Source organism: Vanessa cardui, chromosome 15 (assembly GCF_905220365.1).
Source record: "Vanessa cardui chromosome 15, ilVanCard2.1, whole genome shotgun sequence".
Taxonomy (NCBI): domain Eukaryota; kingdom Metazoa; phylum Arthropoda; class Insecta; order Lepidoptera; family Nymphalidae; genus Vanessa; species Vanessa cardui.
The window spans coordinates 4,272,985-4,387,502 of NC_061137.1; the positions used below are offsets into that span (position 1 = coordinate 4,272,985).

Below are 114,518 nucleotides of genomic sequence, written 5' to 3' on the forward strand. Positions count from 1 at the left end.
ATTTATGTATGAAAGCTATAGCAACATGTTTATTATAATTTTTTAAGCATATGGAAAGACCTCACTGTCTGTCTATTGATAAAAATAAAATCAAAATGCACGTAGTTACTCAGATTAGCGCGATATATATTATGTAAGTATATAGTGACGGGGCACTTTATTTTACAATGAAAATTTTGTATTTTTCTATGTGGAGATTAAAACTGATTCGTTATCTTGAGACAATTGATGATTAAAATAGAAAGCGATTTTTCAAAGTCGTAACCCGAAAAACGAGTGTTACACCGTGGTGGTGTGTACACCGGTTTTCATGGGTACGCCACTCTGAGGTCCCGGGTTCAATTCCCGGCCGAGTCAATGTAGATTACCATTAGTTTTCTATGTTGTCTTGGGTCTGGGTGTATGTGGTACCGTCGTTACTTCTGATTTCCATAACACAAGTACTTCAGCTACTTTCATTGGGATCAGAGTAATGTATGTGATGTTGTCTCATATATTTAACTATTAGTTATAAATTAACTTCTTAATTATCTAATTTAAAGCCCAATAAAAGAATTTTAACAAATTCACAATAACATGATATCTTTAAAGAAACGAAACAACAAAAAAATAACCATCACGAGATTATCACACTCAAAAAGTAAACAGTCCATCAGCCAGCCCAAAATGTGACCCAATCATTGGCCCAACTTACTTTACAGCTACGATTCCATGCGAAAGTTCTTGTTTGCAACAAAGTTCCGTCTTATACAAACATATAACAAATATTTCATTATCTATTTTCAAATCGCTGTGAATTGAATGTCTCCCAAACTTTACGTTACGTCAGTCTGACTATATCTAAGCATTTTGAGCTTCCTTATTAAAACTACAATAGTTCATTTATCAATTTATTTTCTCTTTATTTGCGACTGGGTATTTGAACATATCTCACATCTTTATATAACACCATACAAAACGTTTCCCTGGTACACGTAAAATACTTCACGTGCTTAGCTAATACTATTACAAGACAAAATACACATTTCAAGCTACCCTCAATTATCAGCAATGATCGGAACAGATTGCAAGTTCACTTAAAGTTAACGAGATGACATTATACAGCTGTTACAATAACTTAAGTTTTACAAAATTTACCAAATTATTACCATTTTTACTGAAAAAATTTAAGTTGTCCGTTCAGTAATTGAAAAAAAAGAAGAGCGATCTCCAATTTAGACGAGACAAGGTTCATCGCGTTAACCTCAGGACGGCCATAATCGATTATAAAATCCAATAAAATCGATTATAATCGATTATAAAATCCAATAAAAAATACAAGTCAGATGTTAATCCTTTTTTTGTAATAATATAATAGATAGATGTAGTATATAATTTCAAGATACGACCCTAAGGTGTGAACTAAAATCTTTAGATATTGTAACAATACTATCTTATACCTTTCCGAGAACATTCTGTAGACTATCACGAACGATTCCGATAACACATTGCCCGAAACAACACCCAATGACGTAGTATACTTTTTCATTTTTACCTAAGGAATATTTCAGTACTAGTAATTTAAATTCATTTATATAAGCCAATATCAGATAAAACCGAACGATCCACTTCCAAGAGCTTTTTTTATACATATCACATAAAATTTTATATTAATAAAATATTGTAATCTCGTGTTCATTTTGGGGTCAATGCTGAAATTGTTTGAATAAGAATCCGATGCAACAATTCAATTAACAAACTTAGACCATAATAACGTTACAATAAATAATCAAAAACGCGACATGATAACATCAAACTACTTTACACTCTACAAATAATTTGTTTGACTTTTTTTTTAAATCTTTGCAAGTTAGCACCAATCAACAATTTAGGACCAACTAGTGCAACCACGTGGAAAAAAAAACATCTGTAACTCAACGCAACTTTTTAAAAATAGTTTTTTATAAAGCTGCGGTCACAGCTGTGTAATCAAGTGATTGCAAATCTCTGTTGTTATTTCAACTCAATAACACACGTCTAGCCGCAACTTTACAGACGACCCTTAAACCAATCATTCGCGTAAGTATTCTTTAAGACCCTTTTAGATTTAATGACGTTGCCTCTAGACGTTATGTTTTTCATTATTTTTGCAAAGATAATTCCAACAAATAATTTATAGAATGTAAACACATTTTTATTTTCTAATTGTCAATTTACAAGTAGGAAAATCATTTATGGTTATTTCATTTTGAGATTTTATTTAAATGACACGTTCGCTTTTTGCACTAATTTATCACATAAAAATATTAAGTTGTAATAGTAGTGAACTTAATTGATAGCATCTGAAATTCTATATTATTTGAGAGATACTTGTAAATAAAAACTTATACTTATTATGTAATTAGGTTAAGCCACATAGAATAATCAGCTATGTTATAAATTCATTAAGTTGTTGATGAAAAATCATCAGAGTACATGTAAGTTGTGCTTCAGTTAAATTCAGTACAAAAAGGGAACACACCACACCTAAGTTTTGAAGTAAAAAATAAATTAGACTAAATAAATTAACTTATTCCACACATCACTATTATAACTCGGAATGTTCAACATTTTCTTCACCTATTTGCGGTACTTCTGTCTCCTCACCGCCGGAGTCTTCCTCTTGATTTGGTTCTGTCACTGGTTTTTCTTCTTGTTCTACAGTTTTCTCTTCTTTACCGGTTGAACCATTCTCTTCTGGACCTACGACTGTCTCAGTTTTATTTTCAGTCTCTTTCTTAGCTGGCTTCTTCGGCTTCCATATTTTCATCTTATTCAAGAGATACTTAACTTCTCTATCCAAATTAGTTATTTTCTCTCGAATACTATCAACCGTCAATTTTATGTCCTCATTCTTTTTCAACGCATTTTGTTCTTCAATAGACTTCTGGAGCCATGATTCAGTTTCTTCTATTTTCTTTTCAAGAACAGTAATTTCCACATCAGTAAATACGTCCCTTTCTGCGTTTGCTTCTTTAGTATAGTTCTTGGACATTTTAAGGAATTCCTTTGAACTATTAAGGAGATTACGAATAGCAGCCACAGCATCTGGCCTTTCCCTGTGTTCCCAATGTTTGTAGAATACAGGATTAGTCTTTTCTTTCAGCAAAGACAATTTCTCTTCATACATTTCAGTTGGCGCCTCATACCCGTCATCATAGAGCCATTCCGACGTTTCAGTGCATATTTTTCTTATTTCTTCGATCTGCTCCGGTGTTCCACATTCGGAATATTCTTCCGTGTCGATTTTCATTTGTGCGTCAACAACAAATGCTTCCAAATTATTCAAAGCTGTTTCTCTTTCAATTCGTTTTTTATCAATATTATTTAACTCCATTATTTTTGTTTTGGATAACTTGAACTCTTCCGGAGACAGAGGTTCCAAATTTAAAATTTCTTCTTGGGCTTTGATGGGTTCTTTCAAAATTACAATTTTAGGTTTCGGTTTGCTTTCAGTTTCAGTAGTATTCTGTTTTTCTGTTGTTGTTTCATTTACTTTAAGAGTCTCATTCTTTTCAGCTTCTTGTGGTTGCTCATCTGGTTTTTCTTCACTTTTTTCCTCAGCTTTTTCGGGCAATTCAGAATCGGATCCGAACAACTTGCTAATAGTGCTACCAATTTTAGACAAAGTGCTGTCCTTGTCTTCATCCTCATCGGTTACAGTTTTCTCAGCAACAAATTCTACATTAACTAAATTGAGAACTCCAGAATCATCTAAATTAAAATGTGCCTTAATGCCTTTGTGTTCTATATTTTCTCCAGAATTCTTCACGAGTGCGTCACGAACGCCAGTTAGTACAACTTGTGTTAAGTTTAAGGTTCCAATGCTCTTGAGTTCATTAGAAGGAATATGGTCCAACTCTGCGTAGTTCACATTGAAAGAGAAGTCATCCATGTGTTTGTTGAAAGTTATAACCTTCTTCTGGGGGTAGGGATTCATGGGTCCAAAGAGTGTTCTCTTAACCTGTAACAATGACATTTGTTATCACATAATCAACCAAATCAACTCCAACTTGAACAAGTTAGAGTATGAATTATAAATGCAATTAATAACTTATGATTCATTGTATCTATAAAAAAATTAATTATATTTTCAACTTACATATTCCTGTAAAAAATAAAGGAATAATATGAGTAACTTTGAAATACAGATATCTTAATATTTACAAAATTAACATTTTATATTATGTTATAGTACTTACCAATTTGTCATTGCCATCAACGTGTCGAGTAAATACAACTTGAATAGGAAGGATGACAGCATCACGTACGTTCAATGCCGCAACTTTATAACCGGTAGCAAGAGATGCCGCCCTAGAAACATATTTAATTTAAAAATCTTATCAGATTTCAGACTTTCTTTATTTTATAAGAGCATATAAAATGTTGCTGCAATACTTAATTTGATACTTTGAGTGTAGTTTTACAACCAGTTACCACAAAAAAAAACGCTATACAACATTCAATTTGTTTCATTTTGAAATCTCCTAATCCTCAAGAGTTTTTATGCAATTTAGTTAAGATTTTTAAGAGATATTATCTCGTAAATCTGAACATCTCAATATATACACACAGGACACATCAATGTCTTTGATTCCCTGTAAAATTGACTTTGTAGTCCATCAACATCGCTCTCATAACAGACTTTCTTCTGAATACTTTTTGCATTATACCTACTAGCTAACAATGGACATCCTACAGGATAAAATAGAAGGGTCCCAAGAACAAAATCGTATCTGCGAAATTCCTACTTTACAATGTGATGGCTTAAAGTTTTGTAAAACTATGTTTTTCATATATACGGTATTGATCTACTGGTTATCTCAAAAGTTAACACTTAATTTAAAAGAAAAACACACTACCGTGTAGTTAATGTTATACAGGTTAATAATTAACAATAAAGTCGATTTTGTCTTATTTTTCCATAAGATTTTGTTCTTGGGACCCGTCGAAATTATTACCTGTAGACAGCGCCAAGTGTAGCCGCCTCATCAGCGTTGATGGACCGTGAGGGTTCGAGTCCAACTGCCGTCCTCAGCACTTCCTGCACAGCGGGGACGCGGGACGCCCCGCCGGCTACTATGAGACGGGCGCCGCTGCCCGAGCCCGCCGCCGCCGCCACCGCACGCTGTATGACGCCAGACACGCGCGGCCACAGGTCAGAGCACAGAGCCTCGAAATCAGCGCGTGTCACCTGCATAACATTCAGAAATTAAGAAAACATGTCCGCGCCCAAAATGTTTTACATACACAATGATTGAAATATATTATACATTACAAGCAACGATAATGATTATCAAATGATATAAAACCGTGATTTTCTTGTGAAATAATATCACAGTTAGCACATTACTTTATTGAACAAATGTAAACAAACTTCATCTTCTGTAAGACGCTAGTATTATGAATTTAAAAACACAATGCTTGTAAGGTCCACAGGAGTATAGTACTTTCATATATATATTTCGATCTCAACACATTGTCTGTTATCATATTTTACAGTAATTTAAAAAAGTACTCACCAAATGTTTGAAGTCTTTATCATCCAGCAAGCTCTCAATCTGGGCGTAATGTTCAGTGTTAGCAGAGAGCACAATCTTGACCCTCTCGGCCTCTCTGAATAGTTTTTCCATAGAGCGAGGTGAAGCTCTAACATCTCCACCTCCATTTGCCTCCCAGGCTTTGATAAGGTGTTCTCTCAATCGCAATGTCATTTCTAATCCTCCTAGAGTTCTGAATATAAAAATTCATATGAATACAATGTTTTAATTCTAATACACATTTGAATAAAAATCATTAAAATAGTATTACCTGTCATAACCTACACCAATGACCTGCAATTGGGGTACAGTTTCAACGTAGCCCTTCTCTTTAATCTTAACAGTTCTGTACTCAACAAGTGCAGCCTTGGTTGACGCAGCACCCATGTCAAAGAATAGTGCATGCCAAGCTGTTTCATTGATCTCCTATTAAATAAAAAAAACACAAATTTTTTAATAAAATAAATCTACCCAAATTAATTTAACATGATAGATGGCAAGGCAACCTAACCATTAACTTATCTATTCCACCACCGCTGTAGGTAATAAATACACAAATGGCTTAACACCATATAACTTAATTTGCAGCTTTAATTGTTAATATTTACTATCACCACTGATCACACAATCTTTATTTAAAGACATATCATTAAATATTATTTCAAGATTGAAGTGGAAAGAATCAGCTCTCATTTAAAAAAGTATGATACTAATTACAACATACCTTTCGCCTAAATATACCATAATTGATTGCAATAGCTGTATAATCATTGATCAGTTGTAATACATTCAATCCAGCAAGAGATGCAGCTTCCTTCATAGCCCTTCGTTCAACTTGATTGAAATATCCAGGGATTGTGATGACACATTCAGTAATTTGTTGACCTAACAGAAAAATAAGAATGTTTTTTATATTATGTTATATTATAATAAAATAGCTAAGTTAATTATATTTTATTTCAATAAAAAACAAATGTGAAATACCAATCCTGATATAAAATCACATATTAATATACAACAATCTAAAACAAGCTCTTCATTATAACAATAAATAAAAATGCACTATGAGAGTTAAAAATGATTTGAGCACTTATAAATTTTAATAAAAAAAATTTAAATTCCCGTACCGTGACTAATCTCAGCAAAGTCCTTGGCTTTAGCCAGGAGCTGAGCCACAAGCTCTTCTGGTGTATACTTAGTATTATCATCATGAATGAACTCAGGAGTACCTCTGTCTGTAGGTGCTATTTCATAATAGGGAAATCTCTCTCTGAAAATAAAAAGAAATTTTTAATGCTTGATTGACCATACCAACTTTTAGAAAAAAAAAAAAATTATGCTATTTTTGTCGAGAGCATAGTTAGTACCTACCTACTAGTCCACTATTCCCAATTTAATCTCCAAAAGAGTAAAAATAAACTTTAAATGGAATTAACTAATGACTCAGCAAATTTATGCACTAAAGGTTATTGATTACTATATTTTCTTTTAGAGAATAACACAATTCAACTTTTCATATATATTCACTTTAATGTTCAGTTTGGATAACAACTTACTTAAAATTCAAAATGTAAATATTATACTGATACAAAATTAATATGCTTCATTAATATTCAGGATTATTGCTTGAGAGCAATTAGGTAAAATCTATTGAAAGTAGTTTATCTATTTACTACTCCTGCCATTCGAACAGAATATAATTTACATATTGTATACTTCAGTTACAAAATAATCTTTACCTATATTTGATTGTGAAACAAACATTTATTATAGTTATCAACATTTTATTAATTTTACCAAACACACACAGACACACTTTTTATTGAAGTTAGTTCAGTTCTTATTTGAATAAATCAGAATTTAGGTTACAATTGGCAACTAAAGTACAGTTAAACGGCAGATATACAAAATATATAAAAAACCACTAGCTACTCCCCTCTACTACTAATAGAGTTAACATTTTTCCTTAATTCTATTTATTTGCCTTTATGTGTTCATATAAAATAAATATTTCACATTTGTTATTACTACTTATTTTATCCTATTGGTTTCAACATTTCTGGTGCGAAAAACAAACAAAAAAGTAAAAGTGAAAAATGAATTAGAAAGTATGCTAATATTCTAATAGTTTATAAGAAAATAAGACTACTGTAGGAGAAACACTACAGCAGAAAAAACATTATAGCTTTTTTTTTAATAAATAGATTATTCTACATATGTTTAAGAATGTATGTTATCACCACCACCTATCAAATAATTGGCAAATAAATTTTATAAAATTTATTTGCCAATTAAGTTCACTGCTCGTTGTCATGTTATTAAAATTTGAAATAAGGATACAAGCATTCAGGAATTTAAAAACAACTTACTTGTATGCTTGCACTAAAGGATGGTCATATGGTTTTCCAAGTAGGTCCAATAGGTATTTGTAAGAATTTTTGGGAAATCGTACACCAACTGTCACAGCATCTTCCCCGAATGTCCTCACATCATCTCGAAATGCAACCACAGCTGGCGTTTTCCTCTTTGACTCTTTATTGAGTACTATCTCCATCGGCACTCCAGGTGACACGATACCAATTTTCATCCATTCTGATCCGAAATCTATGGATATCACTGCGGCTGCATCCACATTTTGACTGAGAAGTAATGGTAACACAGCCAAACATAATATTCTACACATCTTCTGTGAAAATAAATAAATTCGTCTTAATACATCGAACACCGAAAACGCTGTATTCAGAAAAATTCTAGACTGTCAACGCGGTCTCATGTTTTGTAGAAATATATGTACTTACGATAACTAGGGCCATTTTCTTTTACAAAAGCACATCCAGTTTCTGAAACTTACGTATTTCTTAAGTTTAAATGGTTAAATATTTATAATTTCTAGTACATTATTATTTAGTAAAGTGGGCCAGCTACTTTAGTCCACGTCAAGTTTAACGTGTTTTCTTCTTTTTGGCTAGTGAAGTTGTTGCCATATTTGAAAAAGTTTTTTTATATACGTGTTTGATAAGTTAGTAATAAAAATATTTTTCCATATTATATCCATAGTGCATCTAATATTCTTTTAATATATATGACTACATCTTATAAAAATATTAAACTGGATTTTTTATACAACGGATCTTAAAAATCTCATACTAACATCAACATTTTGGATAACAGTACAACAGTACAGTAACTAATAAGATAACCAATGACTGCTCACATCCAGGTTATTGAGATATATAACTAAATGTTATGAAGAAACAACAGACCAGGAAAAACGAAAATAATCCATATATGATTGGCATACAATGATCGAGATAGGAGTTTATAACTGACTCTACAATTTTATAGAGACATTGCACTTTTAGTTTATACTGTTCATTAATCTAATTTGGTGCTTGCTAGTAATTAAATTGACACGTATAAATTTGTTTTGATTTCGACAACTCAATTTGATCTTATTCCTTATTAAGTAACTTTACGTGTGAATGTGCCTTTAGTGTAAAGCTGAAGCTACACATGAACTGTATTATTATTAAATTTATTAGAAAATCAGCACAAACTCAACAAACAAAAATAATCACTACATGAATAATCATAAATTGGACTTCTGAATAAAAATCTCTGCCACATATCCGACTTCGTTGAATTTTTCAAGTTTCCTTAAAGACATTTGTATGGCGCTCGGTAATATCGAGCTGTCAATAGTCATAGTAAAGACAAGTATAGATCATATGTTTATTTATGTAGGTTACTCTTTAGTTTATGGATAGATTGGGTGTTAAGTGTTTGTTGAGTGTTGATTTCAAGTACGGAGGCCGCGGAATGCTGTTTATTATTAATTTCTAATTTGTGCATACAACAAACAACTCATCAAAAAAGTGAGTATTCTTTATACCATTCCTTTGAGCATAGACTTCATATGAAAAAGATTTTGTAAGATATGAAATTAAATTCATTTATAAAAAGACGACGCACTCATATCTATTTGCGCATTTTGGATTTTGCTCCCTCAATAAGAAATAATTGATATCACGTTGCGTCTGTTTAACAATAAACGAAGCGTTTGGTGTCGTTTACATGCGGTTCTAAAAATGTGACGGGACGCAAGAGGAACGTAGAAAGGTAGTAGAGCTGGCGCTCCATCTAAATATGGAACTAGTGGCATGCGACTCGTATTTGCGATATCCTTGGAGGTGTAGTAGACATTTGTTGTCCCCCTAGTTATGTAATGGCCCTTCGTAATGCGCGTCGGCACGTGCATACGGCGCTGCACGCGGCGGTCCACGTAGAAGGTTCATCGCGCACGCGGTCGCACTCTGAAATCCAGTTTCCTAGCAACACGCTGTTGACGCCACTGCTGACCCAATGAATACAAAAACACATGGTAATCATTGTTACATCACATCGACCACGCGTCAGTATTTTTGCGTGTTACGTACTACTTGGTATTATACTTGGAGATAAAAGACAATACAATTATATTTATAAAATTATTAAACTCTTGAGTGCTTTCTTCGTGATTTTTGTTACCTTACCTTACATGCTGAAATGGTAAGCAAGATTTTTTTTAAAACCCTGACCTTCAATATTAAAGCTAATATTGCACAAGATCAACTGAGATTTTATATATATTTAACTGTTATATAGAATATAATCTATTATTAATACCCACACCTTTGCATGACCTACTTTTTTCTTGCCTCTACTTCCTGAAGTAAATCTAAAAATAATTGTCACCCAGAAAACAATGCTCTACTATCAAATAACACTGTAATGTTATTTATAAGTATACTTTCTGTAATATTTATCATTCTCCGCATATTTGACTTAAACAACTCACTACATTAGGCTATATCAATATCAGTGATACCAAGGCCACATAATCTTACTTTATGATAACTAGGTGCCTAGATACAAATTTAGGATGCCATCGATTAGCAAAATATTATATGAATAAAAAATAATATGATCTACTTTATTTTTATATAATATTTAAAAAAAAATTATACTATGCAATGGAACTGTACTATCATTAAAATAATTATTGTTAGTAAAAGTTTTTATCATTCGTAGTGTCAGAGACTTATGATAATATATGTAGTATATATATTTTAATTTTTGTTATCGGAATGATTGAATTTTGAAGAAAAACTGATTGTCAGTTAGAGTTTTACTAAAAGTTGTGATTGATACTTATTATTTTCCTTACTTATTTTCTCTTCTCCTTCTTGATATTTTTTTGTATTTGAGTGCAATAAAATTTTTATCTACCTATTTGGAGCAACAGATTATATATACTTCTTAGGCTATCATTAAAAGTCACTAATTCATATTCTACTTATTCAAAGAGGAAATATTAATTAAAATGATAATTTTTATTTGTCATGTAAATTACTATTTAATAAATTATTAAAGAGTTCTTATTACTTCCATAAAATAAATCCTATATTTGGCAATATTTTAACAGCATTGGTTATGCATGATGTCTTGTGTGTGCATTGTACATTACAAGCTCAGTGAGTTATTCAAAATAAGGATAATAACAAACAAAATTAGTTATACCGCTTATTTGTTTTTGTACTGCTGTTAATAATTTACATAATGTTTCTGATTTGCAACAATGATATTTTATACAGTTATTTCATTTTTTATCTGTGAACACTTTGATTTATACATAAGTATATTTTTTTATAATAATGCAATTTCTTGCATTATTTGAGAAAGCTGATCATTAATACGAAGACGCAAAAAGGATAATACATGACGCATTGTGTACGTTCGTGTGCGAGATACAGATGTGTGAAATGTTGACTGATTACCTCGTCATTCCGTCGGTGCTTTTGTGTAGCAAACACACGATATAATAGTTTCAATGCCTAAATAATGCGTCTTGATACATTCCAACGTACATACAATTTAGGACAGAAAAGTGATCGATAAAGTCATTAAACGTAGTTTCCAGCTTAGAGAATGTTCTAGGTGCATCGCCATTTTTATGTTTGACTTTTTCCGTGATTGTGGACGAGCTAGTAACCGAATTAAATAAACTTTCTTCGCGTGCATCAACGATAAATACATCGTTATTAACAAAAATGGTTTGCGATCTGTCATAATTCCTCTAAATTATTCTTATCATAAAATATTTCAGATACATACTTTGTGTAGAAATATGATTAAATAATCTTGAAAAAAGTGTTTTTATTTTTTAAAGATAATAAAAATGTATACATCCCCAATTTCAAATAACGAATTCATTCCCAATGTTATTTACAGTTGACGGAAGTACCGATTTTACATAGTCATGTTAGATGCATTCGCTGGTAGTTGGTACAGCGCAGCTCCGCATACCAATTGGACACGTGCCATGTCACTTTCCTAATACTTGCTTCCATCACGTTTCAAGTGCGTTCAAATTTACTTAATTACAAGTCATTTTGAATAGTAAATATTTTTATTTCGTTTAATTCTCGAAAACTTTTTAAGCTTAACTTTTTGGTAATGTAGTCAAGTAAATCTGTCATCGCACTAAAGACTTAATGAAAGTATAAAAAACTTTAGAAAGGTGTAAGGTGAGCTTGTTTATTTTGAACGCATATGATCTCAATAACACAATCAAACGCTACTTAGAACGCTTTAATACAATGTCTGAATGGATATAATCGTTTTAAGACCTTATGTGAATTTTAAAACAGACAATAAATACAACCCGACACTGTAAATACTGGTAGTGTCTTAATGACGTCTTAAATATTTCTTATAAGTCACATTTGTTCGATCTACCGTTTAGTATTAATAATGACGCAATATTTGTACCGTAAGTTTTGTATATCCGCAAGATAAATGACATAATCAATTTAAATAAAGTTGTATTCGCTCGCATCCGTCAGAACCGTCCCACTAGTCGGATGAAATACTGCCACATCACGTATTGGAGCAGCGTGGTGGAATAATCTACTAAAGCTTTAGCTTAACCTTTTATAAGAGAAAGCCTAGCAGTGGGGAATTTGCTTTTATTCATCACTGTTTAGCTTTATACGAATTGTATATTAATTAATGGAACGGGAACTTGATTCAGTTACAAATTATACTTTTTTTTCTGTACTTGCGGATAAAGTTATGCATAATAGAAATCTATAGATAGACAATATAACTAGAGCCATTGTCAGAGCAATGCTTTAGTTAATGAGTAGGAAAATATACTAAAACACCCCTACAAATTTGAAGTAAAAAGAAAATATCGACATGTTTTGCGATCTACTGGCGTACGCGACAGAAGCCCCAACGTTCAGAGTCCTTGGAGTTTAATTCTAGATAAACAAGCATAAAGGCGATAAAGAGGCATGATTTAGATATGCACCATTGCAGGGGTCAAGGCAATAATACTGTCACCATTAAAGCCGCACCAAAAGCCCATCTCTTTCGAATTGAATAAAGGATTAGAAACGGTACCGATTAGAATTATTATAACTTGCCACTATTTCTTAAAGAACCCTAACATAACAATAAGTTTTACACGTGCCTACATAATAACATAAAACAATCATGATTATTGTTTACTTCAAGTATATTGTTGTTTGTTTACGGCGGATTGAAACTAAATGTATATGTACTTCGATATTGACCGGAGTACTCTTAAAAGATTATAGATTTAGTGTCTGCCTCGTACGTAAATCAAAACCGATGACGTTTTACAAGTTACAATCGGTTCGGAATTTAGTTTTTACGGAGAAGAACCGACAAGAAACGCTTAATTAAATGCAATTATATTAAATTTCTATTTTCCCCAGATTTTGTAAAATTAGTTACAATTTCGTAACATAAAGTTCGTAACTGGTACCAAAGAAAATAGATTAAATCATGTTCTACCAATTTAATATTTCGAAACCTTACTGTATATTTATTTCAAAAATGCGTTTAATTATATCAATACCAAAGACGAAACCACAGTTTTTGATAACATACAAGGTTTTATATGGCGCGTTTCGTTTAAAAGCACCTGTATAAAGTTATTAGTTATAGCTTACGCCCGTATTCAGTCAACATTTCAGAACTTTAAGCCCGTACTATTATTCCGAAATCAAATTTTTCCTCTACTTATGCCAACCCGTGCGTATAATTTTACAACACGAACCGTACCGTAGCCCAAAATAATAATGCACTATCCTTGTTTGTGTACAGGAACGGTATTGTAATCAATTTAGATGGAATAGGTATTTCGAATAACGAATAATAATATGCTTGTTTTTTTTATGTGGTATTACAAATATCGGTAAATATCAAGGTCTTCATTCTTTAGAACTAATTCAATACAATATACAAGTAAACATTTAAATCGTCGTCACCACGAAATCCACGAATGTTCTTAATAAATTTCTATATCTAACTTCTATAGTTATTAGGGTTTTTTTGATAATCGAATTTTCTTATAATGGTCTAGCAAATGAGCTATGTACCTATATGTAACAAATATTTATCGCAAAGATAGGTATATTGTCGCACATTATTATCAATTCAATGAACATAGCGGAATGGATGTTTAAAATACTTTAAATTTTCATAAGGTGCTCACAGTATATAAATCCCCTTCATTATGCGCATTAAATTTCTGTAGAAGGGGGCAAACAGGCTCACTGCCTACGCTACATCATAACATTTTCATATTTCATATGAGGACGTCATAAACCGTTCAATTTAACTCGTTAATCGGATTGTAGTGTCACGACTGGTTCTCCTGTTCTATTGTTTATGTAAATATTTATTGTATTAAAATTTATTTCACTGAGCTACGGCGCGATAAGGTGCAATCTCAACCTAACGTTGCGAAATGATAAACACGTTGATCTTTTTTATCGATATATTATTACATAACGACGAAAATATCTAATAGTTCTCGGCATCCGTAAAAATTGTTTTATCAAAACGTTGCTACGTTTTGTGCCAACGTCTTGGAATGTCAGTTAGTCGGTCAGTGTGCCGTAAATATAGACATGTTGGAAAATAAATAGTAATTCGAAATGCTCTATTGAGCCGGGCCTATATTTAGGATTGCATTGATTTATATTGAACCTCCAAGTCAAGGTCGACTAACAGTTCTTTTTTTATGATATTTGCGTGTTTTTTTTTTCTCGTCTTTCCGGCATTATTCGCTGTGCTTTAAATTCTCAGTTATTTTGATATATCGAGTTCTCGATCGTCTAGCAGCAAAATTGCATACGTGATCGTCATTTATAGCTATGATTGATAACATTGAAATAAGAATTGATCGATCTGATTATTTGATCTGACTATAACTGTATTAATATTTCGATTAAAAAATATGCACAGTCGAGGTACCGGTAGAGTTAGAATTAGCGTGTTACGATTGTATTTATATCGTTCGACATTTATTTTTAACTAGTACCTAATTATCGCATGTGTCCGGATTTACGATGACGAGAAATCGGATTCGATACATTAAATTAATATGTTTTAATGTATAGTATATTATCATTTAAGTAGCAAATTAGTTAATTGAGGATATTCTGCGGTCATTTACATTCAATAGTTTAAAATTTAATTGTTATGATTGTTTTAATTAACTTGTATAACGGTGTATATACACATGTAAAGGAAAATGTAGGAGCAATATAATATAATGCAATATAGGGAGGGATTTGATTGTATTTTAACATTGAAAGCGATAAAAAGTACGCACAGTGAATAGTATAAAAAAATCCAAGCTTTAGATAAAATTGGTGTATTCAAATTTCAATCCGTTTGTTCCTAGATGGCGCCCATGCGTGGCGAACGTGGAGGCTCCCCGGCTCGAGGGGCCCGAGCGTCACTACCGCTCCCGCGTCGGCTCATCCGCCAGATCGCGAGGCATGTGGCCTCCAGTGGTCGGTCACTACGCCGGCTTGAGGTCTCCGGCCGTGTCATTGACAACTTCGACGACATTGACGATGCCTCAGACGAGTCCGATATGGATACGTCGCAGCCTGCGTGAGTAATATTTTGATACCTTTCCCTAACTGCTTGTTTATGAAGTCAATTGACCGGTCATGTCTACTACTTTCTTATTCACAACCGGCTCTTACGAAACATTGCCTTTTCATTTCCTATATGACTTAAATGTCATACAGGAAATATAATTATGCATTAATGCAACGCTTCGCTGTCTGTTAACTAATATAGCTGTATCTTTATAGTAATAGACCATACTCTCAAGTACTGTAATTATATTAATCAATCGACATGCTTTTTAAGAACTATAATATTCGTAAATTAAATTATATGTATATGTCTTGCTTTTTGGATGACTCTTGACGTTGAAAAGCAATTTTAATATGTTTTAAAAGGTTCCTAGAAAACCAGTCTAGATAAATATTTGATAAGTTGTATACCTAACAAGTTCTCAAGCAAATTTAAATAAGATAAAATGCTCGCTGATACTACTGCAGTCGTTTTAGTAAAATGTTAAATCTTCGACGTCACTAAATAAAATATACAAGCAAATCAACTAATTCCCTAATTTACGTTAAACAACGCGTCTATTGTTACGTGATGACGAGTTTTTTTATTATTAATACGATGATATGTAAAATGCAATTGAGAATAAATAATCAGCTAATTACTTATGTACTATTGGTTGAATGCTATCATATCTTCGTGTGTTCAGGTAATGGTTTTAAGCCATTTTATCTAATGTAACGCGATTTCGTCTGCTCTATATCATCAATCAATGACAAGTGACCGAACGTTTTTAATGATAATACGTTCTTATCATATTTTAGGTTACCGGGTAACGCGGGACCTTGAGAAGAAAAAATCGCGTGATTAATATATCTCATACGAGATGTCTTTTTAAGTTTTAAATATAATATGACCTACATATGCACACTATCAAATCTATTCGATGTTTCGAATCGACAAGGATATTTGAGATGTTATTAATTAACCGCGTTTATGCATCTAGTATTAAAATGTCTGAAAATTACGCGTCTCGAGCGATTTCAATAAAGAAGGCCTACTCTAGGGCGTTTAGAGATATACAGTAGCAGAAATATTGAAATGTCATAAGTTAACTGACGTCATAAAGAATGTACCTTTGATTATGTCGAGCAGTTGTCTACGTCACTGAAAAGTTTAGTACAATATTTATAGTTTATGGTTTTTGAAAATCGAATCATCTTTTCGAAAAAACAGCTGTCACATCCAATTATTTCAAATAACAATTAATATGTACACATATAAATAAATAGTACTCAGATATTAACCGCGATGAGCGATCATACTTGTTTATTTTGCCTACCGTTTCGACAGTTGCATATCCTATGATAACGAGTAAGGAATGACGATTTTGTTTGTAGAAAGACCAAATTGTATGGAAATGACATACGTATTCGATGACGTGATCAACACTTGCCTTATTGTGTTGAATAATTTAGACGAAAGCGAAGTTTGAAATCGCTTCGACATTTCTAGACTGCACTTTGTCTAGCCTCGCGGGTCAGGAATAGATTAATGTGTAATAACTATACGTTAGGTATATTTCATAGTGCAAGAGCATTTTTTAATATTAATTTGTAGTCAATGATTTCTTATTATTAAAAGTGTTTGTAAAATATTAATGTTTGACGCAATATTAAAGTAGGTACCTGTTGTGTAGTGCTCCCATCTTATAAAAAAACATTGTAGATACTTATATGCTTATTTCATTAATCATAATTATAAAATATAGAAATATGACTTTTTGATGAACAGAAAATAAATAGCAAAGCATTTTTTGTGTTAAACCATATAATAATATCAAATCAAAACGTACTTTATTCAAGTAGGCTTTTACGAGCCCTTTTGAATCGTCATTAAACAAACTGTATTAGGCCGGGCTACCACGTATTCAAGTTCAATTTAAGCCCATCAGATTGATAGGTAGCAAATAGCTAGTTACTTCATAAGTATTCGTCGCAATGCCGATCGAATGCCGGCAGTCTAGTGACCTTATAGGGCTCCGAGCTATGAATTTAAAACCGGAGTCGTTTTCTTTCGAGATATTCTCAGTAGCAGCCCGGAATCTAGAATTTGGCATACGCTTCCGTTCCTTGGAAGCCACGCCAAGCAATAGGACCAAGGCCCGTTCCGGCTGTGTCGAATTTCCCGTCCCGTGGAGAGATGAGAGGTCATGAACGTGACTAATTAAAACGTGATTTTTGCCTGTATCGCATTACATTTCGAGCAATAGCTTGTCGAACTTGGTCCTCCTCGTCACATAATCGGTTAGGAAAACATTCCCACAAATATTTATATATTTTGTAATGATCTTTTAAATGAATGTTATGTATATGGGTATATCTAAAAGTAAAAAGTCTTAATGTGTGGCCACATCACTGTTCCAAGTATTCTCCCGATGGTAATAAAATACCGCTTCAGCGATGCATTTGTGTATGTATTTGACGCTCTGGGTATTTCCCTAACCATTGTTACCTTCTGATTAAAGTTGTAGGTACAAGTGGTATCTTTGTACTTTTTGCTGATTTAAAAAGTGATCTTAAAATTTAAATGTATTGTAATTTTGTTGCGTTTGCATTCTAAATTCAAATTAAATATACTTAATGCTTTTAAATTTTAATTGGTAATTACGTTTGTAAATATTAAGTAAATTTCGAACTTCGACACAGATAATATATTAAAAAAAAACCCTTAATTTGAATACAAAATTGTAAAGGAATGCATTTTAATTCACAACATAAGAATCTTTACATTTCGCTAATACGAGACTCTGTTGCCTAACGGTTCTAAATTTAATTTTAGATTTTTTAGCCTTGCAATACTTTATTTCATTATTTTACTTGCAGTACTACTTTTCTTCATAACACTACTACCTAGTTGTTTGGTATATTGCATGAAATATATATTGCAAGTTATAAAACGTAAAACGATTCCGCTCACAGGGAAGACGTTTCCTTATCACTGAATTACATAAACATATGAGATGAGTTATTGGACTGTTATTGAAAAGCGTTGATTGATATCCCAGTGTTGCGCTCCTTAAAATTCTATGGTTTAAATAGTTTCTGTATAATCCGACTAAATTAAAAAGTATGAATGGGGTATAGTATTTGATTATAATATCTTTATCCATATTATAGTATGTATGTATAATATAATATATCTATTTAAAATGTATATTTTCTAAAAAAGGGTGGCATGTGGCGGCAATGCGGGTAACTTACCACCGGCCGACCACGACGACGACTTGACGAGTTTAAGTTGGTTACAAGACAGAAATTTACTAAGAGGTACGTGAAATACATTATACGTAAGTATAGGGAAAAAGGAGCTCAAATAATAGAATTTGTGAAAGTAAACCAAAGATAATAAGCACCACTGACTTAAGACTAAGCGCATGATTTGTTTATAGTTCATCTTTAAAGTAAAGAAACATTAAAGATAGTGTTTAAGAAATGTATGTTGCCAGCTTTGTGGGCCTTGTCATTAAAGAAGAGGCTAGGTCTTGGCTAAGGAGGGGGAAAATGATGGATTGTTACCTTGCTTAAAATCCACACTCTTATGTAGTTAACTTTAAATTACTCACATAATTCTCTCAATGTAATCAGTATCCAAATGTGATATCGTTTTATTCAAACGCTCAAAGTTGAAAGATTACATTTAGTTTCCCTTGTTAATAAAAGGAGCTTAAGCTCTTTGCAACAGCGCGCAAGTCGCCGGCAGTTTGCTGTGACGTAATTTAACTTTTATAGAATCGATTTAATAACTCGTACGACGTTTTTAGTTTTATGTATACAATATTTTTATTGAATTACTTTATCAAGATATAACATAGAACGAGATAAGAATCAATATTCCCCTTCCATGAGACTTGATTGTGCAATAAAGTTTCAGTTTTTTATTACAGGTATAAATCTGACAAAGGGCGACATGGAAGATAGCAAAATGATTAGTAGTCATGTAATTGTGAAGGTAAGTTACACAGTAGTGTAATAACAGACATTTACCTTTATGCTACTTAATGAACGTATATATTTTGTACATAACGATTATATTAATATTTAATACTTATAATAATTTGATTCGTCTTTCTTATATTTACACGTTTCATCAAAGTTCTCTCTTATATTATTTGTCGTGGAATTATATGCCTGCATGTGCAGACGTCGATCCCTCATTAGAATAGAGCAGACGCTACGAATTTTAATTATCAGTTTCGACACTTATATCATAGAAATTGTCGTTTAAATTTTACTATTCTTATAAATACGATGTGATGTGTGATTTATTTAAGCTGCAATTATGTTTTATTTGACTCGATTTGAAAATTCGAATTTTAAAATTTTGGAATTCAATAAGTTGGAGGAAGTACAATTCTAAAATAACATAATAAGACAGAGTAGCGTTAATCTACAGCCAATTACGATGGAATTAGGAATAAAGATAATCAAATCTTAGATTCTGTTTTTCATGAGATTTGCTAATAACTCAGCTATATTTTGCAAAACTATGAGTTTATGTTTATTAACAATACAACACTATATTACTTATTTGCATTTTAATTTTACTTACAAAATTTCGATAACAGTTTCGGCACTACTCAAAACGCCATTTTTCGCAAATCCATAGTGAGTATCATAGATAAAATCAAGCCCAGCCAATGATATTGCGTCAATTTGCTGTCAAAAGTCGTTTATTTAGCTTTTTTCCTCTTAGTGTGGGAATAAAGTACCTAATAATATGAAATAATATTGACAGATCGTGTCTCAGTTCAAGACAGTTTTTCAAGGAAAATAAATAAAACTGAACCCAACAACAATAAATAAACTTAATAACAATTTCGTTACTTGGCTGTATTTTCATTGATTATATCAAATCGAAAACCTTGGTAGCTTATTTTGATATATCTTTTTTTTGTATGGAATATATTTAAATGAACTGTATAAATACATCTGAATATATGGTAATATCTACCTAAATGGTTATACTGGTCTTTGGAATAATTCCGAAATCTTCAACAAACTTCGAATGTGTTATGCGACAGTCGTCATCAACTTCAATTGGTAAACAATCGATGGAATAATTTATGATAATACGTCTTTTCTTACATTTTCTGTTTGATTTGAACTTCCAGTTTTGAGTTTGTTTGTTTTTTATCTATACTTTTATAAATGATGACAATTTTTGTAATGCCTAAACGAAAAATCTACTAAAAAACACATACAAATTATAGCAGAAGTGAGAAAGAAGGTTCAATATAATAAGGTTTTATTTACATTTAGAATTGACGTGACAAACGTGAATTCATTTTCTGGTAATACGGAACTGAAATCCGAGTAATATAATGCGAACGTAATATCTTATGATGAGCTGTTGTAATTGGCCTCTGGGGGCACAAAGGCCAACTAACATAATAAAACAGTTTTAGTTTATATCGAATATCTATTGTTTAAACAGCTTTATTAAGTGAAGCCGTTTTTTCACGAGAATACAGTATGATCTCTGGGTTTTTATCATAGAGAATTTGTAGAACAATTTTCAGGAACGATACATGTATAAGCTAAAATGCATTAATAAAAAATATATGAGAACAGTTATGTTTATCTCGAAACGAGAACTGAAATATTTGAATTTTTTTTTTAATAACCTTTTTTTGTTTTTAGCCAGAGATATAATTGAAAAAAAAAAGTAAAAGTTTCATTAACAATAATGAATGTAGATTTATTTTCAAAAGCATCTATTGTATTAAGACGTGACGAAATTATTTCTAAATTATACGCCTACTTGTTATCAATCGTCTTATTTTTTAGTGGGTAAGCTGTGTTATCTTCACATGTTTTTACGTAAGAAAAAGAGTACTCTCTTCCTGAATGATAAAACTAGTTTATTTGATTTAGATTTTGTAAAACGATAACGTCTGCGAAGGTTTTAAGCAGCATAATCTTAATTATATACTTTCATTGAGTTCAGTGCAGCTGAGGGAGATATAGTGCATTCGACAATTATTTTTAAAGCGATTTTGGAATTTGCTTTCGTCTTAAATTTTCAAGGAAAACGTTAATTGTTTTATCATGTGATAGAGAATACGTTTGTTCATTTCCATATATTTTCTGACTTCTCTATTTATTTAAAGGTCTATGACATGATTAATTTGTCATGTTTATCTTGATATTTGATTTGTTTAGGGGAGATGCGGGTCGTAGATTGAAGATTGTTGTTGTATACGCTTCGAAGATCTTATAGTACCAAATGCCATCAGAAGACATTCAATAACAAATATGTTTTTTATATTTAATCTTTAAAATGTATAGACCCGCCACTGAGAAAATAGGTCAAAGTTTCTCTATAATTTACATAAATTGTGAATTTATGTCATACAGAATATATAGTTGCGATATATATTTGATCATGAAGCAATTGAAACTACTAGCGAGACAGTAACGATTTCTAGAAGCGAACTAAACAACCTGGACAGCCTTAAAGGTTTGTTAAATCAATATCACACATTGCGAGGTAGTTACATAAAAAACGTGTGACATCGTAAGGAGGCGCGTTAAGCCGATTGAAGGTTTCATTAAATTAACAAAAAATACGAAAGATCTTTTTGTTTCTATGCGTTATAACGTATTATTGTTTTTAATGAGTTTTCTTTACATACATAATCTATTGACAGATATTTTTCCTTGTCTTGCACTTTGGATTAAGACAGATCTACGTATATGTAGATTTTATACGATTTTAAAACAAAGATTAATATTAGTAATACAAGTAAAGACCGTTCATGGTATCGCCTACTCGTAAAGGCTGGAGAGGTTACAAGTCAAGTAACCTATATTACTGTAGTCTTTAAAATGTGTGTGCAAATTTTCATAATAATCGGTTTATAACGTACAAGCTTAATAAAAAAAATCTTATTTTCCCATTTACAATATTAGTTAAATAGTTTATTTTTTTGCATGTAGGATTAATTCCAATAATAATTTCAAAAGCAGCTATAACCTTCGCTAAACATGACGTTAAAATATTTTGTATATTTGTTCTATATTCGACTAGGCTTTAACCAGCTCTTATGTAATATAACAATTGTTTTCTTAACTCAATATTAAATAAAAACTTTTGTATAATATATTATAGATATTCGGTTATTTGTACAAGTGAAACTCTTTGCCATATTTAATTTTGTTATATAATGTGAATACTGTTTTTGTTCCACTTACCTGGATAATGGACAATCGCACTATCAAGTTGTTAAAAACCTTCACTTACTGTTTTCCTCGTTTCTAATTTATCATATATTAGTTGTCGCACGCGGCTTCGCTGGCGGTGTAAATGTTGATCAGAAACTAATTTTAGTTATAAAAAAGTTGTTCGTGGGGGGAACCTTAGGAAGTTACCCCAGGAACCCCAAGTTGGAAAACTTGCTTAATACAAAATTTTATCAAATATGGTTCAGCTGTTTGGCCTCTAAAGAGCACCAAACAGACAGACAGTTTTACATTACCTGCACATACAAATGTACATCAAATGTACGTCTCTGTTTTCAACGAAGAGTTATTTTTATTATTATTTAACTATTAAATTTTATCTGATAGTTTCACTTACAATTCATTTTAAATGAATACGATATTAACTCTAGATATACATATAAATATATAATACTAAATTATTCAATGCTTTGTTAACAGACAGAGTCTAAGACGCCACCGCCGACGTCCCGTATCCCATCCCCACCTCGAACCCCGTGCAAGGCTCCGCCCTCCCCACCGGCTGTAAACACACACACAAAGCCCCCCTACTCCTTCTCTTGCCTCATATTCATGGCCATAGAAGCGGCGCCAGCGCGGGCGTTACCGGTAAAGGAGATCTACGCCTGGATTATACGACACTTTCCATACTTCAAGCACGCGCCTCAGGGTTGGAAGAACAGCGTACGGCATAATTTATCATTAAATAAATGCTTTCATAAGGTAATATACTGTCATATCGACCAACAATTTATACTACGCTGACTCGAATTTTAGTGAAAATCGTTTTTTTATGATATAATATTGGAAATCAATCGATTTAAATTACGCTAAATGGAGTGTGCACACTTTCGAGTTAGTGTAGTCTATATATTATTTGTGTATTATGTTTAATAGTTGTAGTATGATCTTGATTTTAATGCTTTATTGCTCTTATTACAGGTCGCTGCCGCTCCCGGTCTGGGTAAAGGATCTCTATGGACGGTCGATCCACAGCACCGTTCAACATTATTACAGGTTGGTGATATTACTCTTTTTATTTGTATACCCTACTTATATCGATGGAAATTATCAAAGGAGATTAGCAGGGGCTTATTATACTGTATTTGAAAAAGTATTTGCGGGAAGACACGTATCTCTCTATAACTTCTCTCTAATTTGACGACCTCCATGGACGAGTGGTGTGTACACCGGTTTTTATGGGTACGCCACTCTGAGGTCCCGGGTTCGATTCCTGGCCGAGTCGATGTAGATTACCATTAGTTTTCTATGTTGTCTTGGGTCTGGGTGTTTGTGGTACCGTCGTTACTTCTGATTTCTAAGTGCTTCGGCTACTTACATTGAGATCAGAGTAATGTGATGTTGCCTCATATTTAAAAAATATCCGATGCAACCTCATATTATTATTGGCTGACCTTAGAAATTATGATTTTATTATATCGAATATTTACTCAATTGTTCCGTCAATTATGAACAGATTTTCATATATTTTTGGTTAGTCCCATTTTATAGTACCTAAGTGTTAAACATAATGATATAATGAATCTAATTCTATGTATGTCGTAGAGTACAGCTCGTCCCAATGTTAGGCATTAATAATTTTATGATAGAGATTGTTCTATCTAAAGTTAAATAAAACACCATCAATAAAAATGGTAAACTCTGAATGACGTATTTAATATGAAAATTATAACACTTATTTACTATCTACATATATTTATCCAATTGTTACTTAAACTATAGTACGACACAACTTAGATGTCGCATCGGCAAAATTCGTAAAACCGATCACATCCGAATTGAGTACGCTATCCCAAATATCAATATTTATTTCTCATGCGAATATGGTCTTTACACAAATGTAATAACTTGGTATATCATATGACCTAATATATTCGTCAATTTGACGTGTCGATTTACATGCACTTGCTTTCTTTGACGCGTGAATCTATAGCGACGAATAGCGTCGAATGGCGCGATAGGGAGCTATTTCTATTGGTTGTGTAAATTGGCAGTAATCGGTTTTATTTTCATTCCATTGCATTTTCCGATGCTACATCTAATTTGTGTCATACTATACCTATCTCTCTATTAATTATCTCTAATAATCCGATGCAATCTCATATTGATTATTATTGGCTGACCTTAGAAATTATGATTTTATTATTTCGAATATTTTCTCAATTGTTTCGTCAATTATGAACCGATTTTCATATATTTTTGGTTGGTCCCATTTTATAGTAAGTGTTAAACATAATTATATAATGTATCTTATTCTATGTATGTAGTAGAGTACAGCTCGTCCCTAAAATAAAATAAAATAAAACACCACAGTTAAAATGGTAAATTCTGAATGACGTATTTAAAATGAAAATTATAACACTTATTTACTATCTACATATATTGACGACCTCCATGGTCGAGTGGTGTGTACACCGGTTTTCATGGGTACGCCACTCTGAGGTCCCGGGTTCGATTCCCGGCCGAGTCGATGTAGATTACCATTAGTTTTCTATGTTGTCTTGGGTCTGGGTGTTTGTGGTACCGTCGTTACTTCTGATTTCCATAACACAAGTGCTTCAGCTACTTACATTGGGATCAGAGTAATGTATGTGATGTTGTCTCATATTTATTTATTTATTTATATTTATCCAATTGTTACTTAAACTATTTATGTATAAGGTAATGAAGTACGATACGATTGTTAATCAAACATAATAAATAATAAGCGTTGTCCGCAGGCGTTCGGTCGGCAGCCGGTTCCGCCCGTGGAGTCGGATGCGGATGCGGAGAGCGCGGAGGGCAAGAACGCGCCCGACCCGCAGCTGTTCCCGTACCTGGCGCGCCGGCTCGCCGACACGCGCACGCCGCCCGGCGCCGACGAGTACCTCGCCGCGGCCACCGTGCTCGCCATGAAGTACGGGCCCGCCGTGCTCGACCAGGTGCGTGCGGACACACCACTCTCGGTTTCCATGTGCTTTGTGTTTGTCAGCAGCGTGATGGAATAAACTCCAAAATAATGACAGCAATGTGATGGAATAAACAAAAAATGCCCATGCTGCTATGGTTACAGTTAACTTGATCAATGAATTACAGCTAGACATGTGTCCGATATATCGAAACTAATCTGAAATCGGGTGTCGTCGGAAAACACTTGTCATCGATTGGATGATGAGGAGTAATCGTTTTCACCGATCCTAAGCAATTATGAATATTGTTATAGTACGTCAAAACATTGAAAGTACGATAACATTAAATTCATCAAGTATTCGCCCTATCTGTCTTTAATTTTACAGTAACTAGATGGGTTACTCAGAAAAAGAATCCGTTTCATCTCTTTCTCACATATATAATAATATTAAGTTAAACAAAGACGGCGATATCTGAAATCGGATGTCAACACCGATAATTTAATCATCATATCGGTTAAACAACCGATGTCACAAAGTTACGGATATCGTCCGGCATGAGCGATATTACCTATTTCGTCACAGCACCTATTTGACAATGACACAGTAATTGTTAAAAATATAATATGTATGGAGAGTCGAGACGGCCCAGTGGTTAGAACGCGTGCATCTAAACTCGATGGTTGCGGCTTCAAACCCAGGCAAGCACCGCTGATTCATGTGCTTAATTTGTCTTTATAATTCATCTCGTGCTCAGCGATGAAGGAAAACATCGTGAGGAAACCTGCATGTGAAAAATTTCACCTAAATGAAATAAAATGTGTATTTCACCAACCCGCATTGGAACAGCGTGGTGGAATATGTTACAAACCTTCTCCTCAAAGGGAGAGGAGGCCTTTAGCCCAGCAGTGGGAATTTATAATCTGTTGTTGTAATATGTATAGTGCGTTAAATTAATAAAGCGTTCCTCGGTCCGCAGCTGCCGCCCGAAGCGCACCTCGTGATCTCCCGCTGCGCGCGCGACGAGCACTCGTACAGCGGCGGCGAGGAGCGGCGCACGGCCGAGGCGCTGCTCAACCTGGCCGGCGTGTCCGCGCACGCGCCCAGCTAGCGCGCCCGGTCAGTACGCGGCCACGCCCACCCGACCGTAGACCGAGATGTACAGTCACTAACAAAACCACCGGACCCGAGATGTACAGTCACACTAACAAAACCACCGGACCCGAGATGTACAGTCACACTAACAAAACCACCGGACCCGAGATGTACAGTCACACTAACAAAACCACCGTCACTTTTCAAATGCATTCCTTTATCGACTTTGAAACTCTTAGTTCAAATCTCGCAAAAATGTTGTCCAAATTAAGTATTAGATCTGTGATTAATTAAAGTAGTTTTAAGTTTAATATATTCTATTTTGTAACCTCCTAAGAATTCTCAACCAGGGCGGCATGTTCGCTTATGCGAAAAAGCCCAAAAAAAAAAAAAACTAGTATCTTTTGAAACTAAACATCAAATCAATGCGACGCAATATGTCACTCTCGATCGGTTTCGGGAAAACAGATTATCACTCATACTGAGCACACGAAAATAGATCTTAAGGTGACGGACCTTTTCTTACCCCGACTGTACTTTATCAAAGAAATACATATAATGCCATGGTTTTATTATTAGAGAAAGATCTTATAGCAACAATGTAACCACTCGAATGCGTATTAAACCGCGGATGGACTACTATTAAAAGCATCCACTGGTATATTATTATAGAAAGGTCCTTTACTACATAAAAATTAACATATTTAAGGATAGAAACTAATACTAATATATTGTCCATCCACAATATTCCGGATTGTTGTGTTTAGCAAAATTGGAACAATTTAATTTGATTTTAATATAATGTTACAGGTAAGCAAGGGTCGTTGGTGATATCTCAGGTGACATTGAGTGTTAGCACTCGGGCGAGCGGTTGCGGGGACGGTAACATCAAATGTAAGTCTTCCTAAGAAAAGTAATGCTTCTTAATCAAACACTTCAGTCTGCCTATGAAATATTTATTTTGTCATGCGATACCATCTCGGTACTATATTGTATTTTATGATTTGTTTGTAACATTGGAAATATTATAATATAAAATATTGTTTTAACTACCCTCAAAAACGAATAATTCTTGTTATGTTATTGTATATGCTAATTTAGTCCCTAATTTGAAACGTAAAAGGTTTTATATTATTTGTTCTGTGTGTACTGCTCAAATGTTTTATTTGTAAAGCGATAATTCTAAGTTATGTACATATGATATCTCATAGTGAATTCTGTTTACCGCCGGGGCAAAGCCTCGGGAAGTGATCGTTGACATATACGTTCAAAGAACAAAAAAAAAGGTTTGATATCTAAAGTTGCTTGACAAATTCTATAAGGTTTGTCTATGATCACTAAGAATAGACAATGGTTTACCACTCTCTAGTCCAATTAAGACAATTCATTAAAAAAAAAAACTTTCAGTGATGTATACACAGATGTCTACTGTTATTTTTAAATTATATAAATTATTCAATTAATAAAGATATATCACGCTATATAGAATAAGGCTCACTTGTTAGATAAGACCTGACTATTTCCATTCTATTTTTATACTTTAATCTGAATACATCACATGTAGAAATACTTACTTTCGTAATACAGTTCTTACTAAAAATAACTTGTTGAATGTTCCACCGCGTATTAACTAAATCTTCTACAATGAAGAACGTTTATAAGTAAATAAATATCTCGATTTAAAACTACGTAGAGCATTAATAATAGATGTGATAATAATTAATCAAGTTCGTTATTAAAAGAATGGAAAATAGTTCAATAGATTTCCTGCATTTAGGTTCCCCCTTCTAACTATAGTCGAACATTTATAATATTAATATGAACACAATTATTAATATAATAAGGGAAAGTGTTATACTATTTCCGTGTATTTTAAAATGAATATTATGCCGAGTATTGCCAGTATAAATGAGAAATGTTCAAGGAGATGACGGAATACAACGGAAATATTAAACACGGTAGTATTAAGTTTAAAATAATTTATTTCGCTTAGCTGTGTCGAATTATTAAAAGAAATTATGAAAATTATATTCTAAACTGAGCAATTTAGGTAATGTTGTGTGTGTACACACACAGGTGATCTGAATGCAATCATAACTATACAAATATGTATACAGGGCTAAATAAAATATATTTTATATAATTATTTTAGAAACAAAAGGTCTTAAGCGACTTTTTGTATCAATACTATTTTAATGAATCATCCTAAAACTTGTTTGTGGGCTAAACCGAATAGACTAAGGTCTTGCTATTTCTATTAAAATCAAAAATTAAATTAAAAAAAGAACTTAATAACTCAGACATGTTAATAATAGAACAATAATAATTCGTATTTGTTTAATAAAACAGTGCTATATGGACTCCTTTGACATAAAAATATTTATTAAACAGAGCATTTAGAAGCACGTTTCAGCACACCATTAGACAATTTTTTTAATTTTGTAAGACATCAAAAGTATGTAATATGTACCACTTATTTAAAAAGTAATTACAAAATACTTTCGACTTTACCTATAAATATTATTAAGTTAAACTAACGCTTGTTACTTCTTTTTTCCGAATGTCAAATCAATAATGACAGAATGAAATCAATCTGTGAAATTGAACACCAATTAAAAAATGTTTAATTAAATTAAATAATTAATTAAAAAAAGTTTAATGTTTATAAGTAAGGCCGATTGATTTTAACTTCACATTGAATTATGTAAAGATGTCAGTTAACAAATTGTGTTATCATAGTAGGAACCAATCTTTATTTGTCTTATTTAAAAGTGATACAGTGTTTAGTAATAACAATAATATTATATACAAGTATAAGATACATAGATATAGCTATAATCGAGCTGTTTTTTGTGTTCATAAGCATGTGATCTATTGACTATCGCTTAAAACATTATGATGTTTCCATAATGTCTTGCATACACGTGTATGTATTTATATCAGATTATTTATTATAAAAATGGATTTTAATAACTAAATTAATTGATGAAAACTGTATTTTAAATATTGCAACACTTGAATGATTTTTTAATAATTGAATTGTATAATATCGTTTTAATTCGGTCCAATAATCTTAAACACGAAAAATAAATAATAATAATAATAATTTATTACCATTTACATTCTAAATTATTGGAATGTTAATAAAGTGCCTACTATATGTGTTGCCATTTATGTAACTCTTTTTATCTATATTTGTAAAGTATAACAAGTTACTGTTTTGAACTTGAATGCTTATATCCAAAGATTCAATGTACCCACATCTTTTTGGAAATATTTGTTGCTTCTTTTCAATGTGGAGTTTAGTGTAATTACGTATGTAGAACCATTCTCTAGGCTGAGCCATGACTGATTTGTAAAGCAATATTATTTATTAGTAAATTAAATTTTGCGTTTAATTAAAAATGCGATGTAGAAAATTTTTATTGTTCTATAAATTGTTTCATTATCTTTATTCATTGCAAGGCATTATTTCAACATAATCACAAATAAAGAAATATTATATTGTTGTAACACTATAATGAATAATTCGCTGTGTGCCAAATTATAAATTAAAAAAAAAAAACATTATTATACCATAAACAAGCAAATCCAAATAAATAGGTACCAGAAATATGAGTGTATTTATATATTAATTAAAGGAAATATATAACGCATACTTAGATTAGGTGATAAGTGATATTATAGTAACATAATTTATGCTAAATTAAATACATACATTTTTGCTGTATTTAGAAGCGTCTTCCATCTTACTCATTGATTCTATTAGATTACGTACAGTCGCAGATAAATGTCCATGATAATAAAATATGGATTAGATGTAAGAAAAGGATAAAAATTATATCTTAAAAATGATCATCAGATCTTTCTGCTGTGTTTTGTTACGGGTTTTTTTCCATGGACTTTTCTCCGCGACTGTCCACTCACTAGCCTTTCTTTTGGTGGTATAAATGTGTAGATGAAATTTTACAGCAATAATTAGTACCTAATGTAGGACTTCGCTGGTAGATGCTACATGTATAATTGTGTGATACATTACGATTTATTTAATAAGTGCTAATTTAAATACAATTTTAAATACATAACTGTGACACCTTGTTTATTTAATAAATCAAGAACGTATCAGTTGTGGGTTGCTTTGAAAGTTTGCGTTTTATCGAAACCAAGATGACATCACCCACAATCGAACTCATTGGTGTATTACGTATGTAATCAAAATTACTGAAAAAGTTATATCACTAATATGATATTAAAATTGTTGCGGCTCATACTTTATCAGAAATAATTTATCGATTAATTTATTTTAATTAGTTTGTAAGTTGTTATTGATTTTTGTAACGATTGGATTGTAAAACGATTCCTTGGAACCAGTAGTTTGGGGTTTGCTTCGTATTGTTTGAAATAATCGTTTTATATAATTTTATGGCGTTGCCCTTGTTAAAAAAACAAAAAGAAAATTTTTATTAAAAAAAAAGTGGTCCTAAAAATTACCTTCTTGTATCAACTTACCATATTTAAAAAAATAACAGGCTACACTGGCAACGTCAATTTTTGCTAGAAATTAGATATATGTTATGTCCGAACTATAGTTAAGTCCAAAATCATTGTTGTTGTTGATAATTTATCCGGCTTGCTAACGACAAAATAAATTAGCTATTGTTAAAAGTTATTGCCAAATTTTTATTTGTCCTAATTTTTTTTGTCTGTACATATCCAATAAATAAATTATGTACTGAAGATCATACAGAGTTTTATTTTAAACCGTAATAAAATTCAACCGTAGTAACATTCTGCAATAGACTTACAAAAATGATGTCTTTAAATATCTAAAAATAAATTAGCTACAGATGCGACAGATGACACTAGGTCTATAGTCTGTTCGCGTTAAGAATGCAGTGAGTTGTCATTCTTTACCGGCCTGACTCCGCCCCCTTTGACCAATCAAATCTTTTCAAATTACAAAGTCAAGTTCACATTTAATTAATTATTAACTGATATTTTTATTTTTATAATTTAGATTTTGTTTATTTATATATTTATATTTAATTTATTCAAGCTGTACACGTAATCATTAATGTAACCTATAGCTACAAGATGACGTTATGTCAAAATATGTAAATTTCTACATCGCGATGGCAAGATTCGCAAACGATTGTATATAGTGTTAAGAATTTTGTTGAATAATACCACGATTCGATTTTTTATTTTAATGTGTATTCTTTAAATTCATTATACTTAGTCTTTAAAACAAATATAATTTGTTGGAATTTTAACACAAATATGCATACACCTTCACCCTGCTGTTAAAAAAGATTTGATTGGTCAGGGGGCGGAGTAAGGCCGGTAAACAATGACAACTCACTGCATTCTTAACGCGAACAAACTATAGTTATTACTATAGACTGTCAAGTATAAGTTGGCGTTCCTGTGGCAGCACCTGCTAGTCCTAATACACCTTTGTTTTGCCACTTTTTTGTTTATTTTACCAATATCTCCCTAGAAAATAATTCTCTACGTCTCATTTTTAATAGATTTTGGGTAAGTTTTCTTAATAAGGGTAAATAAAACAAATAAGATATTAAATGAACATAAAAAATTAGTACATGTTTTTTCCATACGCCAACTTACTCTTGACGCGCTATATTAAGGAAAACAATATTGTTTTCACGCTTTGCGCTGGTTTAGTATCAACTGTCCGATGTCGATTGGCTGGACTTTCATCTTCTATATGAAATAAAATACCCTTCTAAAATTTAAAATCTTGACTATTTCCATCTCATTCGATCGATTCAATACACTTATTAAAATACTAAACCTTAACCAACAAACGTAGTGGACCTTTGTTAGTAAAATGTAACAATCATTCGAATATATCTCACAGGAATCTTCCATCAGGTGTTTTTCTCATAAAAGCTTGAAATGCAATATTAAATATATATTTTTTATAATACATTATATGAAGACAGACTACATTTTGGATGTACTTTTAAGTTTTGAGTGAGGATGTACTTGGTGGTAGGGCTTTGTGCAAGTCCGTCTGAGTAGGTACCACCCACTCATCAGTTATTCTACCGCCAAATAATAGTACTCAGTATTGTTGTGTTCCGGTTTGAAGGGTGAGTGAGCCAGTGTAACTACAGGCACAAGGGACATAACATCTTACTTCCCAAGGTTGGTGGCACATTGACGATGTAAGGAATAATTAATATTTCTTACAGCGCCATTGTCTATGGGTGATGGTGACCACTTACCATCAGGTGGCCCATATGCTCGTCCGCCAACCTAAACCATAAAAAAAACCTGCATGTGTCTAATTTCATAAAAGTTCTGCCACATGTGTATTCCAGCAACCCGCAATGGAACAGCGTGATGGAATATGTTCCAAACCCTCTCCTTAATGGAAGAGGAGGCCTTAGCCCAGCAGGACATTTACAGGCTATTATCGTTTGTTTTTTTTTGTGTGGGGTTTGTCGGTTCTTTCATATTGACAGAAAACTAGTTATCATTTTTCAATACTCCTTAAGATAAAATTGAATTGGTATTTTTTTTAACTGAAATAAATAAATATTTTGGATAAAACCGCTAGGGGGAGAGATACATATTAATGTATACTAAATTCAATTTATTAAAAAAATTATACAAATAAACAGAAACTTGCCAGACATATTTACACAATGATAACGCTTCTACTTTTATATTATTAAGTCTAAATATTTTTAAATACGTACGTAAAATTTTTAATCATCAGTTATTTAATGTATACTGGTAATCATAACATTAAAAGTGGTATAATTAGTAAAGGCGCTATGTTTTGACTACAGTATATGACATTTACTTCTCATTGTTAAATTCTTCATACTGTAAGAATAATTATTGCTTTCGATATATTTTTATATTTTCTAAGCAATTTTGAATAATAAATGGCATTTTAAGATATCAGTTGTTACTTGTCAAATTATTTTATAAACCTACGTTGTTTACTTTATAAATTAAATATATTCTATAATACATAATTTTATCTTACATATTTTTTTATTCTTTTTTTATTTCACAAAGTGTTTTTTATTTACAGTACTACCATAATATATAATAATTGTATAGACATTTTATAAATTTCGTCTTGACCTACACTAAATATTTAACAGTGCAATCATATTTAATACTAGATATCTACAAAAAAATAAACCATTATTAACTAATGAATTCTGCTAAATTATTTAGAAACACAAAAATTTATCAATCATAAGATATGAAAAAAATATTATCAACTTAATATATTCTAGACACTCCATAGTAAAGTTCATTTTATGAAACATTACCGTTTCATAACTGAGTTTAATTGCTGAAAATTAATTTCAGATGACGAAGACGCGTCATGTCCGTATTAAATTTGAAATATTAATATATAAAATAATTGAAATAAATTAAAACCAATTACGTCCAAAATTATATAATTGGTTTTATCGCGTTTAGAGATATTTAACGGTGCATATTATTAACGAATTAGACAGGACTCAAAATATTGCTTTCTCTTTCTCCCGCGAGTTATAAATAGGGATACCAAGCATTCTTAAACAGTTATTCATGAACAACTTATTACCTTATAAAAAATTATATGAATTATTACTAGATAAGTTCATTTTGTACGAAAACTACTAGTATAGAGATACAATTTTTGATTTTAGAATCAATTGCCATAAAAAAAAAGTATATAAAATTTGTCAATTGTTTAATAAAAATAGTTACACTTTTTGGCCGCTGTTGTGAAGAATATTAATGAAAAAAACTAAAGCTAGTCATGCTTGGAAGTGTAACTTCTGTTACCACTTCTTTGTCTTAAAGTTTAAATTAATTAAATATAAAATATATATTCATAAACAAACAACGCCCCTGTATATAACAACTAAGTTAGCATTTATTCCGGCTTTTATTACAAGATCTTTTGATACAATTTGCCACTTGTGTAATATTTAATGAAAATAAAACTTAATATAATCGGTACTTTTAAAATTATGTTCTTTGCAAGATTATGAAAAATATATTTGACGAGCTTCAGACGGAGACTGTTCCATGGGGCAGTAGGGACACTTCAATCTGTAACCAGTCAACGATTATTGATTTTCTTAATACTAACAAATATAGATAACAAAATTTCTTATAATCTTATAAATCGGTATACGTATTGAGAGTCAATTTGTATTTCACTCAAAATCAAAATCAAAATAAACTTTATTCAAGTAGGCTTTCATAAGCACTTTTGAATCATTTTACAATTAAGTGAAGCTACCACCGGTTCGGAAAGTAGATTCTACCGAGAAGAACCGGCAAGTAACTCAGTAGTTACTCTTTTTTAACATTTAAAAAATACAACGTCATGTTAATAAAATACAATTATCTCAATTAATGTATCCTGCTTGGAAGTCAACAGGTATTAACTCCATGCTTTTTTATCATCTATAATCACTATTAAAGTCATCGACGTAAATCGTTGTAAAGATTTAATACGCAGACTGAGTAAGGCGGTTGTATATGAGTGCGACTCCCACTTGACTCACTTGACTCCCATGGCGAGCTTGTTGAGCGCGTCCCGCGAAATGACGTGTCCGCACAGCAGCCGCATGGGCGGGTTGTGGTCGGACGCCTGCTGGCGCAGGATGGGGCACGCGAACACCGAGTGGTAACCACCACCTTCCTCGCCCAGCTCCACCTGGACAAATTCGAGTACATGTTCACGAGGTTTTATGTTGCAAAGAGAACAAGATAATCTCGTCAAGTTATTAGGAGCTGAGATGGCCCAGTGGTTAGAACGCGTGCATCTTAACCGATGATTGCGGGTTCAAGCCCAGGCAAGCACCGCTGATTCATGTGCTTAATTTGTCTTTATAATTCATCTCGTGCTCAGCGGTGAAGGAAAACATCGTGAGGAAACCTGCATGTGACAAATTTCATAGAAATTCTGCCACATGTGTATTCCAACAACCCGCATTGGAAAAGCGTGGTGGAATATGTTCCAAACCTTCTCCTCAAAGGGAGAGGAGGCCTTTAGCCCAGCAGTGGGAATTTACAGGCTGTTGTTGTTGTTGTTGTTGTTGTTGTATTAGGAGCTACAATGTTACGAGGAATATTAATTAATTAAGAGTGTCACCTCGAGCGGCAACTCGTCGTCGGCCCAGGCGGCCAGCACGTGCGGGTGCGACATCTTGGCGCGGATGTCGTGCAGGGCGGGCAGCACGCGCGCGCCCGCCAGCACGGCGCCCGCCAGCGGCGAGTGCGGCGCCAGGCGCAGCAGCGCGCACGCCTCGCGCACGAACAGCTCGGCCGCCTCCGCGCCCAGCGCCTTCGGGTCGAGCAGGTGCGCGTACTGCGGCGGCGGCGGCGGCGCGCCGGGCGTGCACCACGCCAGCGCGCACACGGCCGCCTGCAGCTGCCGCTCGTGACGCGCCGCGTGCGCCGGGAACTGCGCGCGCGCGTACGCGATCGCCGCGCACACGCCCTGCTCGCGCGCCAGCTGCCCACCGACACACCGACCGACAAATATAAATAAGTAAAAGCCTCAGTAGATTGCATGTTAATTTGTATAGTACGACACAACTTAGATGTCGCATCGGCAAAATTCGTAAAACCGATCACATCCGAATTGAGTACGCCACCCCAAATTATCAAAATTTTCTTTCTCATGTGAATATGATCTTTACAAAAACGTAATAACTTGTAATATCGTATGACCTAATATATTCGTCAATTTGACGCGTCGATTTACATGATTTGCTTTCTCTGACGCGTGAATCTATAGCGACGAATAGCGTCGAATGGCGCGATAGGGAGCTATTTCTATTGGTTGTGTAAATCGGCAGTAATCGGTTTTATTTTCATTCCATTGCATTTTCCGATGCTACATCTAATTTGTGTCGAACTATACCTAATTACAACTAAATTAATCATGGATCTGTCGAATGTGCATAATTATGTAGAGACACGTCAGTACTTCACACCTTGAGCGCCTGCATCCGGTGTAGCGTGAAAGGCAGCGGCGAGTGCGCGAGGTCGTGCTCGCGCGCGGCGGCCCACGCCAGCGCCGGAGCGGGGTCGGCGGCCGCCAGCGCGCCCGCGCAGCGCTGCAGCTGGGCGAACGTGCTGCCGCGCTCCGCTGAGACGCCCGCTTCGCTCACCAACGAGTCGCCTACCTCCTCTAAGCCCTACCGAGAGATCACCACACATTACCCTCTATATCTGTATGATGTAAAGAATACGAGTTTGAGTTGTGGCTGAGTATTTATAAAATTTAAAGCACCTTAATTCTATTTTATTATTAAATATACTCACTTGTCTGTACAAATGTTGAGCTATGGCCTGTTCCATAATCGGTCTATTAGTGTCAGAACAAAAAGACTCCGCTTTTGGTGCCACAGCAGCATAGTCAGCTATAAAGTGTCTGTCAATAGATTTACCAACTCTAGATACAGTTGCATGTAACTCACGGTGATCTAAAACCAAATTGTATTATTATTTTCTTTGCAGCATATGTTAATGGTAAGGACACAATTCCTTATATTGATCCAATTCAACATTCACTTAGCAAATTTTTACTATTTACAGAATTAATTTTAGAGAGTGGAAAAACGTTACTGCTACTTGTCTGTATATAAAAAAAAAAAATGCAAACAGACATCATCAGTTTGTGTAAATGTGTAAAAATCTATTAGATGAATGTGATGGATAAATCTGGTGTTTGTCATGTGACCCATATGAATTAACTCATATACATATTAAATAATATAAGAATTGATATTTGATATAACAAAGTAAGAATTTTTTTATACCTGTGGACAGCTGGAAAACACTCTGTTTAACTGTGGCTGTTAAATCACTCACGGCCTTAGCTTGACTTTGTGATAGCGGTGTGTTTAGAGCTTCTGAAATGAAACATGAATATGCTTAAAACAAAAATAATATCATCCACAAAATCAAATCTAAGAATTTATGTAGAAATAGACACAGGATGTTTAATCAAAATATAGGTATAATTTAATATTGCAGTCTTATTACTTAGAGGCTATTCATTAATATTTTGTTTTGGTTATTATTGTATGCAATGATCAGTTTTGTTTACATAACATAATGTTAAAATACAAGAGGTAATGTTATATTTATAATAAATAATACTTCAATATTAATACATTTTATTTGTGATTTTTATATTATATGCAGGGGAAAGTATCATAAGCGTTCTTTAAGAAATGCCAAATCATTACGATACACAAAGAAAGTTAGAGAAAAATATTTCTACTTACGCTTTGAAATTTCTTTTCTCAATTCTTCTACTTGGTTTATAACATCTTCTAAGACCTTGCTGGCGTGATCATTCAATGCAGTGAATTTAGTCGTAGCTTTGTCTAAATCTTGTTCAACTCCTAGACACGAATCCATTGCTTTTAAATAAGAACACCAAATCACCAAAGTTAGAGTGACAAATTTTCGTAGTTCTTTCACATATATAGATAATTCTTTATAAAGTAAATGTTTTTACAATTTCTAGGTATTGTTATAGCTCTATTAGGCTCAAAATATTTAACTCAAAACAAAGATTTTCCCTTCGTTTTTCTTTGATTTGATGTACTACTTTTTATTTTTAGTCTGTTGTTTAAATTTTGACTTTACACTCTTTTATTTAAGTATTGCCATTCAAATGAAATAGTTGAACAGGATGTTTTTATTTTTCGTATAATGCATAATTTAAAAAACTCTTTTATAAAAAAAAGCAATTCTTTTTTTCGTTATGAAAAAAATATACATAGTAGTTGAAATTATAGTCGAAGATACATAATGGTATTTATTATAGAAGAGCCGTGGTGTCGAAATAAAAGTAAAGTAATTTTCAATGTATTTTCCATTAAGTGTGGGCCTAAATATGTTTCCGTATTAAATTCTATAGGCGTAATTAATTAAACAACTTCCCATCCCAGCTTCGTACGGATAAAGTATGAAAAAGGTTAAACAATGAACGAGGACTCCATTTAGAAAACAATTTGATCTTTCATATTTATTTTGTATTTATTATTATACTATTTATAATTTTACTTAAGAAATTAAATATATTATGCAAAAAACAAGAAATATCACAAACGATTTAATATTTTACCCAAAATATTTTACTATACTTTATACTTTTTTTGTTAAACTATATATTATCTAATATCTGTACTTATACGAAGCTTCTCAAATCTCGAGAATATAGATTGTAATTTTTAATCTGTTCGTGCTCGTTCCTTGAGTATTGCACAATTTATGCGGTTGGTTAGGTTATAAATTTTTAATTTAGTCATTGAAAGTTAAAAAAGGTTCGATTAACGATGGCGCAGAGTAAGTTTAATGATATGGCAGGAAAGTTTGCAAAAGGTGGACCCCCTGGTCTTGGCATCGGCTTAAAAGTAGCAGCTGTAGTTGGAGCAGCGGCCTATGGTGTTTCACAGTCCTTATTCACTATTGAAGCTGGTCATCGTGCAATTATGTTCAACAGAATAGGAGGAGTACAACAGCATGTTATGACTGAGGGCTTACATTTCCGAATCCCATGGTTTCAATATCCCATTATATATGATATTAGATCACGACCCCGAAAAATTTCATCACCGACTGGATCGAAAGATTTACAAATGGTAAACATCTCTTTGAGAGTGCTTTCACGTCCTGATGCTAACAACCTATCTATTATGTACAGACAACTCGGTACCGACTATGATGAAAAAGTATTGCCCTCAATCTGCAATGAAGTTTTAAAATCGGTCGTAGCCAAATTCAACGCGTCACAACTTATCACTCAGCGACAGCAAGTGTCATTATTAATAAGAAGAGAGTTGGTAGAAAGAGCAGCTGACTTTAATATAATTTTGGATGATGTCTCACTCACTGAGTTGAGTTTCGGAAAAGAATATACAGCTGCTGTAGAAGCCAAACAAGTGGCTCAACAAGAAGCTCAGCGTGCTGCTTTCGTTGTTGAAAGGGCAAAGCAGGAGCGTCAACAGAAAATTGTACAGGCTGAGGGAGAGGCTGAAGCTGCCGAGATGTTGGGTAAAGCTATGGGTATGAGCCCGGGATACCTGAAACTACGAAAAATCCGTGCTGCTCAAAGTATTTCAAGAATGCTTGCTCAGTCTCAAAATAGAGTATTCCTTCCTGGTAACAGTTTGATGATCAACCTTCAAGATCCCGCCTTTGATGATTTGTCAGAAAAGCTTACAAAAAAGAAGTAACATGAGGCTGAGAAAGAGTATGCCATAAGCCCAGAGCCTGCAACTACTCTTTCTGATGATGAAACTGCACTAATAATAAGTGGTGTTGCTTCAGCAGTTAATTAGCATTTGTTTACCATTTATGCATTTTCTGATGTGTATAAACCTACATGTTTAAAAATTCTGTATGATGCATTTTATGTTACTTAGTTTGTAGGGGTTAGAATGTATGAAAATCAGTTGCAATAAAAGTAAAAAAAAATTGTTGTTTTTTTTTTAAATACATACACTTTAAAATGTGAAAGGTGTATTATCTTACATTACTTTTTGGATTTTTTTTTATCTTTGTTTGGATTGACATTAATCAATCATAAATAGAATGATGACAACTTACAGCCAGTAAATAAACCAAGGTTGAGACCTCATCTCTTGTGTAAAAATAATTAGGAATATATAGAAGATGTTGTAGAATACAATTATTTTTATTTGAAGTAGATGTGTTCTGTAGCTTTAATCATATTAAATTTGTATTATACATTAAAAAAATATGAAAATTGGAGTTATAACTTTTAATTTACCTATACCAGTTTTGGTGGAATAAATGGTTGCTTGTCTTGAAAATTAACCCAAACAAAACAAGTGGTTTTGATTTAAGAAGACAGTTACTTAAGTATGGTTACATACTACCATTACTACCTTAAAGAGGCAATTATGTCTGTTACTAATATAAAGTAAATATTTATTAAACAACACAAACAAATAAAGTTAAGGTAATTTTTGAATATAGATAGATCTCATAAAGAATATTACATAGATCTCATTATCAAGCTAATAATACCTCTATATCAATCTCTAGATATCTCAACTCATTCTTAGATCTTTATTTCTTACAAAGTATATTAGTTATTTAGGTATGTGATTTAAAAAAAACTGGTTAACATATCAAAGTGAAATAGGCACTTCCATTTAGGAATTGTATATTATTGTTGTTGAATATTATGTTTATAGAACTGAGTATGCTTTATTTATCATGTCATTAATGCTATTATATTAAAATCTTGCATATCTATTTCATTGAAAAACATTAAATATATATACATAACATTAAAATTTTAAAAGTAATATTTTGTGTATTGGCATTGGTCAAAAAAAATCCAATGAAACATTTTTAAATTAATTTAATTATACATAATTACTAATCAACATTATTTTGAACTAAATAGTCACATTGGTTATAATTATATTACTTTTTGACTACTTTTTAATGGCCGAAGGTTGTGGCAATCTGAATTTTGACATCTCGATCTCAGCCTCAAAAAAACTCATATTGTCGTAGCAGAAATATTCAGGCACTTTGTAAGGGCCGCTCTTGTTAGGGTCGACACCGGGTCCCAAAGGCTCCGTTGCTTGGTGAATGACAGCACTACTAAGTCCAGGAACATCGGTATTTACTTTAGGGGCTTGTGATGGAGGAACAGATGAAGTGCCTGTACCATGACTTTGAGTTGTTCCTTCGCTATAAAATCTAATGAATTTATTTGCAATTATTCGCGTTCTCGGTAACATTCTTGAAACTATTATTACACAATCAAAGATTCTAATTCAAGGGTTCAAATGTAGCCTAGCAATAAAAAATTATGTCAAAGTCAAATATTTTGATTTTTAATATTTTAAATTATAGATTCAAAATAATGTTATAAAACTTTGGATTAGACAGTTAATAGGTAAACAATATAGTAAACAATTGCACAACCTATTTATTTAGAATTTAATGCATCTTTGTATTAAATTCGTCTGGAAGTTAGATAAGTACAATTGATAAACATATTGAACAATTTATTAAGCTATAAATAATGATTGGCTGATCTAATCTATTAATATTTTGTGTGCATATTTAAAGAAATTTAATTAAAATTGGTTTATACAGAAGAAATCAAAGCATCGTTTTCTTTTCTTTTTATTCTATATCTACAATCTCGCATTCGCAGTGTTTCTATATTGTCTATGGTTCTTTTTCACGACTGTTTTGGATAGTTTACCTACCTTGCATATTTCGCCGATTTTTCAGAATAGGAGTGAAAAATGTGTATGATTTGAAGATTATTGTGTACTTTTAAGTACAATGATGTGTCCTGAATATAGTTAAGTTTAGTGTTTTGAGTATATCAACGTAAAACGCTAGATCAGCCATTTACATGAAAGGTAAGTACAAAAAATTGGTACTTCGATATTTTTTGTTTTGGTGTAAGGCTATAGTCAAAGCCTAACATCAAAGATAACAGAGTTGGTAAACTTTAATACAGGCATTATAATTGCTACTGTTTATGTTACAAGAAAATTGTGAGAAATTATGCACGTATTGTAGTATATAATATTATTCTTATGTATAACATTGCCGCTATTTTGTGGTATATTTGTATATAGTTAGTGGTACAACCCGACCAAGTGCAAGAGGGTTTGAGCGACTTACGTTCCAATCTATGCAACATACATCTCCAATGCTAAATTATCTGCGAGATTTTGTGCTAGCAAGGCTGTTTCACCACGTTTTAGATGCTTCTAAAATGAATTGTGGGTTAAAATCAATAGGCTTGGGTAGTATCATATGCAGATTGAGCTTATAAGGAATATCTTGAAGATAAGTTTTAAAGTGTTAACAGTGATATCGGCTGAAAGAAAGGTTGTCAATGCGTTTTAAAATCCAATTTTTTAGTCTGTGGTTTTATTTCTATTTTTAAGAATATCGATAGCGCGAATACTTTCTACAAAAAAATATTTATGTTACTATTGGGTACATCAATAATTCATTTTTATCTCTCATTACTCCTTTTTCAATGTCCAATTGAGTTATATGTGGTGAATTAATTACAAACAAAGTTATTGTGAAATGGCGGATGCTGTTCCCGTTCGCGATGTCTTGTGCGAAGCAATGGAATATTTGTCGAAACTTGGATCCAATTTAAGAGTCCGTTCTGAAAATTTAAAGGAGAAAAGATTAAGGAAAGAAAAGCTGAAGAATGTACATGCAGTGCAAAAAGCCGCGAGTAAAGTTTTATTGATTTGTGAATTGTCAAAAAAGTCTATTGAAAATGTCGAGACCGGTGTCAAAAAAATATTGACTCAAATTGATGCCTCGCAAGCTCAAATAGATTGTGGCGGGAAAAATGATGAAAAATCAATTACTTCAAAAAGTTGCGTTACTTATGAACACTTTGAATATGAATCTCATAAATTAAAAATACGCGATAAAGTTAATGTTAAACATTTCACATCAGTTACAGTACTGGCTAAACCTTTGCCCAAATTATTACAAGATAAGTATCCAGTATTTCATGACTGTAAGTTATATCGCATAAGAAGAAAAACACAAAACAACAGTAAAGAACTGGACTTAAATGATGCAAATAATATTAATCTTACTGAAAAATGTAAAGAAATAGAAAATGGCTCAAGTCAACAGGATTTAGTTAGGCTAAGTTCACCAGAGGAAAATGAGTCTTTAGATAGGAATATTAAATCAAAAAATAATGAAATGAAAGAAGGTTCTGAAATAAATATGGAAACAATTTCTAATAACATAAATGTAGAAGGTTCAAGTAAATCTAGAAACTCTAATAAAAGTTGCTATGATGATGAAATAAAAAATAAAAAAGATAGACGAAAAAAATACAAAAATATTAAAATTATAGACAGCTCTGACAGTGATAAAGATTCAAAGAAGGAACAAAATAATACTTCAGGTACTGACTTAAGTAAGACTGATGTTTCTAATGAAAGTAATAACGTAGAATCTGAAAAGAATATGAAAGCAAAAGCGGGCTTAATTTCTAGTCTCAATGACAAGGAGAATGATAAAGGGAATGTTCCGGTGGATACTGAAGATTCCGCAAAGGGATCAGATTTAGGCAAAAATAAATTAAACGATGGTTTAACAGATAAAGCTACGGAGCAAGATAAATCAATTCAAAGCACAGAATTGAGTGGTCCTGACATGATAATGCAGGATATCATTGAATCCTCAATTATGCAACATTATGCCGATGATTCAGAGAAAGAATGCAATAAGACGAACCAATCAATAAGTGCAGAAAAAACAAAAAATATTTCTGATGATAACATCCGTGTTTCTACTCCTGTGGAGACAGCTAATACTGATGAACATTCCAATCAAAGTAATGAAGAAGGTAACAGTAGAACATCTTTTACTGTTACCAAACCTACTCTAGAGAGTGAAAATAGTCAGGGCTCACTTTCGGATTCGAAACCTTTCATAAAATGTGTTAATATAAATAAATTATTAAGAGAAGATAAAATACCAAAGACAAATGAATCACTAATTGAAATAATAGATAGTGATAGTGATAAAGAGAAAAAATCAGACAACAAGAAGAATAGACACAGTGAAAAAGATAAATTTGACAAAAATAAGCCGAGATCTATGAAAAAAATCAACAAAGAATCTCTTGGTTCCAATAAAAAAAAAGATGATGAGGAATACTGGAAACAAAAAAGGAAAGAAGTTAAAGCTTTTAAACCTAAAAACTTTGTTGTTAATGTTACAAAGTTACCCAAGCTAACATCTGATTATTTAATTTCTAATCAGTTAAAAAGAATAACCCATAATGGATCTGTTGTGTGTGAAATACCAATGGAAGGAGAAAATGATAAACAATCTAGCGTTAATTTAAATGAAGCAACTAATCTTAGAGCTTCAACTGATATAAATGTAATAAAAAATACCCTATTGCATGAATCTGATTCTGATCATGATAAAAGATTAAAGAATGCCCTTCTTAATGATTCAGACTCAGACAAGAGTAACAAAGATGATAAACAGCCTGCCAGTAATACAGACTCCCAAAAAGCAAAAACAGCAACAAGGAAACATAAAAGTAAAACATTGCATTCAACAAGTGATTTAAGCGACAAGAAGGAGGACAGCAATGATATCAAATCTTCACTGCTTCATGATTCAACAGATGATTCAACACCAACCAAGAAAAGAAAAAGACAAAGCACTGACGCATCTTCACCACCGTCTAAAAGAAAACATATTATGGAAAGTATGTATGCAAAAAAAATGTTACTAACATATTCATCAAGTTCCGATACTGAAGATGAGAATTTACGTAATGCATTAAAGGAGATAAGAAATACCTTGCTCAAAGGAAACTCTAGTGATGAAGAGAATGCCAATGAAAAGAATACACCATCGAAGAATTCTTCACAGCGTATGCAGTGTGCCCTCGAGCAGGAGAAATCACAAGATACTTCAGAGGTTGATTCCTCTGCGAAAGATACAAATAGCCAAATCGATGAATATTCTGAAGAAAAGTCCAATACATGTTCTGAAAAGGTTAGGAGTGAGTGAAATTATTATACTAGCTTCATTTAAATATGTATTCCAAAGTACATTATTTGTACTGAATTAGCTTATGCTATAATAAGTTTTCTTTAAAGCATATTTTGCAATAGAAAAGTGGAAATGTAATAATTATTAATTATGGCAATGTATTCCTAACATTGTGCTTTAATTTGTTTGTATTTAAGGCTTATTTCTAATAGTCATATAATTTTGTAAATAGATGTCTCGTGCGATTATTCTGACATTAAATGTGTATTCCAAAGTTTGGTCTTTCATTTTATATTGGCAAATTTAACAGATTAAAATAGGGTCATATCGCTTAGGTTATTAGTTTTTGCTCAGACTCAAAAAGACGTTACAATTATTACAGATGGGCCGCTCTAAAGGTAATTCGAGTGATAGCAGCAGCCAAAATTCAGATACTCAAGAATCAATTGAAAAAGACATTGATGGGTAAATATTTTGTAATTGGGAAATGGGAATAAATGGAATTGTGTGTGTATAAAATTTAATGCATTGCATTGCATGTCAAAAGGAAGGTCATGTGAAGGGACAAACAGCTATAATATATTCCTGCATTGATTTTCACAATCCCATACTTTGTGACCCCGTTTTTGCATGATGTGCTGGTTATATTGGGATTCAGTGTTTTTTCATTGTAACCAAATTGATAAAACAAAAAATATCTCCATATTTATGACATTATATACAATTACCAAAAGTTATAATATATTGTCATTTACACACATTATCTAAAATATTCGAACCTATTTGTTCTTTTCTATTTAACGATTGGTTTTAGTAAATAAAAAAAGACATCCATTTTGGTTATGTTGCTTAACTAAAAACATTAATATTTAAAATAATCTATTTAGTTCTGAAACCAAAATCGGAACTACTCGTCATTCCTATTTTATTAAAATTAGAAGTTCAGTGATAGATTTTAAGTAATCCTATAAAGATCTTTACAATCTAAGAAAGTCAGGGTATAATAATTAGGGGAAAAAAAAATAAAGATTTTATTTCTCAATCGTCAGTCGACAAACAACAGTAATTATATCCTCAAAGTACATTTTATGTTAGCTCATGTTCTAAGTGGCACGTTTTCTGGCGTTTATGGGTGATGATGGACAAGTTTGTATGTGTTTGTTTATATAGATAATAATGCAGAGTGGATTTCATATGTTTTTGTTTCCCCGCCATTTTAGCTTAACGTGCTCATGAGAGACTAGTTCCATAAACTCTATTGCATTACTGTAATAGATAAAGAAGAATTGTAATGAGAAAAGTCAGACACATTTTTCACTCGATGTTATCTGTTTCATAGTATAAACTGTAACCCCATTACTCGAGATTATTCAATAAGCTTTGCAGAATGAACTAAATTGTAATTTACTGAAATTGTTTGAAAATAAAAATTATATTTAATTTAATTAATAACAATTATTAATAAATCCATTATAAATAATTGTATTACTAAGCGATTATGTTCAAGAGGTATATAAGTAACTTTCTTAGAATAGAATAGAATTTGTCGAGTGCTTTATCTTCTAATCATTCTTTGGATTCGCCACAGCATGGCACCACAGTATATAATTTATTACTACAGTAAGCGAAACTAGCAAAATTAATTTAATTCAAAATTAATTGCAAGTTTACCTTTTCCATTTAATATATAGCTCTAAATATTTTCAGAAATAAAATATATACTTAAATATACTGATTACTTAAAAGTGTTATATTAGTGATAGCGCATTGTGCAAGTTAATCTGGGTAGGTACCGCCACAATTAATCGTTTTCTTTACCAAACTTAAATTATTGGTCTAAAGCGTTACCGAGCTACTGTGTTTACATTCATAGCTCATATGGGATTGATATTTTGATTCCATGGCACATTCATACTTCCACTACCCTTTATATAGATCCGCCCTATCATTGTTGATTTAAAAAATTAATTAAATAAAAATGATTACTAAGATATATTGAAAATATTGTAATGTATAAAGCACACTATGTGATTATGATGGTATGGTATATGTATGTGACTTTAAGCAGTATGTTGAATGTTTTCGTAAAAAAAGATCTCCCTATTTCCTATATTTTTAATATTTTTTCTTTCCAGGTAGGTCATACATGCTGGTGTTTTAATATAATATATAATATGATATAGATAATATTATTATTTAATGAGATTCTATAATAAATACAGTTATAATGAAATTAATGATATGTATTTGTGCTTATGAATCTCTAACTTTGTCATATTTTCGTGGAGAAAACCGGCGGATAGCACGTATCGGATGATGTTCTGTTTGTGTATAACCATAAATTCGTATTGGTTGTGGTATAAATTCCTAATCATTCCCAAGAGAAGAGGCAAAGTGTTCCACTGCTGGGTAGCTGTGTAACATACACTGACCTTTCATCTATTGGAGTATTACGTTCGGAAATCGTGTAGATATAGAGAAACATACTGTTTATTATTAATATAATACTTTTTTTTCTAGACTTACAAATTTAAAATCGTTAAACAAGAAGCACCGGCGGCGGCGCTCACCCTCTACCGACCGCACAGAGAGTTCAAACTCGAAGACGAAGAAAAAAATGCCTAAAGTACCGCGTTTTAGCGAAGAGGGTTTCCTTAAAGCAGAGACTAGTTCGGACGCAGCTTCTTTGGCGGATAGCGATGTTGGCGAAGGTACATCATCCTATGTTACCTCCATTAATACTATATTTTTTATTGATGGACATGAATTCAAAAATGGAATGCTTATGTTGTCCCTATAATGTTTGTACCTGTATTTTTAAAAATAAACGATATATACGTGTCTGTTCTGTGTGTCCATTAAAGGTTAAAAAACTTATAGGCCATAACACATGTCGAACTCATAGGGTGGTATAGTACGACACAACTTAGATGTTGCATCGGCAAAATTCGTAAAACCGATCATATCCGAATTGACTACGCTATCCCAAATTATCAATATTTATTTCTCATGCGAATATGATCTTTGCACAAACGTAATAACTTGTAATATCATATGACCTAATATAATCGTCAATTTGACACGTCGATTAACATGCACTTGCTTTCTCTGACGCGAGAATCTATAGCGACGAATAGCGTCGAATGGCGCGATAGGGAGCTATTTCTATTGGTTGTGTAAGTCGGCAGTAATCGGTTTTATTTTCATTCCATTGCTTTTTCCGATGCTACATCTAATTTGTGTCGTACTATACAAGTCTCGTCAAAAACGATTCAGCCGTTCCAGAGATTAACTACAACAAATAAACAGACAGACAAACAAAAATTGTAAATGTTATTTTGGTTTTTGTACCGCGTACACATACATATTAAAATAATCGCTTTTTGTCAAATTAAAAAGTGTTTATTTTAATATTACAAACAGACACTTCAGTTTTGTCAAGTGTACATATGGATAATTTAATTTGATACTATTAAAATAATTGAATTCTTTTTCTTATAGAGGTTGAAATAGCAGCAGTACCGCTCTCTAGTCTGAACGGCGACGGCCTCGAACACCTCGCCAAAGATGACCTATTAGACGAGAGCGACTCTTCCAGCTCACACCAAAAGAGCTCCCAGGTAACTTATTTAATGCTGGAATATATTTCAATGAAAAAATAAAGCAATTTATTTACTAAGTAAAACTGTGTAGCTTGAAATAGTATATAATGAAAATATTTTTTGCTTCAGGATAATAAAAAAGAAATTGAATCGGAGGATGAAGAGTAAGTTATGTTTTATTATATTCGTTAAGTATATTTATGTTAAACTTTTGCCTTATCGTGCCTTTGTACATTGGGCAATTGAACCACCAACTGGAAGAAGGGAATAAATCCAAAAAATAGGAACGGAGATAGTAAAAAAAGCTTCATAACTTTTTGCTTTCAACTTATAAACTTATAGGACATCAATGATTATTAACAAAATATCAATCCTGATTTATTCACCGACAGACCTGCCTTAAATGTATAAATATTTATCCTACGTCTAAAGAATGTAAAAGTATATATGTCGAAAAATGGCGTTTATTCCCTTCTTCCAATTGGTGGTTCAATTATAAAGAAAATCTTTTAGACCCAAAATTCCTTAAATGTGATGATTTCATTGAAAGGTATTATCATAGATGTTGTATCATGGATTTATTTTAAGCATTGCCAACTTTTAATCACCAAAGACCAAAGATTTAATCGATTATCGACCAGCTTCTCTGTTTACTATCTCTCCAAAACAATGTGTTGTTCTTTCTGGTGATATATTAAATAATAAATATAAATATGAGACAACATCACATACATTACTCTGATCCCAATGTAAGTAGCTGAAGCACTTGTGTTATGGAAATCAGAAGTAACGCAGTACCACAAACACCCAGACCCTACATCGACTCGGCCGGGAATCGAACCCGGGACATCAGAGTGGCGTACCCATGAAAACCGGTGTACACACCACTCGACCACGGAGGTCGTCAAATAATATGTGTGTGTGCAGTGTGAAGTTGAAGCGTCGCAAAGCGAACGCGATATCGTCGGACTCGGAGGCGGGCGGGTCGCGCAAGAAGGACCGTGACGCGCGTCTCAGCGACTTCGAGGACTCGGACGACGACGCCTCCGACCTCACGAAGAAGGCCAAGCGGAAGAAGAAAGGCTCCGACAGTGACGCTTCGGCCAATTCCTCCGTCGACGGCAGGTGAGTTCCATCTGGCACTGGTGGCTTCGGTTCAAACTTGTAGAGCTCAGCGAGGTCGTTTTCCGCGTAATGCCTGTCTATTTGTTGTTCGTCTATCACACGTTTGGATATTGCTTGCTTTGTGACTTGCCGTTCATATATTTTTTCTTCCATTGTACCCTGATGAATATCAAAAATATTTAGTGTTACAACAACAACAGCCTGTAAATTCCCACTGCTGGGCTAAAGGCCTCCTCTCCCTTTGAAAAGGTTTGGAACATATTCCAATGCGGTTTGGTGGAATACAAATGTGGCAGAATTTCTATGAAATTTGTGACATGCAGGTTTCCTCATAATGTTTTCCTTCACCGCTGAGCACGAGATGAATTATAATGACAAATTAAGCACTGAATCAGCGGTGCTTGAATGGGTTTGAACCCGCAATCATCGGTTAAGATGCAGGCGTTCTAACCACTGGGCCATCTCGACTCTTCTAATCACTGCGCCATCTCGACCATCTATTTGTATACAACTCATGTTCTAAAGTCAAATTGTTCACCTATATTTCGAGATAGAAAATCGACGGTAAGATGGGATAAAAAGTTTGTATAGGCATATAGATTAGTGAAGATCTCGATTACAAAATATAGAAAATATTAAGGTTGGATGATTAATTTTTTTTTTCAATTAATCAAATAAAATAATGATGGTTTCAAGTTAGGTTTAGAATATGTGTTAAGTATACTAAAATGTATGGTTTTTAAACAGTAAAAAGAAGCGTCGACGGATAAAAAATATAGATGACAGCGAAGGCTCGGGTTCGGAAAGTGAAACTGAAGGCAGAAATAAGCATGGCAGGAAGAACATCAGAAAGGTTCTTTAAATTTATTATATTTAATAAAAATATTCCAGTGAAAGTAATGATAACATTAAATTTATTCCTTATTTTATTACTTTTACAAAATATTAAAAAAGTGTTTTGTATTATATTTGAGTACACAAATTATTTCACTGGTTATATTTTTTTTTTTTATACATATCTTAATATTTACCTAGTGATTGTGTTTACCATATTTAATAATATATTTCAGAGCAAGTATTTACAACCATTTTTGTAATATTGCTTTTTTATGATTATAGGTTATGAGTAAAAATCAATTGGAAGAGGCAACTAAAAAAGCGGCTCGCGAAGAAAAAGAAAGGATTGCTCGAATAGCTGAAAGACAAAAACTGGTAAATGTTACTTTTTATATTTTTTTAAAAAACTATTTAATTTGAAAAAAGTTCGATAAGGTTATTGTTGTAGCATTATTGTTGTAGCTTCTTAAAATTATATTACAATAGTTAATTAATAATGAATAAACATTGAAACTTGTTTAAAAATTCTTGATATTTATTATAAAAAGAGGGGAATAACTCACAAAATTTGAAAGTTCACTGAACTGTACCAAGGATGTGCAAAAACTTTTTAATTCGATAAAAAACGTGACGAATCCTGACCTCAGATGATACAAGTGCGCATTATATCAGCTATGTACTAAGTGACAATAATGCACAGATATTTATATGTGAAAATAACATTATGCCTCATTAAACTTAGTCACATATTTGTAAAATATAAATACATAGAGTAAACATGAATCTGTCAAATTAAAAGACAAATCTACTTAAATTAATATTTGAATAATAGATAGAATACAATCAAAATAAACACAAATATGTTTTTTTATATTATTTTTATTCAATAATTAATAGTAATAGCAAAACTCTGCAGATATTGTGCCTGAGTAAATATATGAGAAGTTAGTATCATGCCAGCAAGGGTGATTTATTTATAAAGTTTAAAACAATATTGAATTTTACACTGAATATTAATTTTATTATATGTCTATAATTTCAGTACAATAACTTGGAATTCGACGAATCTGGCAAACCGGATGAAGTGGTACTCGATAAAGTAGTCCTCGATTTTGATCCAGAGACCAAGGAGCCTTTGATAGAGGTTGACAAAGGGCTGGTTAAGAAATTAAAACCACATCAGGTAAGTTTTGCTGATTATCTGAATTGATTACTACTGGATTATTTAAAAAAAAAACCTGTGATGTATAATTAATAAATTAAAGTACCATTTATGTCTAATTTCATTAAAGCTTATGTCAAAGAATAATAATTGTTTTACAAGGCATATTATTTGATAGAAAATATAAACATTTGTAGATGATATTAGTTGATACAGACTATAGTCTGTATACTAATATGAATTTAACTTACTACATCATTTTATACATAATGTGTTTAAAAAAGTACAATAAGTAATTACTGTTAATAGGCTATTTGATAATGCGAAAAATAAATTGTGAATTATTGTAATCAGTGTATATTATGAGTTTAAAAATGGTTATTTAGTAACGAAAGTTAAAAATAATACTTAATTTATTCAAAAATCCATAGATATATCCATAAAAATGAATTATTTGAAACGTTTGTCATGTGATACAAAACGCTCCTGATTGGTCGGGCTTATGATGATGTCACTTTCTTGTTAACCTTGCTTTTCTACTATGTGTACCATGGATTAAAATACAAGAAAGTGAAATCACAGACCCCATTGCAGCGCCATATTGTCCAAGTAGCGTTTTTGCGCGCTATTTAAATATGGAATTTTTAACATGATATTTTTCGGTAAAAATGTACTAGAAATAAAAAAATCAACTTTTACTGGTTTCCTTAACTTCTACTAAATAATATAAAATGAATTTTAAAAACCAGTCAAATAGCCTATTGTTGTGTTGCTGGTTCTTATTGGTAGAATATTTACTCCACACAGGTTGTATGTCCCTATTAAAATGTAAATAAAATAGCTTTTGATTGCATTTGAAACAATGTAAGTAAAGTCAATTGAAATCACAGGTACTCTAAAAAAACCTTGTAAGGATGTTAACTGACATTGCTAATGTTATTTCCAGGCGAATGGCATAAAATTCATGTGGAATGCGTGTTTCGAGAGCGTGAAGCGAATCAAGAAAGATAAGGGATCTGGCTGCATATTGGCGCATTGCATGGGTCTCGGGAAAACGCTACAGGTAAGTGACTATTTATATTTTAAGAAAAACTGAATTTATTTGATTCGAATTCAATTCAAGTCAGCTATAGTATAATATATAACAGCTATAGTACGACACAACTTAGATGTAGCATCGGAAAATGCAATGGAATGAAAATAAAACCAATTACTGCCGATTTACACAACCACTAAAAATAGCTCCCTATCGCGCCATTCGACGCTATTCGTCGCTATAGATTCTCGCGTCAGAGAATGCAAATGCATGTAAATCGACGTGTCAAATTGACGAATATATTAGGTCATATGATATTACAAGTTATTACGTTTCTGCAAAGATCATATTCGCGTGAGATATAAATATTGATAATTTGGGATAGCGTACTTAATTCGAATGTGATCGGTTTTACGAATTTTGCCGATGCGACATCTAAGTTGTGTCGTACTATAGCTGTTCAGTATTCTTATTACCCCTCCAATTAAACATAAGGAGTGAGGACGACGATTGAACGAATAACATATACAAATCGAGTATTCGATTTTTAAGTCTCATAGCTATACTGTTAAGCCATTACGGTTAATATAATAGTGAAATTTTAGTTTTTAAATAAATATATTTTGTACAGGTGGTGTCGCTAACACACACGCTGCTGACTCACAGCGCGCTGACGGGCGTCAACCGCGTGTTGGTTGTGTGTCCGCTGTCCACTGTACTTAATTGGGTTAACGAATTCCGCATCTGGCTCAAGCATGCCGTGACAGACTATGAAGTGGATGTATATGAGCTCTCTAGGTAAGAAACAAATGTCATGACTGGAGAAGGAAGTCAGACAAATACATACTCAACAGATACAGACATCGACATGCGCTTGCTAGTGTTGGTTAGTCCCTCTTAAGAACTCCTGTTGTGGCTTAAATACACCATATAAGACTCGAAAGTTATGTACATAATGTGTACTAAGCGTGGATAATAAATGTCAAGATAAAAGTTATCTAATTATTTGATTTAATTAATTGGTTGGGCAAATAAGCCAACTGAAGATAATGATGCTATAAAAAATATTAAAGTAAAGTAATGTACATTTCCCACTGCTGAGATAAGGCCTCCTCTTCCATTAAGGAGAGGGTTTGGAACATATTCCATCACGCTGTTACAAATGCGGGTTTGTGGAATGCACATGTGGCAGAATTTCAATGAAATTATACACATGCAGATTTCCTCACGATGTTTTCCTTCACCGCCGAGCCCGAGATGAATTATAAACACAAATTATAGTGTATAATACACAATTATACACATATATATATAGTGGTGCTTGCCTGGGCTTGAACCTGTAATCATCGGTTAAAATACACGCGTTCTAACCACTGGGCCATCTCGGTTCTTAAAAATATTAACCATTCATCAAACAAAAACAAAAGAGTTAATGTATAAATAAATGCACAGAAGCAGTTTAGAAACGGAATGAGACGACTTATATATTATATATTTAATATATTCATTTATATTTATATGTGTAATTGTTCATTTATTTTATTGTTATATATATTTATGTATATATGTATGTATGTTTATTTATATATGTATTATTGTATATATTAGGCACCACCTACCTTTTCGCTGCACAATTTCTCTAAATCAAAGGTTGTCTGGCAGAAATCGCTACTTAGCGATAAGACCGCCTTTTTTGTACATTTTAATTTATTATTTTTGTTACATGTAAAGTTTATTGTTTGTGGTGTACAATAAAGTATATTCTATCTATCTATCTATCTAATGTGTGTCGAAGAGGTATCCAAATTCGTGCTAAGGGCTGACGCACATGACAGATCGCTTCGCTCCACGGAAAACCTGTTGTTGTCATTTCCACCGCACCATTCAGGCTTTATGTCGAAGTCGTTTACTGTGACTGCTATTCGTTTATGGAACAGCTTACCAGAAAATATTAGGAAATCTACTTCGCGAATCACTTTTAAAATTGCTCTGAAAAAAATACTACCTAAATCAAAGCAATAATGGTTGATTTTTGGAATCTTCATTATATGTATGTACTCATATTATATTATATTATATTATATTATATTATATTATATTATATTATATTATATTATATTATATTATATTATATTATATTATATTATATTATATTATATTATATTATATTATATTATATTATATTATATTATATTATTTAGTACATCACGTCTGTACATTCTCGACGTTTGAGTCGGTTTTAATAAATACTCCGTCCCGATCTTCAAGAAAAAGAGTATTTATGTCCCTTCCTATTTTATTTATATTTAAAACCTAATACATAGTTATAATTTTTTTTATTATTTTTTTAATATTTTTATTCATTTTTTTTTTTTATTAATGTTTTTATTTTAATTTTTTTTTGTTTCTAAGTATATTTTTCTTAATATTAAATAACAATTAACATCTAAGCGTACTTCAAAATTAAAAATAAATTATTACAGACTACTTTTCAATTTTGGGTTCACAGCATATTCAGTTCAATAAAGTAAAAGGATTGATTGTTGTGAGTAGATAATATAAGTGTACCAAACTGTTAATATGTGTGTGTCTATGTGTTGTTTGCGTGTTGTGAATGAGTGACAAATACTGTGTCTCCGAGAACTTTGCTGATTATTGTGGATGAGTGAAGTGAGTTGACGTGTGTTTCTAGCTTCTCGCAGTACCGCTTCAAGTTCTTTGTCACGGCGCCCGTAGCTCCCACTACAATTGGGATCATCATGACTGTGGTTTTCCATAATCTTGAGAGTTCTACTTTCAGCGGATGATATTTGCTCATTTTTTCTATTTCCTTTGCTCCAATGTTATAGTCGGATGGTACCGCAACATCAATTAGGTAAGTTTTATTGTTGGTTTTATCTATGTATATAAGGTCCGGTCTATTGTGAGTGATTGTGACGTCTGTTTGTATTGGGATTTCCCACATTAATTTGGCTGTACTATTTTCCTTTACAAAGGGCTGCTTGAGTTCTTCTTTCCACCATAACTTATTAACTTCTATTTTATATTTTCTTGCCAAGCACCAATATATATACTGAACCAAGTTGTTATGTCTTCGAACATAATATGTTCCAGCTAGTTTTTCACATCCTGCGAGAAGGTGTTGAACTGTTTCGTCTTTAGTTGCACACAAACGGCATTTACCATCTACGCTTCGTTTCAGTATATCGCGTTCGTGCTGACGAGTTAATACCGCTTGATCTTGTATCGCAAATAAAGATGATTCCAGTGAAGCTGAAATAGGTCGTTTCTTCAGCCACCTGAATGTCTGTTCAGTGTCCACATTAGCCAAGTCAAGGACTTTTTTTTTATTATATTATATTATATTATATTATATTATATTATATTATATTATATTATATTATATTATATTATATTATATTATATTATATTATATTATATTATATTATATTATATTATATTATATTATATTATATTATATTATATTATATTATATTATATTATATTATACTGTATTATATTATCGTTTAATTTTTTAAGACTTTCTTATGGTTTTTGTACACCTATATCATTCTTTCTTGTACATCCTAAGGTTGGCTGGTAGAGAATGCAGTAGCATTAAGCTAGCCTTTTGTTAATACTTTTGTATTGTACAATAAAGCATTAAAATAAATAAATAAATAAAAGAGGCTTACAAAGTCGTCGTCCCGCAGGTACAAGCAGAACTCGGAGCGTGCGTGGCAGCTTCAGCAGTGGGTGGGCGGCGGCGGCGTCTGCGTGCTCGGCTACGAGATGTTCCGCAACCTGTCCGCCGACAACGTCAAGAAGTTCAAGAAGAAGATGCTTCGCAGCTTCCAGGAGGCCCTCGTCGACCCCGGTCAGAACCGTTTCCATCTTTTTATATATTTTTTTTATTTTTATGGTATAGGTTGGCGGACGAGCATATGGGGCATATAATGGAAAGTGGTCACCATTACACCATAGACAATGACGCTATAAGAAATATTACCTTTCATGGTTGATGTGCCACCAACCTTCGGAACTAAGATGTTATGTCCCTTGTGCCTGTAGTTACACTGGCTCACTAACCCTTCAAACTGGAACACAACAATACTGGGTACTGTTATATGGCGGTAGAATAACTGATGAGCGGGTGGTACCTACTCAGACGGGCTTGCACAAAGCCCTACCACAAAGTAATGACGAAGTTAACTTCAACCTACTACTATGTATATTATTTAGATTACGTTTTTTATTTGGAACACGTATTAATTGTACTAATGTATAATTTTCAGTGAACTTTGAAATCCAACATATATGTATTCTATAATGCATTAGCGAACTTTTTTTTTATAACATAATGCCTAATTCACGATTAGCAATGCTGTACATAGAAAGATACATAGACTCATCCAAGATAGGTCCATCTATGGTGATAATGGTAATAATGAGAGATGTGTGCAGGTCCGGACCTGGTAGTGTGCGACGAGGGCCACTTGTTGAAGAACGAGAAGACGAGCCTCTCACAGGCCATGAACCGCGTGAAGACGTTGCGACGCATCGTGCTCACGGGGACGCCGCTGCAGAACAACCTCAAAGAGTGTGAGTACTATACCATCTTCTTGCTTCAACAACAACGACAGCCTGTAAATTCCCACTGCTGGGCTAAAGGCCTCCTCTCCCTTGGAGAAGGTTTGGAACATATTCCACCACGCTGTTCCAATGCGGGTTGGTGGAATACACATGTGGCAGAATTTCTATGAAACTTCTTGCTTCTTTAGTCTTTGTTTCTTTTAATTAAAAAAAATTAATTAAAAGAAACAAAGACTAAAGACACTATTATTAATAAGTAAAGTAACAGCCTGTAAATTTTCCACTGCTGGGCTAATGGCCTCCACTCCCATTAAGGAGAGGGCTTGGAACATATTCCACCACACTGTTCCAATGCAGGTTGGTGGAATGCACATGTGGCAGAATTTCAATGAAATTAGACACATGCAGGTTTCCTCACGACGCCGAGCACGAGATGAATTATGAACACAAATTAAGCACATGAATATAGTGTTGCTTGCCTGGGTTTGAACCCGAAATCATCGGTTAAGATGCACGTTTTCTAACCACTGGGCCAATCGCCATAAGTACATATAAAAAATATCTTTATTATTTTCTACACTTAAATCTGATAAGTAAAAAGTAACCTAAACCTCTGATAAGTTAAAAACTATGCAATATTTTACTTCTGGCCAATTAATTTGAGCAAGTATGTGTTATTATTAATTTACTTTTAGATTACTGCATGGTGCAGTTTGTTAAGCCGAACCTACTAGGAAAGTACAATGAGTACTTGAATCGATTTGTAAACCCCATCACCAACGGCCAATATACTGACTCCACGGAGCATGATATCAGGATTATGAAGAGACGGTCCCATGTGTTGCATAAAATGCTCGATGGTGCTGTGCAGGTAAAAATTTTCATATGATTTGTACTAAACATATATTATAAAATACTGTTGTTTATTTTTTTTTTCATACAGCTATTCCAATCGAAGTAGGTGTCAAGATAAACAAACCTTTGCTTATAGCTTTGCCATGTTGTCTTGGATTAATATATTTTTACATATAATAACAACACTTCACTACCCATAACTACTTTAGTTTACCCCCAACTTCCTCTACATTTAAATTGTAATATTTTCTCTAATCCATTATGAATGTCATGGATTATTCAAACTCTTATTCAAATCATTTGCATCAATTCAACATCAAATGATGTTTATTTTGCTTTACTCATCTTGTAGTTTGAATCGACTTTTCTATTAGTTTTTTTAATAACTATTTTAATGTATACAACATTTATATGTAAAAGAAACCTATCAATCCACTATTATTCCTTTAATAATTGTATAAAATTGTCAGAGGAGAGACTACGGGGTGCTGGCGCCCTTTTTGCCTCCGAAGCACGAGTATGTTCTCTTCATCACCCTTACTGAAGTGCAAATTAAATTATATCAACACTATTTGGATAACTATTCAAGAAGGTTTGTACACTTTATAATATAATCATAACTTTAATACAGAAAAGAAAGAAAGTAAATAAAAACTACAAAAAGAAAAACAGAATTATTAACTAGAGTTAATGTAATGAAAATTTATTAAAAAGTTTTTGTTCATAATTGAGGTCAATAATATAAAAATGACTAATCTAAAAATCACTAATGTTATTGCTAATGGAGAATTTAAAAATATTTATCATTATACTCAATGGAGTATTATGCTAGTTTAGCTATAATTATTATTCAAATTTTACAGACCATTACCAGGAAAATCATCAGGATTCCTGTTTCCAGACTTTCAGTCCCTACAGAGGATATGGACACATCCGCTCGTGCTTAAATATAATTCAGAGAGATATGAAATTATGCAGCAAAAGAAGGTAATATAAAATACATTATGTATAATGATTTGTTATTGCGTCAATAAAGTTTTTTTTTATCAACAATTAATAACTTTTTTATTAATTTCAGAGAGAAAGAGAAGAAGAAGACTCTGAGGGATCTTTGGCAGATTTTATAGATGATGACTCAACACCTGATGTTAGTGTTGTCTTTTTTATTACTGCATAAAACATATTTTATCATCAATCACTTTGTCTATGTGGCAGTTTTATATATATATGAATTTATGGGTTTGATTACCCGATATCGACCCGATACCATATTGCTTACTAAACATCCGACTTAACTTCGTAAAGCTATATGATGCTCTGAAGAATCCATATTTTTTCAATTTATTATTATCATTTTAATGACTAGGTTTAATCATCATCTTTAATTTTCAGGAATCCTCCTCAGAAGAATCTTCAGATAGTTTATCGGATATGAGCGATGACAGTAGAAAAAAGAATAAAAAGAAGAAATCTGCCAAAAAGAGTAAAGGAAAGGACAGCAAAATAACAACGCGGCGAGGGACAAGAGCAAATCCAAGTACTGGCATTATATAATAATTGCAAATAAACCAAATATAGTATATAATATGTAAACATATTCTTTTGTTAACAAAAATATGTTTATAGAGATCACCAAAATAACCATGTCTGTGATCCATTTTTGTATACCCTCCAAAAAAAAGTAAGGAGCATATTAATATTATTCCTCGAAAATTAAGCAGAGTATATAACGGATCCAAAAATTCATCTTTAATTATTTTTTTACATTCCTTATTTATCCTTGCTACGGCTAAATGAGCAACTACGGAAAGAGTTACCTACCTACTTTATTTTTCTACAACAACAACAGCCTGTAAATTCCCACTGCTGGGCTAAAGGCCTCCTCTCCCTTTAAGGAGAAGGTTTGTAACATATTCCACCACGCTGTTCCAATGCGGGTTGATGGTTTTCTAAACAGACCAATATTTTGCTAAGAGTCCTTAATGTTTATTTTTACAAACTATAATAAGATTTAGTAACGTAATTCGCATGCTAATTACAAATGGCGTTCAATCGTTCGTTGACACATGTGCTTTGGCCGCTTTGCAGTAGAGCTGGACGACGAGGAAGGCGCGGAGGAGGAACCGCAGGCGCGCGCTGAGAACCCGACCGAGTGGTGGATGGCGCTCGTCAGCGACGACGAGCTCGACGACTTGCGCCACTCGCACAAGCTCGTACTGCTATTCGACATCCTGCGCCAGTGCGAGGCCATCGGCGACAAGCTGTTAGTTGACCACTCTAACCACCATACGGTCCATACGTTACACTAACGATGAACTTCAATAATAGGCTATTTGACTGGTTTTTAAAATTCATTTTTATATTATTTAGTAATAGTTAAGGAACCCAGTAAAAGTTTTGTTTTATATTTGCTGAAAAATATCATATTAAAAATTCGATATTTAAATAGCGCGCGAAAACGCTACTTGAACAATATTGCGCTGAAATGGGGTCGGTGACGTCACTTTCCTGTATTTTAATCTGTGGTCCATATAGTAGAAAAGCAACGTTTACAAGAAATAGACATCATCATAAGCCCGGCCAATCAAGATCGTTTTGTGTCACGTGACAAACGTTTGTAAAAATGCATTTTTATTTATGGATTTTTGAATAAATTAAGTATTACTTTCAACTTTCGTTAGTAAATAACCATTTCTAAACTCATAATACGCACTGATTACAATAATTCACAATTTATTTTTTGCATTAATAAATAATAATAATAAATTTGAGACAACATCACATACATTACTCTGATCCCAATGTAAGTAGCTAAAGCACTTGTGTTATGGAAAATCAGAAGTAACGACGGTACCACAAACACCCAGACCCAAGACAACATAGAAAACTAATGATAATCTATATCGACTCGGCCGGGAATCGAACCCGGGACCTCGGAGTGGCGTACCCTTGAAAACCGGTGTACACACCACTCGACCACGGAGGTCGTCGAAATTTGCATTGTCAAATAGCCTATTTAATTTGCATGTTGCATCGAACCTTCCCATCGAAAACAAATTGATTCGGAAACAGCTACTATAATAGTGTCTGTGATATTTATTTGGCTGCTTCTTTCGTATTTTTTCACCAATCAACCACAGCTCTATAGATATAGTGACTATATTTGAAGTATGGTTTAGTAATAGTAATTCCCTTCTTTTTGAGACAACGGTAATGTTTAGACTAACGTGTCTAAAAAGCACCTGAATTTGTCTCTGTACGACTTATTTCATTCTGATTTCGATCACGCATTTCGAATCCAACAGACTATCTCATAGTCTGGGCTAATCGAGGGTATTAATCATACAAATCTACTTTATATATCTCACGCACCCTTATTAGTTGTCAATAAGCGGTTGGTGTGACTAAAACCAATAGCCTGTTTGACAATGCGAAAAATAAATTGTGAATTATTGTAATCAGTGTATATTATGAGTTTAAAAATGGTTATTTACTAACGAAACTTGAAAATAATACTGAATTTATTCAAAAATCAATAAATAAAAATGCATTTTTTCAAACGTTTGTCACGTGACACAAAACGCTCCTGATTGGCCGGGCTTATGATGAAGTCACTTTGTTGTAAACCTTGCTTTTCTACTATATGTACTACAGATTAAAATACAGCAAAGTGACGTCACCGACCCCATTGCAGCGCCATATTGTCCAAGTAGCGTTTTCGCGCGTTATTTAGATATGGAATTTTTAATATGATGTTTTTCGGCAAATGTGTACTAGAAAATGGATTTTAAAAACCAGTCAAATAGCCTATTCTCATTAATATTCGTTAAATCATGTTTTTCTTTAATTGTTTCAGATTGGTGTTCTCACAATCACTGTATTCATTAGACCTTATAGAACATTTCTTGGGTAAAGTAGACGAAGCTACACAAGAAGCACGAGTTGATGAGAAATTAAATGGACATGTCGGTGAGTTGCCATAATATAAAAATGTGTCATTTTCGTACTTTGCCTGTAAATGTTAGCTTTTATTTTATTTTCTTATTTATAAATGGTATTACTGCTACCACGTTTAATAAATGTTTATTATTTTTTAAAGGATCATGGTCACCTGGTGTAGATTACTTCAGATTGGATGGTTCCACGTCTTGTGAAAATCGATCGATTTGGTGTAAAAATTTCAACAGGGAAGATAATCCTAGAGCCAGGTAATCAATCGATAAGTTACTTTTAATTTAATTTTTAATTAATACATTTATTTATTACTATATTGTCCATGTATTATATGCAAAAACCTTCCTCTCGAATCAATCTATGTATTAAAAAAAACCGCATCAAAATCAGTTGCGTAGTTTTAAAGATTTTTTATTTATTTATTTATTCGGGTTTAACAAACAGCGTCACAATAGGTCTAAATACTAAGCTTAGATTTAAAAATACATAATTGTGAAACCAACACCGTTAACCACAGATTACTACTAAAGTTATTGAGAGATAGAGATATTTAAGCATATATAGGGGTATAGGGACGGAGAAAGTGACTTGGTTTTATACAATTTAGTGGTTATGCCCAATTTAATTAAATTTGAATGGTAAAATTTGTTTTATTTCAGACTGTTCCTAATATCGACTCGAGCGGGAGGCCTCGGCATCAATCTCGTGGCGGCGAATCGTGTCGTGATATTCGACGTGTCGTGGAACCCTTCACATGACGTGCAGAGTATATTCAGAGTGTATCGTTTCGGACAGAAGAAACCCTGTTATATTTATCGATTTTTGGCAATGGTGAGTGTTTTGATCTTGAATGATTTTGTAACATGAATATTTATTTTATAATACTTTACTATATAAGTAAAGATGTTTTTAATAAGATATGTAACGAAAATAATACAGATTAGATATTTATAAAGTTATAAAAGTAAATCATAGGATGAAAGCAAGGCCTACTTGATACTTACATTACCAAATGACCCAACATTGATTTAAACATGACTAACACTAAATAGAGTCGAGATGACCCAGTGGTTAGAACGCGTGCATCTTAACCGATGATTGCGGGTTCAAACCCAGGCAAGCACCGCTGATTCATGTGCTTAATTTGACTTTATAATTCATCTCGTACTCAGTGGTGAAGGAAAACATCGTGAGGAAACCTGCATGTGACAAATTTCAAAAGAAATTCTGCCACATGTGTATTCCACCAACCCGCATTGAAACAGCGTGATGAAATATGTTTCAAACCTTCTCCTCAAAGGTAGAGGAGGCCTTTAGCCCAGTAGTGGGAATTTACAGGCTGTTGTTGTTGTTGTAACACTAAATATTTTTTATATTCATCAGGGTACAATGGAAGAAAAAATATATGAACGGCAAGTGACAAAGCAAGCAATATCCAAACGTGTGATAGACGAGCAACAAATAGACAGGCATTACGCGGAAAACGACCTCGCTGAGCTCTACAAGTTTGAACCGAAGCCACCAGTGCCGCGTGAGCTCCCTCCACTCCCTAAGGATAGATTGTTCGCAGAGATGTTGAAAGAACACGAGGCTCAGGTACGTACGATATTTAATTTGTCAATAACCAAGTTTTGAATTAAAATTTTATTTATAAGTTCATTTACGATTTCAAATATAGATATTATCAGGAATTATGAGAAGTGCTATATGGATATAGTGGAAAAAGCAACAATAATAACAGTAATATTAGGGAATTTTTAACGTAATAATAAAAATCAATAAAAAGCTGTTATCATTAAAGTATATTAAATTATTGATTGATTAACTTCCGTTAGAGAAGTTTGAAAATAATATTTAAAGATATGGTCTTTTTTTTATATAGGTTGGCGGACGAGCATATAAGCTACCTGATGGTAAGTGGTCACCATCACCCATAGACAATGACGCTGTAAGAAATATTAACTATTCCCTATATCGTCAATGTGCCACCAACCTTGGGAACTAAGATGGCATGTCCCTTGTGCCTGTAGTTACACTGGTTCACTCACCCTTCAAACCGGAACACAACAATACTGAGTACTGTTATGTGGCGGCAGAATAACTGATGAGTGGGTGGTACCTACCCAGACAGGATAGCACAACCTACCACCAAGTAAATACCAGCAAGCAAATTATAAATTTAAATAAAAATTTATCCTCTTGTTTGTTGAAACACCGGCTCCCGGTATAAACACATTTTGGCCGCAACTGTTGACATACCGGGAGCCGGTATGGCTAAGTGTGTTCTGTTATTCGCTCTGAAGTACCCTTTGTTGAAAGTTTATATATTAGCTATGATTGAATATTTATATAGAAATGGTTGAAAGTGAATAAAGATTATTCAATTTACAATAAGATTCATAACTTGAATTGACTTGATTCGTACTAAATACGGAGAAAATCTAGTTACAATAAAAGTCTGTCTCAAAATTGGGCTGTCTGTTGACCATACCGGCTCCCGGTATAACAGGTAACACAAGGTGGGCTAATGTCATTTAACATACGAAAGGATAATAATGTTGTTGTGTAGATATACAAGTATCACGAGCACGATTCGTTACTGGAGAACAAAGAGGAGGAAACCCTGACGGAGGAAGAGCGTAAAGCGGCGTGGGAGGACTTCGAAAACGAGAAGACACGCCCGCCGCCCACGCCCTTCTCTGCGTACGCCATGCACAACGGCATGGGTATGTTATTCAAACCATTACGACTTCTAAATAAAACTATTTATAACGGATGAATCGCGTATATTAATTATTTTTAAACATCCCGACGTTTCGAGCACTTTGCAGTCTGCCCGTGACCACGAACACTGCAAAGTGCTCGAAACGTCGGGATGTTTAAAAATAATTAATATACGCGATTCATCCGTTATAAATAGTTTTATTTAAATGTGTAATCATCGCGAAAATTTAAGACAACATTACGACTTCGCCAACGCCATTTCGGAACAATATTATTATTAATAATAATAATAATAATTTTTTAATTATGAGACTTATAGTATTCTTTATGGACATAAGAATTAACAAAATTAAATGCTTAAATATATATATACAAATATGAACTAAAACTAGTTACTGTATAAATCTTGACCGCGTGGAATGGTGGCAAGAATGCTAGCAGCATTTCCCCGTTGAATCGCAATTCCGATCCTCTGGGCAAAAAACGAACCAGCCCTCCTGTCACCAGTGGATAATAATATAATAATAATAATAATATAATGACTTTTTCACTCCCCAGATACACTTGGTCATTGACCCGTGTGACTGGAATATTTGCCCCATTGTTTGGGAGATAAATAGTCCAAAAAAAAAAGAAATAATAATAATAGTTTATTCAATAAAAATAGTTGACACAATATCGATGATCCATTACAGTAAAGATACATTGCTTAGTGCTACTTTATAAAGTAAAATGTTTGGATCAAACTGTTCATCCTAGCTAGATTAAATGAGAATTTAGGAGTTATAATTTTACACACTCTGTTTAGTCGTCGGTTTTCCTGTTCAACGTAGCCATATTGCCAAACAGATACACTTTGTATTTTTGTGATTGCTGACATTACAAAATAATTATTATTTTGCCTTGAACTCAGTAATTATACTCATATATTCTCTTTACAGTACCCGGTCTGCTTGCTCAACAACAACAGCAGTTGGCATACGCAGCCCTGGCGGCCATGCTGCGTAAGGACATGCCTAACATAAACGACAACCAGATCCGAGACATGCTGCCGCTGATATACAACGCCAACCCTGGGGTTAGTGTAACAAATACTATACTATCTTAAAATTATGTTCATTTGTCATAATTTATATTATAGACTGTCTTTATCACTGGATCTCCTCGTTGTGAGAATAATGTCGATATGAAATATTCATTAATTCTGGTTTGTTTTTTACATTCTTTGTTAACATTTAAAAATGAAATTATTGAATATAATATTAAAAAATTTATATATGCCACTAAAAGATTTAAAAATGAATGCAACTAACAAGTGGCAACAATGATAAAAATTAGTTTCACTACATAATTTTTATATATTATGTTATTTATTTTTTTCACAATTATTTAATTAAACACTTAAATAAAAACGTTAATATGGGCATACTAATATACATAAGAACATTTATAAGTCTTTTTTTACTGGCATGCATTATACTATATAGTAATCCACTGTTCCTTTATAACTTATCTTTACCTTTTAATAAATTTAGATATACATAATTATATATAAAATGTTTACTTTAAACTGCCATACTGACGAGAATGTATGTTATAAATACATAACATTTAGTCAATTGATACAAAACTAAATTTGAACGATTTACGTTAATCAAACCTTTTCAATGTTTAACATTTATCTGTTTAGATGTTCGGTGGATATGACTATGGCGTAAGTTGCTGACGATATTTGTTTAGATATTTTATGTTTTACGTTTTATGTACGCCACGTCCGTATATTCCTTAGAGCATGTAATTTTTTTGTATCGTATTATACATTATTTCGCATTGAAGAATCTGTACAATTTTGTTAATCTGATATTTTTTATACATACAGTTGATGCAGAAAATGAGTGAAATATACAAGTACACCCAACCTGGGATGATGAATCCTGGAATGATGAACGCGGTTATGAATCCAGGTAATAAAAAAAAGATTATATACAAAAATACTGAGGAAAACTAAAATAGTATTATTAATAATTATAACTAAGTCAAGTCTTACACAATTACTAAAATAAATTCTTAATAATTGTATATAAAAAAAATACATTAGATCTTAATAATTATATATTCTATTGTTTTTTTTTTATAAATCAGCCGGTGGTGTAAGCGGAGGCATGTCGCTGGGCGGCAGCAGCGGGCTGCAGTACGAGCCGCCGTGGCAGCGTCAGCAGCAGCAACTCCGAATGCAGCAGATGTTACAACATCAGAATGTGTGTGAATTTTTATGTAGCCAAAATTCCTTTTACATATCAAGTCCACGCCTCTATTTGCAACGTCGCGTCGCTTAGCTAACAACACCGCCTAATCAATATTTGCTGAATGAATATTTCTCGAAAACTTGTCAATGGACATACGCGTAGAAAAATTAAGTTTACGATAACATTTAAAATTAATAAAATATTTAAGTATATCAGGCCCGCGTGATGTCGTTAGCTAAGCGACGATGTCAAAAATTGAAACTAATTGCTTATCGTTATAGATGGGTGCGAAGTACTACGCCGGCGGGCTCGGTAGCCGCGACCCCGTGGCGATGGCCCTGCAGCAGCAGCGCGCTCGGGAGATGATGCTCGGCGAGAGGTCGCGCCCGCGCGGCCGCCCGCCCGGCAGCGCGCGCGTCGAGCCCCCCGCCGCGCTCGCCGCGCCCGCTGACGTCGTCAACCTTGACTCGGACTAGACTAGGTAAGTGTTGCCAGAAAATACTTCAAGGTATCTTAAATTGGAGCTGAGATGGCCCCGTGGTTAGAACGCGTGCATCTTAACCGATGATTGCGCGTTCAAACCCAGGCAAGCACCACTATATATGTGCTTAATTGTGTTTATAATTCATCTCGTGCTCGGCGGTGAAGTAAAACATCGTGAGGAAACCTGCATGTGTCTAATTTCATCGAAATTCTGCCACATGTGCATTCCACCAACCCCGCATTGGAACAGCGTGGTGGAATATGTTCCAAACCCTCTCCTTAATGGAAGAGGAGGCCATATCTCAACAGTGGGAAATTTACAGGCTGTTACTTTACTTTTTTTTACTTTACTTTATATCTTAAATTATATAACAAATCAAAATACTCTTTATTTCTTTAGACTCATTCAAAGCACTTTTAAATCGTCATGTTACACTGTTAAATTAAATTGTTACCGCCGGTTCGAACACTCGAGTTAACCGAAAAGAACGGACAAGAAACTTAGTAGTTACTCTTACATCATGTATAATGAGTAATAATATAATATGGCTTGTATCAATGTTTTTTTGATGTGAGCTCAAAAATTTTTATTAGGCTGGTTAAAAATAGTTGTGGAATTAAGCCTTAGATTTACATATTACATATCATTTGTAAATACATCTGCTAAAATAACTACAGACATTCTTTATTTAAAATACAATACTATTTTACTTAGCTATTTATATCCTCTTTATTTTATTTCCAAATTTCCTATAACAAACTTGCCGACATTCAAAAACCCAATTCTTCACAAATCCATAAAAAATATCAGACTATTCAAAATTTTCACCAATCATATCATATTAATTCTATACTTATGTTAAATAAAACTTCTGTTCTTTACTCCTTTTGTTGTAATGGACTAGGTGCACATTAGTGTCAGTACTGATTTTATGTGTAATTAATTGTTTCAGATTCCTGGTGTATAATTAAACAAGTGTGTACAGTGAATGTTAAGGTGCTATGTTTTTGAGCGAGGTAAGCTGAACATAAATGTGGTGTAAAATGGCTGGACCAGCTCTAATCATCGGCACACGGGAAATATTTAATCATTTTAAGAGTGATCTAAACTCCATATATTTATACCTTCAGGCTTACGTTTCATCGCCACATATCATGAATCATGAATCTCATAGTTAATTTTACATTTATAACATTACCAGGATACTAAAATGCGTACAAATAGTTTCTTTCGTGAGGTGATTGCATTTACATATCAAAAGAATCTCCTAAACAGTACAGCCTAAGGTGAGACCTAGTTTTATCGCACAAGGGTCAAATTTTAATGTTAGTATGAGTATTGTATTATGCAAGTGCTCAGTGACATTTTATGAGTATATTCAGTGCTAATAGATAGACCTGCATAAATAATGAGAGTAATTAATAAAATCTACTATAGACAGATCTTGATGTAAACAACATTGTATTTCATATAAAACTATTTTCAAATAATAGATGTAAATATTGTATAAGATATATTCATACACTTGATTTTTACTCGAAAATGGTTTATGTAAAGCAAAAATTATAGCTCATGATTTATGTGTGCGTTATTAACATAAATATGGAAATGTTAAGCATTATCTCATTGGTGATTTGATGGAATGTTTTCATCAAAGATTCGTGGGAAGCTTTAGTATGTCGGCTTGACAATTTTAACTATATCTCTCAGTACAGGAAATTAGAGGTAAGTTATGATATGTCAGTAATTAGTTACTTCTGTGTGTTTACCATCTTAATGTTGCAGAGATACTATCGTATAAATATAATGTGTATGAACATAGTAGAACACTCTAGAACTGAGTCTCTGAAGACATGTAGTTATAATAATAAAATCCTGTCCGTTCACACTTAAAATGTATCTATTTACCATTTTCAGGATTAACAAATAATGTTTATTTTGCTCTCTCTATATATATATTATACCTGAACATTTCTGTATATTTGATTACATGTTTGTATTTTTTTATAACAAAATTCGATCATATTGTAATTTTTATAAACTTAATCAAAGTTATAATAATATATCATTCCAAAATTATATGTTTAGTACATTGATGTTATTACCTATTTTTTTTAATTGTCCTTTCCCAATTTGTAATGGTTGTTGTACTTTACCATGAATTAGTTTTCTGATATCCTAAGCAAGTACTTTATTTATTAGCCTGACTAACAGGTGTTTTAGTTGTGATATTGCCTAATCTTAAATTTTTGTATACGTTTATTTTAATGCGTCACCATTGTGACTTTAATATTAGAATCAGCAATTATTATAGTTATATATTTTAGATTAATAATATACCAGTGTAATGGATAAAAACTGTAATGTTTCTTTTTTTATTAATATTATTTTATAAACAAGACATTTTGAATGTTGATTTTTTTACAAATTTCTTAGATTTTATGCTTACTATATGTTATTTATAGTTTAACAAAAAGTATAATAAATGAACAGTATTTCAATAGAATATAAGATAATTTTCTATCCGATGTATTTAACTATTTGAATAATTTTTGTTTATTTTAATAGAAAGTGTTACTACATGGACACTGAGATTTGAACATATATGTGAGGACTGCTATACGAGCATGTAACAGTTTTCTTATTTATGTAATATATAATTGTAACTGTAGAAAACTTCCTATTATTTTGTAGTACAATTGAAGTATAAATAAATAATTTGAAAATGTGTAATTATAATTATTTATTTTCTTTACATATTAAATTAAATAATTCAAGTCCTTTCCATGCTTATATCAAATGTTTAAATTCGGAATACCAGTCTTAACACCTACACTCACTTCAACATACTTTAAAATTCTACGAGCTAGAAATTGTGCATCTTCAGATTTAGAAACATTTCCGTTCAACATTTCGAGTCTGTTTTCTGTGCAGAATGTTATTATTTCACTTGCATTAACAGCCATAGCATTAACGGGAAGTCCACTAGCATTTACGAGCACAACACGACGAATCCTAAGATCTGGATGAACTTGTTCAAGAACCTTTTTGGCCCATTCTATGCAAAATATTCTACTGGTATCAATTGCAATAACAACAAAATCTATGGCTAATTTTCCAGTCAAATCTGACTGTCTCACAATATCCTCTAAATTAAACGAACGTAGCACCACCAATTTCCATCTAAAATCACCCTTAGTGTGAACGTCGATGATTGCTTCCGATAAATGTTCAATAATGTCACCGTTTGAAGAAAGTACTACTATTGTGAAACTTTTTTTATAGCAAGTGGGTCCCACCCATGGCGCTATAATGCAGTCTTCTTCGATAGCGGACATAATATTCGAGGACTGATGATGTTTTAATGTTATTATGTTTGACGATTCACAACGGTTAAGCTATGTTTTTAAATTTATATTGACGTGAAATGTCATTTAGAAAAATAAAAAATCCACAGAATAAACATGTAGCGGATATTCATTTTTTTTTATCTTAAAATTAGCGGAAATGATTTAATGTATAATAAAGGTTGTCGGAAATGGTGGAATGAAAAATTCACTAAGTATTTTAATTTTTCCTTGAAACCGTAATTGCCTTCCTGTAATCGCTCATTTCTCTCAGTTGACTTATAAATATCCATTTTATTTCGGTTAGGTTAAAAAGTTTCTTTTTTTAAAATCAATAAAGATACTACTAAAATCCACTAGAAATCTAATAGGTTTTATTTATTTTCTCGAATATTAGATCATATATTAATCTAATATTCGAGAAAAAAAATAAATGTTATTAAAATAAATTTATAATTTCTACATGTTATTATTAAATGTCAAAAATATGTCGTCATTACATAAACGTCAAGTAAAAACAAATATTTTTGGCGGGAGCTAGGAATTCGTACAGTTAGTATCTAAAGATTAATATATTTATTAAAAACATGAATGTGAGACTTAAATTTATATAATTCAAATACAATATGCGACGTAGAGATGATAAGTTTCCAGATAATGGCTTCGAAGCTTGGGGTGGGTATATGCAAGCAAAGGTTGCTAAGTTGGAAGAGCAATTTGCTTCTGGTATCGGCAAAGAATGTAAACAGACTGACTTATTTAAAGGGATAAGTATATTTGTTAATGGATTCACCACGCCATCGGCAGATGAATTAAAAGAACTAATGGCTAAACACGGTGGAGTATATCATATTTATCAACGAAGTGAAGATTTTATTATAGCTTCCAATTTACCAGATACAAAAGTGAAAAAAATGCCTTTGGCAAAAGTTGTTAAACCTCAGTGGATAACAGATAGTATTGCTGCCCAGCGTGTTTTGGATTACAAAGAGTATTTACTGTATCGGAATTCAAAGTCTCAAGCTAGACTTCATTTTAACCAAATAAGTAAGGTAGAAGATCAAGCACAATTAGTCAAATGTGAAAAGGTAAATGATACATATCCATATACTACAATTTCAGATCAGAGTAATGATAAAGTACATGACAATGAAAACAGTATTTCATCAGAGAAACCTGATAAATGTTTGCCCTTAAATACAACATCAAAGAAAAGTGAAGTGGTCACAAAAACAGCGGCCGATCCAAACTTTATAGCTGAATTTTATAACAACTCTAGATTGCACCATATTTCACAACTCGGTGCATGTTTCAAACAACATGTCAATGATCTGAGAGAAAACAGTAATTTCAAATTTCTTGCTCGTGATGACTTAAGGAACAGAATATCAGTATTAAACAATTCACAAAATAAATTAACCAAGTCAGATTTTCAAAATGAAAAGACAATTATGCATATTGATATGGATTGTTTTTTTGTGTCTGTGGGTTTATGTAAAAGACCCGAACTAAGAGGCAAACCTATCGCTGTTACACATTCCAAAGGTGGACAAAGTCGTCCAAAGAGATCAGGTGTTGATAGAGTGACTGAATTTAACTTGTATAAACAGAAACAGGTCAAGAAGATTAGTAAGGTATCTGGTGTTCCTGAAGAAGACATTGATATTGAGACGAGGATTGATAATGTTAGTGAAGACAGTGATCAATTTGGGTCTATGAGCGAAATAGCATCCTGTTCATATGAGGCTAGAGCTAAAGGCATCACTAATGGTATGTTTATGGGGGCTGCATTAAGACTATGTCCTGATTTGCAAACAATACCATATGATTTTGAGGAATATAAAGATGTAGCATACACTTTGTACAATACAATAGCACAATACACTTTAGATATAGAAGCTGTGTCTTGTGATGAAATGTATGTTGATTGTACTGAATTATTAGATCACCTGAAAGTAAGTGTTGATGATTTTGCAACTGCTCTGAGAGATGAAATAAAAAGTAAAACAGGTTGTCCATGTTCTACTGGTTTTGGTGGTAACCGTTTGCAAGCCAGGCTTGCCACTAAGCAAGCCAAGCCAGATGGCCAATTTTTTCTAACATCAGACATTGTTGATAGCTTTATGTACTGTATTAATCTTAAAGACTTACCAGGTGTTGGTAGACAAACTTCGCACAAATTAGAATCACTGGGACACCTGACTTGTGGTTCCCTTCAAAGTTTATCTTTAACATGCCTTCAAAAGCATTTGGGTAATAAAACTGGACTACAATTGTATGATCAATGTCGAGGGCATGATCCGAATCCATTAGTTTATTACACTGTTAGAAAATCAGTGTCAGCGGAGGTTAATTATGGTATTCGTTTTGAAAATAATGAACAATGTGAAGAATTTTTGAAACAACTTTCAATAGAGGTTCAGTCTAGAATGCAGCAGTTCAAAGTTTTAGGTAAATGTATAACACTTAAACTCATGGTAAGAGCTGAAAATGCCCCTGTAGAAACTGCTAAATTTATGGGACATGGCTTTTGTGATGTTATCAATAAGTCTACTACATTGCTGACTGCTACTAATGATGTTCATCTCATTACCAAGGAGGTGATATCTATATGCAGAAAACAAAACATTGATCCAAAAGAGATGAGAGGAATTGGAATTCAGGTGACAAAATTAGAATCTACTAATAAACAGGGTAAAGGATCTATTAATAAGTTTTTCACAAATAAAACTTTAGTAAAATCTGTTAAAAATAAATTAGAAATTATTAAACCAAAAGCTGAAGATGAAAAAAGAGATCCAATCACACCAAAGAAACCAAATATACATTTATCACCAGTAAAGAAATCACCTAAAGTTGAAAATATTAAATCTCCCATTTTAAAGAGAAGAGGTAGACCCCCAAAAAATGGAAAAGCCCAGATTATTACTTCTCATAAACCAATTAGTAGATTTCTTCAATTTCCACAAACTATATCAGATGAAGTTCATACTAAAAAAGAAATGAATAGAGAAGAAAATAAACTGGTGGAAATACCTAAACAAATTAAAGAAAAACAAGAAGGTTTACTTGGCTTACCTTGGGATAAAGTAAGAGATTTGCTTGGAGCATGGTTTGACAGTGGACAAACACCTAAATTGTGCGATGTTAATTTAATATCTTCTTATATGCGAGAAATGGTTATTAATAAAAAAATAGACAAGCTGTATGTTTTAGTAAATTTTTTCAGGCGAAGGATAAGGGAATTGAATGTTGACATCTGGTATGAAGTACAGGAGTCTGTTATTGATGAAGTACAAAACGCAATGGTAGCTGTATATGGAAAAAAATTGTGGATAAATGAGAATTAACTATTTGTTTAAAGTTTGTCGGATAATTAGTACAACAAAAGAAAAAAGTTATTTATGATAAAATTTTATGTTAGTAATGTTAACAAAGTTAAAGAAAAGAACATTAAAGTACATTATTATTGCATTGAAAATCTTTTAATTTTCCACCAGTTTCTCATAATATCCAAGAAAATTTCGAACTTGAACCCATGAGATATGTTTGTTAAAAAAAATTTTTTTACAGCAACCAACATAACAAAGTGACCAAATTTTATACATAAAAAAAAGAGAAAAATAAAGGCAAATTATATGTAATTTCGTTTATTTCATATTTGCTATTAATACTAAACATTTGGGTCAAGTGAATATTGACATTTGAACATTATACATACTGCCCATTTGCTATTTGTCAACTATCCTAAAACACAAAACACATTTGGCAGATGATTTATTAATCCAGCAAATGAAATAAAATTAAAAAAAAAAACCACAAAACTTACGGAATTAAAAAATCTTTTACATGAAAAACAATTTTATCAACTTTGTGATATTTCTTATTGTATTTTTTTACAACTATGTTTGCAAAATGGCAGTTAGTATCACTTCGTGTTATTAATAAGCATTAATGTATTCGATGGCCAGTGATTTGATCGCAATAAATTACACGCATAATCAGATACATTTTTAAATACATTGAATTGTTACATACAATTGATAATTCAACGTTGAATCTTGTAATTCATTTATTTATAATTTATTATCACAGATGCTTATTGCAAAATAAAAAAATAACAATTTCAAATTAAGTAGAAAAAAAAAGAAAAAATAATCCGTGCAAAAATATTCTTAGAAAGCTTTCAGCTTCGACATTTACTTAAAATCTAATTGTTTTGTGACAACAACTAATTGAATTTTTTTAATACACGTTGACAATTAATGATTTAAAAAGTCTTCTATTTTACAAATAAAACGTATTAGATTAGTAGGTACAATGTTTCATTACGTAATACAGTTTTATGTCGGGAATCTATTAAATATACATTAAAAACTTATTCAAACCACCGTCATTATCTCTCAGTAATTTAATGTACTTACGGACGAATGATACAAAAAAAGACAACATAGTTAGGTTAATTATTTTGTTAAAAAAAAAAAAACACAATTTTGTAAGAAAACTTTACAAACATATTTTACTGTGCATTTCTAGTTCGAACCTCGAAAATTTTGGCACAGTACGAAAAATCGAAAGCAACTTTAATAAAGTCCACTAGTGTTTTTATTTTCGAAACAAATGACGGTAGTCTTAACGTCTGTAGGCATTATGCGGTCGAATTGACTGAAATCGAGTGTTTGAGTGTTAGTTTAGAGACGATGATGATTTCGTCGCCCGACCTGATGTTGTAAGAATATAGCTGTTTCGTCGGGAACCTCATCTCCTCAGGACCCTGAATAGATAAATTATATTTAGTATAATTTTGTTGGAAAAAAACTCTCCAAACATTATTATTGTCTTAATAAACGCATTTATCTATTAGTTATCCTTTGTTCTTGATATAAGTATCAATTATTCGCACATACAATAGTATCTTTACTGCGAATGGTACGTACTGGCAAGTTATTGTTTATTATAAATAACGATATAAATTACTCAATAATATATTCTCGTATGATTATGGGCTATGAATTGGTTTGAGATAGGTTAGTGTTGACTAAATCACTTAACGAAATGTTGATTTGTAAAAACCATAACAGTAAACACATAGTTCAAATAATCACTAGCTCTACCCACAATGTCTTTACAAAATAGTTCTAGCCAGTTACAGAGATTAGCCGAAACAAACAAACAAAAATTGTAAAAAAACTTTTTTTTTTTCGGTATATGTACCGTTGATTTTACCGGTATGGTTTCTTAAATATTACAAAGAGAAAATCAAATTTTATTCTATGTATAGATTAAGGGTCATTTATATTTATTTTCAATCTTAAAAAGTAAAATCAACATCATACCAGTAATTATTAAAGGATACTTACTATTTGCATATCTCTTAAATCTTGATCGACGTAAAAGAGTCGCATTTTTGAAGCAGGAAATCCCGCAAGTCGTTCTAGTTTCGTCTTCAGATCGGACACGGTTCTGTAACAATATTACACGTCAGTATAAAAGCTGCTCGTCTACGCGCGTCTGTTAGAACATATCCAGTACACACTCACAAGGATGTGGATAGGATAAAATAGGATGTACTTTACAGAGGAGTATGATTTAACAGGCTTATTATCAGTTTAATATCATCTCTGATTATAAAACAAAAGACGGACGTATCGAGTAGAACATTAAAGTAAAGCATCAATAGAGAATGCATAATCTTGGTAGTAAGTAACGACGTATCTTTTATTAACATATACAGAATATTGTCACCCGAATTGATAAATTTGTATTTTGTTACTACACTTACGGTCTGAGCTTTCCATACATAGACATTTTTGTTTTACAATCAAAGCTTGTCGTTCTCACATTTATAACAAACTGTACAACACTTTTGTATTGAGAAACTCAGTACTAATTTAATAAAGTAATGGTGTCATATCTTATATGGTGTCATATCTTATAATCAAATATAGACTACTTGGTTAGGGGAAAATTACGATTACATCCTCACAAGAATGATGGTCTACCAAGTGGTGTGGTATGGTTATGGCTGTGGTAAAGTATCATTGCGTTACCTGTAGACGTCGACGGTGCGAACTTCGCTGGTGTCCCCGCAGGTGAAGGTGATCTGCACGCGCTTCTCGGGCCGCAGGTCCACTGACACCAGCGGGTCCAGCTTACCGTGGACTCCGACCAGCTCCCAGTACCTGAAACGAGACATTACATTATGTAACTAATCCAAATAATATTATTCAGACGACAAAAGTTTTTGAAACAAGAGTTAATAAGGATCTTTTGAGAGAGGTTTGTTCGGGAGAATTTCTGCCGCATTTATTATGTATGTATGACGACCTCCCTGGTCGAGTGGTGTGTATATCGGTTTTCATGGGTACGCCACTCCGAGGTCCCGGGTTCGATTCACGGCCGAGTCGATGTAGATTACCATAAGTTTTCTATGTTGTCTTGGGTCTGGGTGTTTGTGGTACCTTCGTTACTTCTGATTTTCCATAACACAACTGCTTCAGCTACTTACATTGGGATCAGAGTAATGTATGTGATGTTGTCTCATATTTATTTATATATTAATTTATATTATGTACGTAGTCACTAACGCCAAATCGAACGTGGTTGAATGAGACTCACACAACCAAACATTCTTAAAAAAGAGGTGCGTCCTTTGGTCAGTTGTTGTGAAACCTGTACGAGATGTTACTCTAACAGAAAAAATTGGTAAAATTTCTGCTGTAGTGTTTGAATGGAAGAGGTTATAAATTCCAGGAACAGTCGTTCTGAGTATAAGTTATGAAAGCAATAAAACCAATAATAAAAAAGTAAATCTCAGTAAGTTTGGTTCGTTTTGAAATTAAGGCTAATTCAATTTCACAACATCTCACCACCCACGATACTTCCTTATAAATCAGATATTCGTATGCCTTTCCTAAACAAGACTTATCCTATCTCATTTTGTCGGACGATGTGTTGCTTGCAACATAGAATATAATGAATACTATCAAATTTGGGTTTATACACTGATGTATCGATGCGTGACCAACAAATTGAGTAGGCTAAATTTATTCGCATAACGAAAGGTATCTTAAAGTTGCTTGCGACCAGTCACTTAGCCTAGGAGGCTTAAGATATGCAGTTTTTCGAAAAATGTTTGTAACTCGTGTCTCCAACAACAGATACATACTAAATACTCTTAATAGTAATCAATAAAGGGGTACAATTTGTGTGCTCCTTCAATTATTGGAGAAAGCGTTCAGTATCAAGGAAATAATATTTAAATACAAATACGTATAAAAGATATTAAGACATGAAAATGAAAAGTACAGAAGTTTTGAGTTCGCTACAGATTCTTTATACCATAACATATTAGTTTTGTTTTTTATTACTTGTCAGGCCTATCCGATTCCGGTTTCTCCATGTAGTATCTGATGAATGCGCGCTCAGCTGCGTCTCGTTCTTCAGGAGGCACCGTGCCTCCTCCGTTTAGTGTTCTGACGTGTGGTAGCCGAGCTACTAGCAGTAACCGCCGCTCGTGTTCCGTAGACTCGAAGCGCTCCCATAACGGCCAACCCTGGAAATAAATTTATTCACAATCAGTTGCTTGAATATACTTAGAGGCTGTAAAAAGATTATTCTTCAAACGCCAGTGTCTATAGACTAAGATGAGTTTAAGCCATCAGATTCTCTATTCTTCCTTAAACCAAATATTTTGAAAATAAAATCATTATATTTCAACAAGGTGGGAACTACAATATCCAATTCCTTTTTAAAGTTAATAATAAAATATATAATCTTTATTGAGCAATGTTTGCCATGACTTGGAAAGAGTACGGCTCCCCTCATGATAGAACGGACGCGTCTAAATCACGTCGCCGACGCGCACGTACATAACAGCCTATTATATAAATATAATGAAATTTGTTTTATTTTGCAATATTATTTTATATCCTTTATACTTTTAATGATTTGAGATATGAGAATAGTCGACAACAACCAACAATTTTGACCTAACATCTTCAATATTTTGTTATAATAAACAGAACAGAATGTCTGGCACTCCTTCCCACTGTTACAACAACAACAACAGCCTGTAAATTCCCACTGCTGGGCTAAAGGCCTGCACTCCTTTTGAGGAGAAGGTTTGGAACATATTCCACCACGCTGTTCCAATGCGGATTGGTGGAATACACATGTGGCAGAATTTCTATGAAATTTGTCACATGCAGGTTTCCTCACGATATTTTCCTTCACCGCTGGGCACGAGATGAATTATAAAGACAAATTAAGCACATGAATCAGCGGTGCTTGCCTGGGTTTGAACCCGCAATCATCGGTTAAGATGCACGCGTTCTAACCACTGGGCCATCTCGACTTCCCACTGTTATTTAAGCTTATTATATTTGACTGCTATTGAAAAAAAGTAAGGTTTAGTTCGTTGAGTGATTCATGAATCATAATTAGTTATACAAAGTGCTCAATGGACAACTTGTTGATACTTAATATTACAATATAAACAAAAAGTTTTTACACAATAGTTTTTTTAGGTTGAAAAGTCACGACTTCTTTGAGCCGTTTGATGCGACGGCATCAAAACAAATTAAAAATAAGACTCGTATTATTGTAAAGGTTTTTGCTCATCACAAGTATTTAATCTCATGATACTAGTTTCCATTAAGAGACAGCGTTTAAAAAAGTGCCCGCCATTATTGACCTTCGATCAGACAGTACTTGATCATGTATATACTTCTGGTTTATGTAAATATAAATGTTTAATGTAGATCCTAGGTACATGTCGTTGCTAATGTTTATAATATATACACATTATAATAGTAATACTTTAATTTTATAAGAGACTAGCCGTCTTTCCGGATTTTTGGGTAAAATGAGCATTTTAGTTCGAGATATTTTATGATCATATATAAAATAATATGTGCAGTGAAAAGAAAAAAATTTGCAAAATTATATTCTGTATAATTCATGCGCAACCTGAGGGTATAAAATAAAATAAATATTCCTTATCAATCGAGTTGTGGGCTTTTTTGCGAAAAAATGGAAAATCAAACAAATGTTATGATATTGGCATTATTTGTCTGCGGTAGTCGGTATACTGTTATTGAAAGCCGAGATGACCATTATTGGCAATCGCATAAACCTACAATTTACATTAAGATTAATGTCAGTCTGTTCTCTGTTGAGATCATTGTCCAAAATTAGCAACAACCACTTACAACTTTATGAGCCACATATATTTCCATTTATATCAGTTCAATGGATAAGGCGCAGTATTGTTATAACTCTATATAAATAAAAATGAAAGTTTGTCCTTCAACATAATTATTTTGTAGACACTTTAAGTGCGAAAACTCATATGAAACTAAAATATATATTCGGGACATTCATATCACAATACTGCAGGGAATGAGGAAATAGACAACCTCCGTGGTCGAAAGTGTGTGCACCGGTTTTCATGGGTACGCCACGCCGAGGTCCCAGGTTCCGGCCAAATCGATATCAAAAAAGTTCATTAGTTTTCTACGTTGTCTTGGGTCTGGGCGTTTGTGATACCTTCGTTACTTCTGATTTTCCATAATACAAGTGCTTTAGCTGCTAACATTGAGATCAGAGTAATATATGTGATGTTGTCTAATATTTATTTACTTATGTATTATTATTAATAAGGCTTCACTCCTATAAAGGAGAAGATTTGTATTCCACAGGGTTATTTCTCTACGGATTGTTTATGTATGCAGATTTACAAGACGATAAAAAATACACAAATGAATCACGTGACAATCTAGCGGTGCATGCCCGAACCTTGACCCGCTATCTTCTGTCAAGATACATGTGTTCTATATATTTCGACATCACGACACTTTTTGACACAGTAATTTTTTTAATATAACATATTCAACTAAAAAAACTTCCAATCAATTGAACGTTTTGGACACATTTAAATACAATACACGGAGTATTGTACTCCTGTAAAATGATTAAAATGTCTGCTGACTAATTATAAAGTCTTTTAATTCCTCATAACCGAATGGATTATTAATCATAGACAAACGTAGAGTGCAGAATTAATTTAAAGAGCATAGACGTCATCAAACGGAGAGAAGTAATAATATCCCTTTGTTTGGTTGCATACGCGTGCGTTCAACCTTGCCACCTTGTTTTGACCGAAAATGGAACGCGGAAAATACGAAACGACTTATGCATGCATTAGATCCAACGGAATTTAAGAATACCGCATTTTAAATCTATTAACGCGCTTCATATATATAAAATTATTAATTAAAGATTCGACCTTAAATTTTAACCGGTAGTCATTAAAATGAGACAAAAGACGCTTATATTTATAATGGATAGGATTCGGCGTTTATTTCGAAAATATTTAATGTCCAAGCCTGAACAGATTGCGTACCGATTGCTACATCAAGTCTTATAACATTTTACCCACTGATGTTACATAATTAAAAGTTAAAACCTACCATTATCTTGCACAAACGCCATGATTTATATGAAAGTTAGGTAAAACAACAATGGAAATGAGAGAATAAATGTCCCGAGTAGGTACCTAGTATTTTTGTAAAGCAATTTAAAATGCAGTACTGTTTGCCGAGCTCGTAAATCGCTAGCTGTTTTGTGGAATGTTATTTTAGGGATTGTAAAAGTGTTCTTTATATCTTAATGAAAATAAATAAATGCAAGCAAAATTAACATTTCTTTTATTTAAATAATTTCATTGTTAAATTCTATAAAATATATAAAAGTTGAACAAATATCAATTACAGATATAGAAATGCCAAATTGCCAATAGTTAATGTTGTCTTAAATTTTCGCGATTATTACACATTTAAATAAAACTAATTATAACGGATGAATCGCGTATATTAATTATTATTATTATGTAGACAGACGGGTAGACAGTCTACCCGTGACCACGAACACTGCAAAGTGCTCGAAACGTCGGGATGTTTAAAAAAAAAAAAAAAATAATAATTAATATACGCGATTCATCCGTTATAATTAGTTTTATTTAAATGCCAATAGTTAACCCTAAAACGGGCATAGGGCTAAAAATGGCTATCTTGACTATCTATAAAAATGGCTACCTATCCTAGATAAATACAGAATTATTTTATTTATTTTACCTTTCGAATTTCAACGTCAGAATCATGTTTCAAGAACATTTATTTAAACCAGGAAAATCAGCTTTTTTTGGTTCTGCCCGATTAAGGGTCAATTACAAAACTTTAGAATTCGATCGGAACAAAATTGATCATTTTATATAAATCAGCCGGAAACATCTGCAGCGAACACGTCCCGTGCATTTATTAACCCGCGAACAGGATATATAGCGCGCACGCATGGCAACCCCAATTTATTAGTATTGCGTGAAATCGCGGGAAGTGCATTTGAGTAAATACGAATATTCACACATCACACCCGCGCTCCGTACCACCTCGTGATGGAACCGTTCTATGCCATTAATTTTAAATAAAATGCGTAAATACGTTAAACTAAATTTTTTTTTTAATTAATAATAAATCACAACCTAAGCGTAAAACAGGCGCTTACGTAAAACATATCTGTAATAATTGAATAACCGATTCAATAAAATTAATTATTATATTTTTATTAAAACGAATTGGTTTATGTCACGAAATGATATATATGTGATTCATCATAGTTTATTTACACTAAGGATTTAAAACGTAATATGCGATAAGAAATGTAATACGCAATTCAGTTGCGTATAATCTTACACAAAGAAAAAGTATTCTTAAAACATTTGTTTATATTCTCGACTGAGAATTGGTGACAATTGCTTCTGTGCAAGGCAAACAAAATAGATATGTCTAAGAAAGTACGGTTGACCTAGCTATTAAGGTAATGCATGCATAGGTCAACGCTGTATGCCAGTAGAGGGATTATTACGTTGCGTTCTAGAAAACCAGTATTTTAGAACCAATTATTCTAGCATAACCTTTGTATAAATATCAAGTCATTTTAATTTGATTCACATAAGCATATCACAGTGAAGGCAACGCTATTAATTTTCGTTGAAATTTTCATCACTAAATGTAAGCACGCCGGTTACATATCCACTGTTTAGATATGAAAACGAGTCAGCTATGCAACGAGAGACAAAAGACATCGTATGTTACTTCGACTCTCGTAGGTATTTATATATATTTATATTTATTTATATTTCCTTGCCTTTCAACTCCAAGTCAGGGATTTAATATGAGGGGAGTTTTTAGGTCAAGCCACTCGTCTAACTATCAATAACGATTTGTCACAGATAAAATAAACATACCATTTGATTTTTAAATTGGAATATATAGATAACATTGTAAAATTGGGTTTTGCTTATTTCCAGCACTATTGTAAGGTATTATTGATAGTTTTAGACGAGTAAAGATTAGTTTTCGGCTTCTACATAATAGAATCAAATATTTCATACTTTTACTTTGCATACTTTGATGGAGATTTACTGGCTATTAGTGTACTGTAACACGGAATAATTATTTAATCTTTACGAGAAAATCTGCAAAGCATACCAATAATGTAAGCGAATTAGAATGACCTGATTTTTCTTATCGATTCTCTCACAATTAAAATTGCGACTTCGTAAATCTAAATGGCTTATAATTAAAATAGGATTGCATTATATATATAAGAAACCAAAATATAATTATAATAGATTTTTAAGAGTCTGTCTTAAGAAAATGACCTTCATTAAAATAAATTAATATTATTACGAATAAAGTAATAAAAAACGTAATAAGAGAAACAATTGAGACATTATTACGGGATCTATTCAAAAAAGGACAATAACTTTATATTGCGTTGGATTATAAGAAAAATTCTGAATCAATTCAAAAACTCTGGTAAAGTTTTACATTTAGACTAGCGGCCCGTCTTTGCACGGGTGCAATGCTGATACTTAATACACTACAGATTTTTTTCTTTTTTCTTTACTATATTCCCCTTGTATTATTATACGAAAACCTTCCTTTCGAATCACCAACTATTAAAATAAGCCGCGTCAAAATCCGTTGCTTAATTTTAAAGATCTAAGCATACATAGGGACAGATAGCGGTAAGCGACTTTGTTTCATACTATATACATATATGTATTGAAGATACAAGACGACGACATAGGGTCTAAGCGTTTTAAAATGTTTGTTTGTAAAATGATCACGAGTATATCAGTGTAGAGCGTGGGTTGGGGGACAGGCACGACCGTTGATCGGTCAATGTGATTCACGTGCATCTCATAAACTGGTTTCTTTGAACTCAGGTAATCTTTCAATTTGCTAAAACACAAGTCACACTTTATATTATTTATGGCCTTCCTGTATTTGGATATTGCGTTTTAGGAAATCGTTGATATCATTATTTTTATTGAGATATACATACTTCCAAATTGATATAAGAAATTACGGCGTAATGTTTTGATATACGACATTTACAATTTTAATATTAGTAAATATTCTCACGCATCAAAAACCTGTTCATGACAACTTGTGTGAAAAAATGATTAAGCCACTTTAATTATTACAGTTTACATCAAAACTGGCCGAATAATTTTTTTTTTTTTTTAGAGCTTAAGAACTGTTATTTAGGAAAGTATGAAATTGATTTTTCGAAATCAAAGTCACTCAACTTTATTTTTCCATGAATCCATTATTTTAATATAAAAAAAGGATAATTAAAACGATATGATATGTTTTTCACGGTAATAGCAGTTTCTATAGCTGTTCCTATTTTATAAGCCATAACTAATTTTATTCCTTTAGCCATAAAGTATAAATTTACTTCAAATTTATATTCATGTTCTACTCAAGGACAAAGCGACGCTCGTATAAAGCGCGTTCCCCATATCATATAATTTTAAATTTCTAAACATTGGTTACAAAACAAATTGCTGCCATCAAACACTATCGACCCGTTAAACAAATCTGTTGTCTATACATATAACAAAATTGGAGTGTCTGTTTGTAATATTAAAATAACCGGTAATATAAAAAAAAAACATTTTATACTATTTTTATTTGTCTATTTGTTCCGGCTAATCTCTGGATCGGCTGGACCGATTTTGACGGGACTTTCATTTTTATGTAAATAGTATCTAAGGCTGTTACAATAAGTTTTTCGCAAATTCAAACGCACAGGACGTTGCAGGAATAGCTCGTTTAACATAAAGAACCATTGGAGGAATTAATTTAGTTTTATAAAATATTTTACTTATTATAAAACGTTAGATATATGGCCTTACTGACTGAAACGAGAGAACAGTAGTGATTTTTATTATATATCATAGGTAGGCGAACGGGCAAATGTACCACCTAATGGTAAGTGGTCACCGTCACGCGTAGACATCGCGCCAATGCGCCACTAACCTTAGTGGCTAAGATTTTATGCCCCTTATGTTATACTGGCTCATTCGGAACATAACAATATTTAGTATTGCTGTTTGGCGTAAGTATAACTGAGTGGGTGGTGACGATCCAGACTGCACAAAGGACTAACACCAGCAAACTTCCTTATATGTACTAACAGACCTAAGCAAATATTGTCACGCTATTCTACTGCGGAATATATGTACATCGAGAATGTATTAGTAAAACGAAAACTCTTTAAGCGTATAAAAAAATACTTGGAATAGTGTATTGAATCCGTATATTAAATAGCCTACTAATATTGATTATGAAATTGGATAATTGGTCACTCGATAAGAGCTTCATTTGTTATTTAGCCAATTGGCATTTGAAACATTGTCGTGAATTACAGAAGGTCATATCAGTAATTTACACTCAGCTACAGCACTTGCTTCTATTATTCACTGCTAGATACATGAATCCAATTTCAAAAGGATAAGAATTATAGTTGCACAATTGGTGGTTTATTTATTAATTCAGAACGCGTGGCAGAAATATCAATAGTTATATCACATAAAACAAATGAAAAATTAAAATGTAATAATACTTGCACTTCTGATTTTTATAGCTACGGGTGTACCCAAAGGAATTTACCAAGTTAAGGTTCGAATAAAAAAAATCTATTTATGAATTTAAATTAAGAACAATGTTTACAACAGATGGTAATATGGATAATCTTCTATATATATAAAAGAAAGTCGTGTTAGTTACACCACTTATAACTCAAGAACGGCAGAACAGATTTGGCTGAAAATTGGTAGGGAGGTAGCTTAGAGCCAGGAGACGGACATAGGATACTTTTTATCCCGTTCGACAGCGTTCCTGTGTGACTTGACATGAAACGTCAGTCACTATAAAACGTGGATAACAAAAAAGAATCAGACTTGGAATAACAAAACGCAAATGACAGCTATGTAATTGACGTAAAATGACAGCTATGTAATGACGTATGGATGACAATTTGATATTTGTAAGAAATCAATATTAAAACTATTTCTATTAAATAAATAATTAACAAGTGGATTGAAGTGAAGTGAAGTTTAATTAATAATGCCGCGACCAAGACGATCGAATCTTTCCCGACAAAGCCGTAATGCAAGAAGAATACAAAATACTGCAAATGAAAGGACTGAAGAAGAACAAGAAATTGCACGTGAACAGCGCCGCAATAGTATGGCTCGACTTCGTGCTTCTCAATCACGAGAGCAAAGTGAAGCAGCCCGTGAAACAGCTCGGTTGGCAATGCAGAATCGTCGAGCGAACAACAGAAGTCAACAAATAGATAATTTGCGACGCAGAACAAGATATTTAGCTGATTTGAATCGAGCTGCGTTTCGATACGATTGCAGCAATGATTACAGCTTGCATCCTAGCGTTTGCATTGGGCAAATGGACGTTGTTTGCGAGTATTGTGGTGCATTAAAGTTTTCCGGAGAAACGCCTGGATTATGCTGCGTTAATGGTAAAGTGAAATTGCCAGTGTTGACTCCGCCACATGAGCCATTGTATTCATTGCTTTGCGGCGAAACACAAGAATCACGCCACTTTCTTGCAAATACTCGAAAATACAATAGTTGTTTCCAAATGACGTCATTTGGGGCAGACATTATCGAAGAAGGAGGTTTTAATCCGACATTTAAGGTATTTATTTTTGTACTTACATAGAATGTAGTTAAAGAATAACTTACTTTATCTATTGGTATGTATTATACTACTCTCCCACAGAAAAAGTGTTTATAACCCAGTTAATACAGTCTGGTTTTTATTTTGTAGATACAAGGACAGATTCACCATCGAATTGGATCATTACTACCTTTCGAAGATACACAGAATAAATTTTTACAAATATATTTCATGGGCAACATGGAAGAACAACTTGATCGACGCCTAGGGATCAATGCAGGAATGAAGCGAGCAATTCTTCAAGACTTGCAGTGTCTGCTTCATGAACATCATGCGTTGGTCAGGTTGTTTAAGAGTGCTTTAGAGCGCATGCCAAATGATGACTATAAAGTTGTCATCAAAGCAGATAAACGACCATCTGGAACACACGAACGCACATTTAATGCTCCAACAGTAGACGAAGTTGCCATCCTGATTATTGGTGAACAATTGGAAAAACGCGATATTGTGCTTACACGTCGCGATACTGGGCAACTGCAACAAATATCGGAAACTCATCGATCATATGACGCATTGCAATAACCACTGATGTTTTGGCAAGGCGAAGATGGATATTATTTTAATATTAAAATGATAAATCCATTGAATGTATAATGTATATAATGTATGTAATGTGAGTATCAGTATCTTAATAATGGTTAATGTCTGTATTATTTGCCTTTGAAATGGTTAATTATCAAATTTTTAATTTCAGGTGAAGAAACTACAAAGAAAGTTAGCTCAATGAATTATTATGCATATCGTTTGATGATTCGTCAAAATGCTGACAACTATTTGCTGCGGTTTCGTCGATTGTTTCAGCAGTATTGCGTTGACATGTATGTAAAAATAGAAACAGAACGTTTAACATTTATTAGGTTGAACCAAGCCAAACTGCGTTCTGAGGAGTACATCCATTTACGTGATGCAGTTAGTACTGAAGGAAATGCAGCTAATATTGGTCGATTAACTATTCTGCCGGCGACGTACATTGGTAGCCCACGTCATATGCATGAATATGCACAAGATGCAATGACATATGTTCGTCATTACGGCCGGCCAGATCTCTTTATTACTTTTACCTGTAATCCAAAATGGATAGAAATTACTCAATTGCTGCTTCCCGGACAAACATCAAATGATAGACACGACATCACAGCACGTATATTCAGGCAAAAAATTCGGTCCCTGATGAACTTTATTGTTAAACAACGCGTCTTTGGAGATACTCGATGCTGGATGTATTCAATCGAATGGCAAAAGCGAGGCCTGCCGCACGCACACATTCTTATTTGGTTAGTGGAAAGAATTCAGCCTGACCAAATAGATGATATCATATGTGCCGAGATTCCTGATCATGAAGTCGATCCAGACCTACATGATGTTGTTACTACTAATATGATTCATGGACCGTGTGGTTCCATTAACCCCCAATCACCTTGCATGGTCGATGGAAAGTGCTCTAAACGATATCCACGGAAATTAACGGGGGAGACTGTCACTGGCAACGATGGGTATCCGCTGTATCGGCGTCGATCACCAGATGACAACGGTCGAACTGTCACAACGAAAGTGAAAAGAATGGATTTCGTTGTCGACAACAGTTGGATTGTTCCATATTCGCCACTTATTTCTAAAACATTCAAGACACATTGCAACGTTGAATACTGCAATTCAGTTAAGTTCATAAAATATATTTGCAAATATGTCACGAAAGGCAGTGATATGGCGGTTTTTGGATTGTAATCCTCGAATACCAACGATGAAATTTCACGCTATCAAGTTGTTCGTTATGTGAACTGTAATGAAGCGATTTGGCGTATATTCGCATTTCCCATTCACGAACGTCATCCTACTGTTACACATTTGGCGGTGCATCTGGAGAATGGTCAACGAGTATATTTCACGGCTTCGAATGCTACGCAACGTGCTGAAACACCTCCAGCAACTAATGTAGTTTTTTTGCAATCTGCCAAAGCGATCAGTTTGCACGAACTTTGCTTTACTCGGAGATGCCACGTTATTATACTTGGAATGCTTCATCCAAGAATTTTCAAAGACGGAAGCAAGGTGATGCGGTTCCTGGGTATCCAGATGTGCGTTCTACTGATGCTCTTGGTCGTATGTATACAGTTCATCCAAAGAATGATGAATGTTTCTATTTGCGGTTGTTGCTGGTGAATGTGCGTGGGCCAACTTCATTTGAGACACTACGAACTGTTAATGGTGTAATATTCCCAACATATCGTGCTGCATGTGAAGAATTGAAATTATTAGAAAACGATACCCATTGGGATACGACAATCGCTGAAGCCATTATCTCTGCATCTCCAAGTCAGATACGCACATTATTCGCTATCATAATTTCGACATGTTTTCCATCAAACCCATGTAACCTGTGGCACAAATACAAGGATAGTATGTCAGAAGATATTTTACATCAAAGTCGTGTCAGTTCCAGAAATCACGATATTGAGATGAATGAGGAGATACATAATCGTGCTTTACTCTTGATCGAAGATATGTGTTACCTCATGTGCGGTAATTTATTAATCAGGTTAGGAATGCCAGCGCCAAATCGTGAAATGAATGACGCATTTAATCGAGAATTGGAACGGGAACGTGAATATGATCACCAGGAATTAGATTTAGTAGTTCAAAGGAATGTACCCCTGTTGAATTACCAACAAAAGGAAGTTTATGATACTTTAATGAAGGCAATCGCTGATGAAAATGGTGGTTTATATTTCCTAGATGCCCCTGGTGGAACTGGCAAGACATTTCTTATGTCATTAGTTTTAGCAACTGTTCGGGCGAGATCCAACATAGCGGTTGCAGTTGCTTCTTCTGGAATAGCAGCTACATTGTTAGAAGGATGCCGTACGGCTCATTCAGCATTCAAATTACCGTTAAATCTTCAAACTATTGAAGAACCAACGTGTAATATTGCAAAACACTCAGCAATGGCCAAAGTTTTAGCGACATCGAAAATCATCATCTGGGACGAATGCACAATGGCGCATAAACGTGCATTAGAAGCACTTAACCGAACATTAAAAGATTTACGCAATGACTCGAGATGTTTTGGAGGAGCAATGATTTTACTGTCTGGCGATTTCCGCCAAATACTGCCAGTAATTCCAAGATCTACGGCTGCCGACGAAATAAACGCTTGCCTCAAATCGTCAAATCTATGGCGCTATGTGAAGAAACTGCAGCTGACAACAAACATGAGAGTTACATTGCTTAATGATACATCTGCTGAAGATTTCTCGGAGCAATTGCTGACTATCGGTAATGGTCAAGTACCTGTCGATGAATCGAGCGGATTAATATCATTTCCAAATAATTTCTGTAATTTTGTCTCATCAAAAGACGAACTTATCAACAATGTATTTCCAAATATTAATTCTAACTACAAAAATAATGAATGGTTGAGTTAGCGAGCAATTTAAGCGGCTAAGAATAAAGATGTAGATGACCTGAACTACATAATTCAAAATAAGATCATTGGAACAATACATTCATTCAAATCTATTGACTGCGTCACAAATGAAGATGAAGCCACCAACTATCCAACTGAATTTTTAAACTCTTTGGACGTGCCTGGCTTACCACCGCACAATTTACGCCTAAAGGTTGGCTCCGTAGTAATCATGCTTCGAAACATAAACCAACCAAAACTGTGCAACGGTACGCGTTTGGTGGTTAGTAAATTGATGAACAATGTAATTAACGCTACGATAATGATAGGAAAATTCAAAGGTGAGGAAGTTCTCATTCCGAGGATCCCGATGATCCCAACCGATATGCCGTTTGAATTTAAAAGACTTCAATTTCCGATACGTCTTGCATTTGCCATGACAATCAACAAATCACAAGGCCAATCCTTAAAAGTTTGTGGTTTAAATCTAGAACATTCATGTTTTTCCCATGGTCAATTATACGTGGCATGTTCACGGGTCGGAAGACCATCTGCGTTGTTTGTTTTTGCGCCTGATAATAAAACAAAAAATGTCGTGTATCACAAGGTGCTTAAGTGAAGAGCAACCTATGTACTAAAATACAGAAATAATAATGAATGATTAATGTAGTTATTTAATTTTTTTTTTGTATTTTTTCGAATAAAATAAAAATAAAAACTGCTTATTTATTGCCATTAAGGCGGAACAAAGTTCGCCGGGTCAGCTAGTTAATAATATTAATAGGCAGTGATTACTCAAGAAAGCTGTGATATGCAAACGATTCTGGTGCTGAAAAAAACAGTCAAAACCGATGAAAGATAACATTGTAACATCGTTAAACGCGGAAATAAATAGAGATAAAATGTAAACATTTTTGACCTTAGGTGATTATTGGTTCAAGGACTATAGTTAATTTTATAGCGCGCTTCAAATGTCTGCAGCAGACGCAAATAGGTCAAGTTCACTTTGATTCCTGGCTGAATTTTACATACGATGTAAAAAAAACAAATATCTGAATATTTCTGAGCTTGAGCAAAGATTAAAAAAAATGTCACCATTATTGACCGACTTAATAAAAAAGTAAATTTTCCCCCTTCCATTTTCATTACAAATCCTGAAAAATTTCACGATCGATTTAATGATTACCCCTTTGTAGGTATGTATCGTATGTTATATCGAAGAACCATTCCTTTGATTTAAAGGTGCAGAAATTGATCTTTAAGTTTCGATTAAGTTGGTTATTACTGAATGAAAAATGAATTTTGAACATTGTTTAATCAATTATCGTCCGTGTTTTTTGCCAAACAAATTGATGTATCCATAATGAGTTCATAAGAATATTTAAACTGAAGGTCAAATTTGAGCCATCGAACTGAGATTTCGAAGTGGAAGTGTGTTTACAATTGATTTAGGTGCGTTTAATACGGATAAATCACAATTAAAGGACTGCAATACTTTACTTGTCTTAATTACACTAATGTACTTTAATCGGACGTAATGCTTATTGCATCTAATGTCTGTAAAGCTAATTGCAATATCTCATTGCTGCTTCCTCATCGAGATGAGCGTGAAAGGTATGGCGAGAAGGTCGACCAGTAGTTTACTCTGTAAGTACGACTTGTAACTCAACAATAAATTCACTAAATGAAATTACCCAGCAAGCTATTTTGAATAAAACGATTATAGCAAATTAAGGGCGTAAGGATCAAAATACCGTATAAGTACAGGAGATAAGTCAGTATCGTGTTCGCTCCAGTATAACTGACTTAATACGCAAATGTGAACGAACTTAGTGACGCATTAAGTATTTCATTTTCAACATGAATCATCGGTCGAACCCTTTTTCAATTCTTTTATTTTATTTCCCATTCATTGAAACAATGCACAGCATTCCCACCACGTGCATTTATGGCATAAGTTAAAATACTTTGAGCATTTTTTGATCGCAGCCGAGTTAAAAAGTTTCAGTCGGTATTTTATAGCTAGCTGCCAAGTTCGTACTTTTTATTCCTGCAACAACAAACTGTAACTCACTAGGTAAATTTTTTTTTCGCTTTGTTTCAACTTTACCGCCAACTACCATCACCACTTCTACGTATACGATGAGAATCCACCAGCTGCAATTTTATATATTCTTAACAATTCATTTAATTAATATTAAAATATAATTTTGCATTCATGCATTAAATTTGAATATTCAACTGTTCTTCTAGCTTAATATTAGTGTTTAAAAGCAATACCGAGAAACCTGATTCTAATTCACGAGACGGGCAAATAAATTTATTGGATTTTTTTATCAAGACATTCTCAGGAGCATCCCGCAATAATGGAGCATTCTACTGCCATAAATCTTAATAGCATTCCATTAGACTGTGAAAAAGAGAATAAAGAATGCATCTAAAATTACTGACAATACTTATGGATTATACATAACATCTATACATTTGCCAAAATTCCGCCGAAAATGGTCAAATTTGGAAGTTGATGTTCCAAATCGATGAAAATTTTGGCCATGCTTTCCAATAATAAACCAATTATGGATTACAAATAGTCCGATCAAGTGAATTAGCTACCTTTACAAAGCACTTATGAGGAAGGTATTTGAGGTATTGTTTTAACGGGGATTCCCCAGTAGTCTTCTTCCATGGTTTACTTTACTTCAATGTTTTGACTGAATTTGAGGTTTTCCCTTTTAATTTTCTCTGTCTTAACTTTCTTATGTCTGATTTTCATATAATTATTAGGTTATTATGAATTTTTTTCAGGATTAACTATTTTCTTAGGTCGAAGTGCTGCTCAGTGAAAATAAATGTTCAAGAAAAACTGAAGAAACAATGTGAAAGTTTGTTAACTTAATTATGGTTTAAAGTCCATAACATTTATATTTAAAAATATATTTTACAAAAGTGTACATTTTCGTTAAGTATAATTGTCTCTTTATTTCGTTAATAAATTTTGGAATCCACTATGGTTTAGGTCCCAAAACCAATATTATCTAATACGATAAACAATAATTTCGTAAACGAAGCTCCTATACAGGTACAGATGTACAAATTCAGAGAAGGCATCTGAATATTAATGATACGGTGTATATGAACAAATCTTACAACATTACGTAAAATCATTGGCGTTATAACGTCGGTAGGTTGTTTAATACGTGTCATTCAGAGCGAGTATGATAAACGAACAACACACGAACAGTAACACTTTCACGACACGCATAGCGTGACGGTCGTGTCGAAATCATTCAAATCTAACATAATATTCCATTTTTAAAAATTAAAATATATTAAAGATAACGAATATGTAAATTATATAAACTAAGTTATAGTGTAATAAGATCAAGGTCATATCTGATGACATGAAAGAAATAAAGCAACAGCCATCACAAACAACCCAGTCGAAATTATACAATTGGTAACGGTTTCATACATCAGAAGATTTTATTAAAACAATGTTTGTAATAGTCTTAAAAACGCTATCGGTTGTAATGTACGTAATAATAATAATTTCGCACACAGGCAAATAACACATACTATTCCGAGCGATTTACACAATGTTGAAATAATGCGAAAGGGAGTTACATTCGGCTAGGTTGCGCAAGCGCAGCGGCCGGCGCTAAGTAGAACGGTACTAAATCCGGAAGACCTTCACCCATATGATCTCGTGTTCCCGAGGGACGATACTCGCATTACATACAATGTTTTAATTGCTCGTACGGTCGGGAACAAACGATAAATCACAGAAAGTTTAACTAATTTTGACACGTTCTTTAATAGTACACCATTTAATATAATTATACACAATTTCATCAAGATTTCTATGCAATTTTATAACGAAAATAAAAGTTTTCAAGATGTAAAAATAGAAGTACAGTATGAAGGCAATAAACGAAATGCCAATAATTTGACTAATCAATCAAAAATCCCTCTGCATTGAGGAAGAGAGAAGGAAGATTCCTCGATAGCCTATCATCACAAGCAGCTAATCATCTTGGAAACGTTTTATTTTATTTACCAGACAACCTTGAACTAGTTATCTAACATTATATTTAATTCTATATCAAAATAAAAAAAGTTCACGAATAACCTTTTAAAACAATAAGTCATGTACAGTGACGATCAATTTTTTATTCATTATTATCTTATAGATAATATAATATTGCATCAATGTAGTAGATGTAATAAAATGATAAATTAAATTAAACGTCATTACCTCGACTGTACACGAGATCCAAACTCAAGCAATGATGATGTAACGATTGGCGCGAGTAATTGAGTATGCAGTTGCAATAATAGATACGTACCTGGTCTATCACTAAGAGAAGTGATTAGCAAAAGTGCAACGTGAACGATAATAACAACACTAGATTTTTTTAGCAATAATACATATAAAAAAAACTAATAACATTGAAACATCTCAAATAATAAACCAAAATATCGTTATTTTTTTTTTATTACACATATAAAATCTCTATGATGCTGGTTCGGAATAAAACTTTCGGCCTTCGCCTAATTATATATAAAATTGTTCTATCAACTATGCCATGTCGAATCATTGAACACAACGACAACAACATGACAAAAATAATCATTCATTTCGTTACTTATTTTTTTTAAGTCATCGATCTTGAATAAAACAAACAAATTAATAACGGACTTGGAAATAGCGAAAAGTACTAATAAAAGTTTCAACTCAAAAGTTAATAGGGATGGCCTCGAATAGGTTGTCTAATAATGTAGAAATATTTCAAATATCACGTATTTTTACCATAGATTAAACATATTAATGTAAACTGTAGACGTGGATCAAATATCCACCCTTTGATAATATTTCGTAAGTGCAAGATGCGTTCAGTAAACAACTGAACGAATTTATGTAGTACGCATGTGTATCGTTTTTATCAACACATGTGATATTTAGATACTAAACGAACCATAAGTATTAAAAACAATATTGTTCAACTAATTTGGGTAATATACCTTTTATCTTAATGGTATGACGCAAAAAAAAAACAAAAATATTGCAAAATATTTCTTATACCTATTATAATTGGGTACTTTTTCCTTTCAGTAATATAACATTTACCTTAAATTCCATTTTAATTTTTAATTTGTCAGTTGCACGTTACGTAATGTAACGTTACGTAAATAATATCGTTTTATGGTCGCTAATGAACTATTTCCAAAGCCTAATTACACCTCGACCATATCGTACTAATTTAACCACGAAAGTACTTCTTGTATTATAATTTCACAATTTTCAATTTCAACAATTGGACTTTTGTTTCATTCATCATTAATTTATAAATCAACGTATTTCATAAAATAAATAAATATAATTTTAAACCTACATAATATATATGTATGATTTATTTGTTGTATATTAAATTCGTCTTTGGTCAGTCTGCGATCATAACTTTTTATTTTGGCTCGACGTTTTGACAGAGTTGCACCTGCCGTAGTCACGAGCAACGCAACTCGTATATAAAATATATAAAATGTCGTAAGTAACTACTATGTTATATATTATATGTTAACCGGTCAATGAGTTTAATTACAGTTGTTAATGTACACGGAAATCTCGAACAAAAACCAGAAATATATTAAAACAAAAATACTATACCATAAAAATTTGTTAGCTAATGTTATTTCAGAATGTTTACAAGATCTAAAGAAACCACAAGGTTCTTTTAGTGAACGTCCGGGAGTGGCTGAAAATGTTCAGATAAAACCAGTATGTGGTCAGATAAAACACAAATAATCACTCACTTGAACTCTCAGACTCTTCAGTGCAGGGAATTTGGCAATCCTATCCACTTCGTCCCAGGTCGCCAAGCCCGTGTTGTTTAGATTCAGAAACCGGAGGTGCCTGATGGTGAGATAGAATGCATGAATGTCATAAAACGAGGAATCACTATCGATTGACCATACAGGTCAAGTACGTCAATGATAGTAATTATGAAACAGATTTATCACGCGCTGATAAATATAACATTGAAATTTGACTTCATAACCCATACGTAATTATAATTGGTCTGGATAGACGTAACGTCCATTGGTGACGTATGCTCTGTTAATCTTTGAAATATTTTCGAAATGATGTGAAGTACTTTTTCAACCAGTTCTTCGTCTATGTGTGAGGCCGATTGCTTACTTACGATGTGAAAGCGTAACAAACAAAAGTAAAAACTCACTTTGCATTAATAATATTCCAAAAGACAGCAAATTTTATTTATACTTACTGGAAGGCATCGTGACACTTTTTGTTTCCATTATTATCTTCGCACTTGTCACACGGATCTGGCTCCAACGTTGTTATAGGACACTCGTTCACTAAAAGGGATTCCAAATTTGGAAAGGCGTAGCCGAGCTTTGAAACTTCTCGCCAGCTATGGATAGGGTTCCCAGAGAAGTGAAGTTGCTTTAGTCTATCGTGTATTGGTTCCGTAACATCTATGTTAAGCCGAGTGCACCCTTCACAAAAATCGTTCTCCTCAACCTCTTTTCCACTCAAATTTACATAAGAATACTCATTAAGGCTCAAGTGCAACTCTTCAAGAGCTGGTAGAGCCTTGAGTAAGCCAAAAACACTCGGCCAACGTACGTAAGTAGAGTTCAAAACGAGATTGCTGAGGCTATCCCAGCGCGGTTGAAGTGCCTGTGCAGCTTGGAGTTGTGCGGAAAGACGGTTGAAACTTAAATTCAGAAATCTGACACGCGGAGTCTGTTCCAGTACCGCAAATACCTACAAATAAATGGTGTTCGGTTATCTTAAAATTCATGTGTAATATGATTGCAACTATTATAAAGGCGGATGTTTAAAGTAGACAATAAAATTGCCTCATTACATCATAACAACAAAAAATGCACTTGGCATGACAATCCTCTTCAGTGAGACATCACTTTTGCAAGTTGCTCAAGAGCAAATACATTCATTAAAAAGAAAAAAAAGTTTCTTACCTCTTTCCAATCTGTTAGTTTATTATGGGCAAGATCTAGTTCGACCACGTCAGCACATTTGTCAGCTAAGGCACTAGAGTCTCCAGCGCAATCTATGTCGCAGTCATTCAGCACCAGGAGAGTTGGTACGCTGAGCCGTGGCGATCGTTTTGGTACGAAGATGGCCACTGGCATATCATCGATAGGCGGGTTGACTTCACCTTTTGCACCATACTTCCGCTCCAATGCTTCTAGAAGCGAAGGCATATTGACCTGTGAATGGGAAATACAAATTGTTAGTATAATTTAATATAAAAGGGTCATAAAATCACAAATACAATTTATGAATGGGTCGATATTGTTGTTTAAGTTTGATGGCATATTGGCATGGATTGGTAAATAAGGTGGAAACTTTTCTTATGGTACAATTCAATCGTTTCATGGGCCAAGGTTAGAACTAACCATCAAGTTGTCTATATGCCCATGGACAGGTTTCATATAAAAGATAAGAAGTCAGAAATAATCGGATACTAAAATTATCATTGAAAGTTACGATGTAAACGTACTCGATTATTTATTTAGTAATAATTTCGCCGTAACTAAAAATATTTCAACGTTTTAATCAATCGCATAAAAAAAACTTTCAACGCCAAATTGCTGGGTTAAAGTACAAGGTTAATTGAACAACGTCGGTCACGTCAATGGTAAACTAATAAAGTGTATGAAATTATTAAAAACATAAATTAGAATCGGCCATATCGCCTTTTTACAACACAATACTGTTGGAATCTAATTAACCACGTATTGTTGGTCAATTATCTACTTAGATTACCATTTGCGGTGGTTTTCTGTTTATAGATAATAGACTTCTCAATGACCAATATACTTGAAGATGCCTTTGTTTCCTTATTTATCTTGCGTGTAAGTTTAATTATGTATATTTTATAAGAAGGTCTCGATCACCTTGTCGATTGCTTATAAGGCTGCAGTTCCTGAAGTCCTGGACTCGAACCAGGAACGGGTTAATAAAATTAAGTGATTAGGTTTTTATGCAAATAGGCGATAGAAGTTTGGAAAATTGTAGAACTTAAGGTATTTTGCCTAGAAACATGTTCATCTTCAAGTCCTTATACAACCTAACAGAAAATCCACTTGTATATACGCATAAACTTCATGGTAACATTCATGGCATGTTGACTAATCTCCGTTGAGAAGGACCGCTTCAGCCAAAAGTAGCCCAAAGAATATTATCATCATTACATATTATGCTGTTTATGAAATAGATAATTCAAGCCCAAAACAATTATCACAGCACTCGTTACAATACCAACTTTTTAATTTCAGTAATAGCAGGAATTTTATAATAGATCATTGTCTGTCTTTTATTACTTTTTGATGACTTGCTTAATTAGATTTAGCAACTGCCATTAAGACAATCTTAACTAGTACTGGTTATATTTGTCAATCACATCATTACGGTTTTACCTTCGTATTATTCATAGAAGTATCTTTTTTATCTTCATTGAATTTGCTCGTTTGCGGAACGATCATTAAATTAAATAGAAAAAACCTTGCTCACTAATATGAACTACATTTTAATTCATTATGTCCATTGTTAATGATTTCATTTATTACGTAATCTACAGTTTAATAAAAATAATTAAAAGTACAATTTGTTTTTATATCACTTAGGAATTCAATATTAATATATTGAATTCGTAAGTGATTAATTGTTATTAACGCACTACTAACTACAAAAGTACAAATAAATTGTATATTTGACGGTCACTGACATTTCATCATAAAGAAGCAGAATGAGTAATTACAAATCTTCGTTATTAATGGGGCACAGCAACCACTGAACATTTAACTCAACTTTATACAAACGTTCCACCAAATATGCCATGATATTGTTGGTTGCTATATTGAGTAAAATATGGTGAGTAAGGTGGAAAATCCATGTGTTTAGTGAAAGCACATGCCCACAAAATACTCAACACCTATAAGCCTATTTCGACGAAAGCAGAAGTAACAACTTTGACATAGGATTAACGGTATATCATTGGTACGATTCAATAAAATCTATCGAAGATTATAGATTCTCGAAAGATATATATAGTGAATATGAATACGAAAATGGACATAACTAGTTAGAGGAATATTGTCATAAAGATGATTTGTTATTAAACATATGTATATTAATCATGAACTGTTGCCGTGCATACTATTGACATTACAAGATGCTAGCTGAACCTGTGGATTTACCCGCAATTTATAAAACACAAACTGCAAATCCCCGTTTTATCTTCTTAGGTGGAGTTTCTTTAAATCTTAGCGGATGCCTAGAAGAATGACATATGAAGAAACTACCTGCTAAATTTCTAGTTTGAAAGTGTTAGTGTGCATTGATTTCGTGATTAATCAGTGAGCTGTATTACATTGATTGTGTTGGCTATCGTTCTTTTAACCATTTTAGAAGGGTTGGTACTTTAGTAAGCTGTGTTCATAGGAGGCTAAATCGTGACCTTATCCAAGGTTACGACTTGTTTCGATCGTGAATTTTGTAAGTTCAATTGTGTTTTTGTTTTATTTATGACCTGCTTTTTAATCAAAATTGCGACCTTACTGTTGCTTGGAGATTGCAATCAATAAATGAAATCAATGCTGACTATATATTTAATAATCTGAAATATCGCCTTACAAAACTCAATTCTCTTCTAACATATATAGGAAATGTTTATCTAAAGCGAAATCTGAAATTCTATAAGGAAATTTCAGTCCAGAATTTAACCAGCCTGTTTTTATTTGTGACCCTATGTGTTCCTCAAACGGTACATCTCGCTGAGGTTAACTTTCAGACCGTACCTCAAATAGTGCTATTAATACGTCTCTTTTCTTACTATCTAGGTTTATATATTATACATCAGTTTTCGTACAATTGCAGTTTTAATAGTGTGAATTTGTTTCTTTTATATAAATAATAACTTCATTTGCCTGTATTAGCTGCAGACGACGCCTAAGAATTCAATTAGTGGGTCGACGCGAGCTAAACAATGAACTAGGTTGATAGATGATTGTAATCTTACTAAAGAACCAGCTGCATAAACCTTGATATTTTAGCTTTGTGTGATAAATTTTTTCGGCAATTAAAGCCAAACCTTTAATTGTATTTATTGTTAAATAGATCGGTGGGTACGTTGTAATTAAGAACGTGCGCAATGTTAAACGTATAAAAAATATTATTATTCTTTTCATAGAACGTCATTCTAATTATCGAATTTAACTACAGATAAAATGCATCGTATCTATTGTTTCCCTGATATCTATTTTATAAATGATAGCAATTGTAACAACAAAGATTATGCGATTGTCAAGTTTATTTTCATATGATAATATATATATGTTTATTTATAGAATGATTTTTAGTATTTCCGAGTACATTTGATTTTTCAAGTAATTTGTGTGCTGGATGGTAAAGAAAACTATCAACCTTAATTAGCATGGTGTAATGAGCTCAAAACTCAATTCGAGAGGAACGGCAGGCGACTGCCCAACAGACATTTACAGACTTACTTGGTATTTATAAATAATAATTTTAGTCCCGTTAATTTTCATCTCATTCATATCCAGACAATAACAAAAATATGTATTGAAAAGTAGAGTGATTCCGCAATTCATAGGGTCTAGTATAAAAGGTCATAAACGCAAAGCTAAGTTTTATTCTTTCCACCCCGTAGAAATGCAGTGCATCATATTGTAAAACGGAAATAGCACCTTTTTGAGACACAAAGCAAAAGTCACAGAGACTACTGAATGGTACTTTCAGCGAGATGTACCTACTCGTAGCGTCGACGAGAACAAAACACGAATAAATGTTTGTTTTTCCCCGCGTGACGGAACAGACATATGGTGTCGTTGTAAAAAAGGTGATAAGTTTGTACATGTAAAGTTTATATTCGAAGCGTTTATAAAATTATTTTGGTTTATTGGCTTATTTATGGCCAAAGATCACGAGTTCCTGGGTTAAATCCTGAGGTTGGGCCAGTAAAAAGGTGTTGGGTTTTCCGTTGAAAAATTCTCATTGTACCAATTCTTCAATTCTGCGACCCAGAGTTTGAAAGACTCTCGTGTCGTGATAAGGAAGTAAACCCATCCGTGGCCCAGCGCGTAACCTCTTTCGGATCAAGTCGGATTTGAAGAGTGCAACTGTGTTAGCTTATTATGGGTCACTATAAAATGGCTTTGTATTATAACTAGGCTATTATTTCCGTTCCTTCAGGTCAGCCAAAATTAGTCAGGAGGATATGAACATTTTTATGTTTCCGAAAGATTAAGATGCAAATCTTGAGCGATAATAATTCGTCAGAAAAGTTACTCCTGAATGCTACATGTAGAAAAGTTTTAAAAATGTATGCCTCTCTCAACCATCTAATTTACATAGTTGTGATATGAAATAATTATAAATATGCTTGTAGAGAGATTATAAGTCGAAGAGAAAATTGGTAGTCAAGCCGCTTTCGAGGCAAACGTTGACAGAACTATTAGGTACCGATACATTTTCGAAGGATATTCAAAAACCGGTAATTAAGATCATATGTACGAGTATTGCATACTAGTTTAAAAGATAAAAATTAAAGACCTTTTAGGGTTCCGATAATATGTTTTACTTTATTTGCCATAGAAATAATGGCAACCTCAAGCAATAGTTTTTGAAACATTATAAACCCAAATTAAAGAATTTGTTTTACTGTGTAAGTTGGTAACAGCCAATGATTTTTCTTTTAAATTATGGCTTGATTTGTGCCAAGAAGGCACAGATTATTTTACCAATGTCATGTGCAATGTAGAAGACAATATGGAGATTGAATATAACGATCGACGTTATAGGCTCTATTTCTATAATTTCAAGGCTTTAGGAGGGAGAACGTCGTTTTTGGAATGGAGGATATTGAGACAAGAGAACAGTAAATGAGATAGGATAGAAACTGTACTAGTCGGTGAACTATCGCTAAGAATGCAAAAATGCACATCATCATCGATGTCCACCAACAAGGCAGCAAATCGTTACGGAGATAGACAAGTGTAGGGACCCCATAATGTGTAATGGGTATAAAAATCCTTCATAACAAGAACAGGGTTTGGAAGATAAGAGTATCGAGAGTGTAACTCAGGTGCAAGCGAAGGGCTATGATGGGTAAAATAAATAGATAAAAAGTAAATATTGAAGTTTTTATCTACCTAAAAAGACGCAAGAGAATTTGGAAGAAGGAAAAGGCGTGCCTAATCTAGATGGCACTACCTGCATATCCATAATTCCTGTCACCTGTCAAACAGAACAAATTCGAATCGTTTGCAAAAGGAAGAGTTTGAAGGATCAATGGGCTTCTGGGCCCTTGGGATAAGAAGGTTCAGGATATCGATTTTTAATACTGTAAAATATCAACTGATATAACTATAATAGTAAATTAACATTTACCGTAGTCGAATAATGTTAGTAAGCCCCAGAAATCATATAAATTAACAATTATTCGCACTAAAAATGACAATGACTATATAGACACGGATATCATACTAATATGTCTCTCAACTAAAGCAATCAAAAGCAAAATAAAAACATGCAATGAATTTTAAGATTCACAGTGATAGCAGATAACTCAGGATGACATTCTTGTGTACCATAAATAAAATTATACGTTCTTTAAGTAACATTTTAATAAATATATGTATTTTTAATAATTACAATGTGCTATCTGTTAATAGACGATATGATACGAGATAAAGTTCGACGGAAACTTGGCTCGTAGGCCATGTACTCTAACTAATTTTGAAGATACCAATCAGTTACCAAAAATAATAAATAAATAAATATATTTATATCTAAGTGCTAAATTTTGTTTTAATTTGATCTGAAAGGTTTACGTTTAAAAGCTCTGACCTTAATTATACAGCTTATCCAAGGTCCTATTATTTTTTAATTATATACTTTACGATAGGAAACGTGTCATAAACAATGACTTCATATACTTTATTATATAATTTTATGAGCTGACGTTAAAATTAATTAAATATATACGATTTTTTTTCTTCAGATGGAAAATTTTTAGAAAGTTTCTTTCCGAATGCCATGCTGTTCGTACATACAAAGCCTTCAACCGGGGTGCTAATTTGCCGATAATGGTCGCACTAAGAAGACAATGCGTTTTGTAAGTTCGTATGCGTTTTATATTACCACTAATATAAAACCAAAAATAAGTTCATTGATCATTAAAACTCTACTCGAAATGTGACTACCTAGGATAATAAGCGTTCTGTCTCACAGAAAGTAATCAAATAAACGTAGTAATGATGATGACAGTACCCTTCTGACCGATTACAACCTCGGCCTTCTTTTCCCACGGATGCATCTCGACAGCGCAGGAGATACTTTTGAGTACAGTCTAAGCAGGCACACTTGCACTATCTATAGCTTAGCTCTTATAAAATATGTTAGGGCCAAACTAATTTTTGACTAGTGTGACTGAACGATGGTGAGTAATCAGTCTAAAACGACTTTACCTAACTACCTTTACAGTTCACTAGCTAACTAACCATTGGAATACATGGATGTTGATTCGTAGATATAACTTCCCACATAAAATTTGCTAATCTACATACGTAGATACGTACGATACGTTATTATAATAAAAAAAGAGAGTCATCAACAATTGAACAGTCAAAGTCACACTTTCTATTAAAACTAGGCTACTGGTTAAAGGAAAAGCACATTAATGTCCCTGCATATTGGTGTGTTGCCAAGATCAGTTGACCTTAATATATTACTTACACAATAAAAACAATTCCATAACAAAGACATAATTGTATGATTAGTTTAAAATCATATAATAATATGTAAAGTTGAGTTGTAAAGTACATATATATCTTGTATACCACTTAGGGCACACCCCGCCGCGACGGCGGAGGGCGCCGAACCTTACCGTCTAGTCTGGAGTCTGCTTAGACCTTTGTTCTTTAAACCGCCTTTAACTATAACTTAACGATATTGAGATCATTATAAGATAAATTTATTCGAATACATTACTGGGTTCATAATTTTTTTTATCGTTATAACAACACTTAATATGACTTTAACCCTTCTATATATGTATATTCAAATTACTTTTTAAAAAAAACTTAATTACAACAGTGTGTTCTATTATTTATTACTCAATATTCTATCTGTTTAGAAATACGTTCTAAATACAATATTATACGTTCTGAAAAGGTTAAGTACATACGTTATTGTTATTGAAGAAACAAAATAAAAAAAAACATGTTTCATTTCTAAACGCAAACAATCACTAATCGCACGTACCATACCTACTAAACTCAGGGCGTGACAAAATCGTCCTCGCGTCCTTCACCGGCGCTATTAAAAAACTGTTTGCAAACACCATTGCGATAAAACCAATGTAAATATTGCGCAGTAGGTAATAAGTAAATCATTATTGTTTCCGCGTCTTAAGAATATTGCTACGACGTTAGCTAATAAAACTTTAACCGATATAAGTTATTAAATTAACTTACTTATATCTTAATTACCAGTTTTAGTAGTAGAGGGATTCAGCGCATTTTTGTAGGATAAATGAAAATCCACATTCTATTATACTATTATTACAAAGCGTCGTATATAAATATTGAGTTAAATTAAAAATAAAAAACGTCCATACGATACTACGTAATACAGATACTTAAATCACTATGGAAACAGAATCAGTTGAGAGTATACATAATATATTGTATTTATCTTCACATAGTGTGAAACAAAGTCGCTTTCCGTTGTCTTGACGCTTAGATCTTTTAAAATACACAACGGATTTAAATGCAGTTTTCATTAATACAGAGTGATTAAAGGAAGTTTTCTATGCATGTTATAGTACTAAAAAGTTCTCAAAACTTAGAACTTACATAGCCGAAAATACTCATTTCTATTTTATATTTGTTCTTCAAACTAAAAGTTGTATATTTACTTGACTATTGTGAAGCCGGAACGGGTTGCTAATTTAATTAAATAATATATAAGAAAATAATCGGTTTTTATATTTTACTGTGAATTTGACATGAAATCAAATTACTTTAAAATTTTGCGATTTGTTTCTGTGTGGAATAGGAACATAAATACCAGATCACTTTCGCATTCATTTTATGAACAGGAAACTCCTTGCTATTGCAATGTTTCAATTAAGTAGGTTAATTATGAGTTACGCGAAAAATTTCTAATTATTTTTACTTCTAACTATTACGTCCATCCCACTCTACTTGTAATTTCTAAACACTTAAAACATGCTTTTAATCATCACAGATACAAATTCGGGTAAATTCAAATCGTGAGAAAAAGTATATAATTAATGATAAAATAAACTTCAAATGATTATGCTAGTGATTTTTTAACACTTTATAAAAAAACTATAACCAGAGACACTATGGTTTACATATGTTATAATACTAGTAAGTTGATATTATTCTATGTCATGAAAGGTTATTTGTAAAGCTAATATTACCTATAGGTGTGTTTGCATGCACAAGATAAATTATGACTCGGCAATATCCTTGAAATCACAATGATAGGTATATTTTGAGCAAAACTATCCATGTAGTTTCGGTGACTTTAGTTTATCTGACTATTTATTGGGGAATTAGGATGTTTAAAAAATATGATATATTTATAAGTTTACTTAATGAGGTTGTTGTCGTTATGTTACGCGTATATTGAGTCATATTAAACTTCACAACTAAAACGCAATTTACAAAAACAATAAAAAAAATTGCGCCGAAAAATTACAACACTTCGTTGAAAATTCCAACGGTAGTATATATTGTGTTCGTGATTTCTATTAAAATATAATAAATATTAATAAATCACAGTCGCAGTTTAAAATTAAAACTCATTGGTTAAAACAGTGAGATCACAACGATTAACTCTATCGAACATCTTGCGGTAGACCAAGTTGATTTCGCTCGGAACGTTAGCAAGGACGGCTCTCTATTTCTGAACGAGAATTATGAAATGCGCGGGAATTTTACGCTTTGTGATTTTAAAAATGGAAGCGTTAAATTTGATTATAGTTGTACTGTTGGTTTAGTAGGTTTTTTCAAGCATATTTATGCCTATATAGTAAAGTAGTAGTAGTAAAGGATTATTTTTTTAATTTATGTAAGGAAGTCGTTAACTAGGTCACTACCGAAATCGATATCATAGAGTAACTTTTTCAGACTTTGTTTTAACAAACTTTATATTCGATTATGTACTCATAAAATCGAAGCTGCCTAGTGTATTTTAAACATATAGCATAGATTAAAGTATTTTTTTAAATATATCAATAAAAACTGAAAATTTTATTAGTGTTGTTATTTTTACTTTAACAAAAGATATAAAATTATATTCGACTATGTAATAAAAAAATCGAAGCTGACTAGTGTTTTTTAAACATATAGCATGGAATACAGTAATTTTTAAAAAAGATGTCAATACAAACTGAATATTTTAATGTTGTTATTTTTACATCAACAAAAGATATAAAGTATTTTTAAATTTTTCGTCTTATTAATTTTGATATTAAATCGATATTAGTAAACAAATAAATAAAATACTTTTATAAACATTACGATTATATATTACTAAAGGTACTTAGCAGTATATTTATCTGGAATAAATAGTTGTTTTGCTAGATCTTTAATATATCATACGCTAGAATAGAATCAAAATAAAATATTATACAATAAAGTACTTACGGATATAAAACTTTAGCGTAGCAGTTTACTCATTTATATGTTGAATTTCCAAAGGCTTACAAAATAATTTCTTGTTCGCACTTCTCATAACAATGGAATTATCTTTGTAAAACACTTATAAGTAAATAGAAGAACAAAATCAGAACACACAGTAACAAAGAGCACTATGGCACTTTGATGGATACTATTAGAAATCGTAAACACTGTCACAAAAAAATCTTGTTGTTTTCGTCTGTATCAGAGGTATACACTACATGTTTTTCAGATGCTTCTCAAAAGATTTCCATACGCTCATACACGCTCTGAAATAAAATGACAAGTGAATGTTTACATCAATACATTGCACAGACGCAATACCAGTTTTCACGCACACATTAGCTTTGTTTGTGTGTAATAGTAAACTATTGACTAGTTTTGTAGGGGGGATGGAAAAGGTCAATGACGTTACCAGATAAGAAATGTAGGATTCGGCATAGACAAACAAATAAAAAATTCTATTTATTACAAAAAATCCATTATACAGGTTTAAAAAAAATAATATATTTAATAACCCCGATTTTTTTTATTTCAAATACATACATAAGTTTTATAAAAAAGCAATACACTAACCACATTGAATGGAATCCAAGATCTATTTATTTACTGTATCACTTAAAATTTTAATATTTCAAAGCTCTTACAAAGAATTTAATGCATTTTTATGTTTTACTTATTTGCTATTTCTGAGAAAGTCAGGCTCTTAATATATTACAATGATGTTTGTCAACATATTAAAAAAAATTATGATATATCAGTGTATGGCCAGTTATTTTATGTTTAATTGAAATTTTGTTTACTAAAACTATGATATTAAATAGATATTAATTTATATACATAGAGAAAATAATGTTTTGTTCCTATTTTTTATAAGAAAGTTTGTAGTAATATTAGGAGTTTCCATAATGTTATTACTAATTGTTCTAGAAGCTTTTATTAAAAAGCTTAGATATATTAAATAAATTTATCAAATGGAAAAGTATTTTTCGGACTGTTTTTTTTTTAATTATATTTCTCGATATATTTTTAAGAATCGATTATGATTATTTTTGTCAATTTTGACAATGACACTATATTGATAGTAGTGTTGTACTTGTTATTAAAAAATAAAAATTGTAATACCTACGAAATCCAGAAAAATGTATATATTACGAAGAAAACTAAAGAAATAATGTTATTAACATAGTATTTAGATGAATTTGTTTTTTATAATGTTGCACGTGAAATGTTACTATTAATTCATGAATATTTATTATGATTTGTTTAATTTTTTTTTATCACCTGATAAAGACTTATCGCTATTGAGGCTATTGATGTATTAAGAACCAAACTGAAGTCAACAATTAATGAAGATGTACCGAATCAGGTGAATATATATATTTTTTTTTCATATTTCTATTATCTTAATAACGTTGTGGCGTTATTGGTAAAGAGTATGTATGTCATATTTTTCTTTTGGCTCGGTAACAGTAGATAAGAAATAAAACAATTATTTTTTTTTAGTAATTATATTTCATACGGCGAATATGTAAGACTCGAAAACATTATATTTGTGTGACATCAGACCCTTTTTAAATATGGGGCTTCCCCGGTAATAGTCAAGTCTGAGACCTACGATTAGGCAAAAAACTCTTATGAAATTGCCTTTTCACAGTTTCATCTGTACAAACCTGCTAAAAAATAAACAATAACTGACATTCATTGAACCTGCAAATGATTAAAGATTAATTATTATGCGAAGAAAAACTTGTAGTGTATCTAGTTTATGTTCAAAGTATTTTTTGCATATAAGCAGTTTAAGTTTTAATTCAACCCATTATGGCCTGATTTGAAGGTAGTTTGTTGACCCTCAATATCAAAAAACAAAGTATTTATGCTTCAGCACGACCAACATTGTCCAGCATTGGAAAGAGTAACACACATAAAATATTTAGGTGTAATTATTGATGATTATCTTAATTAGAAAAAAACATGTAACAGCAATAAGTTATTTAAAGAAAACTTATTTTTTTTAGAGACCTAAAAATTATAGACTAAAGTTCTTAACTTTCAAAACACACCAGGCTGAATGTATTTTTAATTATTGTAACTCTTCAAAGAGATCTGTTACTAAGACAGATTATAGAATTAGAGCATGTCAAGCTGTATTAAAGATTTTATAAAATGTTATGAAAAGTCATGTGTTATATATACACAAACTGTTTATATATCAATCTCTTCTTAAGTATCATGCAGTACTAATGTACCACTAACTGTTGTACAACTAATAAAAGAAGAGGTACTGATATATTTTATATTTTTTAACATATATATATATATATAACAATAAAAATATAATTCAACACTTCTCATATTTTTAATGCCATTCATCAGGGCCGGATTTAGGGAAGGGCAACCGGGGCAACTGCCCTGGGGCCTCCACATAAGTGGGGGCCACAAAAGTTTTCAGTGAGTTAACAAATACCAAGATATAGTCAAATTATAATAATCTTACTACTTAATATTTTAAAAGTTACCTATACCAATCAAGAAATACTTACTGATTCAAATTAATAAAAGCTTAAGTTAATCCATTAATCCATTATATAATTATTAGGATCTCCACGCTCCTGTTGGTCTAGGGCCTCCACTGCTTTGTGGCCCCAGGGCCTCCAGACCTTTAAATCCGACTCAGCTATTTATACAAAAATAGTAAAATAAAATTTATACTGAAAATATTTTATCATCAAGTCGGTTACCAATCTATCAATGTTGATATTAAACAATGAATAGTATAGAAAATATTTAATCTTGTACAGAAAACAATACTAAGCACACAATGCAAGGCAATTAATACAAGTTATGACTGCATTGTCATGTTAGTAAATAACTGACGATAATTAACTATAGTTGCAGATCTAGTGTAATGCTACATTCAGTTGTGAAATAATCTTTGTTATCTTAAACAGTATGATACCGAAAATATCATTAAATACCCTGAAGATTGTGGAGACACTACTAGTGTCGAACACTGGGAAAGCGAGGTGTATGTCTACAGGGATGCAGAAGGGATCAGATTTCTTTTTCAGGCAGGTAAGGTTTTACATAATTAATATTTCAAGTTATATTTGTATTTTAATACACTTTTGCTATTTTAAATTTATGTTATTACCCTTGTATACTTTTTTTAATGTAGGTTACTAATAATTATGTAAAGAATTATCCTTTAGAGATTTTAAGCCCTCTGGATAAAAATGGGTTGTATTATTTAATTAATTTTTTTTTGTTAATTAATAATAGGTGTTCTTAAAATTTTACCTTTTTGTTATTATGTGTGTTTTAGTAGTAAATAACCTTTCATGAAAGGCATATTTTATTTTAAATTGTAATTTTTTTTTATACAATTTAAATTTAGGTACAGGTTAATCAGTACGAAAAATTTACAATGATTTGTATTTTGCAGACCCTAATCTATCATTATTATCTATCATCTTATATTGATGTGTTTCATGTGTTATCCTTATAGTCTATAAATATTATTTAAGTAATAGTGCAATGATTGCCTAATATTTATAAATATTTCTGTAGGTGGTGGTGACACCCTACTATATACTATACAAAGTTTTCCTCTTTATAATATTAGTGTAGATAAACCTGCTATAAGGTGGCATAAATAGCTTAGATTTATAAATGCAATTAAAATATTCGTGTTATTATCTTTTACAGTTATTCGACACAGTGAGTAGCACATACACATATTTACTGGGTGACATGAAGACACGAGAAGCTGTTTTGATTGATCCTGTTCTGGAACATGCAGAGAGAGATGCCGCATTGATAAAGGAATTGGGTTTCAAGTTGTTGTATGCAAGTAAGTTCCTTATATTATTTTTAAGTTACATACATACAAATTGTTCTCTTTTGTTTTTTTTTACGATATGAAATTTGATAAGAGTTTTATACTGAATACCTACTATTTTGGGAATCTAAAACTCATGCATGTATCATGTAGACTATGGTGGATTTTGTCTGTTAAATATGTGCCTTATCGCTATCTCATTTTTATTTTGATATCTTGGATGTTCCTGCTATCTCTATTGCTACAAAAGTAATTAAAAAAAAATGTGATAGAAGTTAAATTTCTTAAATATTCTCTCTTATTCTTTCTGTCTTATCTTATCTTATTATATATCTTCTCTTTCATGTAACTAAATGTGCCTAAACATGACCATCCCTAAAATTTTGCTGTTAAGTCTCGTTGACCTATAGATTATCTAATCGTCAATCTACCGCCCAAGGCTTAAGCAAACACAGCCATCTGGGAAGTTCTCCACTACATTTGTATATAATAATCTAAAGACTGAATGCATGGATTTTTTGTATTATATTCTTGTATAGTGACTTATTTCACCAAACTTCAACTATGGCGATGTCTAGATTGATTATTATATAGTACTAAAATACAGTTGAGCTGAGATGGCCCAGTGGTTAGAACGCGAGCATCTTAACCGATGATTGCGGGTTCAAACCCAGGCAAGCACCACTATAGATATATACATGTGCTTAATTTGTCTTTATAATTCGTTTCGTGCTCGACGGTGAAGGAAAACATCGTGAGGAAATCTGCATGTGTCTAATTTCATCGAAATTCTGCCACATATGCATTCCACCAACTTGCATTGGAACAGCGTGCTGGAATATGTGCCAAGCCCTCTCCTTAATGGAAGAGGAGGCCTTATCCCAGCAGTGGGGAATTTACAGCCAGCTACTTTACTTTAAAATTCAGTAGTAGTTCTATAGAGGTTATATTATAAACTAGAACTAATATATCTCTTTCGGACATCATTGAGTTGATATGTGAAAGGCGAAGAAAGCATGGTGGAACCAATTCATGTTTTAACTAATGTGTAAAATCTTCAGTATTTCAACAATTAATTTTTTACTACATAGTAAGTTATAGAATTATTTTTATCTTTGGTTTTGTTATTTGCAGTGAACACTCATATGCATGCTGACCACATAACTGGTACTGGGAAGCTGAAATCTCTTATCCCGGGCTCTAAGAGTGTGATAGGGAAGTCATCTGGTGCTAAAGCTGATTTGCACATTGTGGACGGAGATTTGGTCTGCTTTGGATCTTACCAGCTATTGGCCACTGCAACACCTGGACATACAAACGGATGTTTAACATATATTTGTCATGATCAGGTAATTGTTTATGATTTGTTTAATATCACACCTTTAAAAATAGAAAGTTATATTGTTAATAAATATTGCATAATTTATATTATCATCCCGGTGCTAAAAAGGCCTAAGTACATTTTTAAATAAAACATTAGTTCTATTTAGCCATTTTTCAAATCTTTTTTTAAGTAGGTATATTGAATTGAATCCTATTCTATGATTGGACTACAAAACTTCAAAACTAGAGTAGGTAGAAAGCTAAGGACGAACCAATAGTATTCACAGTTCTTAAATTAAAAGAGTTTGCTTCATTTAAAATAGATTTATTTCTATGTACCCGAACCCGACTCTGATTCGTACTGAACGTACTTATTATTAGTTTTTCATAATTCCTTCCTATTGTTATAAAATATATTATCCCATATCGATCGAAATCGAAATCCAATGTGCAATGGTACTGTTGAGATGGATTTGGTTCACATGCCTAATCCATTAAATGAAATGTTGAAATATTTAACAATTGCTTTCAATTAATTATAATTCATGTTTCAGAGTATAGCCTTTACAGGTGACACGCTGTTGATTAGAGGTTGTGGACGCACAGATTTCCAAGAAGGGTCACCGGAGTCTCTTTACAAATCAGTGCACACCAAAATATTCACTTTGCCCGATCATTACACGCTTTACCCGGCCCATGACTATAAAGGACAGACGGCCACGACGGTTGGAGAGGAGAAGAAATATAACCCAAGATTGACAAAGCCACTGAAAGAGTTTGTTCACATCATGGAGACTTTGAACTTGCCTTATCCTAAAATGATTGGTTAGTGTTTTTTTGTCTTTATATGTATTGTTCTGGATTGTGGATATGTTGTTTATGAATAAACGAAATGTCGAGTGGTGATATCAAGTCGTGCTTGAATATTGGTACCAGTTACTTGGTAGTACGCACAACCAGTGTCATTGATAATATCTAAATTCATTTGGTTCATGATTCGTAGTACATTAATAGAATTTTTGTAAAGTAGGATGTTATTTTGGATTCCACATTCATGCCATATACATTGCCTTGATTGTCATATTATTTTTATTGTATATCAAAAATCTGATCAAAAAAATACCTCGGTCATAGAAGTTATAAAATATTATTAACCGAGCTTTTACTTATAGTGATAATGTTTGTTGAAATGTATGTGTTTTTTTAATAGTAATAAAATATATTTTTTTGTTTACAGATAAAGCTGTGCCTGCGAACCGAGTATGTGGAATATATTGATCTTATAATTCTGTGGTCATAACATCGTTTTTGTATAGAATGTAATCAGAATTATACATATTTACAAAATGTTACTTTATAACATATTGTTTTATACACAAAGAGACACATAATGTTAAGCTTGTAGAAAAAAGTAGTTTGTAATTTTTGTATATAACAAATAAGTATATTAAAATTTATATTTATTGAATGTTCGGTAATATATAAAAGATTAACACATAATGTTTTTTTTATAAAACATATCTTTGTTAATGAAATGATAGAGTAGTTAAGAGTATAAATGGCACAACCTGGTTTTAGTGATTTTTTGGCTCAAACAACCAAGAATCCAACCCATACAATACATCCAAGAATCAAAACCATAACTTTATGATATTTATAAATCGATTATAAAAACTACCCTTTGTTAAAGAAACTCGGCGGTTTTTTTTGTATATAT

General features: G+C 32.7%; 9 protein-coding genes across 19 annotated transcripts; 5 read left to right on the forward strand and 4 right to left on the reverse strand.

Moving 5' to 3' along the window:
• Positions 1-876: 876 nt before the first annotated feature.
• On the reverse strand, positions 877-8,528 carry LOC124535545 (hypoxia up-regulated protein 1). Of its 2 annotated transcripts, none has more exons than XM_047111770.1 (9): positions 8,357-8,528; positions 7,928-8,241; positions 6,686-6,828; positions 6,283-6,443; positions 5,830-5,984; positions 5,541-5,751; positions 4,980-5,212; positions 4,221-4,332; positions 877-3,982 (listed from the first exon to the last, which is right to left on the reverse strand). In XM_047111770.1, exons 1-9 carry the CDS (start codon positions 8,369-8,371, stop codon positions 2,567-2,569), a joined length of 2,760 nt encoding a protein of 919 aa, XP_046967726.1. In that variant the 5' UTR covers positions 8,372-8,528; the 3' UTR covers positions 877-2,566. The 2 variants fall into 2 exon arrangements, with proteins under 2 accessions (XP_046967726.1, XP_046967725.1); XM_047111769.1 differs by having other exon boundaries at positions 7,928-8,244; positions 8,357-8,527.
• Positions 8,529-9,289: 761 nt separating this feature from the next.
• Positions 9,290-29,074, forward strand: LOC124535546 (forkhead box protein N3-like). 3 transcript variants are annotated; one of them, XM_047111773.1, is made up of 9 exons: positions 9,290-9,433; positions 15,322-15,536; positions 18,735-18,832; positions 19,450-19,514; positions 23,228-23,509; positions 23,729-23,803; positions 25,528-25,728; positions 26,675-26,814; positions 27,601-29,074. In XM_047111773.1, exons 2-8 carry the CDS (start codon positions 15,322-15,324, stop codon positions 26,804-26,806), a joined length of 1,068 nt encoding a protein of 355 aa, XP_046967729.1. In that variant the 5' UTR covers positions 9,290-9,433; the 3' UTR covers positions 26,807-26,814; positions 27,601-29,074. The 3 variants fall into 3 exon arrangements, with proteins under 3 accessions (XP_046967729.1, XP_046967728.1, XP_046967727.1); XM_047111772.1 differs by lacking the exon at positions 9,290-9,433 and adding an exon at positions 9,916-10,106; XM_047111771.1 differs by lacking the exon at positions 9,290-9,433 and adding an exon at positions 9,921-9,939.
• Positions 29,075-33,397: 4,323 nt separating this feature from the next.
• Positions 33,398-38,457, reverse strand: LOC124535740 (E3 ubiquitin-protein transferase RMND5B). The gene is made up of 7 exons (XM_047112052.1): positions 38,082-38,457; positions 37,611-37,703; positions 37,114-37,274; positions 36,783-36,986; positions 35,936-36,298; positions 35,346-35,497; positions 33,398-34,884 (listed from the first exon to the last, which is right to left on the reverse strand). Exons 1-7 carry the CDS (start codon positions 38,215-38,217, stop codon positions 34,818-34,820), a joined length of 1,176 nt encoding a protein of 391 aa, XP_046968008.1. The 5' UTR covers positions 38,218-38,457; the 3' UTR covers positions 33,398-34,817.
• Positions 38,458-39,023: 566 nt separating this feature from the next.
• On the forward strand, positions 39,024-40,283 carry LOC124535730 (prohibitin-2). Its single transcript, XM_047112043.1, has one exon. It carries the CDS (start codon positions 39,141-39,143, stop codon positions 40,038-40,040), a length of 900 nt encoding a protein of 299 aa, XP_046967999.1. The 5' UTR covers positions 39,024-39,140; the 3' UTR covers positions 40,041-40,283.
• Positions 40,284-42,027: 1,744 nt separating this feature from the next.
• On the forward strand, positions 42,028-70,729 carry LOC124535934 (transcriptional regulator ATRX homolog). Of its 6 annotated transcripts, none has more exons than XM_047112346.1 (30): positions 42,028-42,221; positions 45,755-45,837; positions 47,893-48,083; positions 48,874-48,992; positions 49,104-49,138; positions 49,902-50,099; positions 50,847-50,952; positions 51,219-51,311; positions 51,979-52,119; positions 53,045-53,161; positions 53,766-53,932; positions 56,848-57,011; positions 57,599-57,736; positions 58,423-58,598; positions 59,053-59,174; positions 59,446-59,569; positions 59,661-59,729; positions 59,975-60,119; positions 60,671-60,845; positions 62,439-62,551; positions 62,682-62,790; positions 63,196-63,367; positions 63,920-64,132; positions 65,106-65,262; positions 66,202-66,338; positions 66,951-66,974; positions 67,140-67,224; positions 67,403-67,518; positions 67,788-67,987; positions 68,943-70,729. In XM_047112346.1, exons 2-29 carry the CDS (start codon positions 45,755-45,757, stop codon positions 67,980-67,982), a joined length of 3,684 nt encoding a protein of 1,227 aa, XP_046968302.1. In that variant the 5' UTR covers positions 42,028-42,221; the 3' UTR covers positions 67,983-67,987; positions 68,943-70,729. The 6 variants fall into 6 exon arrangements, with proteins under 6 accessions (XP_046968302.1, XP_046968303.1, XP_046968297.1 ...); XM_047112341.1 differs by lacking the exon at positions 42,028-42,221 and adding an exon at positions 42,712-45,375; XM_047112342.1 differs by lacking the exon at positions 42,028-42,221 and adding an exon at positions 42,712-45,375 and having other exon boundaries at positions 67,800-67,987.
• LOC124535935 lies at positions 70,714-71,412 on the reverse strand. The gene has a single exon (XM_047112348.1). It carries the CDS (start codon positions 71,326-71,328, stop codon positions 70,786-70,788), a length of 543 nt encoding a protein of 180 aa, XP_046968304.1. The 5' UTR covers positions 71,329-71,412; the 3' UTR covers positions 70,714-70,785.
• Positions 71,413-71,849: 437 nt separating this feature from the next.
• On the forward strand, positions 71,850-74,727 carry LOC124535795 (DNA repair protein Rev1). The gene has a single exon (XM_047112149.1). The coding sequence runs from the start codon at positions 71,964-71,966 to the stop codon at positions 74,685-74,687; it is 2,724 nt and encodes a 907-aa protein (XP_046968105.1). The 5' UTR covers positions 71,850-71,963; the 3' UTR covers positions 74,688-74,727.
• A 244-nt stretch (positions 74,728-74,971) lies between these two features.
• On the reverse strand, positions 74,972-107,995 carry LOC124535519 (tubulin-specific chaperone cofactor E-like protein). The gene is made up of 8 exons (XM_047111733.1): positions 107,605-107,995; positions 97,858-98,109; positions 97,140-97,642; positions 96,667-96,766; positions 78,708-78,892; positions 77,388-77,519; positions 76,698-76,800; positions 74,972-76,111 (listed from the first exon to the last, which is right to left on the reverse strand). Exons 2-8 carry the CDS (start codon positions 98,101-98,103, stop codon positions 75,986-75,988), a joined length of 1,395 nt encoding a protein of 464 aa, XP_046967689.1. The 5' UTR covers positions 98,104-98,109; positions 107,605-107,995; the 3' UTR covers positions 74,972-75,985.
• A 720-nt stretch (positions 107,996-108,715) lies between these two features.
• On the forward strand, positions 108,716-114,269 carry LOC124535520 (persulfide dioxygenase ETHE1, mitochondrial). Of its 3 annotated transcripts, XM_047111734.1 has the most exons (7): positions 108,754-109,006; positions 110,014-110,088; positions 110,589-110,712; positions 111,346-111,490; positions 112,613-112,827; positions 113,356-113,626; positions 114,039-114,269. In XM_047111734.1, the coding sequence occupies exons 1-7, from the start codon at positions 108,987-108,989 to the stop codon at positions 114,077-114,079; spliced, it is 891 nt and encodes a 296-aa protein (XP_046967690.1). In that variant the 5' UTR covers positions 108,754-108,986; the 3' UTR covers positions 114,080-114,269. The 3 variants fall into 3 exon arrangements, with proteins under 3 accessions (XP_046967691.1, XP_046967690.1, XP_046967692.1); XM_047111735.1 differs by lacking the exon at positions 110,014-110,088 and having other exon boundaries at positions 108,716-109,006; XM_047111736.1 differs by lacking the exons at positions 108,754-109,006; positions 110,014-110,088 and adding an exon at positions 109,311-109,474.
• The last annotated feature ends 249 nt before the right edge of the window (positions 114,270-114,518 follow it).

What these genes read in the sequence shown, in the direction of transcription:
- LOC124535520 (XM_047111734.1), top strand. Translation starts at nt 108,987, where the DNA reads ATGAAGATGTACCGAATCAG. An exon ending in CAGATTTCTTTTTCAGGCAG is followed by an intron (nt 110,713 to 111,345) that starts GTAAGGTTTTAC and finishes TATCTTTTACAG; the next exon opens with TTATTCGACACAGTGAGTAG. An exon ending in GCCTTATCCTAAAATGATTG is followed by an intron (nt 113,627 to 114,038) that starts GTTAGTGTTTTT and finishes TTTTGTTTACAG; the next exon opens with ATAAAGCTGTGCCTGCGAAC.
- LOC124535740 (XM_047112052.1), bottom strand. Translation starts at nt 38,217, where the DNA reads ATGGATTCGTGTCTAGGAGTTGAACAAGATTTAGACAAAGCTACGACT. An exon ending in GAGAAAAGAAATTTCAAAGC is followed by an intron (nt 37,704 to 38,081) that starts GTAAGTAGAAAT and finishes GTTTCATTTCAG; the next exon opens with AAGCTCTAAACACACCGCTA. An exon ending in AAGCTCGCCATGGGAGTCAA is followed by an intron (nt 34,885 to 35,345) that starts GTGAGTCAAGTG and finishes GACTGGTTACAG; the next exon opens with ATTGAAGTGTCCCTACTGCC.
- LOC124535546 (XM_047111772.1), top strand. An exon ending in ATGGATACGTCGCAGCCTGC is followed by an intron (nt 15,537 to 18,734) that starts GTGAGTAATATT and finishes TTTCTAAAAAAG; the next exon opens with GGTGGCATGTGGCGGCAATG. An exon ending in GGCCCGCCGTGCTCGACCAG is followed by an intron (nt 25,729 to 26,674) that starts GTGCGTGCGGAC and finishes CTCGGTCCGCAG; the next exon opens with CTGCCGCCCGAAGCGCACCT.
- LOC124535730 (XM_047112043.1), top strand. Translation starts at nt 39,141, where the DNA reads ATGGCGCAGAGTAAGTTTAATGATATGGCAGGAAAGTTTGCAAAAGGT.
- LOC124535935 (XM_047112348.1), bottom strand. Translation starts at nt 71,328, where the DNA reads ATGTCCGCTATCGAAGAAGACTGCATTATAGCGCCATGGGTGGGACCC.
- LOC124535795 (XM_047112149.1), top strand. Translation starts at nt 71,964, where the DNA reads ATGCGACGTAGAGATGATAAGTTTCCAGATAATGGCTTCGAAGCTTGG.
- LOC124535934 (XM_047112341.1), top strand. Translation starts at nt 42,907, where the DNA reads ATGGCGGATGCTGTTCCCGTTCGCGATGTCTTGTGCGAAGCAATGGAA. An exon ending in GATGTATATGAGCTCTCTAG is followed by an intron (nt 53,933 to 56,847) that starts GTAAGAAACAAA and finishes GTCGTCCCGCAG; the next exon opens with GTACAAGCAGAACTCGGAGC. An exon ending in TTGGATAACTATTCAAGAAG is followed by an intron (nt 59,175 to 59,445) that starts GTTTGTACACTT and finishes CAAATTTTACAG; the next exon opens with ACCATTACCAGGAAAATCAT.
- LOC124535545 (XM_047111769.1), bottom strand. An exon ending in ATTGGTGTAGGTTATGACAG is followed by an intron (nt 5,752 to 5,829) that starts GTAATACTATTT and finishes TTTTATATTCAG; the next exon opens with AACTCTAGGAGGATTAGAAA. An exon ending in TTGATGGCAATGACAAATTG is followed by an intron (nt 3,983 to 4,220) that starts GTAAGTACTATA and finishes TCATTGTTACAG; the next exon opens with GTTAAGAGAACACTCTTTGG.
- LOC124535519 (XM_047111733.1), bottom strand. Translation starts at nt 98,103, where the DNA reads ATGCCTTCGCTTCTAGAAGCATTGGAGCGGAAGTATGGTGCAAAAGGT. An exon ending in AACTAACAGATTGGAAAGAG is followed by an intron (nt 97,643 to 97,857) that starts GTAAGAAACTTT and finishes ATTTATTTGTAG; the next exon opens with GTATTTGCGGTACTGGAACA. An exon ending in TGAAGAGTCTGAGAGTTCAA is followed by an intron (nt 78,893 to 96,666) that starts GTGAGTGATTAT and finishes ATTTATTTCCAG; the next exon opens with GGTTGGCCGTTATGGGAGCG.